The sequence below is a fragment of the Magnolia sinica genome, chromosome 13 (genome assembly GCF_029962835.1).
Source record: "Magnolia sinica isolate HGM2019 chromosome 13, MsV1, whole genome shotgun sequence".
In the NCBI taxonomy this organism is placed as follows: Eukaryota; Viridiplantae; Streptophyta; class Magnoliopsida; order Magnoliales; family Magnoliaceae; genus Magnolia; species Magnolia sinica.
The window spans coordinates 69,935,252-70,079,430 of record NC_080585.1 but is presented as its reverse complement, the minus strand read 5'-3'; the positions used below and the strand labels follow the sequence as shown (position 1 = coordinate 70,079,430).

Genomic DNA, 144,179 nt, shown 5'->3' with positions numbered 1-144,179 from the left:
GGGTATCTGTTCCTAATAGTGACCCTGTTGAACTCACAATAATCAACACTGAGCCTCAACGATCCATCCTTCTTCTTCACGAATAATACCAAGGCTCCCTACAGTGAACTATTGAGATGAATAAAACCTAACTCCCAAAGCTCATCCAACTACTCCTGCAATTCCCTCAACTCCATCGGTATCATTCGGTAGGGTGCCTTTAAAATAGGCGCAGTACCAGGCATCAAATTAATTTGAAACTCTATCTGCTGGTGCAACGGTAAACCCGGGATCTCTTGAAACACATTCAAGAACTCACAAATGATTGACAACTACTCAAAACATCCTGCCATAAACTCCTCAACAATACAACCCAACAAGCTCGACAACGACTCTCCTCTGGGCTCGGTAACGAATTAGAATATCGACAAGTCAGGAATATGAAATGTGACTGTCCTCGCGGCATAGTCCAAGATGGCATGGTACTTAGCAAGCCAATCCATACTTAAGATAACATCATGCTCGGCCATTAACAATAGAAATAAATCAATAAGCAGGAACATCTCACCAACCAAAACCGGACAAGAAGAGCAGCGATAGCTTAAAACTACGGACTTCCTCAAGGGAGTTGAAATGGATAAAGCCTTAGGTGCGGACTTCGACAAAAGACCGGTTGATCGGTAGAACTCCTCGGCCATGAATGAATGAGATGCTCCAGAATCAAATAAAATATGAGCAATACAAGCAGATATAAGGAGGATACCCTCAACTACTCCTCCAGAAGATGACTGTGGGTTCTGCTGGGCGGCGTAGAATCTCCCCTGAGCTGACAAGGGAAGCAAACCAGAAGACTACGGATCCTGACCCTGCACCAGCTGTGCAGCATGTACTCAGCCTTAAGTTTGTGGGGGACATGCCTGTCCCCTCTGTTGCAGTCTGTACTGCTATTGTGGCCACTACAGCAGCCTACCCTACTATGGAGGATGGGGCAGGGGTAGCTGCGGTGCCCTTTGCTCTGCTGGGGATGAGGACACTAGCGCCTACGATGCCCAGACTGTTCGCAACCATAACATATGCCAGAAAATGGGCCAGATGAAGAAGCTAGCTATAAAGATGATGAAGCTAGCTACGCTGTAGGTGGTCTGATTTCAGAACGGCCTCGATACCGTAGTTGCTGGTGCTGACGGGAGCTACCAGAGCATGCCTTCCTCTTCCGGTCTCCACTGGAACTTTAGTCTCTAGACCTCTGCGACATGGCCCAATCCTCCTCGTAAACTAAGGCCCTATGCACGAGCTCATCAAATGTCATCAAAAGATGTCCCACGATGCGACTACGAAGGGCAGGATGCAAGCCACTCAGGTAACGGTGAGCCTTTCGCTTCTCATCGTCGATGATTTAGGAGTCAAAACGAGAAAGCACAATAAATCGATCCTCATACTGAGACACCACCATCTCACCCTGCACCAAGGTCTAAAACACTAGGGACTTATGCTCATGGATATGCTCTAGGAAGAACTTCTAGTCAAAGGAGATGACGAACTCCTCCCAAGTCCAAACAAAATCTGGCCCAGCCATCCATGAAACTAAGGAACACCAATGACGGGCCTCACCCAAGGGGTGGAATCACAACATCAAGAACAGGGTCCTCAATGGGTGGAGTAGGATGTGCTTGTGTCGATCTGGTCACTCGAGTATCATGGGTGCCTCCACCTCTCGTGCCTCGACCACAGGTTCCTCACTTAGGCGACATCATCTAAGAACAAAGGTAATGGATGGATTGGGATCAGAATCTCAAAGGCTTAAATGAAAACAAGGGAAACAGACTCGGGACACGACTTGGCCTAAGCTTACAGCAGATATGTGATGTCATCTTAAGTTATTTCGTAGGCTACTTGTTATACTTTAATACCAACAACTGTCACACCCTAGACTCGGCGACCAGACTCACAAGGAACTCGATAGCCAGTTCGGTTCGCAACAACCTCCGTGGTGCGCCCCATTCTCGGCTACTGGCACCCATTCACAAGGTTCTGATCCTAGGATCCCACAAGGAGGATTTATAACATAAGTCTAAATCCAATAAGAGCATCCCCAAGATCATAACATAGTAAACACAGATAGTAACTATAGGAACACATCACAATCCACTAGGAATTAAAACTTTATACAGGTACATAGCTCAAAGGGGAAATACATAAGCAGAAGAAGGGAAACTCTAACAGGTCCTTGGCACACTCTGAAAGCTCCTCAGCTACTACGGCTACCTAAAATCACCTGAACGCATCAATCATGCATAAGCTTATAGAAAGCTTAGAGGGTGGTGTAAGTGTGTGTAATACCAATGCCGGAAAGAAATATAAAGAATGCAGAAGCTCGACATGAACCATGAATATTATCAATGCCATTAGCCATACCAAGGTTAAGCTATGACAATCATGAATGCAACAAGCTGTACCAAGGCTATGCAAAGAAATACACGAGTATTGGGCGTCATTTCGTGATGTGTTCCTATGGTTACCATTTATGGTGATGCAAGCTGTAAGACCCTACCTCGATTATAGATTTCATTCCCCTAGGTCCCACGGTCCTACTGGTCGAATTTCAGTGACCTACAACCTATGGATAACATTTGCGGTCATCCTTAAGAAGCGTTATGTAGACCCGACCCGGATCGACTCGAAACTTAGGCCATTGCGACCACATCGGCGCTGCGATTCCAACACCCCATCTCATGCATACATCAGGCGTGTGCATCTTGACTTATCAATCCGAGCATTTCGTGGCCATGCATCATGTGGTGGGACCCACTTGCTAGCTTGCATTTTTTTCAAGGTGGGCCCCACCTAGCAACATTTTCCTAGAAAGCCTATGCGTAGCCTACTCTACCTAACTACTAACCCATCATAGCCTAGCCTAGGCTACCTTTCCTAGAGAGGCAATCACGTGCCTTGGGCTTCACCTCCAATGCACCATCATTTGGTTGTTCTTCCCTAGCTTAGAGAGAAATGATTACTTAAATGTACACACACACACACACACATACTCTCTCTCTCTCTCTCTCTCTCTCTCTCTCTCTCTCTCTCTCTCTCTCCCTCCTTCTCATTCTTCCATTCCTTCTTACCTCCATAGCCAAAATGTCCAAGCCTCCATCTCTACTCCAGCCCCTTCTTCCCCATTTCCCCCTCCATCTAGCCCGTAAAATCCCATCTACACCCTTGAATCTTCTTCCTTTGGAGCCTAGAATACCATCCTTGAAGTTTTAAAGACAACTTTGGAGGTGGGTGCAACCTAGAAGATCATCTCTTCTCCTTCTTCTTCCTTTCTTTTCCTAGCATGCATGGAAGCATGTAGGACCCACCAATCCATGGTGGAGCTCCTACATGGCTCCTAAGATAAAGGCCAAGGTCTTAAATCCTACACAATCCATTCCATGGTGGGCCATTCTCCATGGACCCACCATGATGCTTTCCTTTTATTTCTTGCATCTCATCAGCCATCTAGGCATTTGCATGAATGTAGGGAAGGTTTCTCTATCATTCAGTAAGTTTTCTTGATGTATCATAGCATGCATGTATCATACAACATAGTGGAAGGTGTGGATTGTGGTGTGGAAGGTCCATTAGTGGCGTGACCTTCCACCAATGGCCGATCTCTCTCCTTATCTCTCCCTTTCTCTTTATTTTCTTATGTGTATTTTTGATGATTTGTGGCCCACCACGGAGGTCAGCAACATCTCAGACCCATAGCAAGATTGCATGTCCAAGCCCACCATTGTTGGACGTCCACGCCCACCATGTATGCATGGGTTGGGTAGCCTCCAAAATGGTTTTTGCATGAGGATATGGTGAACTCATGGGTCTAGAATTTTTCTAACCCATCAAGGTATATACTACATGATGGATCTGGGCAATAAACCCTTTAATTTAATTATATGGGCCAAAATATGGACAGCACATGTTGTTGTCCAGATTTCAAGCCCAGTTGGAACATGACTTTTGAGCAGGTGTTTAGATCTGTTTGCATGTCCTTTTATTCCAAATTTCTTTGAGTATTTTGTAGTGTATGGACCCTACTTTGATGTGGAAAGGGGGCCCACACCATTTCCCCCATGCTTGAGGCCCATGAGATGGGCCAAAGAGGGCTAACTGTCCAGAAATTTTTAGACAGTTCAACAATACTGTATGATAGAAATGAGTATGTTTACCTTATTTTCTAGAGTAAGTGGGCCACCCCAATGGAACCCACTTGCTATCCACATGTGGGACTACCCTTCCCACAAAATTTTCAAGGGTTTGGATGAGCTTAGGCCCACCCTATGTGGTGCCAAACATGGGGTTAGTAGGATTTCTACACTAACCATATTTTTGAATATGTATTGCTGTCTTAATTCTTAAAAATATTTATCATATCTATAAAATTGTGAAATTAATTCCTAAGGTGGCCCACCCTTGCTAGGACCCACCTAACTAGATTTGGGGCCAATTGGGCTACTGAATTTTAGTGTGTAGGGGTCGGACCGGCCCACCTGGCTGGACGTCCATGGTGGTGATGTCCTATAAGGCTGGCTGTCCACCTTGATTGTGGCCCTCCATGATGTTGTATTTTATCCACATGTCCATCCACTTTATGACCCACTTAGATGTGGCCCACCTTGGTGTGGAACATCCAAGGTGGGGCCCATCGTGTGCATTGGTATAGGGTTGGGCATCCAGTCCATTGGACCGCCCAGGCCCAACTATGGGACACCCATGGTGGGTTGCTACTGGACTTTGGTCCAGCAATGTGGCCCACCTACTTCTTTGTGTTGTGGGGTTCACTCCTATGTGGTGGGACCCTCTGACCTTATTGCTGGACCATGTGGACTCGTGTCCCAATAAGATGAACATTTTCTAGGCTCCAGGAGGCCTATAAAGCTGGTGGAATAAAAATTCAGCAAGACGTTATAAATGTACATGGCTTTTAGGCTGAAGTTTTAAGGAGTGGAGCCCACCATATTTTGAGGACTTTTGAGAGATAAATTCATGCCTTTAATCCCTAAATTTTGGGCTTAATTAATGCACTCTTGAGGCCCACAATAGTTGAGTTATTTAGGTCCATGTATGTGATAAGATTTTTGGACTCTTTAGGCCCAAATGGGCTGGAACTTTCTAGATAGGCCCAGTGGACTCTTGAGCTATATTCCCCATGATATTGTGTTGGGTTAGTGGGCTAGATTATACGAGTGGTTGGGCCCTTGGTTGCCCACCAAATCAAGTATATCCTTGGGCTAAAATGTAGGTCCAACTTGCTTAGCTAGAGCACGATTATTGCCCATGTGGTTGGGGTAATGGGCTGCCCACTAGGCCCACCACAATATATGGATTTGGTGACCCTTATGTTGGGCCCTAACCTCCCTTATGGGCCCATAGTATTGCATATGGTTGGGCTATGCATGTTGCCCTTTGTACCTATGTATTGAATAGGCCTTGAGCCATTTATTTGAGGCCCGATATGAATGTATGTGAAATGTTATGGCTGTCCATTTCTTATTCATGGTAATGTTTGGGCCTTGGGCCTTGATTCGTGATCAATTAGTGGTGGGCTACCATCTTGGGACAATAGTGGTTGAATGTCCACATTGGTGGCCCCAAGGTATGCCCACTTACTTTTATGAGTGGTTAAAGGTCCACCATTGACCCTAGCTAGGCCCGTTTTATTTACTTAGGCCCATGTCATTGTCCTTCCTTAGCCTTATGGGCTACCCTAGACTATCGGGCCCCCACTAGAGGTTGATTCCTTATGAAAATTCGTCTAAGCACCTAAACCTAGTCCCTTCTTAGATAGGTGGAGAGTACGTCATCGTACATTGCCACATGGCGCATCTTGTTCATCTTTATGACCCATATACATTATTGTGTTCTTAGTTGTGGTCATGGTTGGGCCATTGGGAAAGATATTATAGCTTCCTATAGGGATGGAGTTCTCCTCTTGAGCACATAGGATGCTTAGAGCTGATGCATGACTGGTATGCATGATTCATGCATCTAACATTTCATTACATGGTTTATATTTACCCTTGTTTCATCAAGGCCGTAGCCTCCATAGGAGTATCGTGGATGACCGTATTGGACACCGGAAATATCTTTTGAGCATATAGGGCACTTATGATGTCCTTGGGTGAAAGCCCCCTAAACCTTCATGGTACCAAGAAGATGCCTCAACGCCGAGACCGAGTGGAAAGTATGAATGCCTAAGTGCCTTATATTGTTAGGTCATGTCTCCCACTATCACGAGGTCGGTTGAGATGGGATGTGCCCTTATCCGCCTGAGTGAGTGGGCATAGCTAGGCTAAGTCTAACCAGCTCGTTAGTGGGTCCGCTACCATTGAGCCTCTTGGTGATTGGTTGTCTACAAGCAGGTTGTGAGGTCTCTTATGCTTGCTTGACTGTGCGGGTCTTGGAAAGCGCCAGTCAACCAGCAGTGTACTTGACTCCAGTGGTTTTCCTATAGTGGAACTGTATATGACTTGTGGACTTGATATGAGGACTGACATGTATTGCATTGCATTGGCATTGGCTATATAGGCCTTTTGTGCATCGCCTCGGTATGGCGCCCAGTACTCATGTATTTCTTTGCATAGCCTTTGTACGACTTGTTGCATTCATGATTGTCATAGCTTAGCCTTGGTATGGCTAGTGGCATTGATAGTGTTCATGGTTCATGTCGAGCTTCTGCATTCTTTGATATTTCTTTCCGACACTGGTATTAGACAAACTTACACCACCCTCTAAGCTTTCTATAAGCTTATGCATGATTATGCATGCAGGTGATTCTAGGAAGCTGCACCAGCTGAGGAGCTTTCGGAGCGCCCCGAGGACCTATTGAAGTTTCCCTTATTTTTCTTATGTATTTCCCCTTTGAGCCATGTACCTGTATAAAGTTTTAATTCCTAGTAGATTGTGATGTGTTCCTATGGTTACTATCTATGGTTACTATGTTATGATCACAGGGGTACTCTTATTAGATTTAGACTTATGTTATAAATCCTCCTTGTGGGATCCCAGGATCAGAACCTGGTGAATGGGTGCCAGGAGCCGAGAATGGGGCACCATGTAGGCTATTGCGGTCAGAACCGACTATCGGGTTCCTTGTGAATCCGGTCACTGAGTCTGGGGCTTAACACTAACCCTTCAATCTCTATCATCTTCAATCAAAGTTGAAGCCAAGGAGCTAAGGAAGCCAAGGGACCAAGAAGGATTGCAATCGGTGGGTGATTTTAGGATTTTCTCCATTGATTTTTATGATTTGAGGGCCCACATGTGGTGGGACCCATCTTGATGTATGCATGGTATTATAAAAGGGAGCTCATAGTGGCGGAGCTCCCTCCATCATCGTCGTCTCTCTCTCTCTCTCTCTCTCTCTCTCTCTCTCTCTCTCTCTCCCTCCCTCTCTCCCTCCCTCCCCCCCTCCCTCCTTTACGACCCACCTTGATGTGTGGACGGTGTCCACATCATCTAGCCCGATAGGGGTAGTGGCCCAGGAGGCCCACGAATTTCATCCAGGTCGTCTGCCAGAATGACACCCGGCAAGCTTGGACGATTGGGATAACACAAATATCAGTTTGATGCAAAGCAGGTGGGCCACAAGTGTGGACCCACCTTACATGTGCTGGATCCACACTGTCCAGACCTTGGATGATGGGTCCCACGCAGCCCTATGGCTGTTGTATTATTGTCAGCAACTTCTATGAGTCCCATCATGATATATACATTATATCCCAACCATCCGTCCATCTGGACAAAAGGAAAAGTCAAATATCACCTTGGTCCGTGTGGACCCCACCTTGATGATGTATGTATCCATGCCATCCACATCTCACATGAACCCACCTGGACAGATGTATGTATCCACACCGTCTGTCTAGATCGAAGAGGCCACAGGCCTGGACATTGAAGGAAAAAATGGAAATATCAGCTTGATCCAAAAATTCTTGTGGCCCACTCATGTGGACCCCACCTTGATGTATGTACCTAATCCACACCACCCATCCCATTTCTTAGCCCATTCTAGGCATTGAGCTGAAAAATGAAGCTAAACTGAATCTCTGGCGGGCCACATTATAGAAAATAATAGTTTTGGCGATATAGACTATTAGGGCCTGCTGATGTTTCTATACACCAAAAACTATTGTATATTGGGGTTAGGCCTGTCACGATCCCGGGTACCCAACTAGTTGGGTGGATCCTCCAGATGTGGGCCCCACCTATGAAAATCCTCAGATAAATAAAAAAAATGATGTTAGACGTTATTGCTGCCAGCATCCAGGGGACACTGCAGCAAGCAGCATCCTGTTGCTTAGAATAGAGGTCGGGTCCGTGGGTCCCACCACAGGCCTCACCATGATGTATGTGGAACATCAGCATCGCGCATTTGATGGGTCTCCTTTAAAGAATGGGTCATCCCAAAAATCAGCCGTACATGGAACTCAGGTGGCCCACACCATCTAAAATCATGTGAAGACATGTAAAAACATATAAAAGTACTTGCCGGGACCCACCTGAAATTTGAATGCATCTGAAACTTGGCCTGATCCCTTAACCAAGTGGGCCACACATAAAGGATGGGCTGGGTTTGTGAACCACGTCTTGGTGGCCCAACAAATGATTATGAATGCTTTAATGGAGGGTAAACCTCTCAATTAATGTGCATGGTGTGGCCCACACAAGCCACAGATTGACTTGATTTTAAGTCCCAGGCCCCACCATGATGTGTGTATTATACCCACTCTGTTCATCTATTTTTCCAAGGCCGTGGGCCTCATTGCATTGTATGGCCCACCACGATGTATGGGTTATGTACACACCATTTGCCCCTTTTTTGGGCCATGGGCTGCCCCATAAGGTCCACTATGATGTAAGTGTTGCACACGCAACCCACTTGATGTATATGAGGCACATGTGATGCGGCCCACCTGATGTATATGAGGCCCATGTGATGCAGTCCACTTGATGTAGATGAGGCCCTTGTATGAGGCCCAATGTGATGCATGTGAGGCCCATGAGTGAGGCCCAAGTGACATATACGAGGACCGATGTGATGTGTGATTCCACCATGATATATGAAATAATGTTTATGATAGGCCATGCCTTGGGAGTAATGATGGTTTGATGTCCACATTGTAAAAGAAATGATGGTTTGTAACGACGTCAGTTTTGGGCGCCTAGCAGCACACGTTTGTATATATAGGAAAATAATGAATATTATCATCATCCCTAATCATAATAGAAGCACTGAATTTCGGGGGCGAAATTCTCTTTGAGGGTAGATTGTAACACACCGTACCTTCCAGTACTCGGGTGTTACCGTATAACCAAACTTAGCATAAATATAAGTTAGGCTTAAGTAAATATTCACGTTCATCCTAGTTTAAATCTGACCGTTAAAAGTAGTCTGCACCTATGTATCAAGCTATCCATCCATTAATCTTTGAGACAAACCACCATGTCACCAACGCAACCTATTGTTAGGACTTTGGTCACTGCGATAAATGGATTAAACCATCCAGTAATATTTAATAAATATATTTTCTTTATTTATTATAGTATGAATGTTACACAAACATAGATGTATTTTGATAATTTATTTATCATATAGGAATGTATGAAAATGTATCGATATGTATTTATTTAATGTATATAAAATATTACGAAAATAATATTACATTAAACAAACATAATGAATAATAGTTTTACGATGTACAATGGAATTTTAAATATTAATGTAGTATTAAATATCTTTATAAATATGTATACAAAAAATTTTAAACATTGTAATAGGATAGTATATTACTTAGCAACGTGATTTTAAATATGACATTGTACAATTTTCAATTCATATATATGTGTAATATGATATCGTATATTACGAATTATATATTAATAAATATGTGACCAATAACATGTATATAGCAGTATGTTAATACTAATAATTATATGTATATATGTGTATGAGATTTTAATTATTTTAATTATAAGTAATATACAAAAGTAATGAAATTTATATTAATATAAGTATTGGTTAGTAATATGTGATGAAAGCTTTACAAATGGACCATTAGGACTTTTTAACCATTGGCGTTTAGCTTCGGAATTATCCGATTATTAGGTTAACGGGAAACCACCATTAGTACTACAGATTAAGTTATGGACCCCACCTGGACCTTGGATCTGCCCCATCCTTGGTAAAAAGGGCTATGACAGGGCTGCAAAGTGAAGTGGTTGGAGTGGATTTATCACAAACATCCTATGGACCCCACATTATGCGACATGTGTACCATAGCGAGCATGCACCCGCAGTGCACCACAATGCAGAGCTAGTCAAAAAGTGCTTGACCCGCGCCTTACTGCAAATGGGAAGGAATCCTTCTCTCCTTCATTTTCACCAGCGGACATACATTTCTGTGGTTTTGATCGGTGGCCCACCAAATGAAGTCGGATCGCCAATCCAAACTGTCCATCGTGTCAGGAAGCTCCGCCTGACCAAAACCCAACGGTCACAATAGAATTTCTTGTACATGTGGATACGCGATCCTCACTGCAAACTAGTCCTACAAACACACCCTTTCCAAAAGAGAAACTGCTCTCCCAGCCAGCTCAGCAATCCATGTGAGATGCTCCTACGCCATCTCAACCCTCCATCCTAGAGAGATCCCAGCCGTCCTGACTAGGTTCCTATAAAAGGAAAAAAATGGAGAGAACCATCCATTTTCCCTCCTTCATGAGAACCCACCACTCAAATTCTCTCTAAGCTCCGATGAAGCTTAACTACAAGCTTCTTGGAGTCCGTATGGACCGTTTGGGAGAAACAGATTGAAAGGAGGAGCTCCATTTTCAAAGACGTCATTAATGGCCTCCTCCTCCTTCTTCGTTCGAGCCGCCGAGTCACATTGGTTCGGGGCGATTTCTGGTCAGGTTTGGAGCTCTCCCTGGCGGGAGATGGAAGGAGGAAAAGAAAGGAAGAAAATGAAAGAAAGAAGAATGAGGGAGAGAAGTGGTGCACGGCTACACCAGCTCAAATCGAGCCGGCCCGACCCACTATCGAGTCCAACTCGCTGGACCGAGCTGGGCATGGATTCGGTCCAGAAAGCCCGCTGGTGCATGGTCTTGAGTGAGGAGGAAAGAAGAAGAAAATGAGGAAGAAGGAAAGAGTTGTGTGTGGCATTGTTTTGGGCCAACCGAGCTAGGCCAACTTGTGGGCCGTTGCTGAGCCGACTGGACTCGACTCACTGAGTCTGAGTCAGGCCGAGCATGACGCCCATTACTGGATGTCTCTAGTAAGAATGAAAGGAAGTGAGAAGATGAGGGTAGGAGAAGGTTATTTGACTCGTCGAGTCAACTCGGCTGGTACTGAGTCAACTCAGCTAGGCTTGGGTCTAGCCTAGGTGTGGCTAGACATTCCAGTAAAAAGATAAGAGAAATAAAGGAAGGAGAAGAGAGAGAGAAGGAAAGCATGAGTTGTCGAGTCAACTCACCTGAGTCGCGATTAGGGGTTGTTGGAAACGAGTCGGGTTTGGAAGTTGGCATGCTATGGATTCGATTAATGTGGGTAAGCTCTCTCCTAGAACAAATTGTTTGATTAGTATTATGATTGGTGTTACCACGATAATTGTAATTATTGAATATGATTAGCCATTTGTAGATTGTGCATGTTAGTATTAGTTATCATAAGCAAAACCACGACTATTAGACATAATAATTTATTTACCATTTTTAAATATCATAATTGGCAATGGGTTTCACTAATTAGTACCATCATAACGATTATTATAACCATGTTAGCTAATGATAATTATATCATTAATGTCAATGATTATGTTGTTGTAATTATTTGTACACCAACTAAAATTCAAACCTTAAAATTTGTCCTAGACCTAAACTTAAGAATGAAACCCTAAAACATAGGTAATCCAAATCCTAGGTTAAGACCTTAATCCTAAATATTGTGTTAGGATTGGATCTAACTATAGAATTTCATAATTCATAGTAGGTCATAGTATCCATTATCATGACTGGGATTGATAGTTATGATTTAAAATCATTAGAAAACATTTTCATTTCCCTTATGGGATTAGTCAAATAATTGTTAATATAATTACTACTGTTAGTCCTTATTGTATTATCATTAGAAATTATCTTATCATTTTTACTTGTATTATCTAAGAGATTATTAGTCACTATGAGTATATTAGATAATATTGGTATGTTTAAATATAAACTTATGAACCATTATTACTAATATTGATGGATTGATACTCCTACTACGAATATTATTTGACCCATTGTACAATAATAATAATAATGATAATAACAATAATAATAATAAGTTAGGATTCAAATCCTAAAATCTAAGTATGGGGCTAGACCATAGGACAAAATCCTAATTCTACACTAAAACCCTAAAAGATAGCCCTAGGATATGATCTTAAATCCTAGGTGGTATGTAGAACTTGGATCTAATTGTACATCTTGATTTGTGGTGGGGTTTGATTTTAAGGGAGTGCGCATTTCTTAGTGATGCTTGTGGGCGATGTAAACTATAAGGTGATGATTCTTCCCCTTAAGCTTTCCATTTTCCCATTACTTAAGTTATAGTTTTTATTTTAATTTATAATTGATATCTCTAATTCATAGTCACATATGTTAATTGTTGGAGTTGAATTGCTACATTACATGCTTAATGTTTATCCTGCATATTTATTCAGGCTTGTAGACTATTTGTGGATTGCTTATAGAACTTAAACTGATACATCAGTGGGAAACCCCCTCCTATAAATGTACACTTATACTTAGGATGTTACCCGACTGGTTGTGATTGTAATGGACCTTCGGCTTAGTGGTTATTAAAAGGTAGTTTTAACTGACCATTGATGTGAGTCTACCATCTAGGGTTGTTGTGTCTAAGTGATTTTCAAGGATGGTCTTTTATTGCATGGTTTTGATACTCGCCATATGTGGCCTATTTTGATAATTGCCCTATGTGGCTTGCTTTGATATCGCCCTATGTGGCTTTGTTCTGGTATTTCCCTTTATGGGATCGATGTTTTCTACTGTGCAACCATGCGATGGTAAGCCCCATATACTGTAATATGATTAGCCACTAGTCGACGGGTTTCCATTAAACATCCTAAGATGGTAGTCTCATGAGCCGAGGATGATGGTATGAGACCTATGCCCGAGCTGTCATCCTACGCTGGTGACAAGCCCCCGTAGTGACCTTGAGCTTATTTAAAACTGGCTGGTTGTAAGGGGACTAATAATGGTTTGGCTAATCATGCATACATGGCACAAACCAGCGTCTATCGCTAACATACGTGATGAACGATAGGCAGTTGTTACGCCGCACTTAGTATGCTTTCGTTGAAGACTAGCCTCTGTCTGACTGGATGTTTTTCACAGGTCGATAATTGCTTTCTGCACGGTTGATGCCCAGGGTGCTAATTGCTTATTTGCATGTGTGATGAGCCCAAATTTTGCACGGATGAGCATCCCCATGGTGTGACTGCATTCACGCATCCATGCAACTAATAAGACTTACATCATGTATTATTTTATATGTTTTGTTTTATAACTATGCTTACCTAATGCAGCGGTGTGTAATCTTAAAGGGAATTCACACTGAGTTGGCCACTCATACATCAAATATACATCCATACAGGTAGCACAAGCGGCCCGGATGATGTTCACATTCATATTGGTGAGGAGCAGACTATGGTTGACAAGGGTGCATGATTGTATTTGCTAAGGGCTGCTAAAAGATTTCACAGCTCAAGATTGTTGTAATTTACCTTGTTTCACATGTAATGTTAATTCATTTTGTATTATAAGAATGGGGACATTGGTTTGTATAAGTCATTATGGGCACTCTCTTGTATATTCTAAATGTAATTGAAAATTTTTCTTACGTTAATTTGTCCATTCTACGTTTATCTGTTAACTCTGATGAAAAAAAAGTATGGAATTTGGTTCTCTATAAGTTAACACTCGGGTTTTTGGGAAACGGGTCGTGTACTCGGGTCTTGAAAACATGGGGCGTTACATAGTTGAATGTCCACATTATAACTCTCCCTAGGGCCCATTGTTAGGCCCATTCTCACCTCCCCTCAGTGGGCTAACCCAAACCGTTGGGCCCCCATGATCGTTAAGCCCATTATTGATATAAGTAGGTAGTCTATGCCCATCCTTAATACAAAGAAAGTACATCATCATCATATAACATGCATAGTATAGCTTCACAATCCATGCCTATACGCATCATATGTATGCTTGACATGAGGAGTGATTATTCATAACACTTGCCATTGGGTAGATTTTTATAGGACTCCTTGTGAGACGGAGTTGCTTCACATTATCGCGCGGTATGCGTAGGATAGTTGTATAACTGATAGCATGATTCATGTATCTCGCATTTGTGTGATATGACTATTGTATGCCCTAGCGATATCAGGGTCGTAACCTCCACAGGCATATCGTAGATGGCGAGATGGGACACTAGAAATCTTTTTCTATATGGGGTGCTATAGATGTCCCTGGGTAAAAGTTCCTAAACGCTCTTGGTACCAGAGGACGCTCCAACATCAAGACTGGGTGGAAAACAAGAGCTCCCGGATGCCGAATACCAGTAGGCGGCACTCCCACTGATCATGGTCAGTTAGAAGGGGGTGTGGCCTTACCCGCCTGAAAGTAGGGGGTATAGCTAGGCTGAGTTTGACCAGCTCTTAAATGGGTCCGCTATCAACATGTCGGGTAGATATTGGCTGACTACTGGTTAGGAGGATAGTGAGGTCTCTTCCACTTGCATGGTTGCGCGTCCAGTGGGAGACGATCTGGTGTAGAGTGTACTAGACCCCGGTGATGATCCCAGAGATGTACCGTACTGATATGTGGACTTACTGAGCAGGAGTTGCGTACTCAGCATTTGAGTCATTCATTCATTCATTCACTATCCACTCGGGCTGGTGGTGCATAACCAAATCATTATGTGTACCTTCGCAATGGTCAGGATTTCGGTTGGGGTGCGTGACCAACCTAAGATCAGGAGTTTATCACATTAAGTCTAGTTATCCAAATTTAGGTATGGGATTGGTTTAGATAGAAGTCCTTTGTGATGAACCCCACAGCTTGCAATACCACGTTCTATCATCCTGACTACACACTCCAGCTTCGTCATTCCTTTGCATTGCATATTGCATTGCACCCTCAGTATATGACATTTGAGTTACTATGATTCTGCATTGCATGGCCTAGATATGTCATTGCCATATTATATTTTTGCATTGCATAACCGGGATAAGGCTGATAGTATTTATGGACTTACCAGCATGTTTCCACATTGCCCTGATATTGCATACTTGGCACTTACCTTGCGCACACACTTACGCCACCCTCCAAGCTTTCTATAAGCTTATGCATGATAAATGCGTGTAAGTGGCATTAGGTCACAGCAATGTTGAGCTTGGAGCGTGCAACTATCTTTTGGAGCTTCTGTTATTGATATTGTATCTCCCTTTATGCGCATCGTACTCAAGTTTTTTATCATAGTGGAAATGTGATAGAGTTGTTGGTTATTGTTTGTTGGTTATGCTTATAGTTATACTTATTACGAATTAAATTCATGCTGAAAATCCTCCTTGTAGGATCCTAGGATCAAAACCTGGTATATGGGTGCCGGGAGCCAAGAATAGGGTACTACGGAGGCTGTCGGTGCCAGATTCAGCGATCGAGAATTTTGTGAGCCCGGTTTTTAAGTTTGGCCCGTGACAAATATACTCAACACGCATCGCTGAAAAGTGGCGGGGGCATTACATAGTCCGAATGGCATCCTTCAATAAGCAAAGGTGCCAAAGGAGCATATGAATATGGTCTTTTCTTGATCTTTAAGAGTTATCTCTATCTAATTGTAACCAGAATATCCGTCAAGGAAGCAATAGTAAGAGTGACCAGCTAGCCTTTCTAAGATTTAATCAATGAAGGGCAAAGGAAATTGGTCCTTCCTCATGACAGTATTCAATTTCCTGTAGTCAATGCACATTCTCCAACCAGTAGTAACTCTAGTTGGCACGAGTTCATTGTCGGCATTAGCTACGATAGTGATTCCAGACTTCTTAAGAATCACTTAAGTTGGACTCATCTATTGGCTATCGGATATAGGGTATATGATACCCACATCCAACAACTTAAGTAACTCGGCCTTAACCACTTCCTTCATGTTTGAATTTAATCGGCGTTGTGGTTTTCAGGAGGTCTTTGCATTATCCTTAAGAGGAATGCGGTGAGTACAAATCAAAGGGTCAATTCCCTTGAGGTTCGCAATTGACAATCCAAAGGCTCCTTTATACTCAATGAGAGTAGAGATAAGCATACTCTCCTATCAAAGGTTTTAGGTCAAGCTTCTGTGCTTTGAGGTTAAACGGTAGAGGCATTACATTAGTTTGGGGTAATTCTTCAAATTGTAGCCTCCACCACACTACCAAAAAAAGGGGCAAAGGCTACGGATAAAACCGTAGCTAAAGGCCTATTGCTACGGTTATAGTCCGTAGCACGTCCGTAACAATTGGTGGTGTAGCTAAAGGTCAAAAACCTATGGCTATGGATTAAATCCGCAGCAATAGTATTAATAGCTACGGATATAATCCGTAGCTATACTTTCTCTAGCGAATTGTACCTACACTTACGAATAATATTTGTTGCTAAAAGTGGAATGAAATCTGTAGTAATATGCTGAAGTTAGCAATAACTACGATTTTTAGAACAAAAGCTATGACTAAAAGCCATAGCTAATTTAAAATTATAAAAAAAAATTATATATATAATAACGGTGTCTGTTACCATTCCAACAACCTGTTGTGATTGATCAACTCATCTAAGCTAATACAATTAATGCTGATAGGAATAGTACATAAAATGCAATCAGGAAAAAAATGATGCATTTATTATAAATAGCAATCAAATCATACAATGCATCCTACATTCACATTTCTAAATAAACAATACTTCACTTTGATCAAGCCTCTCCTAAAACTTTCCAATCTACCGTGTTTAACTTCTTTGACAAGAAGTTTAATATCCACTTTTGATTTCATTTCCAACTCTTCTTGATGTTTTTACAGGTTCTTAAGTTGTTCTTTTGCAACATCCAATTCCTGCAACAATAGCTCCTTTTCATGAATGGCAGACACTTTTGCCAACTCTGAACGAATCTTTTCATCCTAAAATAGATCATTATATTCATGGGATCATAATGAATAAAAAGGATTTAAGAGATCATTTCATGAAGGAATAGAAGGTAAAAAGGAACCTATCATAAGAATTACAAAAAAGGAACCTGTTCGAACTTGACCTTCGACTCCATCTCCAAATACTTCCTATGAAGTTCTTCCATATCCCACTGCATTTGAGTAACTCTTTCCCTTTCGACTTCATCTCCAAATACATTGTATATGCAAAAAGAGTTACAAGTAGCTTCTTAAAAGATCATTCGTTATCACAATTCAACTAAGATACCTACTTGCTTTTGCAGTCAGCACATTCCCTATTCCCTGGCAATTTAAGAAGTCCTTCCAATATCTGCAAATGATGCACCAAATGAAGGAAAAAAGCAATCAATCCCAAATTATAACAGAAAGAAACTAGTACATATCTATAGAAGTGAATAAGAAGAGGAACCCAAGTAGAAGAGGTTAAGATGCTTATAAAACTCCATGAACAGGATATGATGATATAGTTCCTCCGTCCTATTCAGAAACAAGAATGCAAACAAATGGAGCATGAAAATTCAGGCCAAAATGTGAATATGATAATAATAATAATAATAATAATAATAATAATAATAATACTGAGAAGCCCTTCTCCTCCATAGTTTCCAAGCCACAATTAAGTCTGATTCACCTTTCTAATTCACTAGGTGCTCATGGATTTGGTTTATCAAACAATTGATGAAGACTATTTGTACAAGTCATCACTATGTTATGTGTAAAGCAATGTATTACATAGCACTAGATGATAAAAAATTCAGCAATCATGAAATTTCTAAACAACCAATTCCAACTAATTTATGAGTTCCACATGGGCCACAAATCACTGTTCCAATTGCTGCTTTACCAACATATATTTTAAGTATGAAAAAACAAAGAAGAAAAGGTAAAGCCAAATGAAAGACATACCTCCTGAAGTTCCCGTTTAACATTGTCTAACCCACCAATGTCCTCCCATGAGACATTAGGCACCTCCACAACCTGCCAGAAACAGTTTATTCTCATGATCAGGTTACCTCCACTTGAGTTTATGGAATTTCTGAACAACCAATTCCAACTAACCAGCAGTTAAATCATTTATAGTAGACATTCTGGTTCATGGAAAGTTGGTTCAAGATTATACCAAAAATGAACCACAAACAACTAAGTAACATTGACAATCACATATCCCAACTGAGAAATAAAAGCTACCACTTACTGGAATGACAGAGTAGAAACCATTGGGAATCAGTCTAGAAAATGATCCAGTGGCCCACAGAGTTTGTGATGCTGTCTGGCATGACAATTCTTCTTGCTTAGGGTTTCGTGCAGAGTCTCTCAAAGTCTCTTCCTGAGAAACTTGAGAAACGGTTTGCAATTTTTCCATAAAACTTGAGGGCCACCAACTAGAATTAGAAGGCCCTAATTCCAATGGCCAGAAGTAGAATCCTGGAATGACAACGATATTTCCAAAAGTCACATGATAACAATGCAAGATGCTTAATAGAACACATGAAGCAAAAGGCCAGAAGTAGAATCCTAGAAACATGAATGCTTGGACAAACTATTGTCATTATAGCTTAGGCAAGAAATACATGGAATTATAAACCCAATCAGATGAACTAGGATACCTGACCTGAATGGTTGGGGTCATTTTATCTCTGAAAAATGAGCCAGTTCGAGAAACATAATGCCAGCCTATGAGGAAGACAATACAGAAACAAATTAATTAGGAACTTACCATTCATGGACACATCCATATGCACATGCATGACATACCAGTAAGCTTCTGAGCTTGAAGAATATTCTACCATCTTTTCCACCAGCATATTAAATAGATGAAAATAAGTGCAAGTGTTATAAATGCCCCCAACGCAATGCCAACCTTAGAGCCAGTGGAGAGGTGAGGCCCACATGTAGGTAGCCCTGGTATACCACAAAGGCCTGCATTGCTAGTAAAACTGTATATGTCAAACAGTGATTTTAATAATACACAGCATAAGCTATTAAAAATTAGGCTACACTATAGCAATAGTTCATCATTATCAAAATGATGTTGACTCACATCCAGTGTACACACGGAAAATATGCTACCGAAACCCAATCGTCAAACTGTCACAACCCACCATGATAATGAATGGAGTATAAGGCTGAGAATAAGCATATTTAACAATCTTAACCATCATGATCATGGATGGAGTATAAGGCCGAGAATAAGCTTGACCAGGAGAGGGTTGCAGAAAAGTTGAATTTCTTTTTGTTACCATCTATTCCACCACCCTGTGCTTCTCCTAGCATGTCTCCATGTTTGCATTTGATTTCATATAGATGCATCTCATAGTTGAGGAAATTCTGAACTCTAAAATCCAAAGAATACATAGCAGATGTAGCCCCTCAATTGACTACAGTTGCTGAATATAATAAATCCCAAAACCAAGATTCAGATTCTCTGACTTAAATTGACTAGGTAAGACTGCCGATAAAAAAATCAATGGAAAAGCAACCATTTATGAATCAGACCCATGAAGGGCTAATCCTCTCAACATCACAATTCCAACAATTAAAGCCAACCCTGTACAAGAATTCTCAAAATGCATTTTCCCTGAATGCACCAAAACAATCAAACTTAGAATCCAGTCAACTTTTTAGGCTAAAAATAAGTAAGATTCCATTATGCATTGGCAGGATGACAATTTACCCTGAAAAACTAGATTGGAAGCTAGTGAGGGCATGGATCGTGCATGTAATAAAGAAAGAAAAACACAACCAACAAACAAAAATTTCAGTGGAAACCAGCATAAGTATAATAAGAATAACAATCTACAAAATTTGAACGAAGATAGGGTAGCAAATATGGCCAAATTTGTTGAACTCCATGAACAGGCTATGATGATATAGTTCCTCCGTCCCATTCAGAAAAAAGAATGCAAACAAATGGAGCATGAAAAATCAAGTTCTACAGATACAAGAGAAATAAACCATACAACTACAACTTATTGAACATACAATGAAAAGAAAACAAAGATGAATACTGGCTCTGCAAGAATACAAGTGTTATCAGGAGTGCTAACACCGACTGCAATTAATTTCACGCCAGTAGAATCAAATGTTAGTTTTATTTTTTTCACAGTTGAAGCAAGTTCCCAACTTCTAAAAAATAATAATAAACCTTTAAAAAATGGTTGAAGGAAGACATGTCAGAAATATATCCTACTTTTCAAAATGAATAGCAAATCCTTATGAAAAAAATAAGCATTTAATCAATGTAAGCCTCCAACCTTACCAGCAAGGGCATCCAAAATGCCTTAAAAGAGCAACCACTGCCATTCCCCGCAAAAAAGAAGAAAAAAGCGTGCTAATAGTTATTACAATCTCAACGAGCATGTCATCTTGTATGGTAAATCTAATGTTAGATTTTCGTTCCTCAAAGAACATGCAACTATAATCACCTATCGTTTACTTGTCTCAAGAAACTCATTAACTGAAAAGGGAGTGTAATTGGGTGAAGACATGAACCAAAGAAGAAGAAGAAGAAGAAGAAGAAGAAGAAGGGAGGAAAACAACACACTCTCAATGTAAACCTTCAAATAATTCCCTAACCCCCTATTACCAACAAGCAAGCAATTGTTACTCATCAACAATTCTCAACTCCATAATAACCAAAATGTGAATATGATTTTTTTTTAAAAAAAAAAAACTGAGAATCCCTTCTCCCTCATAGTTTCCAAGCCACAATTAAGTCTGATTCACCTTTCTAAGGGGTGCACATGGGTTGGTTCAGTCCATTTAATTTTCTCATGAATTGTACTTTTCCATGGTTCTTCCAGTACCGTACTTTTCAAACCAAAAGTTGAGCCTTTAGCGCCATACTTTTCAAACCAAAAGTTGAGCCTTTAGCACAATACTTTACAAGAAGTGTTGTGATATCTGCATGAGAGTATATTATGTCTCCATTACTACATATCAAGTGTTGTGATATCTGCATGCCTGCAGTTTCTACAATAGTTTAACACTTTAAATGTAAAGTCAGAAAGTCTTGTTTGATTTTTTATTATCGAAAGCATTATAAGGAAAGGTAGAAGAAAATACCAACAGAAGGGAAGCAAACATGTACCTGGACTCAGTACAAGGGTAATCTTTCAATGATGGCCCACTTCTTCTGATAATCACTACAAGGGTAAGAAAATTACAAAAAGTAAGACTCATGAGATTGACATATGTACAAATAGTGACAAAACTAGCCGGTAATGACAGGAGGCTAAGACATCAAATTATTTATGAAGAACAAGAAATAATAAAGATAAAATAAATAGTTAAAAACTTTACCATTTCAATATTGAACCTTGCAGTGGCAACATTGATCTGTGGGACAAGTGTAGAAAGGTGAAATTAGTTTGCAACAGCCACACGCAAAGGAAACAACAACGTCTAGCAGTACTCCAATTGCTATATTTTTGTTTACCAATTTATGTATTCTAAATACTATTCTTGATATCATTATTAAGTAAGAGAATGAGAATCCTCCACTTCTCTCGGAGCATTATAACTTGTAGTGCTCCTAGTTGCATCAATTCACATGGACAATTCAATTGACCTATCTGAACTGTCTATTAAGTTCACAACAAAGCTTATGAACTACTATTCAAAATTTGTACGAATCAACTTACACAATGTAGCTAGACGCACTGTAACTTAGTAGTCCTCTAAGAAGAGTGGAGCATTTTTCATTGGGTAAATATTTTTTTTACTCAAGTTATTAAATATCGAGTTGAATCGAGCATTTGAATCCACTCTTCATGAGACGTTGCATGCTCACTAACCTTCATGAGATGTTGCATGCTCTCGATGAATCATTTATTCAGACAAATGTGCATTCTTGCACGTTTCTATTATGGTACATGTAAGATAATTCGACTATTGTACACTGCGCCAAATGTGCCTCCCTGCATCTTCTAACATACCATACGCACCACATATGCCACCTTAAATGCTTAAGTAAAACGCTTTAAAATGTATGATGACATGGAAAGCCATTGCTAATAGTGAACGGACACTTTGCATTGTGGATTAGTTAGCCTGCATTATTGGTACAAGTCGACTAATCATCTTTCCTTTAAAAAAATAACTTAAATGCATGATTTGAAATATAACTGCTTTCTCATTCAATCAACCCTGATCTGGAAGTAAAAGACTTCTAAATGATAGAACTTCCCTTAATCAAACTTAATGAATAATCAAGACATCCTTCTTTTTTCTTTTCTCTGCTTGCCACAGTGGACAGAGATCAAGCTTGTAACATGACACGGCCGATTATGGAATTATTGGGAAATATAGGAAACCTATTGGGCCAAGACTGGCAGAGACCTGACCCAAACCAGACCCATTGCCATTGTCGTGGACCCTGCCTGACCGGACTTGGCTAGGCCTGCACTTAAGCCATGGTCTAGACTTGACCATGACTTGGCCAAGGCAATCCTGTTGCTGCCTGAACCACGCCCTTGTATAAGCCATGATTAAGCCTTTCAACTCAACCCAACAAAAGCATAATCCCATTTTTTCTTCATCATCTTAAGAGCGTCGGTGTGGCCCACCTCTCCAGGGACATATAACATGCCATTTTATCAAACAGATAGCATGCCATTTCATCTAGCCATTTCAACAAACAGATAGGGGGCCATTTCATCAAACAGTTACAATGTATCAAATCTAAAAGACAGATAAAGAAAAGAAAATATTAAACCTATGGAGAGGAGCTTCACGTCGTGTGTTTCTTCGGGTAGGAGCTTCACGACTGCTGCAATGGAGAGAGATAAAAGAGGAGCTTCATGGCGTGTGTTTCTTCACGACGTGTGTTTCTTCACGACTGATGCATTGGAGAGAGAGGGAGGAGAATGAGAGAGATGGAGCAGAGATCGGGAGGGAGAGAGAGGATTAGGGAAAGAAGAGACTAGGGAATGGAGATTTTAGGGAATGGAGAGAAAGAGAGAGGGAAATAACCCTTTTTGGGCACGGCTCTGTTTTAAGCGCGCACCCAAATTTGGGCGTCATCTCACGAACGGATAGTGGACGGTCCTAACAAGGGCTCCGTGGGGCCCATCATGATGTATTTGGTTTATCCATTCCAATCAATAATTTTATTAAATTATTTTAGCTCATGATCCCAAATTTAAGATAGATTGAAGGCCTAAGTGAACCACACCATAAGAAACAAATATGATTTAATATCCATGTTTCCTACCGTGTGGTCCACTTGAGCCTTCGATCTAGCTGATTTTTTTATTTCATACTCTAAAGCAATATTTCTAAATATATGGACGGCTTAGATGGAACATATTTTTTTATGCCCCATAGAGCCCCTTACAACACCATTAATTATTAATGGTGTGTCAACTTTTTAGCTACGGATTAAAACCGTAGCACCTATATCTAAGGTTTATATCTGTAGCAAAAAACTAATGTGGTTTGTATCATTTACCCCTTTTTTTTGTTAGTGCTAGTTAACTTCAAGTACCGACATATCATCAAGCATGGCATCCATCTCCCTAATCATGTCATCATCCAAATCAGGGGAGTAGGCTAAACACGTCTCTAGAGTGTCAGGGTATAGAGTCAAAGTGCTATCTTCCACAAAAGAATCGATCATGTTAATGTCGTGGGTATCATCATCATCCTCTGACTGTTTGCTCATATTGAAAAAGATGTTGAGCTCCAATGTCATATATTCCAAAAGATAAATTCGTAATCCCATTCTTACAATTAATGATAGCATTTGATGTAGCAAGGAATGGGCGACCAAGAATGACGAGTATCTGAGTGCTCACATCCACGATGGGTTGAGTATCCAGAACAATAAAATCTACTAGGTAGTAAAATTTATCAACCTGGACCAACACATCCTCGATTATTCCTCTCGGTATATGAACTGATCGATCAGCAAGTTGTAACGTAGTCCGAGTGGGTTTTAATTCACCAAGACCTAGTTGTTCGTAGACCGAGTAAGAAATCAGATTTACACTCACCCCCAAGTCAAGAAGTGCATGCTCAATCCGGTAATTCCCAATTACACAAGTGATGGTTGGGCTACTGGGATCTTTGTATTTTTGTAACATATGTTGCTTGAGGATGACACTCACTTTTTTTATCAAAAAGATTTTCTTTTGTATGTTTTGTCATCTTTTGGTAGCGCATAGATCTTTCAGAAATTTGGCATTTGAAGGGATTTATTTAATAGCATCCAATAGAGGGATGTTCACCTTTACTTGTTTAAGCACCTCTAGAATATCCTGAGAGTTAGAAAGAGGTTTTAGTGCAATCAACCGCTAGGGGAAGGCACAATCAGCTTACTTTGAGGTTCCGGTTCCAACCCATGTGGGGCATTGCTAGGTCTATCATTCTCAATTTCTTTCGGGTCCTTAGGCTTTTTGACCCTTACCGGAATAGATTTATCAATTGTCTTTTTACTCCTAAGAGTGGTGATAGACTTAGCTTGCTCCATTTGATTTGAAGAACTTGGGCCACTAATTTCACATTATGGTTTTAGATTGGGGAGGGGTTGGGCTAGAAGCATCCCTTTCTCCCCACTCGCTAAGTGTGACTCAATCCTTTGAATGGACGATACAAACATTCTCATTGTTGTTTTGAGATCTTGGAATGCTTGCACTATATTCTGGTTGAATAACTCTTGATTTTGCATGAATTTTTGAACCGTATCTTCATGAGGCCTCTTCTAATTTAAGAATTACGTAAGGGCCTCTTGAGGGTTAGCCGTTTGTCCATTCCTCCAACTGAAATTTTGATGGTTCCTCCAGCTGGAGTTGTATGTGTTTGAGGTGGGTCTTTTAAAAGGTCTTTGGTAGTTGTTTATGACATTTGATTACTCATTCAATATCTTTTGAAAAGCAGGAATTGTTGGGAAATTTTCAGTGGTATGTATGTTGCAAGCACAAATACCACAAACAACTTCTATAGCCTTGTCAGATTTGATAGGTATGACCTTCTTAAGTTCCATGGCCTCAACTTTTCTTGTGAGACTGGCCACTTTTTCACTCATATCATCTTCCGCTTTTAGAACATAAATTCCTCCCCTTTCCTTTGATTGAGTAGGTGTAGAAGTAGTGAGTCTCGGAGAGGTGTCCCATGTGTAGATGACCAATGCGAGAGTGACACCGGTTCTCTCATTGGAATGCCACTCAATCGAACACAACTCGACAGGATAGGCAAGTTCACAATTGTGCGACTGATGTGCTAAAAGGACTATTCTAGGATAGGGAGATCCTCCCATATCAAGGTTACATGGCCGTTACACAACTCCTAAGCAACACAGTAGGGAGAATCAATATCGGCCACAACGGACGACTCTTAGGTGCCACCAACAAGTTGGGGTACCTAGCTCAAGTATGGTCAAGCCCCTAACAACTCAAGAAGGGGTATAGAAATGGGTTATGCATGCTAAATTTTTTACAGCACTGGAGGCATTAATTCAAACTAAGAAACGTCGATGATAGAGTCGTTAAGCCGTCATGAGAAGAGAATCAGAAGAAGTCGCGGATCTCCCTCGACTGGATGTAGCTTAAGCGGGGGCATTTTGGACAATTCATGTATCTGAAGAACCTGTGACTGTAAACATGATAGGGGTCGTTGTGTTACCTGTGTTACGTGATGAGGATTCGAGTGTTCTCAGATAGACCGATCAATCGGCCAATTGAAAGGAAGAAGATGGTTGTCGTAATCTATTAGATTATCTTAGCAACAAATGCTTCCCAGGAAATTAATGGTTGGTGAATGAGTTAGCCATGACCAAGGGAATAGTGCAAGTTGTCTCACCAATGAGCGCCTCAATGACCCTTGCAGTTGATGAAAGTGTTAAGCTGGATTATTGAAAAGGGCGAGCTCTAAGTCCTAGAGGGGGGGTGAATAGGACTATGTCAAATAAAAATAAAATGCGGAAAGATAGCACAGATAGCAGAAATTAAAAGCAACCTCAAATGCATAAGTATTGAGAGGTAGATACAAACGTTATTCTAAGGACAACCTTACACCAAAAACCAATGGCTTATGGTAGGATAACCTGATTTCTAGAACGTTTATATGTATCAAAAACTTAAACCGAAACAAAGGCAAAAGAAATAAACCCAACTATTACAACATTCACCACAAAAGCAGAAACAAATTACAGCATTCACACACATAATCAAATACAATCATCCACCACAACTCCAAGAAATATAGTGGTTCGTGTGTGTACACCAATTGTTCAAAAACAGCCACATAACTACTCCACTACCAATATCTACACCCACGGGATACTGGCTTTCACTAAGAAAGAAGGTTTTCTAAGGTTCACCTTAAAACCTTTACAGATGTGTTTTTTAATGGGCTTACACAATAAAAAAAAAACCCCCACTTTGAGATTTTCCTGGCTGATCTCAGTCAAAACCACAAATAGAGATTTTCCTGGTTGAATCTCACAAACTAAAAATACAGAAAATTGAATTATAATACTTATCTGAAGAATGTACTTCGATGCAGCCGGTAGAATTGCTTCTTTGTAGACGAAGATGTTCAAAGTTCAATCTCATTGAAGAAGGGATTCTAGGTCTAGATGAATTTTAAATTAAATCCAACATTAGGCTACTTGGATTTAATTTCTTGAATCTCACAAAAGGTTAAATCAAAATCCCTTTTCAAATCAAATAGAATTGAATTAAGAAATTAAGAAATTAAATAACCAAAAAGCTATTAAACTAGATTTTGAATATCTCACAATAGCTTCACAATAGTGGGGACTTATCTCACAGAGTGGTGACTTGAATTGGCATGGAATGAATGAAAAATTCTAAGAAATGTCCACTATTTATAGGCAGCAAATCGGTTCACTCGACTGGTCCTGGGTTCGGCTTGACTAGTCCTACTTGAACGAAATTTCAAATTTTCTGGTACAATCGGATAAAACAAACCCTCGACTGGTCGAGTAGAGCGCTCGACTGGTCGTGTGAATAAAAATTGCATTGCTGGAGTTCGAGTCAAGCCACTCTTGACTGGTCGAACCATTCTCCATGACCGATCGAGCAGGGTACTCGACTGGTCGAGTACCTACCAGAAAATTTTGAAATTTTGAATTTAAATCTAGACAGGTCAAGAAAAACCCTGGATTGGTCAAGCCAGTGCCTGGACTAGTTGAACCAAGACTAGGACTTAGTCAAAGCAAAGCTCGAATTAAGTACAATGACCCAAACCTAAGGTCTGTTTATCATTTATACCTTAAATGTGAGTATTGAAATTAGACTATTGGTCACTTCGGTAGATAGGATACTATGAAGCACATGAAGCTTAACCTGGAATTCTTGAACTTGTCTCGAACTTGTGTCTTGAGACTTGAGCAAATGTACTTGAGCCTATTCTTGTGACTTAAGCTTGAAGTAGTGTACTTGAGCTTGAATTTGAGACTTGATCTTAAGCTTTAATATAAGCTTGAACTTTAATCTTGAAGATTGAAGTAATAATGCACTTAAGCTTGAGTACCTCGACTTGATGATCTTCAACTTGTTGTTGTAGTTGAACATGCGTACTTGTAGCAAATATAATGTCAATGTAGATAACACCACGCTCATCTTCGAATGAAGGTGAACTTTCCATTAATTTGAACTTGAAGGTGAACGTTTCATCTATCAAAACAAGTCAACCATACTGAAGTGTTTTGGCACAACAAAATTTGACAACTCAGGGTGCTAGATTTACAACATAGCACTTATAATCTCCCCCTTTGTCAAATTTGTGATAAAACAAACTTCTAGAAGATTAACCTATTCTGATACACAGATTCACTCAGTTCAAACAAAATCTAACAACCACAAACTCCCCCTCAAATAACTCCCCTTCAACTTAAGCTCAGTAAAGACCTGTATTAAGAGATGCATATACATTTCTATAAAAGAAAATTCTTCCACACAATACATGCATAGTCACATCTCTACATCTCATTTAAATAACCACATTATCATAAAACAAAATAAGATATAAGCAATTAAATACCCAATTTCTCCCCCTTTTTGTCACAAAATGACAAAGGAGGAAAAGATAAAAATATGTGAAATGTGGTAGCTAATAAGTGAAGAGAGTAAGAAAGAGTGTGAAAGTTAGCAAATTAAACCATAATAAAAGGAGTATCAGCATCAAACTAACTTAAACATGTCCAAATTTCAAAGTCACCAAGCAAAGTAAAGTTAAGTATTACAAGTCCAACAAAAGTAAACAAACTAATCAGAACTAGATGAAGAGGGAGGTGGAATGGATGGATCAATCTAGTGTAATCCCTTATTTATGCATCTAAAATACTCATGCATATACTTCATTTGGTTATCTTGGGAAATTTTCAGTCCATCCACCTTATCTTCCAGTGAGCGAAGGCGCTCATCAAAACCAGAAGGCTGAAAATCAAGATCAGCTTCAACGTCATCAAATTCTAATTCATTAAAAATATCTTCCATATTGGCTTAAGTTGGCAGTGCATCTTTCTCTCCAACTTCTTCTCTAACTTCTCTAGCATCCCTATCAGTTTGACCAGGTGCTAACTTCACATTCATTTTATTGATATTTAAATTGTTGAAAGGTAGATGAGAAGTAGGAACTTCTCTAGGTGGCATGACCACAGAGCAGTGTAAAGCAAGTGTGGTCATCAAATAAGAAAATGGAATATCACTATGCCCTGGATGAAGTTGAAATTGGATAATAAAATAGCAGATTAATGAACGAAGACACACTGGAATGTCCAATACAATATAATGAAGAATACACACAATAAAGGTAGTCAGTTCAGCCTTGTTACTAGATCTAGGGTATACATTGGAAATAAAAATACAATGTAATACTCTATATCTGGGCAACATCTGATTGGCCTGGAGCGCATTCCCGGAACTCCATTCCGAGTCCATATTGCATAAATTTCTAGTTAATAAACGTTTTTCCAACTCATTCAATTTTTCATCCAATGTTGGAATAGGAATTCTTTCATCATTCACTGGAATGTCCATCAACCCAGAAATTAAGTGATGGTCTACTTTATATGAAGCTTCTCTAAACATGATAGTGAAGGTCAAATCTTCAATAGATACATCATTTATGTATGCATACATTGCTTACACAATGGAACGGTATGTCAATCCACCCCAATTCAGAATGTTATCCCATCCTACAGCAACAAGGAGGGGAATAATGTTGAATTGAACAAGATGGTTTCCATTGACGTTCCGTTCAACAATTATGCTGTGGAGACAGATATCACGCACATATTTCGGGTCCTCTTTGGGTGGTCGAAGAGTACGCACCGAAATGGAACGAGAAGAAGATGCTCGAGTACGTTTCTTCTTCGGTCTACCTTCCAATGCGAGAGTAAACAAGAAAAAGCAGGAAAGGATTTAAGGGTTTCAAACCCAAAAGATTTTTAGGTAGAAAACCCAACAAACCATAATGAAACTTGAAATAAAAGCAAGATTCAAGTAAGATGAGATCGAAAGAGCCTAAATCCAAAAGGAAATTTAAATTGGACCACTTTTACTTGCATGAATCGAAGGTGGGTTCGACGAGTCAGAGAAGGGCTGAGTGAGGAAGATGAAGATTTTGGAGAAAAAGTGATTTTTCACCTTAAAAAGGGGTTTGGCCCTCACACCACAACTGGTCGAGTATGTGCTCGACTGGTCGTAAGAGCATAAGAATGTATATATTATTATTTTTTCTCAAATTTTAAAATAAAATAAAATCACACAAAAATACACAATAGTATAAGCATGTAATCATGAACATTTCAAGAAGAATTACATAGACTAATATCAAATTTTAATTTGGAAGACCTGTTTCTATTAAGTGGTTTAGTGAATATGTCAGCAAGTTGGTTTTCAGTCTGCACATTGTCTAATGAAATAATTTTCTCTTCCACTAATTCCCAAATATAGTGATACCTAATGTCAATATGTTTTCGTATGGGAATGCTGGATGGGATTCTTAGCGATATAAATTGCACTAGAGTTATCGCAATATAGAATCATTGTGTCTTGCACAATCCCGTAATCGTTCAACATTTTTTTCATCCACACAAGCTGAATGTAGCCATTCCAGCTACAATATATTCAGCCTCAGCCGTGGATAGGGATACGGAACTTTATTTCCTGCTATGCCAGGAAACCAAATAGTTCCCAACATAAAAGCAACCACCGCTAGTGAATTTTCGATCGTCTATATTCCCAGCCCAATTAGCATCCGAGTATCTAGCTAATTGAACATTAGTATCGAGTGGATACCATAGACCTAAATTAACTATACTTGCGACATACCTAATAATCCTCTTGACAGCAATCAGGTGGGATTCCTTATGTTCAGATTGATATCTAGCATAGATTCCTACGCTGAATGCAATATCAGGTCGACTCGCAGTTAAATATAACAGACTGCCAATCATACTACGATCCAACCTAGGATCTACGCTCTTACCTATTGCATCTTTAGATAGCTTAAGAATTGTACTCATAGGAGTATCAAAATGCTTACCACTTTTAAAACCAAACTTCTTAACCAAGTTTAAAGCATACCTGGTTTAAGAAATGAAAATACCGTCGTTAAGTTATTTTACTTGCAGACCTAAGAAGTAATTCAGTTCTCCAACCATGCTCATTTCGAACTTGGACTTCATTAACTCTTGGCCAATTATTTTGCAGTTGCTCCCATCACCAAATGTGACTGACCCGTTAGTCATTTCTTTGTAGTTGGTGAACAAATCTCTTTCACTTGTCATGTGTCTAGAGCAACCACTGTCTAGGTACCACTTTGATTGACTCGAAGCCTTAAACGCGGTGTGGGCAACTAGACAAGTAACCTTTGGGACCCATTTCATCACCATTTTAGGTTTTGGAGCACTGTTGATTTTTCTATGCTTGTAGTTATTATTAATTCTACCATTCGAGTTAGTTTTCAGAAGCTCCTTATGTAAATCAACAATCTTCTCAGCTAAGGGATTATAATTCTGATTTCTAAAATTGATATGGTTGACATTAGTTTGATAGCTTGAAAAGTTTTAGGATTTTTAAAACTGTTTTCATTTAAGCTTTTCCCTTCTCGGTTGGAGGACTCTCCTTTAACAAACTTAGGAGTAGTAATCTTATATTTTAGAGGCATGTTATTGGCATAGCCCAGGCTCGATCTATCTCCACATTTTCTTGATCCGGTTAGTAATTTTTCAAATTTAGGGTCTCCCTAGGCATACCTCCAAATATCCTTTGAACTCAAGAGGGAAGAGACTTCCATTTTTAGTTTCTCATTTTCTGATTTTAGATTTTTAAGTTGAGATGTTTTGAAATCTAAATCACATTTAGTTTTTTTCAAAACAATCAGAATTGTACGATTTTTCTAAAATTAAGTTTTCAAAATCCTCTTTTAATTTTATAAACTTTTCTTTTTAAATTTTAAGCTTGACAACAATCTTACAACTCTCCCTATATAGGGCATTGTAGGCATCCTGACGATTGTCTCCGTTTTCAGGGTCACTCCTCAGATTTTCATATTCAGATGTATCACAACTATCTGTGGAAGTGACTCTGGCTGGAGTCATTAGGGCCTTGACTTCACTTGTAGATTCGGGTTCTGAATCATCCAACTCAGAAGAAGCTTCAGAGGAAGACGATTCATCCCACGTGGCCAACATGCCTTTTCTCTTTGGCTGGTCCCTTTAGGGCACTTATTTGCCAAATGCCCATATTCATGACAGTTGAAGCATTGGCTGTCTTTTAGTGATTTCCAATTTTTAGTTTTACCCTTTTTCTTTTCAGAGGGTTTTTGAAAACCAACTCTCTTTTTTCTTTTAAAAGTCTTATAAAACATTTTATCTAATAAGGCCATATCATCCTCAAAGTTTTCATAATCAGAATTAATATGTTGAGAAATACATTTGGATGATTTAAGGGCTATAAATTTACCTTTTAGAGCTTTGAAATTTAACTCGTAGGTTTGAGGAGAACCGATAAGCTCTTTCACCCTCATATTATCCGTGTCTCGAAGTTCCTGAATGGTTATCACCTTATAATTGAACCTCTCAGGAAGTGAGCGCAGTATCTATGCACAAACTTTACTTTCTGGGATATTATCTCCAAGACTACACATTAAGTTGAGTATGTCATTTAGTTTAGTATAGAAGTCCATCAATGATTCACTTTCTTTCATACGTATTTCCTCAAACCTAGTGGTGAGGATTTGAAGTTTTGACCTTTTGACAATAGTCGTACCCTCGTGTGTCATTTCTAAGATATCTCAGGCTTGTTTTGTAGTATCACAAGATATAATTCTTTTGAACTCATCTGGTGATAGTGCACAAGTGATTGCATTTAAAGCTTTAGCATTGGCACTGCTCTCATTTTTCTGAAGAGTGGTCCATATATAATAAGGTGTTTCTTTAATAGTCTTAGTTCCATTGGTGCCTAGAACTTCAGACATAGGTTGGTTCCATCTAGTCACTGTGGCTTGCTACATGCTTTTATCAATGTATTTTAGAAAGATTCTCATCTGGGCTTTCCAATAAGCATAATTAGAGCCATCAAATGGTGGTGGCCTAGTAATAGAAAGGCTATCAAACATTGACATATTAGGATCTCGAGATCGCTTAACTCAGGAAATTAATTTAATGGAATGAGCTATTAGGCTCTGATACCACTTGAAAAGGGCGAGCTCTAAGTCCTACACCGGGCCGGGAATAGGACTATGCTAAATAAAAATAAAATGCAGAAAAATAACACAGATAGCAAAAATTAAAAGCAACCTAAAATGCACAAGTATTGAGAGGTTGATATAAACATTGTTCTAAGGACAGCCTTACACCAAAAACCAATGGCTTATGGTAGGACGACCTGATTTCCAAAACATTTTTAAGTATCAAAAACTCAAACTGAAACAAAGGCAAAAGAAATAAAACTAACTATTACAACATTCACCACAAAAGCAAAAAATAGATTATAGCATTCACACACATAATCAAATACAATCATCCACCACAATTCCAAGAAATATAGTGGTTCATGTGTGTACACCAACTGTTTGGAAACAGACACACAAATACTCCACTCCCAATATCCACACCCACGTGATATTGGATTACACCAAGAAAGAAGGTTTTTCAAGGTTCACCTTAAAACCTTTACAGATGTGTTTTTCAATGGGCTTACATAATCAAAAGCCCCATGTTAAGATTTTTCTAGTTGATCTCAATTAAAACCACAAATAGAGATTTTCCTGGCTGAATCTCACAAACCAAAAATACAAAAATTTGAAGTATAATACTTGTCTGAAGAATGTTCTTCGATGTAGCCAGTAGAACTAATTCTTTGTTGATGAAGATGTTCAAAGTTCAATCCCATAGGAGAAGGGGTTCTATGTCTAGATGAATTTTAAATTAAATCCAACCTTATGCTACTAGGATTCAATTTCTTGGATCTCACAAAAGGTTAAATCAAATAGAATGGAATTAAGAGATTAAGAAATTAAATAACCAAAAAGCTATTAAATTAAATTTTAAATACCTCACAATAGCTTCACAATAGTGGGGACTTCTCTCTCAGAGTGGTGACTTGAATTGGCTTGGAATGAATGAAAAATTCTGAGAAATATCCACTATTTATATGTTGCAAATCGGTTCACTCGACTAGTCCTGGGTTCGGCTTGACTGGTCCTAGCCGAATGAAATTTCAAATTTTCTAGTGCAATTGGATAAAACAAACCCTCGACTGGTCAAGTGGCTAGCTCGACTAGTTAAGCAGAGCGCTCGACAGGTCAAGTGAATAAAAATTGCATTGCTGGAGTTTGAGTCGAGCCACAGTTGACTGGTCAAACTAGTCTTCACGACCGGTCGAGCAAGGTACTCGACTGGTCAAGGACCTATTAGAAAATTCTAAAAATTTGAATTTAATTTGGACTGGTCGAGCTAGTGCCTGAACTAGTTGAACCAAGACTAGGACTTAGTTGAAGCAAAGCCTAAATTAAGTACAATGACCCAAATTAAACAAGCAATGTTAATGACCTAAACCTAAAGTCTTTCTAGGGTCATGTATACCTTAAATGTGAGTATTAAAATTGAACCATTAGTCGCTTCGGTAGATAGGACACTGTGAAGCACATGAAGCTTGACCTTGAATTCTTGAACTTGTCTCGAACTTGTGTCTTAAGACTTAAGCAAATGTACTTGAGCTTGTTGTTGTGACTTGAGCTTGAAGTAGTGTACTTGAGCATGAATTTGAACTTGATCTTGAGCTTTAACATAAGCTTGAACTTTAAGCTTGAAGATTGAAGTAATGATGCACTTGAGCTTAAGTACCTCGACTTGATGATCTTTAACTTGTTGTTATAGTTGAACTTGCGTACTTGTAGCACATATAACATCGATGTAGATAACACCATGCTCATCTTCGAATGAAGGTGAATTTTCCATTAATTTGAACTTGAAGGTGAACTTTCCATCTATCAAAACAAGTCAACCATATTGAAGTGTTTTGGCATAATAAAATTTGACAAACTCAGGGTCCTAGATTTACAACATAGCACTTACAATTATGGCCTTGATATGAATGTGAATTCAAAAACACTTGGGGGGCAATGTCTTCTGTTTGGGATATTGACACCCTTCGTGTTTCATTACAACATGGTATTCACACTACTTTCTAGCTTTCAGGGTAGACTAGCTCATCTAAATAGAATGGCAGGTGACATGGAGGAATTTAGTACCCCAGTGGTGATGCAACATGCCTCCTTCCCATTTGAGGAGACAACTAAAAATAAGCCTGAGATAGATGAAACATTGCATGTATACACAATCGCCGTAGAGTCGGGGACCACGTCTAAAAAGTGGTCATAGATGACCCACTCATGGCATGATGCAACACCTCAAACTATTATACATATTTGCTCATCTCAAAGGATACCTAGTCACCATAATCCTAGTCGATAATAAGGCTACTGTAACACCCCGTACTTTTCAGTACTAGGGTGTTATAAATGGTATTAGAGAGGAGTTTAGACAAACCTTGGCTTAGGGAAAGGAACTTATACAAAACTTAAATGTCTTAAGTTAGGATGTTGAAATTAGATATTTGAACTTAAGTGAATTTTCCTTAGAGAAATTTTGGGAATGCAGAGACCCAAATTCAAGTTCCCTATGAAATTGTTAGGCTAGCCATTCAAGTTTACGTGAAATCCCCTTACAATTAAGGAAAGTTGAGAACCTAGAAATTTAAAAACTTTAGGCCCCTGTGGAAATATCAAGTTTAGTCATTTTAACTCAGAAACTAAACCTAGGTATCATGGGAGGACAAATAGCCCCAAGAAACAGTTTTTAGAAATCTATAGTTTGAACTTTTCTAAATTTCCCTTAGTTAGAAATAAGATCGCCACTGTCATGCCCCAAACTTGGAAACCGGGCACACAGAATTCTCGATTGCCGAATCTAGCGCCGACAACCTCATAATACCCCATTCTTGACTCCTGACACCCATATGCCAGATTTCAATCCTAGGATCCTACAAGGAGGATTTTCAATATGATTTTTTTTATAAAGGAACATAACCACAAGCACAATCAAGTCACAAAACAACATCACTACATATCCATTATAATAAACCATTTGAGTATAATGCTGAAAGGGAATATACAGGTATAATGAAACTCCAGAAAGATCGCCGCACACTCCCGCCTCAGCGCTGCTGCGTCTAAGCGTCACCTCCACCAACGATCGTGCATAAGCTTACAATGAAGCTTAGAGGGTGTGTGCGTGTTTGAGCAATGCATGTGCCAAGAAAATAAATATCAGAATAAGCAAAAATACTGGCAAGTCCATAAATGCTATCAACCATACTAAGGCTATGAGATGTAAGGCCTACGTGACCAATTGTCATATACAAGATGCAATGCAAGCATGCTAGTCCTCATCGAGTCCATATATCAATATAGTTCATCTCTAAAATATCACCGGGGTCTAGTACACTCCACACTGGTTGCCGCCTCCATAGCAACACAACCAATGAGTGGAAAAGACCTCACTACCCGCCTAGCTTGTAGTCTGCCAATACATACCTGGCTCGTCGATAACAAACCCATTTATGAGATGGTCAGACTCAGCCTAGCATATAGCCCCCTCACTCAGGCGGATAAGGCCACACCCCCTTCGTAATTGACCACGACACAGTGGGAGACGTGGCCTACTAGCATTTGGCACTCGTGCACTCATGTATCCTCTCGGTCTAGATGTTGGAGCATCTCCTGGTACCAAAAGGGTTTTGGGACTTTCACCCAAAGACATCCTAAGCATTCACACTGCTAGAACCAAATATTTTCGGTATCTAATCTGACCATCCATGATATGCCTATGGAGGCCACAGCCCTGATATCGCTAGAGCGTCAAGTGATCATGTCACACAAAATGCAAGATGCATGAGTCATACCATCTAGTCATACATCAAACCTGCGTATAATAAGCTATCATGTAGAGAAACTCCGTCTCACAAGGAGTCCCCTAAATAACTCAGCCCAACGACAAATGCTATGATCAATCATTCCTTACAACAGGCATATAAATGATGTGTATGGGCATGTATCATGATGTAATATTAAGCATGTTCTCAGTGTGTCCTACTAGACTAAGTACACTAGCATGATTATCAAATATAAACAATAATCGTCCTAAATACATGGTGAGGTCCACAGAGGGACGGTGGATCTATCCCAGACATCCAGATAGGCTCTAAGCAATGGATATACCAAACCTGATACTACATATTCTTCCATCTGTGGCAAGGGGTAATGATGTACAAAATAGTGGATATACTAAACCTGATACTGCATATTCTTCCATCTACGAAAATGGGTGATGGTGTACTAAGCAGTGGATATACCAAATTTAATACTGCATATTCTTCCATCTACGGCAAGGGGTGATGATGTACTCTCCTATAGACAATGGATGGCCTAGGCGTCATACTTACATTAAGAAGAGGCCTCATGGGTGAGTTTAATGGTTATATAACAAGGTGTGTTGAGAGGGTGAAACTATGCACAATAAGTGAACTTCCTCACCCTCTCTTATCATGCAATAAACTAGGCACTCCTATGGGGCCCGATTCGTACACAAGGTGGGCTCCAAGGTTTGGATAATTCCTTCAAGGTATGGTGGAAAGCACCATCATCAATGGGGGCCCAACAGTTTGGGTTAGCCCAATGGGTATCAGTAACATCAGTGGGGACCCAACGGTTTGGGTTAGCCCAATAAGGTAGGTGTGGAAATGGGCTTAACAATGGGCCCTAAGGAAGTTTACAACAGTAGACATTTAACCACCTTTGTCTCCTGGTGTGCAGTCCACTTGGGATTAGAATCTGAATCATAATAGGGGCCCATGGCCCTTATATTATCTAGGAAATAGATGGATGGTGCCTGTACAGTACACACATCATGGTGGGCCTCTCAAGGCAGCCCCTTATTTACGCGTATAACATATACATCATGGTGGGCCTATCAGGGCAGCCCACGACCCTAAAAATGAATGGATAGAGTGTGTAGCACATACATCATGGTGGGCCTCTTAAGGCACTAATGGGCCCCACACATGCTGGACAGCATGAAAATAAAATACATACACAAAGGTGGGTTAATTGTTAGACGTCCAGCCCACCAGCCTGGGGGCCTGCTGGACGTCCAACAAATGGATGGCCTAGATCAATACATACACCTCATGGTGGGCCTACACATTGCAGATGGGCCCCACCAGATGGACAATAAGGATATACAATACATACAACATGGTGGGCTGCCTGTTGGATGGCCAGCCCACCAGTGGCTGGGCCTACTGGGCGTCCTGCTAATTGACGACTTGTGAAAAACACACACATGGTGGGGTCGCACTAAATGTGGGCCACCCGAGGAGATGGGCCGGCTGCTGGCCTCCCACAAACATCATAGTGGGCTTAACAGGAGGTGGACCAGCCGCTTCCCTCCTACAAACATCACAGTGGGCTGCTAGCCCTATTGGGGCGTCCCACAGATGGACGGTCTAGGTAAAACACATATATGGTGGGTCTCACTGGATATGGGCCACCCAAGGAGTGGACCGACCACTGGGCCTGGGTCCACGAACATCACAGAGGGCCTAAGAAGGTGGGCCAGCTGCTGGACAGTTAGTCTAGTAGCATCTTGGCCCAGCTGGGCATTGGATCTGCTTCACTCACAGGCCCATGGCTTGTAATGATAGGAAAATTGGATGGACGGTGAGGATATATTGCATACATCAAGGTGGGGTTCACGTGTGTGACCCACTAGCTTAGAATCATGCTAATATTTGTGTTTTCCATGAGACCGGCTGCCCGAAAATGGGCAGCCAAGGGGACTGCTGGATGGTGGCAGGAAGGTGGGCCTTGATTTAGACAGCAGGGGTGTCCCACTAACTAGATGGCGTAAATAAAATACCTACATCATTAGGGTGGGCCTTCAATAGGGAAAGAGAGATAGAGAGAGAGAGAGACGTGTGGTGGAAGGGAGCTCCGCCACTATGAGCTCACTTTGAGCTATAATACATACATTAAGATGGGTCCCAAAACATGTGGGCCCTCAAATAAGGAAATCAGGGTGGGGATACCATCCCCATCACAAACTCAAGGTCTAGATGAGCTCTTGCAAGATGGACATCAAATAAAACATCATGGTGGAGTCCATGGAGAATGGCCCCATCATGGATTACACATGCATATCATGGTGGGCCATTGGACACACCTTGGGTCCAAAACGGGATCCCTACTATTAACCGATTGGCCCCACTTGTCTTATACATCAAAATCAAGATCTAGACCTATGAACACTTACCTATTGCTCTCCTCTTAGCTCCATGAACTCCTTAGCTCCTAGACTTCCACTTTAATGATGGATGATGAAGATTGGATGGTTAGATGGTGAGATTGGGTGGTAGGGAGATGGGTCTTGCTTGGGTCCTTCTTTTCTCTCCATAGATATTCTCTCCTCTTGGTTGCTAGGGAATGGGTAGAGAATGAGATGGGATGGAGTGAAATGAGAGAGGAGTGGTGTGTAAGAAGAGGTGACATGGAAAGCATGGGTTAAGTTGACCTTTGTGATAAGAGGAGATGGGTCGCTTGTCTTGGTGGGAAGAAAGGCATGGACTAGTCATGGGTTGTTGTTGACTTTTGGATGAGAGAGGTATGGGTAGAGATTCCTCTCTCCCAACCTGGAATCTTTTGGGATACGTTGTACGTGGTGTTTCCTTAAAATATACGCAGGCCCACTACTCCTAGTCTGGGTATCGCATTGGTGCACAAGACACGGCGTTGGAACCGTAGCGACGGTACAGTCGCAAGGGTATAAGTTTCGGGTCGAGTCAACTCAGATCTTCAGGATGTGACTTAAGATCGTATACATTTACTATCTACAAGTCATGGGTCACCGGGATTCTTCAGAGAGGATCGCAGGAGTTGGTGGAACGGTACGGTACAAGGATACGGGCCTTACAGTCACGACTCTCAAGGAATGAAACGAAGTTAGGAATCGTAGGAAATTCCTTAACGACCCTATTGTACATTACATCGAATATAAGCACTCCTTGAACTTAAGGAATCATGCTAGAAATTGTAATTTAAATCCTCTAAGATCTCTCATTAGTTAGGGACAATATTTCCCATAAATTCCAGCGATTAAAACTAATCAGAGGTGAAATTATAAAATAATGGGTAAATTTTAACCCTAGATTGAGCATAATCAGGACTAGATTCAAGAATATTGATAATGTAGATAATTCCAAATCAAAATTTCAAGAAGAAATACTGTTCCTGAAATGTTCAGGTAATGCGTTACGTAATCATAATGCGCGATGAAAATGTGAAGGTAATTTGGATCTATGTCACATAAAATTTGAGTACTCTTATTGTACAAATAGAAAATTATATGATGTTTCCCATGAGTCTAGAAAAATCAAGATCATGGACTGATGGAAACATGTTTACACAAAGTGTACGCGGTTTGATCTAAATCTTAAATCCTAGAAAATCCCAATGATCTCATTGTCCTAATCAAGCAGAAGATTGGGATCTACTAGGATTAGAAAGTGATGCCAATGAATCCACTATTCTGCACAGACAGGGGATCAATGTATTGGGCTTAAACCTACTACAACCATCCATTCGTGTTAGCTCAAACACTGGAAACTGAAAATTGAATTGCATTTAGACAATGAGGAACTATCATTAAAAGCAAGAGGAAATACAAAGAAAGATATAATAACTTTGTTAGTTGCCACGTAAATGAACTTGTAATCCTAGTAAATACTATATGATACTACGGTGTTGTTAGGCATCGAAATATAACTCTAGTTTCAAAATAATTTTTTTTTTTAAAAATTTACTTCAAATTTTTTTATTATAACCCATATACATTAGTTGATTGGTTAGCCTATAGACTTAAGGGTTGTGGAAGAAGCTAGATATAGCTTGTGTGTGTGTGTGTGTGTGTGTGTGTGTGTGTGTTAAGCTTATGATTATACCTGTAGACCGTAGTAAGTTAGGGTGCATCATTAGGATAATATGGCAGCTTAGAATATTGATAATTAGGGTTTTGGTCATCAATTCTTAAGGAAAAGTTCTCTTTAAGGGCAATACATTGTAATGACCCTTGTTCTAATAGTCAATCATGAACGCTCGCACATACAAATATACTTCATGGGAAGACTAGTAAATGTAAAAATGGCACCACAAATAGATTTTCATTTCTGTTCATAGTAGAGGTGCTAAATTTTAGGGATGAAATCCTCTTTAAGGGGGGTAGATTGTAACACCCCGTACTTCTGTAACACCCCGGTTCCCAAACCCGAGTACACTACTTATTTTCCAAAAACCTGAGTGTTAACCTTTAAAAATAGCCCAAATTTCATGTATATTTTTTCTTTATCAGAGTTAGCAGTTTAGCAGAATAAAAACAAATCAAGCATAAAAGGAAGCCCAAATATACATATTAATATTCAAGTGGCTGCCCAAAGGCTTATACAAACTAATGTCTCATAACTAAAAATTGAACAACCAAATAATAAAAGTAGACTAGAAATTAGAGCCACATAGTCATCAATCTCTCCATGTGATATAACAATAGTCAACCCGTACATCATCCACATATCTTGCAAACTGATTATGGTTTGATAGCATCAATGGCTATCCCAGTGAGGTATAACCCCCAAGATTTATCAAACATCAAGATAATTAAGCATAGTTTTCAGGAAGACTATATAATGAATATTTTGTAATAACCATCATGAGAATAAGACAAAGTTCATCAAATGCATAAACTTTAAATAAGTTTTTACAATGGTATTCTTAGTTAAATGCATGAATTCATGCACATGCTCACAGACTTAGGGATGCTAATCCAGGTGGTAAAAGGTCGCCCAAGGAGAACTAGCCACCCAAGAAGTATTCAAGGTACTTCCAAAGGTCACTAGTTACCCAGAAAAGACCATGTAATGAGGACACCTAAGGTGACCTAGCTTCCTGGAAGAGTACTCTATGATACTTCCAAGGAAAACTAGACACTTGAAAAAGCTCATACGAAAAGGACAACCCATGGTAGTCGAATGCACATGCTGAAAACTTAGGATCACTAGGTAAAATACTCTACAGTACAGCCCATGGTGACCCAAGAAAACCCCGCATCTTGTATCGACCACCTAGTAAAGTCCACATGCCATGAGATGCAAGATTAGCCCCAACCATTATTATTCCAATTGCATGCAGTCAATTTATGAAAACTTAAAGGCCACTATAAGGGTTCGTCACTTAACATAGGCCAACAACTCAGTATAATATCTCATGTCACCATTTTCAACTCAGGGGAATTTAACAAATATGATGTTTTAAGGTGATCTCTTCAACTTGTGGCCAATCATTGTTCTATAAGTGGAACTTATCATCGCAAGGTTGTACGAGTAAAATCTATCAAAGCCACATAGGGCGATTATTCCATAAAAGTCGCAATGGGCAAATATTCAATTCAAGGATGCGATAAAAAGGGATTTTCCCTAAAAATCACATAGGCACAAAGGTTCCACAAGATGGTAAGTCCACAACAAAGAATCCCCATTTAATCTAATAGACAAAATGGGCACTAGTTCAAAGACCTCTAGAAACACCATCAAGTCATCACAAGTAGTAAAACAAGTCACATACAATCTCGATAGCACTTATGTAAAATGTTCATCTTAACCTAGAACAAAGGTATTTGAGATCTATAGCAAGTTCAAACATTTGAATTTAAGTCTAATCATCATTTATTTGTAAATAATTACTCATTTAGAGACTACATTTATCATCATTTCTACTTAACACTATATTAAGCAATAATTAATAAATGTAACTAAAGTTAAGCAATTGGCACAAGGGCACAAAGATACAGCTGAACCGGTGAATGATCCATGGGACACGTGGCCATAAATTTCCAAAGAAGGACTCATTGTGTTAATTGCTTATTATTTCTTTTATATTGATTACTTAGAAATGATGTTACATTTTGATTTCTAGGAATATGATATTTACTTATTTTAGTTTGATTATGGAGGACATGAGTTTGTAAATCTTTGAGTTGAACATTGATTATTTCACTCGAATAAGACCCCAAATGGGTAGGTCCTTGGATGGTTTTTAAATAGTAGCAATGGATAGAATTTAGTTGGATGTCAATTATTCATAATTGTTACCCGTAACTGTTTATATTCATCTGATTTAAGTACACTTTGTGTACATGTCGTGCTGTGGAACTCAGGACTAGGATGCATAATCAGTCTCGGAATTTCAGTTCGTGACAAATAGGGAAGAAAATCAATTGGACATTTCCACAACATTGATCATTCAGAAGGTATGGAGTCATTTGATTCATCTCTGACTCCATGAAATGAACGTGGGAAATTTTTGCCCTGTGCGCATAATGTAAGAAGGCAGGTGTATCAACTTTTGGTGTGACCTTTATGGCTAACTGATTTGCTCCTTTAAACATCATAAACTCTAATCAAGTACTGGTGACACATGGACCATTTTCTCCTTGGTACTTTGCTGTTTGGAAGCATTAAAAACCTCAGGAATCAAACCTTCCACCAACACCAATGTTGAATGGTTATTCCGTTGTTTTCCCCAATGGCAAGCACGACCTTTATGAGTGTTACAATATTCCCATATAAGTATCTTTTGTGGACTTGTTTGTTTCAGTTCTTTGGTTTTTGTGGCATTAAGCACTCTTCTGTTAAATGGTCCTTTGGTTGTCCATTTCATTCAGTGAATTCATTTTTGTTTTACAAAATCTTTGTATATATGAATGCATAGAAGTCAATATACGAGAAGTTTGTTGATTCTAAATTTTATTCTTTAACATTGTGGCTTTCATTATTTCACATAGAGTTGGGTTAGAAGTAGTGGATTATGGGCTAATAGTCATCATTCTATATTGTAAGAGGTATCTGACAAGTGACTGATCGATATTGTTGGTAAATTTGGTGATTTGACCTTCTGTAAGAAAGGTTTCAATAATATATGGGCGTCACAGCTAATATGATCAGTCGACCACCTAGTTACATTTTTAACTGAAAGTAGAGCAATAATCTTACCTTCCTAAGCCATTATTATGACATGATGTTGTTCACAACCCTAAGTGCAGGGTCGCGATTTATTAATAACTCAGTGAGAATGAGGTCGAATCCATAGGGAATAGGGAACACGGTCTAAAACTAATCTAAATCTAACTTGGTTGTCTGGGTTTTTAATCCAGCGAGATAAAAAGAGTTTTAATTAATAAAGATAAAAAGCCTAAGGTTCTAGGAATCCACCTATAGCATTCTCAACATCGATCTACTTAATTAAATGATAACTCGATTGGAATCGAAGTCATATCCTATCCAATTAGATGATGGAGCAATTAAAACATAATCTGAACTTTCCATTAGTTTGGTTCCCAAATATTCATTTAATTACAATGATGGTAGGGAATTCAATCATCCTACCATGCCCAGGAGACAATGGTGAACAATGAATTCTACACATCACACAATTTTAAAGTCTATAAGATCATATCAAACGCCTTCACGGCATCTACTGTAATTTCAATCAAACAAAATCATAGAAAACTTGAAATATATCTTAATTCAGACCAAAACTTAATGGAAGTTCAACGTAGACTTGAATCAAAGTAGACTAAACATCAAAATAACCTATAAGTTTCATCCCTTAGCCTTAGCTAAGAGATTAGCCTAAGAAGACTAACATCCTAGAAGAAAAATAAAAGAAAAACTAGAAAGATTTACTAGAACCATGAAGAAATCGAAGTGGAAGAACATTGTCAATGCTCCACCTAGGCCTTCTCTCCCTTTCCAAACCCTAGAAGATTATTTGGAGTATCCTAAAGACTCCTATTTATAGTTGTGAAACTCCAACTTTCGCACAAAGTTGGAAAATTTCGCAAACCGCCTCAAATTTATACACTCCTCGTAAACTCTGCGTAACGCCTTCAGTGAATCGAACAGCCTTCGATTGCACCTTCGATGTCATTGAAACTTGTCCGAAATTGTCCAACAAGTTTGGCTTGAAAATTCCTGAAATTCTCAATTGCATCGAACTAGCTTCAATGACACTTCAATGGAATCGAAGTCTATTTTGGAATTATTTCAGAACTATATTTTTTTGTCACGGAATTTTAGTATATCTTCTTTCAGGACAATTTTCAGGATTCCTTTTCTTCACTTCAAATATTCGATTCTCTTCATTCGTCACTTGGTTTCTTTGGATCTTTGGCATGTGAATTTTTCATTATTTTCTTTTGAGCTCGAAATCTATCCTTTTAAGCGCATATTTATCATAAGCTTCCGAATCACCTCGCATGACAAAAATGTATATAATTAAATCAAATTATCAATTAAATGGCAAGAAAAGTAATATAATTGAAGGGTTAAATATGCAATATTTGAGTCTCAACTCACCCCTAAACCAACATTTTGCTAGTCCCTAGCAAAACATGTGAAAGATATTTTGAAAATCAATTTGTAATTTCCATAAGCTCAAGCAGTTCTAAAAATAATCTATATTATAGAAATCTAAAATACATTAATGTTAAGCACTACTTTCTCCTAAACTCTACTACTTTGTAAATTTCCTAATCAAGTTCAAAGTATTAATCATCTAATCAGAACAATTCTAAACATTGAGTTTCATGGGTATATAGTGAAGTCTAGACTTATCACAACCAAAGGTTCAATTCCCTATTTTCATGATAACATTGATAGTCAAAAGAGTTCAAGATAACCAAAACTTGCCTTACAGTTCAACAATCTATTCTTCCAGGTTTTGATTTTTCCATCGATGACTTTTTTCTTCTTTTCAACAGTCCTTAATGAACTTTAATAGGTAGCCCTTTCTGACGACAACTATTTTTTGCTGGATATTTTATTTTTCTCACTTTTTTTCTTCTTTTCTTTTCATTGAACATGATGGATAAATTCCTGAGGTTTTAGTTCCTATTATTCTTAATAATCATCAAGTAACAATTCAATATCGAATTAAAACTTTAATGTGTAAGCTAGATGTGACATATGAAATCATGACTCAATCAACGTTTAAAACTTCTAATTAAGAATTAATAACTCAACTTAATTTTGAAATCTATCAAATAACTAAAATCTAAGAGTCATAAATCATCAACATTAACTATCTTATAATTCTAATCTATGGATTAATTTCAAAATCACTTAAATTTACAGAAATTACAAGAATTTTGAAGAATTTTAGCTCGAAAATTTAACAATTTTGCTCAAATTTGAAGAATTTCCAAAAGGAAACCTCCCCCCCAAAACCTAAAATCTATATTGTCCTCAATGTATAAATATATGCAATAAGAATAAAATTGAGAGCAATGAAAAATAAAGGGAAGTAGATGAAGAGTACCTGTGAAGTGAATACAATCTTCTAATAAAATATGGTTCTAGTGACTAAACTAATCTGCAAAAAGCAAGCTAATCCTAAGAAAGCAAATAAATTCTAATCCTAAACTAGGAAAGCAAGGAAAAACTACTCAATCATGTATTAAGGTTCCTCCTCCAGCTAGTATCTCAATAAATTTCTCAATAGATTTCTCAATAAGATCATTCAAAAGCCATTTTTGTAGTAGGCTTGGATGCCCTGGATCATGAATGTCTAAAGAAATTTATGAACCTCAGTAAAAAGTTTCATTTTAATCTCATGAGGTGTTTAAAGTGGATAATATTCACCTGTGAAAGAAAAATTTTCAATGTTAGTACACCACGATGAATCAGAGACTTCAAGTAGATGAAATTCAGAAAGACTCTTAGTAGGTGGTGTAGTCTCTACACATTCCGAAGTTTCAGACTTCGTTTCAATTTTCAGCTCCTCCTCCTTTAATGGTAAACATTTAGGATCTATGAAAGGAGGTTCTTCATAATAAGGATTCCCTCGGTCAGTAACAACTACCGAGATATTGTCTTCCAAAGAATCCATTATTTCTTTTATCATGTTATCATTAGAATCTCCAAAGTGTGCCAAGTAAACTCCTAAAGAGTTGAGAGATTCAGTTAAGATGGACTCATTTTCCACATTAAGGTCTATGATGATATGCCTAAGGACTCCTTCATCATCTTTAAAAATAAAGGGAAGCATGATCTCTTGCTCTTCATCTTGGTGAGAGTAAATCATCACCGGAGACATCTCGCCTTATCTTACATTAGATGGATTGTGGATCAGTAGGTGAAGATTTAATGTGAGGAATCGGTTCCTTAATATTAATCAATATAGGCTCTGTACTGTCAAGGGGTGACTGCATAAATGGTGGACTCCACCGGGTAGTTTCAAATACCGAAGTCGTATTAAGAAAGCCCTCCATCTCACTAATCATATCATAATTTAAATCAAGGGAGTAGGTCGAGCATGCCTCAAAAGAGTCATGTAGTTTACTTGAAAGAGGCTCATCCTCCACATTGGAATCAAGCGTGTGATGTAGATGGAGTACGTCAGCATCATTATATTTAAAAGATACCCATGCCTCTTGATCATTCTTTTGGACAATCATCGAGATCAACTCTTCGATAAATCAAACCATATACTCATTAACAAAATCCAACTCCTCATTCTCACTTTTAGTATTCTCCACAAGTGAGTTAAGATCACTTTCCTTGCTTTGTGTTTCTAGATTGGGTTGAGGCTGGGATAAACTAGCCTCTTCATCATCAATAAAATGTGACTGACATTCTAGCATGGTTTGTAACATCCCGAATTTTCACAGCTAGAGTTTGTACTCGTATTCGAGAAAATCAGGTGTTAATAATGTATAAATTGAATGCTTTAGAAATCGCACCTTTTTTCATTTAGATCACATCCAAATACATTCATGAAGGTAACATTCACAAGAATAAAATTGACTGTATTGATTATTTAATTAAAGTAAACGAATTCAATAAATAATCAAATGCCCTCTCAATGGGAGCTTATTACAATATCAGAGTTCACAGCAGAAGTATAAAACTAAATCGCAAAACAATCTTCTTATTCCTTCAGTATAATCTTCTATAGGGAGATGGTCCTCTAAGTCTTCAATCTGTACACCACCTGCATCATCTATATGGTTGGAGAGGGTCAACGCCCTACTCATAGTGATGGTTATCCTTTAAGAATAACAATAATTCAAGAGATTCATAGAAGCAATGTAAAGGTTCTGATATGTCCCGTACTCCACAACTACGAGAGGTATCGATATGCACAAACAACCTACGTGAGATGCATGCCTAGCAGAGTATATGCGATTCATCACACATAATGATTGCCACAATATGAAAAATGATTAGAGTTATCCGCTCGCCCCACATCTCATTCTATAGAGATTCGCAGGCGTGTCCCACGTTTAACATGGATTTATGCAGTTATCGCAAGACAAACACAATACATGACTAGATGAATTACATGACACAATTTGTTCATGGATCGACTATTTGCGACATCCAATCCCGAAGGTGATGTAACATGCATTGCGAATCATTTACATTGATTTTGCACCACTACCCATGAAACATGGAATTACGTGTCGCCCCAGGGGCCACTGCCGAAAATGCATTACATCCACAATATTTATTTAATCGCTAGAAGGGGGATTCCCAACATAGTGCTTGCACCAAAGAGAGAAATCTATTGAATTATGGGAGTTCAGGAATATCAAGACACATGCCCAAGCCTTAAAGGTAAATAGCACAAGGCTAACAAAATATAGAGGAGATGAGTAGCAATGGCTAACTCAACAAAGAGGAGAGTGGCAATGGCAACTCAATAATGAAGAGAGTAGCAATGGCTGACTCAACAAAAGGAGAGTGACAAAGGCCAACTCAATAATAAGGAGAGTAGCAATGGCTAACTCAACAAAAGGAGAGTGGCAAACGCCAACTCAATCATAAGGAGAGTGGCAAGGGCCAGTTCAAAAAATTAATAAGGCAAAGGCAGGGCTTGTATCCATTGCCCCACATAAGTTCATAAAGATCACATGTAATCAAAGTCATACCATAATTTCCAATGGATAAACAATTGATGGTGATAAAATTATACAATAGCAGGGAAAGAATCATAATAATATATAAACATGCATAAAGGCAATTAAATCATCCCAACTTAAATTAAGGTAAACTTAAATGATAAAAACCTCACCTTTGGAGTCAAATCATTCCCCAGCTGAGGCTATGCACAATCCTCCACATCTAATTTTTTATTCTTATTCAATGTTAATTTTTAGCTAGTCAACATTATAACTCATTGAACGTCTCTGTTGAGTCGACTTAGTTCTCCCTGAGAATATTGAACTTGGCTCAATCTTGGACTTGAACTAATGACTCAGTGAGTCATCGTCTACACGGTACCCCCGTTCCTTCTTCTAGTCAAATCGCCTCTTCTCTCTTTCCTCTTTCTCCTTCTTCTTCTTTCTTTGGGAAGGCTAGGCACTGGATCTAGAAAATCCAGAATTTCCACCTGACTAGACTCGACTGAGTCGACTCAGTTCAGCATGGTCAACTCTTTCTTCCTCCTCTCATTTTCTTTCTCTTGTTTCTTTCTCTCCAGTGTGTGCCTTCAGGTGGACGGCTGGGTATTTATAAGAATCTTCATGCTCCTAGATGCTTCCTGCGTAAAGGTTTCACTGGGAGTGCGTAAGGTCGAGTTGGGCAGGTGTAGTTAGCGTTGGACATTCGGTTGTCCATATCATATTGCTATACAATTTCTTTCCTCTCCAAATACGTAGGTCATCTACTAAGTTTGTGGCCACTTTTTGATCCGTTAAGATCCAAAAATGGTGGCCAGATGGCCTCCTTTGGTTACTACTTCTTGGTGAGGAAGATAATGGGCATCAATGGTAGATCACCCTTCCTCCATTCTTTCTCTGAACCGGTCCTCCTAGACGGTTGAGATCATCGTCCGACATTCCCTGGGCCCACCTTTTCTCAATCCGATCACTTTGCATCTTGCGAACATACTATTCGGGAACTTACGAACGTGAATTTTGGGTTGTGGCTTGTTTAATGCAAGCGAAAACTGACTCCCTGTTTTCTTGCTTTCCTTCCTATTTTTTTGGGTAAAATCAGACCTTCTATTATTCAGTTTTGAATGGCCCAGATTAGCAATAATTGTTGCAGTGAAGTTCTGGAAGATCAGTCCAGATTAATAAGAACCGCTGCAGTGGAATTCTAGGAGATTTCTAATCTCGACCATCATCCTTATGGAGTGCTTGATTTGGGTCGGATGGTAGGTTGATTGTTGATTTTCCTTTGATGTCAAGCGTTGAGTTTCTGGGTCATGGGTGAGGGCCACGTTCGATGAATGTTTTGGATCTGCCCATTTTGTGGTGATGGTGGGCCTCACTCTTTCAAAATTCCCTATTCGGTTTAATGTTCCTAGGCCGGAGCGTGAAGGTGGAAGAGTTCGAGTCAAACTCTGTTTAACCATTTTCTTAGTGCGATGGTCCATGGGTGAACTCATTTTGTATGCCCAGTTCTCTGATTTTTGTGGCTGGATCCTAGCCGTCCATTTGGTGGATTGTTTGATGTGTGTTCTCGAGGTTTGATCGGAATTTTATCTTGAAAGTTGTCTTAGCAGGTGCCAAAATAGACTTGATTTTAATTGATGGTCTATGCTTAATGATCATGGACCAATCTTGGAGGAAGTGTGTAGCCAATATAGGCAGAAAATTGGACAAATTTTAGTGGTTGATCGATGGTGGGAAAGGCGTAGATTTGAAGTTTCACTTTTTACATCAAAAAGAAGGAATTAGCTTTCAAGTTCAATGGCGTAGGATCATAGATCAGGGTTTAGATTTTGTATGATATCATAGTCATGTGAGGCCAAGGTGTGGTCCAAGTTTGAGTTGCAATAGACGACAGGAAGTGGTTAGATCTGAAGATTTAGGTTTACACAGAGTTGGTAAGCCAGAAAAGGATAACTTCACGCCCAAGGAAAAGCTTACCAAAGTGGGGTCTTTATATTTCACTCTTGATCCATATTAGGGACAATCCAAGTCATGATGAAGGGAAATATCCTACTACCACTACCCACGAGGTTTCTTCACTCAATGGACACCAAAATCAATGGTTATGGGCTGATTTGTCAATTGGCACACTTTTACAATGATCTAAGGGCTGAAATTTGACATGTATGTTTAATTTATGATACATAGGCATTGTATAAAATTTCACATTAAACAGATCATGGGAACCATGTGATTTAGAATTCAAGGGTCTAGGTTAATGACATTTTCGTAATTATTGCTGATATGAGAATTTTGGAGAATTAATGATTTTACAAGGTTATAGGCACGTTTCTAAGTAATTCTTATAAAAAGGACTTATATCTAAATTATTATGAATAAAGAGTTATTCACAAAATTAATTAGGAAATGTACATATATCAAACCACACGATGGATAGTCAGATGACATGTTTAAAATAGGAAAACTTGATGGTTAGTAATCCAGTCATGTATGTAGGTGAGTTTATGGTTAGTTTTGTAAACAAATGATTACAAGTCGGCTTACTTGGGCATATAATGATTTTGTCTTAAAATCAATGGTCGGATAGCTTGATCTATGGATGAAGATTATTCTCGATAGTCAGATTCATGTTAGAGAATAGATGTAAGGTCAGGATAGCTAGATTGGTATCATACACATATACGTGTTAAGTTAAATTTCATGGTAACACTCGAAAACTTTTAATACTTGAGTATTGAAAAGTTCAGGGTGTGCATGGTTGATTTAATCAATATATAGATTTTGCAATGGTTACAACGAATTACGTGGCATATTAATTGAATTGTTCTTGTGCATCCATGTATTTCTGAAGTGAATTCTCTTGGAATATTTCTGGTTGGATTTCAAAGGTAGGGGATCCAAGAGGATAGTCACTGGAATCGATTATTGGTTCACATCTCCAATTTAAACTTTGATGTTTCCACTGATTATAGTCATACGAGTCATATGAGGGAGAGTTTGATGGTTGTTGGTACGTATTGTCACCCATAATATAATCACCCATTATTTTCTTCTTGCTTGATGGGAGACAATTGTTCTCACTTCAATAATCACATAATGTTTTCTTAATCGATGGAGTGTAATTATTCTCCCGCATATGATCGTGTATATACTTTTTAACTTGTGGAGTATTATATGCCAGTTGGTTCTTAATAATGGTTTTAGAAAATTTTTGAAACATAGGTTGTTTCCTAACATAATCATCTAACAGTCATTCACGGTACCTCTCATCTTCTAGAAATAGATTAGCATACTTAAATGCCCACTCTTGCATGTGCATGGTGAAACCTTAATTTTGAATCTATTCCTAAAATTTTTTAAAAAAATAAAAAAATCCTACAGCAATATGGAAAGTAAGTAGAGGGAAGAAGTTACCAACAAAGAAGAACTATAATTGAAGATCCTACAAAATTAAAACAGTTAAATGATGTTAGTAATGTTAGAAGAAGAAAGAATGGAAAAAAAAAAGGTGAATCCTAAAAACCAAATCTAAAAACAGAAAAATCCTAAAAATCCTATATTAGAAAAATTCAGAAAATAAGAAAAATCTAACCTAAAACAAAAATCAAACCTAAAAAAACCTAAACCTAATCGTGTTCAACACCACTCCCCAGCAACGACACCAAAAACTTATTCACAACTACAAGTGCAGGGTCACGATGTAGTAATAACTTGGTGAGAACGATGTCGAATCCACAGGGAATGGGGAATACGATCTAGAACTAATCTAAATCTAACTTGGTTGTCTAGATTTTTAATTCATCGAGATAAAAGGAGTTTTGAATAATAAAGATAAAAAGCCTATGGATCCAGGAATCCACCTATAACTATATCAACATTAATCTACTTGATTCAATGATAACTCAATTGGAATCGAAGTCCTATCCAATCCAATCGGATGATGAAGTAGTTAAAACAAAACCTGAACTTTCTATTAGTTTGGTTCCTAAATATCCATTTAATTATAATAATGGTAGGGAATTCAATCATCCTACCATGCCCATGAGACAATAGTGAACAACGACTTCTACACATCGCACAATTCCAAAGTCAATAAGATCATATTAAAAGCCTTCTCAGCATCTACTGTAATTTCAGGAACAATAAATCATAGAAAACTGGAAATATATCTTAATTCAAACCAAAACTTAATGAAAGTTCAACATAAACTTGAATTAAAGCAAACTAAACATCAAAATAAACTATAAGTTTCATCCCTTAGCCTTAGCTAAGAGATGAGCCTAAGAAGACTAACATCCTAGAAGAAAAACTATAAAGATCTACTAGAATCATGAAGACATCAAAGTGGCAGAACATGGTCGACGCTCCACCTAGGCCTCTCTCCCTTTCTAAACCCTAAAAGATGATTTGGAGTATCTTAGAGACTCTTATTTATAGTTGTGGAACTCCAACCTTCGTACCGAGTTGGAAAAATCATCAAACTGCCTCAAATTTACGCACTTTGCGTAAACTCTATGTAAATCCTTCGATGCAACGAACAACCTTCGATTGCACCTTCGATGCCATCTAAGTGCCTTCGATGCAATCGAAACGTGCCTAGAACTATCCTGCAAGTTTGGCTTGAAAAATCTTGAAATTCTCGATTACATCGAACTTGCTTCGATTGCACCTTCGATGGCACTTGGATGGAATCGAAGTCTGATTTGGAATTATTTCAGAACTATGTTTTTCAGGTCCCAAAATTTCAAAATATCTTTTGTTAGGACAATTTTCAGGATTCCTTTTCTTCACTTCAAATCTTTGATTCTCTTCATTCCTCATTTGGTTTCCTCAGATCTTTGGCATGTGAATTCTTCATTAATGACTTTCAAATCTCCAATTCTACATTATCTTCTTTTGAACTCTAAATCCATCCTTTTAAGCACATATTTATCTTAAGCTTCCGAATCACCTCGCATGACAAAAACGTATATAATTAAATCAAATTATCAATTAAATGTCAGGAAAACTAATGTAATTGAAGGGTTAAATATGCAATATTTGAGTCTCAACAGATGTTTTTTGCCATCTTTCTATTCGTCAGCTGCCCAGACACCATCTCTTACAATTAAGGCCATTTGTGAAATTTTTTAATGTGTCAGTTATTATGTCACATAAGTAATACGGCATAAATGACATGTCATCTGATAAAACACTTATTCTCCATGAAGAAAATCTCACTTTTGCATGGCCCCATTTCATTTTGCTTCAACAAACAATAGTGTAGAGGAAAAAATAGATAGAATTTTAATTTTATACCCTATGACAATAGTATGTTCAAATGAATGTACATTATAATCACCCTATACATATACATTTGTGTCTTAAAATTTATACAGAATTTGTATATGTCTATGTATTGAAATGTATTTAAAAACTCTCCAACACCACACACACTCGCATGTAAATACACCTTTGTATTCTTTGATCAATCATAACCCATGCACAATTGAGAAAACACATTCCCAAGAGGATCAGATTAATTGAGATACAAGTTTTTACCCTTTCAATTTTATATATCCTACAATAGTCATTAAAGTAACAGATATACATAGAGACTCCCCATTTTTGGAAAAAAAAAAATACTCATCAACTCATCATATTCTACTCATTTGTCTCACCTTATATGAATAAATATTGTCCAAGATAATATTCTAAGTAGAGGATTGTCTACATAGTTGACATAACGAAACCATATAGAATGAGAGGTCCATCAGAAAATAATGATGAAGTATCGCATAGATGACGAAGGAGAAGCCACAATCATAGGAACTGTAGCCACTGCTCAGTGCATACTAGCAATGGTGAAATACTACCGTAACTACATTAAAGACCCACCTGTACTAAGCGAAGTAGAGAGAACGTATTTTGTAAAAGATGTCATTAGAACGTCAGAAAATGACTACATAACACAATTAAGAATGACTAAGAATAACTTCTTCTATATTTGTTCATTACTGAGCGAGAAAAATCTTTTAAATGATACGAGGTATGTAACACTAGAGGAACAAGTAGTTATGGTCCTTTATATCGTAAGATATAATGTGCTTATCGAGTTATAGGCCACCAATTCATTCATGTGGGGGAAAAAATTAGTAGGCATTTCAATAAGGTCTTGAATGCAGTTATTGGTTTATATTCAGACTTCATAAAGCAACCTAGACAGAAAGCATCATCGAAGATTTCATCAACAATTACCTAAAACACATACTTCAAGGTAACCATGCATTATTTGTGCCACCCTTAGAAGTATTATGTAAGTCTATTAGGAGTGTGTTGAATTTTAATGGAGACTGGGGTGAAAGTTTTGAATTAGAATTCCATAGGTGCAATCGATGGCACTCACATTCCTGCGCATACACCTGACAAGGAGATCACAAGATTATGTAATAAAAAAGCATACATCTCCCAGAATGTAATGGCTACTTGTAGTCTGGACAAGAAGTTCCTTTACATGACTGCGGGGTGGGAAGGTTCTGCATCAGATGCTTGGGTATTAAGAAATGCACTGACTTTAGATGAAGATCATTTAACTTTTCCCGATGGTGCTTCTTAAACATATGTTTGGTGTAATTATACGAAGATTTACAGTAAAGGGTGTTTTACTAATGTAAAAAAAAAAAATCTTTGATGCTGGCAAATACTACATCATGGATGCAGGGAATGCCCATTTACTATGGTTCATGGCACCATACAAATGTGTTTGGTACTATTTGAATGCATATCAAATAAGGAGCACTCCTTTCGACCAAAGGGAGATTTTCAACTATCGATACTTACAGGTTAAAAATGTCATCGAACACTACTTTGGAGTTTTGAAAGGAATGTTTTTTATATTAAAGATTATTACTCAATACAAAATGGCAACACGGGTGAGAATAGTTATAGCTTGTTGTTGTTAGTGCACTTATTCATGCACTTATCTGTTAATCACGTTAGTTGAGCCCTTAGAAGCTGAAGACCAAAGACACAAGGAGGACATGAACATGAAGCATTGAGTGAAGAATAGGTAAATTGAGGTACCTTAGTGACCCTAACGTTGATTCAAAACAACCTTGACCTCTAGATGATCATTCCTTAATAGGTAAACATTTGTTTGATCGGCCCTTAGCCTTAATAGCTCATTTGAAATATGATTAATTGACTAAAAAATGTTTAGAGCTGTTATAAAATAAACTGCCCAAAACAGCAAACTCCCGATCAAAGCTTGATCGATCGAAGGTCAAGCTCGATTGATCGAAGATGGCCAAAATTGTTCAGCAAGTTCTCTGACCTATTTGAACCAAGTTTGATTTATGAAAGACCCTCAATCGATTGATCGAATTGGTCATTTTCTGCCCATTTTATGGATGTTGCAAATCGATTTCTATATAAAGGGCATTTGGGATTTGGGCAAGATAGTGGATTTTTAATAGTATTGAAGCCTATGTGTTTTCCCCTTGAATATCCATCTTTTATACTTCATACCAAAGAGATTTAAGTCATCTTTCTTGTGTTTTATCACTCAAGTGAGCATTCTAAGCTACCTTTGAAGATAAACTTGATCTCCTCCATGTTTTAGAGATTAGATACTAAACTTATAAGTAAATCCTTGTCTAAATTCTCTAGAACACCCATCTAGGTGAATCCCTACTAGGAACCAACTATCACCTTTAGTTGTAGGAGCTTTTACCATCCTCCCATCATCTTGGTCACCTCATTGGGACATCGCATGTAAGGTGGTTAATTATAAAGCTGAATCATCTGCATCAACGATTGTGGGAATAATTGAGAAGATAATTGAAGCACGGGAGAACATCTATCAAGCATCTTAAGTAAGGCCAACAACGGGGCTCAATCAGAAAAGTTGTCATTTGTAAAGTCCATACACTCCTTCGTAGAGTTTATAACCCAAACTCAAATAGGTTCAGGACATAGGTTCTTGTGTAAGACCAAATTCACCAAACATAGGTGCGTACATGTTAATCTCCATAGGGAGCTGCCAACGGGAAAGAATGTAGGTCCTTAAATTAGGACTGCTAGTGGTTGTTGGTTAGCTAATAGAAAACCAACTTAGTCTCCGCATGAGACATCAACACGGGTGAAAACATGTTCCTTCAACATGAGAGATTATGTGTAGGTTCTTATCTATGATCGTGTGGACATTGGAAATCGGCACCCACACGAATTTAAATGTTTTTGTCATGTGATAAGTGGGAATTGGTAGACTGATTTATGGATGTTGGAGTTGCCACTAGCCAATTAATCTTAGAATCCCGCAGTCGGCTATAACTTGGGAAATATGTAAGGTTTAGAGAAATCTGAAGATTCTCCTACCTTAGATTGACTCCTGGTCTACGATCTGGGATTCCGAATAAGGGACCTTCGTTATAGAAAGGGAAGGTGTTAGGCACCCTTTCTGTCCCTACAAAAGTGGGGTCTCTACTTGGTGGGGAAAACTAATCTCAAGGGGAGATGGATGCTGTAGTCGAGATGGGACTAGGCATACACACGGATTTCTGATGTGGCAAGATCCTAGATTTCAGCAAGCCACAAAGCATATGTCCAACAGTGTGTTTAGAAGGCAGATGTGATGATGCCTATGCGAAAAGATAAGAAAAGTGGACTAGACTACTAGGAGTTTCTAATGTGACAGGATCTAATGCACGGCAAGTCACAAAGCATACGCTCACTAGCAATCTAGAGAAGCAGGGGGGTTGAGAAGAGAATAAATGTCATGATGAATGTTTGAGTATAAGATGAATGGATCTTTGGCTTGAACTTGAATAGGCTAAAACAAGGACTGAACCATGACCAATCTAGGCTAGACTTGGGATTGAGAAGGTTAGGAAGAGGCTAAGAGATGGCTAGAAAAATCTGATCTTGGAAGCTTGGGAGCTCTCTCTCACCCTCACTTCACTCTCTTCTTCCCTCCCTCTCTTTGTTCCTCTTTCTCCCTTTGGGATGAGAAGGTGTTCTGTTAAAATGAGAAGAGGAGAGGGCTATTTATAGCCTTCTCCAATGTTCTTATGGTAATTATGGGGTTTAGGAGGGGAAAAAGCTAATGTGGCAAGTTATGAGGGTTGAGGAGAGATAAACGCCACGTGGTGCATTCCCATTGGCTCTTGTGGTTGGTAAAACAGTAAATAAGGTTGGATAGGGGGTTAAAGCTGATTTTTGGATGCTTGGCCAGCTATTGCTCGAAGGACACACACGCCTCACGAGCCGCAATAATTGGAGTACTGCCGGTGGTAGTCAAACTACCGCCTGGGCCGGGCTCGAGCCTGTGGGCCTTGTGTGGCATGCCAGTTGGTTCGATGGTCCTTTTTTGTATTTTTCGGCTCAGATGGGTGCATTCCCGTGCTGACCTGACTTTGATGGGCTTTAGGCTTGAAATTTCGGGTTGGATTGTGAGGTCCTAATGGTTCGGATTTGGGCTTTAGGTTCGAGTTAGGGTTTGGATTAGGGTCTTGGGTTCTAGTTTATTGATCATGGTCTGGATTGTCCTTGTCTCTTCAAGATGTTAGCCTGGGTGGGGTGTTTATAGATGCTCCTCTTTGGCCTAGGGTGCGAGCAACTAAAGGTCAAAACGAGTGGACACTCCACCCTTCTAGTCAGAAAGGATAGTGATTCAAATCTGTTGCCTACCATTATATCATTGTCAACTGACTGTTTAGAGAAGAGATGACTTGCACATATCATGAGGGCTGAGAAAAATGTTATGATTGTCCCTATTCATTGGTGCAGTATTACGGGTCACCAATCACAACCCTTTTACGTCAGATTGTTAACATGATTGGAGGGTAAGTCTAAAAAGTAGGGCCTCTACGCATTTGTGCGACTTTACGAGGATTCCCATAATGTTAGGTCTGTCATTCCTTTGCTATGTAATCACCCTAGGAGTATTTGATCCATTTGATCGTCAAAGTGGTTAGCTGCCCTACGCATTAGTGCGGCCTTATGGGGAACTAACTACGCCAACTTAGACTCGATCAAATTCTACGAACATCCTTGAGTAGGTATATGCAGGTAATCTTTTGCCATGCAGTCTTCTGATTCTGATACGTTGGTTACAATGGATTGTTGTCAATTTGAGTTTGATTATTTTTCCCAGAGATGGATCCACTCATTTTTACTAACATTCATACGACTGTCTAGATATAGAGATCAGGCCAATCGTACATTTTTCATGTACGGATTCAATCACCCTTAAGGGAAACCAGAAGAGATCGAATCTTATTTAGTTGTTTGCACTGACCGCAACTGGAAAATATGGAAGATTCCTCAGTGTACTGCAAGTCGTGTGCATTTTTGAAAACTTTTTGTTTGAAAACTATCCTCTTCAGAGCTAGACTCCTCAGGGATTTTATTTGAAAATATTTTTGGATTTTTAAAAAAAATATATCCGTTCGATCTTGCGGGTGGGTGTCATTGTTCAGTTTTTATTATACAATCTAAATCGAATAGTCAGGTGGCCTCCACTAATAAATTAATGGGGCATTTAATCATGAGTTATTGTATTTTTCAGGATTTTTCCTTTTTCCTTTTTTTTTTGTTTTTCCTTTTATTTTTTGGGGATTTTTCCTTTTTCCTCTTTTTTGTTGTTTTTCCTTTTGTGTATTTTTATATTTTCCAGCAATTTCAAGTTTTACTTTATCAAGATTCTCAATTTCTTGTGAGATTTTGAATTTCTCGCGAGATTTTGGGAAGAAATTATGAGAGGAATATTCTCTCTCCCTTTATTGTCTTTTCTTACCTTTACGGCTATTGTCCATTAGATCTACAAGAGATTCGGAGGCCCAATCCTATCAAAGCGGACCATCCCACTATCCCATGCAAATTCGATCAGGCTGTCGTCGGCGGCAGTCCGATTACCGCCGAACAATGGGTTTGTCCGCTGGTTTGTCGTGGGCGCTAGTCCGACCGATGTGGTCTCATTTCTTATTTATTCCTCTTCCAGAGACGTCCATGGATGCCATTGTAGCTCCCTGGAGGACTTCTGACTGTTGATTCTTGAGATTTTTCGTCATTCTTTATAACGCCTTGGATTTCGAGGGTCGAGCAAAGCTCAACTCCCGAGATCCAACGCATCACTTATGCAACATAGATAATGATGTTTAAATGTTATCCATATTAGCGCTTTAAACATGAGTGGGATTACTCCAAAAATGGCATATCATACTCCAGAGGTAATTTGGTTAAGCAAGCGGAAGACTGTAATATGCATATTTAAACAAGTAAGCAATTTAGAACCTCGAGAGTATAAGTATGTAACTGGGCTGAATGTGTACATGTATTGTTTCCAAAATCTACTCAAAACATAAGGTGCCCAACTAATCCATAACCCTGTAATCCCAGCGACTCAGCTCTAGGCCTACAGAGACCCGCCTGAGACCTATATGTAGAAGAACTCCTCCTCATCTGAGAAATTCGGCTCCCCCGCATAAGCCTCATCGTCATGTGCAACTAAAACAGAGTCTGATTGGTGTTTTAAAACACTATCCCAGAGTGAGAGTGAGTGATCAACTCAGTGTTACTATAAGGCAAAGGTTAACATGTTATCAATTCAATCAAGCAGTAATGATAAAGCAATATAACAATCACTTCCTAATTACTCTTGTTAATGCAATAATGATGTAGGCCCTCACCTGCACTCCCTTAGCGACTTCATCTAACAATCGTACATGGAAAACTCTCTAAATATGTGCTTCCTCACCAAAGCACATGCAATGCGATGCATGGTCACGTTAGCCAAGTAATTGATTAGGCTTATTCACAGAGCAGGTTTCAGAAGCTAAGGTACCTCCCTTTATATCATTAACCCAAGCGGGGATCTATTTAGGGTCGTCAATCCTAGTTATTCACATACGATAGGCAAGTTGTAGGGCATCACCCCTAATGAAAATAGTGGATTGGTAAATTCAAGTGTTTATACTTGAGGTAACTATGGGAGGCTCGTCACCTAAACGTAGGCCAATAGCTCTAATATAGTGTCCCATACACCACCATAATCGGCTCATGAGTTTAGGTTGCTCACTAGACACTACGGGGAAGCTCGTCACCCCATCGTAGGCTGACAACTCGATCACCGTGTCCCATACCACCATGCCCGGCTCATGAGTCTTAGCGGATCGTGGTACCATGCTTGAAACGGGTTTTTATATTGGTAAGTGGTACCTTAGATTCAAGCAGTAGTGTCCATATATGGTAAACACATAATAGGCCAATCGGATTATTTGACAAGTTCGATTGGTACGAGCGCATGCTGAATTAATTGACATGGAACACATAAGCACTCCACGTGGCCTAACCACTGTCGATAATCACCGTACGGCCCAGATTCATCGAACGTATCCAATGTGGCAAAACTAGTTCGGCCACTCAATCAAGAACCTTTACTGATTGCCTGGACTACGTAGTAGTCTCAATCATACTCAAATGCAATAGGTAGTCACATATGGTAATCATAACTACATTTAAGAAATAATTCAAACATAATTCTCATTTAAGCATTTTATCAAACACATTGAACATGTTGTTATATATATGTGTTTCATCCATAAATCACATAGTAGCAATTTACATTACTTGAAGGAAACTATAAATATGGATAAGGTAGTTGAGAATCCTATCTCAACACCCTTATTAAAAGCGATTCATCAAACAATTTCAAATTTAGACATTTTATCAAACACTTAGACTACACCTTACTACATGCATGAACTAAATTAGCTATAGCATATATTATGGAAAATCCTTTCATAAAGGAGTTGCCATACATACATCAAACACGTATTCTAAATTAGTATTCATGGCAAGCACAAATCATAATTTCAATTTCATTCAAATGTTTCAACAAACACATAGATGCATTTTATATTCAACATAGTTCACACATGTATAGTTTACACAAAACGTCGTAACTAACATCATATGGCAGCAATCAAGTCAAACGTAAATCATTGCTAACATTAAAGGCCTTGAAAACCATAATCTAAATGTTTATAGTCTGCACTTTTCGTCAGATTACTTGATTTGGACGTGGTTCGAATCTACATTACCATAACTGGAACAACGGGTACCTAAATCATGAAATAGGTTAACTATTTCACTGATTACTGTATTTAGATTTCTAAAGCAAGATTAGGGTTAGGACAAATCGTAGTTAGAAAAGTTCATGTAGCGATGGTGGGGAGGCGAAACGGCGTGTGGAGTTGTGGGTAAAGATCCCAGCAACGATCTCCAGGAATCTCCCTTCTCTCCTTACTCTTTTCTCTTCTTTTCTCTCTTCTCTCTCCTAGGGTTAGAGAAATTCGTATGGAATGAGAGAGGGGTGGTTTAAGGTCCTTATATAGGCTCAGAAGTGATGTCAATGATCCCAGGGCCACGGTATACTTAGGTTATAGCAAAAGGGCGACTGTTTCTGACGAATGGGGCTCATCTGGAGTTCCATTACCTGTCTATGTCACGAAGTAAGTTCGCTGACAATGGATCTAGGCTAGGTTATGATTACGGTACGATCGGATTAGTGGATTGACCATAGAGGATCCGTATCAGATCAATAGTCATTGTCACTCGATCAGGTCCATAAGTATACAGATATGAGCAGGGAAATTTCCCTGATCCATGGGTGAAGTTTGGTCAGAATCTGACGGTCTGAAGTCTTCAACTTCGGTCGCAAGCGAATGGTCCAATTCACTTAAGTTCTGGTCCACTTTCTAAAGATATTCACGTTTCTCACACACTTCGCTCAAGGCTCAAGTTGTGCATTTCTGGATACTATTTGGGCTCGATTCTTGCGGTGGTTGTCAAGCCTAATAAGGCGGTCATAACCCTATAATTTCGGAGTCATCAAACTTTCGACGTGCGGTCCAGGTCCGATATGGAGTTTCAATGTGCTCCTGAGAGCAACTGGATTTTGGGATTTTTCTGAGGTTTTTAAGTGATGTTGAGTTAGCGATTTTAATGGTTTTGGGTCTTGCAGTTCGTATCGATAGTGGTTCAAGCTAACCCGCCGAGGAACTTAGTTCTGCACTTAATTAATTTTCATCTAATTCCATGGTATACGGTCTTTAGGGATTTCTACCTAAGGTGGTACTTAGGTCTTTGTACAGATTTTTTTGAGACATTACAATCTACCCCCCTTAAAGAAAAATTTCATCCCCGAAATTAGTACCTTTTCGTACTCCTCGAGGATCTGAGGGTAGTTATTACGGACTTCAGCCTCTGTTTCCCAAGTAGACTCTTCCTCAGTATGGTGAGTCCATAATACTTTCACGAGCAGGATCACTTTGCTGCGCAACACTTGTTCCTTCCTATTTAGAATTCGTGTTGGTCGCAGTACATAGGTAGAATCTTCACTTAGTTGCACCTGCTCCCACTTGATAATGTGAGTGGGATCAGGAATATATTTCTTTAGCATGGATACATGAATTACGTTGTGTACACTAGCGAGTGGTGTGGGCAAGGCGAGACGGTATGCTACCACACCCACTTGATTTAGAATCTAAAATGGACTAATAAATCACGACGTGAGTTTCCCTTTCTTGCCAAAACAGAGTACTCCCTTCATGGGGGAAACCTTAAGAAACACATGGTCCCCAACTTCGAATTCCAACTGCCGCTGTCATATATCGGCGTAACTCTTCTGTATGCTCTAGGTTGCAAGAAGTCAATGCCTGATAATATCAATCTTTTCTGAGGTCACCTGTACTAAATCTGGGCCAATCAGGCTCTTCTCGCCAACTTTTACCCAACAATAGGGTGCTCGACATGGGCGCCCATACAATGCTTCATAGGGAGCCATGCCAATGCTCGCTTTGAAGTTGTTGTTATAAGGGAACTCAGTATAGGGGAGATAGTCATCCCAACTGTCCTTGAAATCAAGCCCACATGCCCGCAACATATCTTCTAATATCTCATTTACCCGTTCTGTCTGCCCATCGGTCCGTGGGTGGAACGCGGTACTGAACTTCAATTTTACTCCCATTGCTTCATGGATTCGAGTCCAAAAAATGGACGTGAATTGCGTGTCTCGATCCGACACAATCTCCATAGGCACTCCATGCAGCCGTACAATCTCCTTGATGTACAGATTGGTTAAAACATCTGCAGAGTTAGAAATTCTGATCGGGAGGAAATGGGCTGATTTTGTTAATCGGTCCACAATCAACCAAATGGAGTCATGCCCCTTCCTCGTCTTTGGTAACCTGAAAATGAAATCCATAGATATGAAATCTCATTTCCATTCATCCATGAGCATGGGCTGAAGTAAACCAAGAGGTCGGCGATGTTCGGCCTTTACCTGCTGGCACGTGAGACAACGAGATACATAATCTGCTATGTGAGCTTTCATGTTGTCCCACCAGTATGAATGCTTCATGTCTTAATACATCTTCGTACTGCCAGGATGCATTGCCATCTTTGAATTGTGAGCAGCTTCTAGGACTTCCCTTCTCAAGTCATAGAGATTCGAGATGCATAAATGGCCATGATATCTCAAACCTCCATCTAGGCCAACCCTCCATTCGGAGTCTTCACTGTCACTCGCTCATTTTTCTCATTATCACCAACAGTTCATCTTCCTTCTGAGCCATAATGATTCGGTCATCAATAAGTGGTTGTATGTGGTTGTGTGCGACTCTCTCGAATGGCTCCTCTATCGCAAGCTTCTATTCGAAGTCTCGTACAAACTCTATCATGTGTCATTCTTCTACCATCAGCGGAGCTACAAATTCTATTGTCATCTTGCAACTCAATGCGTTTGCCACAAGGTTTACCTTGCCAAGATGGTAGGAAACCTCAAACTTAAAGTCTTTTAAGGATTTCATCCATCGCCGCAGCCTCATATTCAGGTCTCTCTGTGTGAATATGTACTTGAGGCTCTTGTGGTTGTAAAAATGCTCGAACTCCTCTTCGTAGAGGTAATGTCTCAAGAGCTTTAACACGAAAATGACCGCCACTAATTCTAGGTCGTGTGTATGGTAGTTTTCCTCGTGTTTCCTCAACTATCGTGAGGTATAGGTGATCACCCTATCCTTCTACATGAGCACACATCCCAAACCGACTCGGGATGCATTGATATATATATATATATAGTATATTTGACTCTTTGCTCTGGCAATACTAGCACAGGTGCGCACATCAGCTTGTCCTTCAATTCCTAAAAAATTGCTTATGCTTTCTCATTTCAAGAAAACTTAAGATCCTTTCGAGTGAGTTGTGATAATGGTCTGGCTATCTGTGAAAATTTTTTAATAAATAGATGATAGTACCCTGCAAGGCTGAGGAAACTCCTCACTTCTGTAATGGAATCGGGCTGCTCCCAGTCCTAAACCATGACCACCTTGGCAAGGTCCATGACGATACCTTCCTTGGACACTACGTGTCACAGAAACTTGACCTCTTCCTTCCAGAAGTCACATTTTCGGTACTGAGCAAACAACTGATTCTTCCTGAGAGATCGAAGACTGCTCGTAGGTGCTCTTCGTGATCCTTTCGGCTCTTGGAGTATATCAAAATGTCATCTATAAATACGATGATGAACTAGTATAGACACGACTGAAACACCGGGTTCATGAGGTCCATGAACACAGCCGGTGCATTTGCAAGTCCAAACGACACACGAGAAATTCATTGTGCCAAAATTGGTTCTAAATACTGTCTTCTGCATGTCTTCATCTCTAATGCGCAACTGATGATATCTGAATTGTAAGTCAATCTTTGAAAAATATTGTGCCCCTTTCAACTGGTCGAACAAATCATCTATGCTAGGCAAAGGATACTTGTTCTTCACTGTCACTTGGTTCAACCTGCGATAATCAATACACAATCGTAGCGATCCGTCCTTCTTCTTTACAAAAAATAGTGGTGCTCCCCAAGGGGATACACTGAGCTATATAAAACCTAATTCCAGTAGATCATCTATCTGTTTCCTCAATTCCTCCATTTCATAAGGAGGCATGCGGTATGTTGGTAAGGAAATGGGCGTCACACCAGGCACAAGGTCGATAGTAAAGTCGATCTCGTGCTGAGGAGGTAGTCCAGGTATCGTTCTAAACATGTCCGTGAAATCTTGGACTATAGGCATGTCCCCAAGTGTTGGACCATCAACATTCTCTAATAAGGAAGTGTAACAACTTATACGGTAGGGCCAACTGACCTGAACTGGGAAAGTAAAGGTCGTGCCCTCAGGTCTATGGGCTATCACCAATCTGGTATCGCAGTCGATCTCTGCCTTCATTTCGGTGAGCCAATCCATGCTGAGGATAACGTTGTAATGATGTAGCGGGGTGACAATTAGGTCAATGCGTACCATTCTACTTCCTAAGTCTATTGGGCAATCTTTACAAAACTTAGTAGTGTCGGAGAAAGTCCCTATCGCGGTAAGGAATCTCACCCCAACCATAGGGGTAGTGCTCAACCCTAATCACTTAACTGTAGAGCACGATATTATCGAAATAGTGGACCCGGTGTCCACCAATAGAAATGCAGGTGTACCTTGAACGTGGGTAATGACTTCAAAGGCTAAGGGCACTGCAGTTGCTATCTCAGATGCTCCATCTGCTAGTGCATGTACATGTGCTTGTTGAGGACGATTTGGTTACACTATCATAGGTCGTTGAGGCAGCCTATTTTGAGGTACAGGTGGTTGGTAAAGTGGATGTGCTAGCGCTGCTGACCGTAGAGGTGGAGTTGATATAGCTTACGGTAGCTGACGGTTGATCTTCTGAGGCGTCGTAAAACTATTGTCCCTCATCTTAGTAAAATAATAGGTGCCTGAATGGCCCATTTTCTTACAGTAGGTGCACCGCAGATCTGATCGCCTCAGCAGGGTCGGTAGAGATATAATCCTGGGAGGCAAATCTGCACATGGCCTCTCGGCGAGGAACGGTCGGTTCGGCAAATCTGGTCGAGGCCTCGGGCCCATGGGTATACGTGCCTGAGATAGTCTGTCTCCATCTTGCTTGGCTCGCAAGGACATGTTCACTAGCTCAGCATAATTGGGAATGCTAGTGCAACACATCTTTGTGTGGATATCGAGCCGCAGACCCTCTGAAAATTTCCACATTCTCATCAGCTCGTCTGCTTGATCAGTGGAGCATATCTGGCCAGCTCCATGAATCTGTTCTCGTATTCTGACACGGTCATTCCTCCCTGACAGAGGTGGAGAAACTCACCCTCCTTTTCATTTCGGTAAGTGAGGGAAAAATACTTTCCATGGAAGTGAGTCTCAAATATGTCCCACGTCCACACGTGTCCTGTGGGAACTGTTCGTAGGATATTGTCCCACCATAGACTAGCCTCCTTCTCGGACATATAGGAGACCAGCTCAACTTTCTTTACCTCAGTGCAGTGCAGTGGCTTCAACATCTTAGAGATGGGATCTACCCAGTATTCGGGTTCCTAGGGCCTATGAGTGCCTGCAAAGGTAGGAGTACGGAAATGCTGGAAGCACTCAAAAAGGCCACTGTTGTTCATATTTCCAGCAGGCTACACAGGTGGTGCAGGTGGGACCATATTCATGTTCTGGGCAATGGCCTTTGCAATAGTGGCCAAAAACTATTGCTTCTACTGCATTAAAAATATCACCTGCTCCAACCTATCAAGAGGAGCCTCCTGAGGCATGTGTGGCGTCGATGAAGACGCACGGTTCTGTTCCAGAACCGATGGTGCAGAAGGTGTTGGCCCATTAGTGGGGCCAGTGGCTGGCTGGGACTCTGACATTGTGTCCCTATCTGGGCCCAAACTGGGGTCCGTATGGCTATCGCTCAGGGGAGGTACCCCATAAATCGATACGCCAAGTGCGAGATATGATATGTTCCAACTATTTTTAGGAGGCATTTCCTATATACAACGTAGGGTGCAATATGTGTAAGATTTAGAATAACAATACTCAAATTTTCCCAATCATTCTACACATTTTGATTCAAAAGAAGCTTCATGCATTTCATTTAACCAAAATTTATCCCAATACATGAGATGTAGTATTACATGAATCATGACAGAAGATGCATGAGAGCTAATCTAACAAAAGCTTTTAAACACTAAGCACACCAACATCCAACTAAGCCTACTAAGGCTATTATAAAGGAAAATAAGAATTAAGGGAAACCCAAAGATGACTACAACATATGACTAGTCGTCTAACTCTGGTGAAAAGGGGGAGGCCCACCCTTATCCTGCATATAGCACAGGAGGGCCTTCAGAGTGCAAGACATCCTCTTGAATTTTCATTTTAGGTAGGCCTGATTCTCTTCAATCTGAGTCATGCGGGCCTTTAAGGTGGCCCGATCACGGCGATCCTCACGAGTAGCAGTGGGAGGTCCCCCATCTGAACCTTGGGCCTTCTCCTCATCCTCACTGCTTTCCTCATCATTTCCTTCCCCAATGCTTTCCTCTTAACTGCCTTCTTCCTCTTCACTCTCTTCTTCAATTTCATCCCCGGACTCATCAAGCCTTGCTTGTCGTTGCCTGGGGCCTATGCCCATATTGTTGAACATGCTCTCATTGATAATGTGGACCGAGGCGACGTTATACATATGGAGTCTGAAGCTAAAGTGGTGGGCAATTTTACAAATAAGTCAGCCAAAGGGAAGTGACGCATCTCCCCTTGTAGATCATGTAGTACCCATAATCTGAGACAAGATGAATGTAAGCAGGCATAACTTGTCTCCCTGACCAACTCTATATATAAATCAACCATGAACCGAGTACATTCCGTGCGGTTACTCCACCTAGGATATATGTGATATGTAAATATGTGGTGGAGCAGGTGAAAATTGTTCATCATTTTGGTCGATGCAAGTCTATTTCCTCACCTCCACCGCTCAAGCTGGCCACAAAGAAAACATGTTCGATGATTTCTTTCTCGTTCACTAGCAAGGTTCTTCTCACTGGTGTTTACAACTCTATGCTCCATTCCCATGATGCGAGCCACCACATCTACATCGACTATGGCCACCTCTCTTCCTAAGGGGATAGAAAACTGCAGAGGCTCCAGTGGTGGGTCCCATCTGTCGACGTAGAAGGCCTGTATGGAGCCTTCGCTTGCATGGGTATTTCCCTCAAATAGGGGACCCCATCCATTTTCCAGGAACATGTCCATCACTGGGTATAACCTGAAAAGTCTTTCATCCACATGAGCCTTAAATACCACTTTACGGTTATGGAACTTACCAAGTTCGATGTCCTGCAGTATAGATCTTTCGGTGGGAATCCGCGAGTCAAGATCCTGCTTTGACCTTCGCTCTCAATCGATGTTAGTGCTAGCTTTGACGCTCATCTTCTTCCTTGTACGGGTAGGGCGGCTAGGCTCGGCTTCATCTGCGGACGCCCTCTTCTTTCCCATAAGGGAAATGAGCATTGAGAGTGAGAATATGGCGGTAACTAGCTCGAAGAGCACCATGGAAGTGAAAAAGCTTAGATATTGAAGTGAATAGGAAAGTTTAGGGATTTTGAGACCCAAAGATGGGTTTGTGTGCTCAAATGATGAGAAATAAGGGAGATGGAAGGTTGTAGGAGATGGGTTTAAGAGAATGATGGTGGATGGGTGTGTAATATAGAAGAAGAAGAAGAAGAAGAAGCTTAAGTGTATGAAATGGAGATTTGAGGGAGAAAATGAGATTTTGGAGGGGTTTGGAGGTGAGAATGGAGTGAAATTGAGTGGAGGGCCAAAAGGGGTTTAAGTGGAGGGTCCCACACATGAAACAGGGCCCCACACATGTGGGTGAGGGCGGTGGGCCGCGAAACTGCTAGCTTACCGCAGCCTATTGGAGGTCCGGGCGACGTGTTACCGATCGGGGGGTGTTGCCGCACCTCTTTGGAGGTGCTGGTGGTGGCTCCGCCCTGGGGTGCCACCCCCTTCCGGGGTGCCATAATGGTGCACTTCCTCGATCCAACTCATGCATATTTGTGCCTTTAGGCGTGTTTCAAGTGTGGAAATTGCTGACTAATAGCTTAAACCTGTCAATTGACGGTCTAAAAAGGAATTGAGATTATTTCACATGATCTCGGATGCGTACGGGTCACATTTCAATGGTCAATTTCGCCCGTCGGCAAAAATTGGGATCCTATGTCATTTCTGCATTTTATCACCCCCACTTAAGTTAAAGCGCGTCAGAGTACGTCATGCTATCATAACCTAGGTCCAGTTTAATCTAAATCATGCTCTAAATACCAACTTGTAACACCCCAGATTTTAAGGGTCGAGCAAAGCTCAACTCCTGAGATCCAACGCATCACTTATGCAACATAGATAATGACGTTTAAATGTTATCCATATTAGTGCATTAAACATGAGTGGGACTACTCCAAAAATGGCATATCATACTCCAGAGGTAATTTGATTAAGCAAGCAGAAGACTGTAACATGCATATTTGAACAAGTAAGCGATTTACAACCTCAAGAGTATAAGTATGTAACTGGGCTGAATGTTTACATGTTTTGTTTCCAAAATCTACAAAATGGCAAAACATAAGATATCCAACTAACCCATAACCCTATAATCCCGGCGATGCAGCTCTAGGTCTACACAGACTCGCTTGAGACCTGCACGTAGGAGAACTCCTCCTCCTCAACTAAGAAATCTGGCTCTACTGTGTAAGCCTCATCATCATCTGCAACTAAAACAGAGTCTAGTTGGTGTTTTAAAACACCATCCCAGAGTGGGAGTGAGTGATCAACTCAGTGGTACTATAAGGCAAAGGTTAACATGTTATTAATTTAATCAAGTAGTAATGATAAAGCAATACAACAATCACTTCCTAATTACTCTTGTTATGTAAGAATGATATACAGTAATGATACATGCCCTCACTTGCATTCCCTCAGTGACTTCATCTAACGATCACGCATGATAAACTCCCTAAACGTGGGCTTCCTTGCCAAAGCACATACAATGTGGTGCATGGTCATGTTAGCCAAGTAATTGATTAGGCTTATTCATACAGCAGGTTTGGGAAGCTAAAGTACCTTCCTTTATATCATTAACCCAAGCGGGGATCCATCTAGGGTCGTCAATCCTAGTTAATCATATACAATAGGCAAGTTGTAGGGCATCACCCCTAATGAAAATAGTGGATAGGTAAATTCAAGTGTTTATACTCGAGGTCACTATAGGAGGCTCGTCACCTGAATGTAGGCCGATAGCTCGAATGCAGTGTCCCATACACCACCATATTTGGTTCACGAGTTTAGGTTACTCACTAGACACTACGGGGAGGCTCATCACCCCAGCGCAGGCCGATAGCTTGACCACAATATCCTATACCACCATGTCCGGCTCATTAGTTTTAGCGGATCGTGGTACCATGGTTGAAACAGGTTTTTACAATAGTAAGTGGTACCTTAGATTCAAGCAGTAGTGTCCATACATGGCAAACACACAATAGGTTAATCAGGTTATTTGACAAGTTCGATTGGTATGAGTGTAAGCTGAATTAATCGACATGGAGTGCATAAGCACTCCACATGGCCTAACCACTGTCGATAATCACTGTATAGTTCGGATTCAATGAACGTATCCAATGTTGCGAAACTAGTTCGGCCACTCAATCGGGAACCATTACCGATTGCGTGGACTACGTAGTAGTCCCAATCATACTCAAATGCAATAGGTAGTCGCATATGGTAATCATAATAGCATTTAACAAACAATTCAAACATAATTCTCATTTGAGCATTTTATCAAACACATTGAACATGTTGTTATACTTATGTGTTTCATCCATGAAGGAGAAGATCTTGTGTCTAGCAGTATTATCTACCGGTGTGTCGATGTGAGGTAGAGGGAAATCGTCTTTAGGATTTACTTTGTTAAGGTCCTTAAAGTCGATGCACATCCTAACTTTGTTGTCCTTTTTTAGAACTGGTATGATATTTGCGAGCCATTCCGGATAGTTGGAGACTACCAGGAATCCCGCATTGTATTACTTGATGACTTCATCACGGACCTTCAGGCCCCATTCTGGCTTCATTCTCCGTAGCTTCTGCTTGATAGGCTTCATGTTTGGCTTCGTTGGCAAGTGATGTACCACCAAATCTTCATCAAGCCTTGGCATATCTTCATAAGAGAAGGCAAAGTTGGACAACCTCGGTCTAAAAAATTCCATCATCCTCTGCTTATATTCTAGAGATAGCGATGTACCAATACGCACTTCTCTAGGGAGTTCCAGTGATCCCAAGTTCACAACTTCGAAGTCGTCTACCACAACGTTGGCCTTTGTTTTGAACCTTTCGAGGGAATCCTCAAGTTCGAGAGTTGTATCATCATTTTCCTCATCCTGGGCTTCATCCAAACCCATGAGTTCGAAATCTAACTCTAGATTGAAATTGTATGAGTCGACCTCGAACTCTGGAGTTGCGTGAGGAGTGTTTGGCACAATGGTTTTTGAAAGCTTTTCTGTTGTTTTGGATTTTTGAAGATCTTCTGATGTTTTGTGATTTTGAGAATTGTTTTATATTTTTGTGTTTTGTGAAATATTTATTGTTTTTATATTTTAAATGTTTTTCGATTTCTTTATGTCACCAAGGGATCCTAAATAGGACGGTGTTGCAAACCATGATTGATCCTATGCTAATTCGGGGTACCAACTAATATTTACATTGGCCTTTTTTTTGTTAGGCCGACATCCATGGGTGGCTTACTGGTTGATTCGATCGTCAGGGGGATGGCAATCCAGCCTGGTTCTTTCCCCCTTTTGATCCTATTGCTCTGCTCTATTTGTACCTATGGGTCATCCATCCCGATGACCATGATGTCTGCTGGGCTAGGCTGGGCTTAGAGTCGGAGTCTGACTCAATCTCTTCGCTCAGAAGTTGGAGCTCATCGGGCTCCTCGGGTCCACTTTGCGATGAGACCCTGACGTTTGTCCAATTAAGGGAGGGCCATTTCCCTTTCTCGATCCAATGAACGAGCTGTTTTTGCCCCTTGTGCTGCTGAGTTATTCACGGGGGTGTTTCCCCCCTAACTGTTAGTGGGGATGGGTGTCTCCCCGCTTTTGCCTAAGTGACTTGTAATGGGCACTCCTGGTCCTGTGTCCTCTATGGGTAGCCCTGCCTCCATGCCCTTAGCTTCTTATGGTGGGTTCGGGGGTTCTGCCCCTGGCATTAGGTGTGCTTTTGATGCCCTGAGGATCTTATCCCATCGTATTAGCAGCCAAATGGATTTTTGGCTGGAATGTTTTGTTAGTTTGAGTTGCTAAAGGTGATCCTCAAGTGAGATCATCGTGTCACCACAAACCGTTCTAGCCTTAACAAACTCGATGGGTGTACACTTGAACGGTTGCCTCTTTTTTGACCTTGCGGCCTGATCTTCCAGTGTCGGTTGATATCCCAGTCCCTGCCTTTACACGTTGGCACGAGCTGCCTTCACTACCATACCTTCCTCATAGAACTCGGTACGGTAGTTCAAGATTAGTCGTTCAGCAGGAGGGATGACATATTCAACTGCGAGTGTGTAAGATTGGCGATAGAGTTTACAATTTCGAACTTGAAACTATGATATGTTATAGCACTCCCCGTGTGCTGGATGTCAATCACTGGAATGTCAGTTTCTTGGGTATTGACCGTCACTGCTAGAATGACTTCTGGTTCGGCCAGTACTAAGATGATTCGATTTCCCGAAGGGAATTTAACCCTTTGATGGAGAGTGGATGCGATGGCTCCAATAGCATGGAGCTATGGTCATCCCAACAGAAGGTTGAATGAGGTAGGAATGTCAATGACCTAAAATGTGACAAGAGTCATATCTAGCCTGATTTGTAACTCAATGTCTAGTTCCGCCTCTACCTGCTTCCGGGAGTTATTGAAGGCCTTGACACTCATGGTGCTGGGCCTGAAAGAAGACGGTTCTATTCCCAAACGTTCAATAGTCCTCAAAGGGCAAACGCCAAGGCTTAATCTGTTGTCAATGAGTACAACTGGGACTTTGAAATTCTTGTAACAGATAACTATGTTTAGTGAGCGCCCATGTTTTTGACCTTTGGGTGGCAACTCATCATCAAAGAAAGTAATGGCTCGCGGTGCGAGGAGTTGTCTGATCATGCTTGCCAACATTTCAGGAGGTACGTCAGGAGAGATGTGTGCATCATTCAGGGTTTTTGCAAAGATTTCTCGATGTGATCTTGACATGTACAAGAGTTCCCAGATGGAAATTTGTGCGGGAATAGATTTGAGTTGAGCTGCTATGTCGTAGGCAGCATCGGTTTTGTGGGTTGTTCCCGAAAAAGTTCCTCTGGTTTCTTTCAGATTATGATTCTCTCCTGAAGTACCACCGTTATTGCCCACTTCGGTGCACTCTGCATAGTGCCATGGGACTACCTTTGTGTTATAGGAAGGAACCGTCCTCCCTTCCAAGTATTTCACCGGATCTTGAGGTTGTGGATATGCTACCGGAATCATTTGTAGTGGACTTGATGATTTTCCCTGGAGTATGACTGAATCCTGCAGGGGTTTGACAGTGGGAGTTTCCCCCTCCTCTTGATGTGTACTTTATGAAGGAGGGATCCTCTAGGCATGTGCCAATTAGTGAGGCATTAGGAAGCTTGAGGATTGGACCGAGGGTGCCCCTTGTAAGGTTAGCAAGGTTAGCGGGGCTAGATCAGGGAGGCTTATCAAAAGAATGAGAGGTTCATAATTCGACCTGTTTGAATATGTTGGGGATGGCGTTGGACATGCCCCTTGGAGAGAGAGAGGCTGAGATTGCGACCTGGTGGGCGTTGTTGATGCCCTTTGGAAGATGGGAGGTTGTGTTGTAGGTGCCGCTTCAAGGATGAGGAGTCGTGCTGTTGGCATTACTTCAAGGATGAGAGGGGGTGCTGTTAGTGCCACTTCAAGGAATACCTGTGGCCCAGGCGGAGGCGTCTGTCGGTATTCCTATATCCGATTTGTTGTTTTGGACATGATTGCCTATATGGAGTGATGCGGGGAGGAATATACGGGACATTCTTTCTCAATGTTGTTGACGGTAGAGGTGCCAGATGTGTTGGGTCATGCTTGATGCGATGGCAAGAGATTCTGAAAAATGTTAGCTTGAGTGGTACTACCAACCTGTGAGGTGATTGTAATCTTTTAGCTCTCGATCAAATCTTGGACCGCAAGTTTCAAGGTGAAGCAGCGGTCTGTTAGATGACCAGGAGCCTCGTGATATGCACAATACTAGTTTCATTGTATCCCTGTGGTAGGGGATTTGGTGGAAGTCACGACTGGAGAGGTGTCAAGAGTTACCTTTACATCAACATTGTCAGGACCTGACTGTACATTTGTGCGAGCTGAGTGCTTGCCCAACATGGCCTGCCTGTGTGGAGTTTCCCCATTTCCCTTAGGTTGTTGCTATTGTTGTTGAGGCAGTTGTGTCTGATATCCTTGTTGGGCTTGTTGTGGTTGGTACAACCTATTCGGTTGTGGCTAGTACTGTCTGTCTTGTTGTGGCTCTAGTTGTGGAGCGTACTGGTTGCCTTGAGTGTTTACGGCGATATTGTTGACCTCTGTAGTGTGTTGCATGGGAGCAGTGTCATTTCCATTCCCATATCCGATAGGTTTTCCCTCAACTTTATTTCTTTTGATTGAGGGGGCTTGATGTGGCCATGGGGAAATGGTTTCAGCTCTCATCCCGGCTTCCACCTGTTCTCCAGCTCGAATGAGCTGGGAGAAATTTACATATGGGTATGAGATTAGATATCCTGAAATGTTTGGGTTTGCCGAATGGACAATCATTGATATCTGCTCTTCATTGTCGATGGGGTTTCTCATTCGGATCGCCATGGCACACCATCGTCCTACGTATGCTGACAATGATTCATCACTTTTTTGTCTAAAGGTAGCTAGGTCTGCCCTTCTTGGAGCCATGTTCAGATTGTAGGAAAATCGATCGATGAATGCCTGGGAGAGCCTTTCCTAGGTCCTAATCTGATGGCTATCCAGCGATGTATACCAATCCACAGGTCTCCCTTAAGGGATTTCTGAAAGAGCCGTATCAATGCTCCATCGTTCCCTGCTATTGCATTAAGTTCCCCACAAAATGCTTTTAGATGTGCCGTGGGGCACCCACTACTGTCAGATCTTTTGAATTTGGGTACCTCAAAATTTGGAGGCACCTGAGCATCTGGAATGGGACATGGGTCCGTAAATTTGGTGGATGGATGATCCACTCCTTGTTACCTTTGCAATTGATTTTGCACCATCTATAGATGTTCCCGTAACTCCTCGATTTCTGACTTGCTATGTTGTGGATACCTTACCCCTTGTTGTAGGGCTTGCGCTGCTTCTTCCTCATAGAGATCAACTTCTTCGACCCTTTAGTTTCTGAGAATGTGGGGTTGCTAAAAAGAGGATGGACTCCCGGTGGCAGGAGGTAGCTGGAATTGAACGCCGCTCCCTTTCGGAGGAGGGTATGATGTTCGAAAATGACTCCTGCCTGGGGTATCTGGCAATTCCAGAATGTTGCTCCCGTTAGGGGGAGTGAACTGGACTCGAAACTGACCCCCTTCATGGGCATCCGCCAGTTCTTATCAGTGATTCCCGTTAGGGGGAACCTATATTATAACCTGATTATTAAGATGTGTTGAGTATTGATGTGTGGGAGGATTGCTCCCATTTGTTGGTTGTTGTTGTGGCTGTGCTGACTCCTCTGGAAGATGGAGTATAGGATTTGTTGGAGGAATGAGGGAGAAAGCGAAAGGCGTTTGAGGGGTTGAGCTATTTTGCACACTAGGCTATGCTGCCTTTGTGTTTGGTGAAGCACTTAGCACTAGGCGAAGCAATATTTCTTGCAGTGCTTGAAAACTTTGGGCCATCTCACTCAAGGTTACATTGTCTGGATGATTTGTTAGAAATGTTGGAGGTACAAGCACCAGTGCCAGTACTGGTGCTGGTGTTGATGTTTCACGAGCTAGCTGAGTTGCCGGCTCTTCCTCATGAGTAGCTTGAGAAGTCATGACTGCCCGGGATCGAGTGGTCATGATTCGAATTTATGCCTAAACAAGTGTAAGCCAAAGACTAGTAGATTTTTTTTTTATTTTTATATGTGAATACAGTGATGAATGTCCCTTAAGATTGGAATTCCACACATTTTCGAGTTGGGTCATGGCTAGCGAGTTCTAGCCACTCCCCAGTGGAGTCGCCATTCTGTGGACACCCATGCAGATTTAAATATTTTTGTCTTGTGATAGGTGGGAATTGGTAGGCTGATTTGTGTATGTTGGAGTCGCCACTAGCCAAATAATCTTAGAATGCTGCAGTCGACTAGAACCTGCGAAATATGTAAGGTTTAGAGAAATCTAAAGATTCTCTTACTTTAAACTGACTCTTGGTCTACGATCTGGGATTCCAGGTAAGGGACCTTGATTACAGAAAGGGAAGGTGTTAGGCACCCTTTCTATCCCTATAAAAGTGGGGTCTCTACTTAGTGTGGAAAACTAATCTCAAAGGATGATGGATGCTATGGTTGAGATGGGACTAGGCCTACAAGCGGATTTCTGATGTGGTAAGATCCGAGATTTAGCCAAGCCACAGAGCATACGTCCAACGTTGTGTCTAGAAGGCAGATGTGATGATGCTTATGTGAAGAGATAAAAAAATGGACTAGACTACTAAGAGTTTCTAATGTAACAGGATCTGATGCACGACAAGTCACAGAGCATATGCTCACTAGCAATCTAAAGGAGTAGGGGGGTTGAGAAGGGAATAAATGTCCTGATGAATGCTGTATAAGATGAATGGATCTTTGGCTTCAACTTGAATAGGTTAAAACAAGGACTGAACCATGACCAATCTAGGCTAGACTTAGGATTGAGAAGGTTAGGAGGAGGCTAAGAGATGGCTAGAGAAATCTGATCTTGGAGGCTTGGGAGCTCTCTCTCACCCTCACTCTCACTCTCTTCTTCCCTTCCTCTCTTTCTTCCTCTTTCTCCCTCTGGGATGAGAAGGTGTTCTATTAAAATGAGAAGAAGAGAGGGCTTTTTATAGCCTTCTCTAATGGTCTTATGGTAATTGTGGGGTTTAGTAGGGGTAAAAGTTGATGTAGCAAGTTATGAGTGGTTAAGGGGAGAGAAACACCACATGGCACACTCCCATTGGCTCTTGGGGTTGGTAAAACAGTAAATATGTTCGGATAGGGAGTTAAAGCTAATTTTCAGATGTTGGGCCAGCTGTTGATCAAAGGACACACGCGCTTCACGAGTGGCGGTAATTGAAGTACCACCGGTGGTAGTCAAACTACCGCCCGGGCCGGGCTCAAGCGTATGGGCCTCATGTGGCATGCCAGTTCATCCGATGGTCCTTTTTTATGTTTTTCAGCTCAGATGGGTGCATTCCCAAGCTGACCTAGCTCTGATGGGCATTAGGTTTGGAATTTCAGGTTGGATTGTGAGGTCCAAAGGATTCGGATTTGGGCTTTGGGTTCGGGTTAGGGTTTGGATTAGGGTCTTAGGTTCGATCATGGTCTTGATTGTCCTTGTCTCTTTTAGATGTTAGCCTGGGTGGGGTGTCTACGGATCGTCACCGACACAGGTGTGTACTTGTTCCTCCGAGATGAGAGTGTACATATGTCAACTTCTTGCGTAGGCCTCCAGTGGGAGTGTACACTTGTATAGGTTAGAGGTGAACTTGATTTAAAACCCTCGAGAGAGTGTTTACGAACCCCAAGTGCAGGGCTATGATGTAGTAATAACTCGGTGAGATCGAGGGCATACCCATGGGGACTTCTAATTATGTAATTTTTGAAATGCGTTAGATTTAAAACTAGAACTAGAACTAGAACTAAACTAACTAATAAATTTTGATTTAAAGAGTAATTGTGAAGGAATGTATTAGAGATAAAATACTAAAGGGCTAAAGATCCACTTATAGTTATATCTTAATGTTAATTTACTTGATTCAATTGGATTACTCAACTAGAATTGGAGTGATATCCTATCCACCCGGATAGTAGAGCAGTTAAATCATCATTCATAAAATTAAAGAAATAATTGAACTTCAATTGAATTGGTTTCCTCATCATGCATCCAAGTAGTGATCGCAGGGAATTCAAAGCATCTGTCATGCTCGGAGTCTATGATACAGATTAATCCTTTATAAAACATATAAGAAATTATTCTTAGCTTTCCTAAGCATCCATTATGCCTGTAGTCGATAATGAATCAAAGTAAACTAAACATTAAGAACTAGGAGCTTCACCTCTTAGCTCTAGATAAGATATTAGCTAGTCATAGCTAACTCAAAAAGAAAAGAAAAACTAAAAGATATATTAAAACCCATGAAGAAATTGAAGTGGAAGAACTTTTTCAACACTCTACGTAAGCCTTCTCTCCCTCTCCAAACCTTAGAAGATGATTTGGGATGTCCTAGGAACCCCAATTTATAGTTTTAAAACTTCATATTTCGCACTGCCTCAGAAAAATCACAAACCAACTTTGAATTTACGCAGTCTTGCGCACCATCGATTGCATCAAAGTTCCTTTGATGGCATTGAAGATCCCTCGATGACATCAAAGAATTTTTTCGGCAACTAACTTGGAAAATTCATGATTTTCTCAATGGGATCAAAGAGGGTTCGATGGGATTAAAGTTGTCTTCGATTGCATCAATTCCATAATGTTAACCATAATCATTACCTCAAAGTGGACAGATCAACACAAGTTATTGATTCCAAACCTATCTCCTCTTTACTTATTTTTCAAGCTTTTCAATTTTACGTTGATGACTTTTACACTATCTATTCTTCTTCTTTTTCTTTTTTTTTTCCTTTTCATTGATTTCTCATCAAAACACATACCATAAGTAGTCATTTTCAATTTCAACTATTTTTTAGTTGGTTATTATCTTCTTTTTATACTAAGGTAGATAAAGATCTCCAGACTTGGGTCCTAACCCTTTTAATTAATCATCAAGCTAAAATTAGGAATTTAAGTTAACTTCACCGAATACAAGTTTGATGTGAATTGTGAACTAGACTTAATTGATGTTTAAATTTTTATATTAATTAATTCATTTGAAGAATTTTATTAAAAAATCTACTAATTAACTAGACTCTAGATTTTTTAATAAAAAAAATAAAAATTACTTTATATCTTATCATAATAACTCAAATATATCCAAATACATAGAATATCAATTTTCAAAAAAAGTTCAAAACATCTTGCTCAAAACTAAGAAAATACAAATTAGTTCATTTAATCTCACCACAACCTAAAATCTACATTGTCTTCAATGTAAAATATATGCAATTCATCATAAAATGAGACAACAAAATTAAAAGAGTAATGAGTTAGAGAAATAGTACCTAAGGAAGATCAATAAAATGGTATGAAGTTTTCGTCATCTAAAGAGATTAGTACTACACAGAAACAAAACTAAAACAAACTTTACTATTCTAGTCTTAATCCTAAGAAAGTAATGAATAGATAAATGGACCTCATTAGACTAGAAGGTCAGACTTGATAGATAGGATTAATCAGAGGGATGGACTTATCCTTTGAATCAAATTTCTCAATGAATGGTTTAAGACGATGACCGTTCACTTTAAAGATGTTACCATTCATCGGGTTTTCTATCTCGACAACCTCATGAGGATAGACCGTTTTGACTCTAAAGGGGTCGGTCCAACGAGATCTCAGTTTTTTGAAAAAAAAACAATGAATTCTAGAATTATACAATAATACTTTCTAATTTGAGTAAAAACAATTCACAGAATGTTCCTGTCATGGAACACTTTCATTATGTCTGTGTATATCCTAGAATTCTCATAAGCAACATTTTGAATTTATTCAAGTTCATTCAATTGTAATTTGCATGGCGAGCCGGCTTTGTCAAGATTGAAGTTGAAATTCTTTATAGCCTAATACGGTTTATGTTCCAACTCCACAAGCAAGTGACAAGCCTTCCCATGGACAAATCTAAAGGATGATATACTAATAGGGGTTTTGTATGTTATATGGTAGGCCCGCAATGCATCGGTTAGTCGAAGTGACCAATCCTTATGATCTAGTTTAATCATTTTCTCATGAATTTATTTTATGTCCCTATTTGATATTTCACTTGGCCGCTTATTTGAGGGTGATAGGGGGTACTCACTTTATATGAAATGTCGCATTTCTTCATCAATGCTTCGAATGGTCAATTGGAAAAGTGAGTTCCTCTATCACTTATAATGACTTAAGATGTTCCGAACCGGGATAAGATTTTTTCCTTTAAGAACATAATGATCATGCGATGGTCATTATTTCGACGTGAAATTGCCTCGACCCACTTAGAGACATAATCAACAATGAGTAAAATATAAATATTTCTAAATGATTTAGGGAATGGTCCCATGAAATCAACGCCCCAGCAATCAAATGCTTCAACAATGAGAATGAAGTTCAGTGGCATCATATTTCTACAGGATAGTCCTTCCAATTTTTTGACAACACTCACATGCTTTGCAAATTTCATGTGTCCTTGAACATAGTGGGATAATAAAAGCAGCATTATAAAAATTTTACTATGGTCTTCTTAGCCAAAAAGTGGCCCACATGTGTGAGAATGGTAAAAGGAGATGATACTTTGTTGTTCATTATCAGGCACACATCTCCTAATGATTTGATCTGGGCAATATTTAAAAAGGTGTGGATCATCCTAGAAGAACATGTGTACCTTGACATAGAATTTCTTCTTATCTTGCATAGTCCAATGAGTAAGAAATCTACCTATGGTAAGATAATTAAAAATATCAGCATACCAAGGTAATTGGGAGACTTGAAAAAGTTGTTCATCGAGGAACATGCCATTAAGAGGTGTTGTCTCTATGGAATCTGATAGAACAAGCTGAGAGAGATGATCACCCACTACGTTCTCCACTTGTTTCTTATCTCGGATTTCTAAGTCGAACTCTTTAAGTAGAAGAATCTATCTTAACAAGCAGGGATTAACATCCTTCTTTAAAAAAAATGGTACTTCAGTGCTACATGGTCAGTGAATATAATGATCTTGGATTGTATCAAGTAGGACATAAACTTGTCCAAAGCAAACACTACGTGTAAGGCCCGTATCCTAGTCCGTTCCATTCCATATACTCCCGCGACCCTGCCAGTTGAATTCCGGTAACCCATCAGCATTTACACGCGACCTTAAGTTGTATCTTGTGATTTTGAGTCGGCTCGACTAGAAACTTGTACCATTGTGACCGTGCCGTCGCCGCGGTTCTAATGCCACATCTTGCGCACCGATATGTTACCCAGGCAAGAGATGTGGGCCCGCGTATATTTTGAAGAAACGTCGCGCATTGCGAATTCTTAGAGAATCTCTACAACCCATCACATCAATCAATCAAGTACTATTCAAGTCCACAACCCTTGCCTCTCCCATCCCTTTCTTACGCACACAGACAAGAAACCCATACCCCATGCTACCTCACCGCTCATAAGTAAACTCTCTCTTACACACACCCATCCCTCTCTTACACTACCCATTCCTCTCATCCCATCCTTCTTACACAACCCTACTCGTCTCTCATTTCACTCCATTCTCCACCATTTCCAAGTAACTAAGGAGAGAAAATAAGCCAAGTGAGGTCCACTCCATATCACCCAATCTCCCATCCTAGTAACCCATACTTCATCATCTTCCATCAAAGAGAGAGCCAAGGAGTTTGGCATTCCATCGGACCAAGAAGATCGAATGGTGGGCATTTTATAGGTTAGATTTGTGTTTTAATGATGGGCCAAGTGGGGCCTATCGATTGATGGTATGGATCCTATTTGGACCCATTTTGATGTGTGTATTGTAATCATAGGAGGGCTCATTATGGTGGAGCCCTCCATCACTCGATTCTCTCTCTCTCTCTCTCTCTCTCTCTCTCTCTCTATACAAGATGGCCTACCTAATCAGTACATGTATGGACGATCCAAACCGTCCAGCTGGACCGTCTGGATGGTGGGGAAAACACAAATATCGACATGATCCCCAGCTGCATCGACCCCACCTGGTGGACCCTTTCTTGATGTATGTGGTCGATATCCTCACCATCCATCATTTGTTCACCCAGACCATGGGCCAGGCGGCCCATCTTCAGTCTCACCAGCTGGCGCTGATGGAGGAAAAACACAATATATCAGCTTGATTCTAGTTGGTGGGTGACTCTCATGTGGACCCCACCTTGATGTATGGTGCTTCCACACCAGCCGTCCACTTTGGAGAGATCACTTGGTGATGTGGGCCCACCAATCTGATCAAGCCAGCCACTGGCAACCGTCTAGCCTACCTGTAGGCTTGGACATAGGAGAATACAAATATCATATTAATCCAATCCATGGTGGGCCACCACGTGGGACCCACGTGCTATATGTATTGTATTTACACCGTCCAGACCCTTGACGGTGGGACCCCTATGTGATGTATGTGTTTTGTCCACACCATCTAGATCTTTAGGACGGTGATGGACCACCATGATATGTCTATTTCATCCCACCGTCCAGATGAGACGGTGGGAACCCTCTGAAGTATGTGTGGGTGGTGTCCCACCGTCTAGCAGGCCTGGATGTGGGACCCACCTTGATGAATGTTCCTGTCGACACCATCTAGCCTCGTGGATGGTGGGATCCACCTTAATGATGTATTATATCTTCACCATCCATCCATTTTTCCAAGATCATTTCTGGGTGGGCCCCGGTCTGATTTGGCAGGCCTAGACGCTGTATCTCAAAAAAAAAAAGTAAATAAGATAATATAATATATATATAACACATATATATGTATATCTGGTGGGCCCCACATGGAACCCACCTGATGCATGTAGATTGGCTGGTGTACCGTGCAGCTATATAGCTGTTAAATTACGTCAGCAAGTTCCGTGGGACCCACTCCACACGTGTTGCACATGTGGAGGTGGTACCCACCTTGATATGTGTCTTTTATATCCAAATCATTCGTCCGTTTGGGGACGTGGACCCCACCACATGATGTAGATGTTTTGAATCCACACCGTCCATCTAGACGGTGTGGTGTGGGGCGCACCGTGATTTATATATTCCATATCCACACCGTCCATTGCTGGACGGTGAGTTGCATGGGGCGTACCATGATGTATGTATTTTATGTCCACGTCGTCCATCTGTCGGGCCCCCCTTGATAGATATGTTTCATCCACACCGTCCGGCCAAGAATGATGGGCCCAGCTACCGTTTAATCGCAGGGCCCACCATGATGTATGTGTTTCATCTATGTCATCCACTTATGCGGCGCACCTTTTAATGTGTTGTATAATCACACCGACCATCCATGTGGCCCCTCGCATGACATAAGTGTTTTATCCGCGCCGTCCAGCCCGTGGACCCCCCCCCCCCCCCCCAATTGTGATGCATATTAGGCCCGTGTGAGAAGCCCATTATGATGTACATGTGGCCCATGAGTGAGGCCCGATGTGTTGTATATGTGGCCCATGAGTGAGGCCCGACGTGTTGTGTATGTGGCCCATGAGTGAGGCCCGACATGTTGTACATGTGGCCCATGAGTGAGGCCCGACGTGTTATACATGTGGCCCATGAGTGAGACCCGACATGTTGTATATGAAGCCCATGTGATGCAGCTCATTGTAATGTATATGAGGCCCATGCGTTGCGGCCCACTTGATGTACATGAGGCACATGTATTGCAACCCACTTAATGTATATAAGGCACATTGTTGTGGCCCATTTGATCTATATGAAGCCCATATATTGCGGCCCATTTGATGTATATGAGTGTTCACACCCCAAGTATAAGGTTGTGATGTAGTAATAATCTCGGTGAGATCGAGGTCGATTCCACAGGGATTGAACCTTGTACATAATCAGAAAGTAACCGGAAATAGAACTAGACGAAGATGTAATCTAAATTAGAGGAATATGAGGGAATAATGGTGAAAGTATTAATCTAAGACTTGTAAAATTCAAAGGTAGGAAACTAGGGATCTAGAGGATCCATTTGTAGAGATCAGGGAGATCTACACTTAATTCATGAACTCAACTTGGACTTTGAGTCCCATCTTCATCCAGTTGGAAGATATATCACTAAAATTCAATCTGAACTTCCTTTGATCCAGTTTTCAAGAGATGAGAGGTACGAGGATTAGGGTTGATTCCATCACAAAACCATGTCTATGGGGCAAAGTAAACACCAGAATTAAACCAATCCACAACCAATTAGAAAGATGTATGAATGTTAGGAAGGATTCCACCATCCAACCATGTCCAAGGGGCAATGGTGAACAATAAGGCTTCTTAACATCACAATCAAAATAATGAAAAGGGAATACTTAAAGCCATTATAGATCTATTGTAATTTCAGTCACAACAAACCATTAAAAACTAGAAGCATTCCTTATGATCAAACCAGAATCAACATCAATTCAGTCTAAGCATGAATCAAACCCGTAGAACACTACCCATCACGCCACAAGCTTCACCTCTTGGCCTTAGCCAAGAGGTTTAGCTAATCACGGACATGATTAGACTAAAATCTCTTAAGAAAAATTCATAAATTGAAATTAAAAAATAAAGAGAAGAGAAGAACTCTAGCAGATGGCCAGCCCTATGCTCCTCTCACTCTCGTCAGATCTCCACACCTTGCGCGCGTTCCTACCCACGTCCCTGCTGTCCCTCTCTCTCTCTCTCTCTCTCTCTCTCTCTCTCTCTTTATAAGAGCTTTGAGGTCGGCTAGAGAAGGTACCATGCGTTCTCTGTTTATGCAGCAACTCGCACTACTTTGCATGAAATCCTGATAACACAGATCCCATAGTTCTCTTAACATCCAAAACACATCTCTTTGGACGGTTTTGGATGGCATACAAGATGGATGGTCCGGATCATCCAACCTATCACAAACAAGATCGTACAATGGCCCACCGTGGCCAGTTTTCATGGACGCAAGGCCTGCAAATGGACCTACACTGTGATGATCAGTGGGCCCCTGATAAGCTCTGGAAAAGAAATCAACTCCATTCATTGGATGCGCCTCGAAGTTCTGGTCAGAAATGGATGATTTTGGATTGCTTTTAATGCAGCCCACCTGAGTAATCTTATGGTCGTCCGTCCTGCTTTTGAATGGTTGGAAATCCATCCTCGCTGTCTCTTGGAATTTGATCACCTAGGTCTTGCTCAGACGGACCTTGGGATTTTAATGGACGGTCCATATTAGTTTTCTGGGCCACGATGGTGGCCCACAAGATCCAACCGCAAGTCTCTGTTCTTGTTGTGCGGCGGGACGAAGAAGGATTTCCAAATCACTTCGGTCAGCGGTCTATTGACCGGTCTGGCTAGTGCGGTGCACATCTGGTGCACGCGAGTGATGTGATGAACTTGAAAGTGGGGTCCAGTTGTGACATTTCTTGGAAGATCTAATCCATCCATACATTGTGTCACTCCATTTAAGGGGTTGAACCAAAATTGAAACATATCCAGATATCAGGTGGGCCCCAGATTGATGATTTATGGGCTGATCTGTCCGTTGCGCCACTTTCATAAGGATACAATGGTTAAAATTCAACGTGTATGGTTAATTTATGGTCCTCAGGCCAGATATAAAGTTTCGAGCCGAATAGATGATGGGAACCCTGTGATCTTGCATTCTGGACGATTTTCGGGCCCGTTTAATGTGAGTGGCCTGATTTTCTCGAATCTCTGGCACGTAAATTCTTCGATCTTGGTCCCCTGGAGTCCATCCCTTACCTTGGTGATTTATAAGCATTAAATCCATGCTTTTAGTACCCTTTTTCAGTCCAAGCTCCTAAAGTCACCTTTTAACATGAACATGATTAAAATAAGATGCTAAGCATTATCATGTTTATAAAATTAGGTAATAATTAAGGTCTAATATGTAATATTTGACCCTAAACACAACTCTCTATCAGCATTTTGCTAGTCCTGAGCAAAGTATGCAAAAAATAATTTAAGAATTACAGGACAATTTCTATAAACTCGAGTGAGTTTTGAAAACAATCCAGATACTTGAAGTCTAAGATTCATGAATGTTGGGCATTACATTCTCCTATATTCAGGCACATGGTAGACTTCAGAATCAAGTTCGAAGAATTAATCCATCAATTAAAAAAAATAATTCTAAACATTGAGTTCCATGGGTGTATAGTGTAATCTCAGCTTATCATCATTAAGATTCACTTCTCTATTTCATGATATCATTGATAACCAACAAGAGCATTTAGGACAACCAAATCCTAAACCAAAATGTGCTTCACAGATCATCCTTTCATTATACTACTTTGATTTTTTCATTAAAAATAACGCCAAGGAGGGTAATCAAATCCTCACCCATGGGGAGCAGACCTATGGTGAAGACCATTCGTCCAACCATTTCCGAATGTCAACCTTGGGGAATCGATCTTTCACTTATAGGGAGCAAACCTAGGGTGAAGACCGTTCATTGGTTCCTTTCATGCTTAGTGATTACCAAGTTAATCCTTTAATATCAAACTGAAACCTCAATGTGTAAGCGAGATGTGACATGTGAAATCATGATTCAATTAATGTTTAAAACTTTTAATCATGGATTGATAATTCGAACTCAATTGTGGAATCTATCAAATAGCTAAATCCAGGAGACGTAAATCCCCGACACTCTGTATCTTATAATTGTAAATCAACAATGGCCGTCAAAATCACTTCGAAGTCACAATAATCTCAAGAAAAAATTTAAAATTTTTCATAATTTTTTTCATAATTTTTGCTCAAGACTGAGGAAACACTGATTAGGTGACCTAATCGTCTACTCCCAACCTAAAATCTACATTATCCTCAATGTAAAAGAAATAGCAGGCAATGCACATGGGACAACGATAGTAAAACAGGAGTGATGGACATATAGTACCTGGATGAAAGACTCAAGAGGCTTTCCCAAGATATAAGCGTGAGAGTGGGTCATCACAAGAGTGAAATCAACGAAAGCAAACTATCTTAAAACAATGTAGAAAGTAAACTAACCTAATGACATAAAATCGACTAACCTAGAACAACATAAAGCAAACTACCCTAGTTCTATGAAAGCAGCTAATCCTAATCCTCAACTGTGAAAGCACGGGAAATCTACTCAGTCATGCATCCAGGTTTTTCCTTCGGCTAGTATCTTGGTAAATTTCTCAGAAGGTTTCTCAACATGATCATCCAGAAGCCCTTTTTACAGTAGGCTTGGATGTCCTGGAGCATGAATGTCCAGAGAAAATGATGGACCTTGGCATAAAGTTTCCTTTTAATCTTCTGAAGTGTCCAAAGTATATACAATTCACCTATGGCAGAAAAAATTTCAAAGTTAGTACACCATGATGAATCAGAGACTACAACTAGATGATATTCAGAAAAATTCATAGTAGGTGGTGTAATCTCAACATATGCTGAAGTTTCACTCTTTGGTTCAATTTTAGCTTCTCTTCTTTTAATGGTAAACATTTACGATCTAGGGGAGGAGGTACTTCAGAATAAGGGTTCTCTCGATCCGTGATAACTACCGAGGTATTGTCTTGCGAGGCATCCACTATTTCTTATATCATGAGATCATTTGAATCTGTAAAGTGTGTTAAGCAATTATCTAAAGAGTCAAAACATTCAGTTGAAAGGAGTTCATTCATCCTATCGAGATCTGTGATGATATGTGCAATAACTCCTTTATCTTTTCTGAGAGTAGAAATGAGCATACTCTCTTGTTGCTACTCAAGGTGAGAAGAAATCACCACCTAGTATGTCGCATCTTGACCTAAAAATTCATATTCCAAATCAGAGGGTAAAGGTTTTAGGTCAAGCTTTGGTGCTTTGAGGTTAGACGGTAGAGGCATTGCATCAATTTGGGGCAACTCTTCAAATTGTGGTCTCCACCGATTAACTTCAAGTACTGGTATAATATTAAGCATGACACCCATCTCCTTAATCATGTCATTATTAAAATCATGGGAGTGGGCCAGTCACATCTCTAGAGGGTCAAAGGATAAAGTTAGAAGCGATTTATCTTCCACCAAAGAGTCAATCATGTTAATGTCGTGGAAATCGTCATCATCCTCGAACCATCTGTCAATATTGACAAAGATATATAACTCTAATGTCATATTCCTGAAAGACATACTCATGACTCCATTCGTACAATTGATGATTGCGTTTAAAGTGGTAAGGAAGGGGCGACCAAGAATGACGGGAATCTGAATGCTAATGTTACTAATGGGTTCTGTATCTAGGACGATAAAATCTACTGGGTAGTAGAATTTGTCAACCTTGACCAACACATCCTCGATTACCTATCTCAGTACACGAACTGAGCGATCAGCAAGTTGTAATATGGTTGAGGTGGGTTTTAATTCACCCAAACCTAACTGTTTGTACATCGAGTAAGGAATCAGATTTACGCTTGTGCCTAAGTCAAGAAGTGCATGTGCAATTTGATAATTCTCGATTACACATGATATGGTTGGGCTACCGGGATCTTTGAATTTCTACAGCATATCTTGTTTCAGGATGGCACTCACTTTCTCAGTCAAGAAGATTTTCTTTTGAATATTTTTCCATCTTTTCGTCGTACATAGTCTTTCAGAAATTTGGCATATGAAGGTATTTGTTTTACGACATTAAGTCGAGGAATATTGACCTTCACTTGTTTCAACACCTCTAGAATATCTTGAGAGTTAAAGAGAGATTTTGGTGCAACCAACCGTTGAGGAAATGAAGCAACTGACTTTTCTTCAAGTTCCGGTTCTAATTCTTGTTGAGCAATATTAGGTCTATCATTATTATCCTCTTCCAGATCCTTAGGCTTTTTAACGCTGACCAAAATAATTTTGTCAATGGTCTTCCCACTCCTAAGAGTGGTGATAGATTTAGCCTGCTCCATCTAATCTGAAGAGCTTGGATCACTTATCTCATATTGCGATTTGGGATTGGGGAGAGGTTGAGCAGGAAGCATCCCATTTCCCCCAATCATTATGTGTGACTCTATCCTTTGAATGGATGATGTAAGTGATCCTATTGCTGATCTGATATCTTGGTTGAATAGCTTTTGGTTTTGAATGTGTTTTAGAACTGGATCCTCTTAAGGTTTCACTTAATTTGAAATTTGATTGAAGAAACCTTGAGGGGTAGCAATTTGTCCATTCCTCCAACTAAAGTTTATATGATTTCTCCAACTAGGATTGTACGTATTAGAGGTGCGTCCATTGAAAGGTCTTTGGTAATTATTTATGACATTGGATTGCTCAGTCAGTACCTCTTGAAAGGCAGATATAGTTGGACAATTTTCAGTTGTGTGGCTGTTACAGGCACAAATACCGCAAATAACTTCCTTACCCTTATCCTTCCTTGATTCCATGGCCTCAAATTTCTTTATAAGATTAATCACTTTAACATTGATATCATCATCCTCTTTCAGCAGGTATACTCTGCCCCTTTCCTTTGATTGAGTGGGTCTAAAAGTGGTACTCGATTTTGGGTATGTGTCCCATGATTGTGCATTTTCAGCAAGTCTATCCGAGTAATCCCATACATCATCGACATTTTTATTCATAAATTCCCTATGGCACATCATCTCAACCAATTGGTACATGGAAGATGTCAGTCCATCATAGAAAAAGTGTTTAATGCGCCACATTTCAAAACCGTGTTGTGGGCATGAACTGACAAGATCCTTAAACCTTTCCCGACATTGGAAGAATGTTTCATCCTCCTTTTGGGCGAAGTTCATGATTGATTTTCTAAGGGTTTTCGTTTTATAATATGAAAAAAAATTCTTTATGAACTCCCTTGTCATGTCATTCCATGTGCCAATAAATCGGGGACGTAGTGAATGTAACCACGTCTTAGCTTTCTCTTTCAAAGTAAAGGGAAAGAGTTTCAGCCTAATTGTGTCCTTAGACACGTTAGGAAAGTATAAAGTGGTAATGATTTCATCAAACTCTTTCAAGTGTAGATACGGATTTTCATATTCAAGCCCATGAAATTTTGGAAGGAGTTAGATCACCCCTGACATGATATTCATGTGTCCCATATTTTCTGAAAAAACCATGCATGAGGGCGTGCTCACCCCCGCCTGTTGTAAATAATCTTGTAGAGTACGAAGTGGGGGTGCTTGATGCACCTCATTCTCATCCTGGATGTTCTCCACCCTAGGTTGGGGGGGGGGGGGGATAGAAGATGTTGGTTTACAACCATCACGTCAATTAACTCTGGGGATCTCGAGTAGTGTCTAGTCCTGTGATGGATAGTCAACCCATTAACCAATCCTCCTTCAGTTAAGAGACGTTGAGTGTTATCACGAACCCGCTTGGGCATGAAGCACTTGCAGCCCTCAATTCAGATTCTAAACCTAAACCTAAGAGAAAGAAAGGAAATAGAAATCTAGAAAGAAAGAGAAAATAGTTGAAAATAAGTTACTAAATTCGAAGTTCTTAAGTTAAAAACTTGCAAAATAAAACAAACTGAGTTAGTTTCTAAAGATAGAAAGTTTAGAAAGAGCAAGAGATCTTAAAATAGAAAGTAAACTAGTTTCTAAAAGAGAAAAATTCCTAAAAGAAAAGGAAAATTTTTTAAAATAAACTAGGAAAGTTCTAAACCTAAAATAGAAAGATAGTTAGTTTTTAAATTTAGAAAGTTTCTAAAAATAAAACCTTAATTCAAAAAAAAAAAAAAAATAGAGAAATTAGAAAGAAATTACCAATTTAGAAGATCTATCTCAGAATCCTACAAAACAGGAAAATTAGGTTAGTTTCTAAAAATCAAATAGAAAAATCCTAACCTAATAATTAGGAAAAAAAAAACTAATCTTAACCTAATTCTAAAACTAATTAATCTCAGAAAATGTAACTGTCAATCCCTAGCAACGGCGCCAAAAACTTGTTCACACCCAAGTGTAGGGTTGTGAAATAGTAATGAAATAGTAATAATCTCGATGTGACTGAGGTTGAATCCACAGGGACTGAACCTTGTATGTAATATGAAAGTAACTAGAAATAAAACTAGACGAAGATGTAATATAAATCAGAGGAACATGAGGGAATAATAGTGAAAGTATCAATCTAAAACTTGTAAAATTCAAAGGTAGGAAACTAGGGATTCAGAGGATCCACGTGTAGATATCAGGGAGATCTACGATTGATTCATGAACTTAACTTGGACTTTGAGTCCCATCTTCATCTAGTTAGAAGATGTATCACTAAAACTCAATCTAAACTTCCTTTGATCTAGTTTTCAAGAGATGAGAGGTACTAGGATTAGAGTTGATTCCATCACAAAACCATATCCATGGGGCAAAGTAAACAACAGAATTAAACCAATCCACAACCAATCAGAAAGATGTATGAATATTAGGAAGGATTCCATCATCCAGCCATGTCCAAGGGGCAATGGTGAACAACAAGGATTCCTAACATCACAATCAAAATAATGGAAAGGGAATACTTATAGCCATTGTAATCTATTGTAATTTCAGTCACAACAAACTATTAAAAACTATAGGCATTCCTTATAATCAAACCAGAATCAACATCAATTCAGTCTAAGCATGAATCAAACCCGTAAAACACTACCCATCATGCCACAAGCTTCACCTCTTAGCACTAGCTAAGTGGTTTAGCTAATCACGGACATGGTTAGACTAAAATCTCTTAGGAAAAATTCATAAACTGAAATTAAAAACAAAGAGGAGAAGGACTCTAGCATATGGCCAGCCCTATGCTCCTCTCACTCTCGTCAGATCTCCACACCTTGCTCACTTTCCTGCTCTCTCTCTCTCTCTCTCTCTCTCTCTCTCTCTCTCTCTCTCTCTCTCTCTATAGGAGCTTTGAGGTCGGCTAGAGAAGGCAGCATGCGTTCTCTGTTTACGCAGCAACTCACACTACTTTGCATGAAAGCCCGATAACACAGATCCCGTAGTTCTCTTAACATCCAAAACACATCTCTTTGGGCGATTTTGGATGGCCTACAAGATGGACGGTCCAGATCGCCAAACTGATCACAGCCAAGATCACACAATGGTCCACCATGGCCAGTTTTCACGGACGCAGGGCCTGCTAACAGACCTACACTGTGATGATCGGTGGGCCCCTGATCAGCTCTGGAAGAGAAATCCACTCCGTTCATTGGATGCGACTCGAAGTTCTGGTCAGAAATAGATGATTTTGGATTGATTTTGATGCAGCCCACCTGTTTAATCTTATGGCCGTCTGTCCTGCATTTGAATGGTTGGGAATCCATCCTCAATGTCTCTTGGAATTTGGTCACCTAGGTCTTGCTCATACAGACCTTGGGATTTTAATAGCTGGTCCGGATTTATTGTCTGGGCCACGATGGTGGCCCACAAGATCCAACCGCAAGTCTCTATTCCTGTTGCGCGGTGGGAGGAAGAACGATTTCCAAATCTCTTGGGTTAGCGGTCTGTTGACCGGTCTGGCTAGTGCGATTCACATCTGGTGCACACGAGTGATGTGGTGCACTTGCAAGTGGGGTCCACTTGTGACATTTCTTGGAAGATCTAATCTGTCCATACATTGTGCCACTCTATTTAAGGGGTTGAGACCAAAATTGAAGCATATCTAGATATCCGGTGGGCCCCAGATTGATGATTTATTGGCTGCTCTATCCATTGGGCCACTTTCACAAGGATCCAATGGCTGAAATTTGACATGTATAATTAATTTATGGTCCTTAGGCCAGACATAAAGTTTCAAACCGAACGAATGATGGGAACCCCGTGATCTTGCATTCTGGACGATTTTCGTGCTCATTTAATGTGAGTAGCCTGATTTTCTCAGATTTTTAGCGTGTAAATTCTTTGATCTCGGTCCCTTGGAGTCTGTCCCTTGCCTTGGTGATTTATGAGCAATAAATTCATACTTTTAATACCCTTTTTCAGTCCAGGCTCCTAAAGCAACCTTACAATACGAATAGGATTAAAATAAGACATTAAGCATTATCATATTCATAAAATTAGGTAATAATTGGGGTCTAATATGCAATATTTGACCCTCAACAATAAGGCCCATGTATTGTGGCCCATTGTGATGTATATGAGGTCCATGAGCGAGGCCCAATTGATGCATATGTAGCCCATGAGTGAGGCTCATCGTGATATATATTAGGCACATGCGATGTGTCCCATTGATGTGTATGAGGCCCTTGTGTGAGGCCCATTATGTTGTATGTGAGGCCTTGTGTGAGGCTATGGGCCCCACTATATGTTAGGCTCTATGTGGGCCACTTCTTGGGAACAATGTTAGTTAAATGTCCACATTGATGGGCAATGATGTTTAAATGTCCACATTGTGACCTTCCCTTAAGCCTTGTTAGGCCAATTCTCATCCTTCTCTAAGTGGGTTGACCCTAATCATTGGGCCCCATTTGTATAATCCATCCATTCCCATTGGGCTAACCCAAACCGTTGAGCCCTCATTGATGATGGCGCCTTATACCATGCCTTGTAGGACTACCCATGCCTTGTAGGATTAACCACACCTTTATGTACTTATTAGGTCCCATAAGGAAGTATAATTTATTACGCGATAGAGAGGGTAAGGAAGCCCACTTACTGCACTTAGACTCAGCTCTGCCCTCGGTGGGGGATATTGTGACACTCCATTACTATTGTACACGTGGGCGGGCACACATGGGTGAGCACTGATGTGGGTGGGCCTAAGGGCTTGGGTGAGCTACCAGTGATTAGCAAGTTACTATGCTGGCAGGCTACTATGCACATAGTGAAGGCAGAACTTTGTCCCACATCGGAAGCATCGTCCGATGTTGTGGTGGATATAAGTTGAATTCCTTAACTGTCGTGATGCGTTTTAAATCAGTGAGCTTCGGTAAAGCAGTCTATATCATCCCCTTGATGTAGATGGAAGATATGCAGTATTAGGTTTGGTGTATACACTATTTAGAGCCTATCTTGATATTTGGAGAGATCCACCGTCCCTCTGTGAACCCCGCCTTAGGATATATGATATGTTAATACCTTGAATAGGTTAGGATAGTTTATCGTGGACCATTCCATATAGACTTCTACATGTCTAGTAGGGCATATCATTCAGCCCCTAGTCTCGTAAGTGACATACTGGTTAAGATCGGTCGTTGCCTATTTATATTTGATAATCATGCTAGTATACTTAGTCTAGTAGGACACACTAAGATCATGCTTAGTATTACATCATGATACATGTTCATACGCATCATTTGTATGCCTGTTGTGAGGAATGGTTGATCATAGCATTGCCATTGGGATGAGTTATTTAGGGGACTCCTTAAGATACGGAGTTGCCCCACATGATCGTGCAATACGTGCAGGTTTGATGCATGAATGGATGGTATTACTCATGCATCTCGCATTTGTGTGACATGATCATTTGGCGCCCTATCGATATCAGGGTCGTGGCCTCCACGGGTTCATCGTGGATGGTCAAATGGGATACCAGAAATATTTAGTTTTAGCACTGTGGGCACATAAAATGTCCTTTGGTGAGAGTCCTAGAATCCTCTGGTACTGGAGGAGACTCCAACGTATAGACCGAGTGGATATATAAGCACCTGGGTGTCGAATACTAGTAGGCGGCATCTCCCACTATGTCATGGTCGGTTGGAAGGGTGTGTGGCTTTATCCGCCCTAGTGAGGGGTTGTGAGCTAGGCTGAGTTTGACTAGCTCCCAAATGAGTCCGCTATCGATGAGCCGGGTAGGTATTAACAGACTACTGGTTAGGCGGATAGTGAGGTCTTTTTCACTCACTGGTTGTACGACAAGGGAGGTGGCAGCCATTGTGGAGTGTACTAGACCTCGGTGATATCCTAGAGATGAGTCATACTAACATGTGGACGTACTAAGTATGGGGTTACGTACCCACCAGTTTACTCATTCATTCATTCATGCACTATCCGCTCCGACTGGTGGTGCGCAACTAATTATTATGTGTACCTTCACGATGGCCAGGATTTCGGTTGGGGTGCGCAACCAACCTGAGATCAGGAGTTTACCACATTGAGTCTGACTATCCAAATTTATGTATGAGACTAGTTTGAACAGAAGTCCCTTGTGATGGATCCCATAGCTTGCGATACTACGTACTATCATCCCGACTTCGCACTCTAAATTGGTCATTTCTTTCGCACCGCATATTGCATTACATCTGCGGCATACGACATTTTGGGTTACTATGTTTTCGCATTTTATATGGCCTAGATGAGGTTGACGATACTCATGGACTCGTCAGGATTTGCATATTGCATTGCACCCTCAGTATACGATATTTCATTTATTATGTTTTCGTATCGCATAGCCTGGATAAGGCTGATGGTATTTATGGACCTACCAGCATGTTTCCACATTACTCTAATATTGCATACTTTGATATTGTATGACTCTTGGACTGGCTAGTATTTCTGACATTATATGATTTATGGATTTGTATTGTATACTTGACACTGACCTTGCGCACACACTTACACCACCCTCTAAGTTTCTGTAAGCTTATGCATGATAGATGTGTGCAGGTGGCATCAGGTCGCAGCAGCGTTGAGCTTGGAGCATGCAGCTGTCTTCTAGAGCTTTGATTTTCGATTATGTATTTCACTTTCAGCACTGTACTTAAATGATTTATATTAGTGGATATGTGATGATGATGATGTTTCCTTTGTGATTTGGGTAAACTTGTGGTTATGCTTCTTACGAGATAAATGTACGTAAAAAAATCCTCCTTGTAGGATCCCAGGATCGGAATCTAGCGTATGGGTGCTAGAAGCCGAGAATGGGGTACTACGGAGGCTGTCAGTACCGGATTCAGCGTTCAAAAATTTTGTGAGCCCGGTTTCCGAGTTTGGGGCGTGACACTACGGGTAAGTGTTCCTTTTCCATAGTAGAATAGTCCACTTGGGGAGAGTTTAGAGTTCTACTCGCATAGTAAATAACATAAGGCTTCTTCTCTTTTCTCTAGCCTCGCATCACTCTAATTGCATAGTCGTTAACATCGCACATAATTTCAAAAGGTGAACTCCAATTGGGTGGTTGCATGATAGGAGTGCCAATTAACATGCCCTTAGGCTTGGTGAAAGTTTTCTGACATTCCTCGCTCAAATCAAAGGGGGTATCCTTTTGAAGAATATTGCACAAAAGATGAGAGATGAGAATAAAGTCCTTTATGAACTATCGATAAAATCTAGCATGCCCTAGGAAGGATCACACGTCGTGTATGCTCTTGGGTAGAGGTAGGTTAGGGATTAAGTCAATTCTGTTTTTATTTACCTCAATTCCATTGGACGATATGATGTGTCAAAGGACTATCCCTTTTTAAACCATGAAATGGTATTTTTCCCAATTTAGCATAAGGTTCTTTTGTTACATCTCTTCAATACCAATTTAAGATGTTCGAGGCACTCACTGAAGGAAGAACCAAAGACAGAGAAGTCGTCCATGAAGACCTCTTAAAATTTCCCTTCCTGTCAGAGAAAATACTCAACATTCATCGATAGAATGTGGTGGGAGTTACAGTCTAAATGGCATCCTTCGGTATGCGAAAGTGCCAAAAGGACATGTAAATATGATCTTCTCTTGGTCTTTAAGGACTATCTCTATCTAGTTATCGCCTAAATACTTGTCAAGGAAACATTAATAGGAATGACCAGCTAACCTTTCTAAGATCTGATCAACAAAAGGTAAAGGAAAGTGGTCCTTGTGACAAAATTCAATTTTCTATAATCAATGCATATTCTCCACCCATTAGTGACTCTGGTTGGCACGAGTTCATTATCCACATTGGGTATGATGGTGATCCCGAACTTCTTGGGTGCCACTTGAGTTAGATTCACCCATTGGCTATCAGATATAGGGTATATGATACTAACATCCAACAACTTTATTACCTCGACTTTAACCACTTCTTTCATATTTGGATTTAACCGATGTTATGGTTGTTTAGATGTTTTTGTATTGCCATCGAGGTGAATGCTATTAGTACAAATCAAAGTATCAATTCCCTTGAGGTCCACAATCGTCCACACAAGGGCTTCTTTGTGTTCATTGGGACTAAAAATAAGCATACTCTCTTGTTCCTCATCCAAGTGGGAAGAAATCAACACCAGATATGTTTCATCTTGACCCAAATAGGCATATTTGAGATTAGCAGCTAATGGTTTTAGGTCAAGCTTCGGTGCCTTGATACTAAATGGCAGAGGCTTTATGTTAGTTTGGGGTAATCTTGCAAATTCAGGCCTCCACCGGTTAGTTTCAAGTATCAGTATAGCATCAAGTAAGGCATCCATCACCCTAATCATGTCATCATCTAAATCAGTGGAGTGGGCCAAGCACATTTCTAGAGTATCAGGGTACAAAGTCAAAAGTGACTTATCTTCCACGTATGAGTCAATCACATTTATTTCGTGGACATCATCATCATCCTCTGGTTGTTTGCACATGATAAAGATGTTCAACTCAAGTGTCATATTCCCAAAGGATAGTTTCATAATTTCATTCCTACAGTTAATTATGGCGTTTGATTTAGCAAGGAATGGTTGGCCAAGGATGATAGGAATTTGACTGCTAGCATCAATAACGACTTGTGTATCAAAATAATAAAATCTATTAGGTAATAGAATTTATTGACTTCAACTAGCACGTCCTTTATCATCCCTCTTGATATATTAATCGAACGATCAGCAAGTTGAAGTGTGGTCTTGGTGGGTTTTAATTCACCTAAACCAAATTGTTCGTTGACTGAGTATGGGATCAAATTCGCACTCGCCCCCAAATCAAGTAGTGCACGTTTAATCTGGTGGTCCCCAATCACACAAGAGATGGTTAGGCTATCAGGATCTTTATTTTTTTTGGGGCACATCTTGTTTGAGGATGACACTCACTTTCTCTGTCAAAAATATTTTTCTACATGTTTTGCCGTCTCTTGGCCATGTATAGATCTTTCAGGAACTTGGCATATGATGAGATTTTTTTATGGCATCCAAAAGAGGAATGTTGATTTTCACTTGTTTTAGCACATCTAAGATGTCCTGAGTGTTTGACAAAGGTTTTGGTGAGATCAACCATTGTGGGAACGGAGCAACCAACTTTTACTGATTTTCGGGTTCTTTCTCATGTGTAGTGTTGTTAGGCCCATCATTCCTCTCAGATTCTTCTGAGTCCTTGGGATTCTCAGCCCTTGTTGGGATGTTTTTGGCAATTGTTTTACCACTAATAAGAGTAGTGATAGACTTTTCTTGCTCTACATGGTGGTTCGAAGAGCTGGGGTCACTTAATTCACATTGTTGTTTTGGGCAAGGTAGAAGTTAGGCTGGAAAAGTTCATTTCTCCCTAACAGCAAGTTGTGACTCTATTCTTTGAATGGATGATGCAAACACCTAAAAAACCATAAAATCTCATGTTTCAAGTCAGGCATTGGCTAATGGCTAGCATGTCTCTAGCAGAGTCACCAAATCTATTAACGGCCCCACATAAGTGGGGATGCCCTCACTCCCTTGTCTTTTTTCTTGTTTAGTTTGGTGTGGTTGGAATGATATATTGATTCAGGTGTGAAGATGCACTTAGTTTGGAGTCATCATTAGCCAAATGAATTTTAAAATCAATGACTAGTTAAAAACTGTAAAATCGTTTAAGAGTTGGGGAATCTCGTGATTCCCAACTCAAGCGACTCTTGTATTTGGATCATGACCGTAGATTCCACGTAAGGACCTCAATTATAGAAAATAAAGGATTTAGATACCATTTTGTGCTCATACGATGTGCGGTCTCTAGTTTACAAGATTTAATTATTTTTCAAAAATTCTAGAGAATTTCAGCATCACTAGATCTGCTTTTGCTTTGCAAAGTTTAAGACTTTGAACAAATAAAAGGAAAATAAACAACACCCAACCTTTAATTCACATTATTTAATCAGGTACGTAAATAAATTGAAAAGAGAATGTAAATAAGATGGAGTATTAGAAAATAAAAGATAAAAGTAAGTAAGTGTATACTCTTGATGTATTTAGGATGTGTTGATTAGAATGCAGGTTGATTTGAGATATGAGAAGAAAAAGGGGAGGCTCGACACCCTTTTCTACAAAAAGGTATGGGCAAATATCCTCGATTCAAACCCTACTCTTTGACTTTAGTAGCTTCTTCTACTTAAAATATTTTCTCCTTAGTTGGGCAGAATGATAGTGCAGTTAGATTTTTATCCAGGCTAGGCAGGAGCTGGAGTGGATTCTAATACGTATAATGGCCTACAGGTGACTGTACAATGACAATTGAACCACCTTGGCTCCTTATCTAACCGACCCAATACCTCCTAACTACCCTTTGCTTTAACTACTACCCCCCCCCCCCCAAGATGTTTTGTAATTGTGGGATTTAAATCGACCCTCAATTGGTGCCTTAGATACCAGTTGTAGACTTATAAGCATAGCCTTTTAGTAATGCATTCAAGCAAGGTTATCATTACGTCGATGAAAGTGGCAGCTTTGTACAACTAGTACTTTAAATACCGATTATAGGTTCTCTTTTCAGTAAGGTTGTCATTCTAATCGAGAATGGGTGCAACTTTTGTACAACTGGTGACTACTTTCAATAGTCAGTACCAAGTATCTGTTGTGGAGTTTTATGTTTTTTGCATTGTAGCTACTATGTTTGGGAGATTTCAAGGTTTCTAGGGGTCTATCTTTTACCAGACTTGAGCATTGTGTAATCAAGTCCGGTGATTGTCTCTAGGAGGTGTCTGGAACTCTTTTGACTTGACTTTTGTGGCTTTATTGTACCTTTGGAATCTAGCAAGTGAGGTTTAATTAAAGTTGTACAAGACTGAAGTTTTTGGATAACCTGGACAATCGGTTGATATCTAAGTTAAATGAGCTCTAGGCCTATCAATTCGATCCATTAATCACTTTTGAGTCATGCAGAGGACTCTTTTTGTCTGACCCATCTAGATTTTAAGGCCTCTTGGATTGGTCAGAGATGACTTTATTGAAATGATGCAAATTTTGAGCTTTTAGAGGGTCCTAGTGATTTGGTCATAATTAGATTGATTGGTCACTCGATATGCCAATTTGGTCCATCATTCAGCTTCGAGGCCTACCTATAACATGCCTTCCTCAACTCCTATGGTCATCTAACGAATATAGTGATGCACAGAGACACTTTTGATCAAAGCCTTTATAATGCCTCGAATTTTCATAGTCAGAGTTTATACTCATGCCTGAGAAAATTGGGTGTTAATAATGTATAAATTGAATGCTTTAAAAACCGTACCCTTTTTTCTCATTTGAATCATTAAAATCACATCCAGATACATTCATGAAGGTAACATTCACAAGAATAAAATCGACTGTATTGATTATTTCATCAAAGTAAAGAAAAGAAATAATCAAATGGCTTCTCAATAGAAGCTTATTACATTAATCGAGTTTACAGCAGAAGTATTAAACTAAATAATAAAACTATCTTCGTATTCTTTCAGTATAGTCTTTTTTAGGGAGAAAGTCCCATAGGTCTTCAATCTGTACATCACCTACATCATCTGTATGGTTGGGAGAGGGACAATGTGTAACACCCTGATTTCTAAAACCCAAGTATAAGACTTGTCTTCAGAAATCTGGGAGTTTATAATTTAGAGAAATAGCAGAATGTAAACTCAGAGCGCAATAGCCAAAAGAAGCATGTATATCCATGAGAGCCCAAATATTTGACCCACTCAGTTGGGGGTCTTAGTTACAAAATTCCAAAAGTTCCCAAAATTCTAACTATTAAAATGTCTGACTACTGATTAATTCCAAAGTATGTCACTGCTTCTTGTTACAGCTCATCATCAGAGTATTCTCCCTCGAGCTCCACAGTCGCACCCTCCAGGTCGGCGCCGACGTCCTCTACATCCGTCCCTGCATACTCTATACGGTTGGATAGTTGATGGATGAGTGGCCAGCTCAGTGTGAATTCCCCTCAAGATTACACATTGCCGCCTTAGCAAACATAGTTAAAAGGAAAAAAAGCAGTAATCCAAAACAAGTAATATGTAGTCTTATTAGATGCATGGACGCATGAATGCACATCGACCTGGGGATGCACATCTAGTCGGACTTGGGATTGTCGCCCATGTAATCATCGACATGGGAATGATCATCCAGTCGGAATAGGGGCTGATAGTTGATGGTCTAGGAGCTAGTGAAACGATATCCTAACAATACTAGGGCACGTGCTACAACATCCAGAATAGCCATCCGTCATCGCCAATATGCTATGAATGCATGATTAGCCAACCATTATTTATCCAGTTACAATCAGCCAATTTAAGTAACTCAATGGTCACTATGGGGAGCTTAGAGCCCAGCGTAGGCCGATAGCTCGAGTATAGTGTCCCATTACCACCATCCCCGGCTCATGAGGTCCTTCACCTTGGGATGTTTTAATAGGATACCTTAATCAAAATGACAGCAGTTCAAGGTCCCTATTTCCCACACATTTGTCTAATTACATCCCAAGTGTGGCTTGCATACAATCATGGAATCCTCCATGTGTCGCATCAAGAGGTTATGTATAGAGGAAAATTAAGTTAACACGTGACAACATATGACTTAAAATAAGGCATGTAAGGAAGCATCATGAATTAATAACTAATGATGATATATTACCAAGTCATGTGAATAGTGATAAAGGATTAACTAGCATGTGGGCAAGTATCATAATAATGGTGATCTAGTATAAACTAGGTTTAGCTAATTTAGAAATGAAAAGCCTAAGGGGAAAGTCATCAAATGAATGGTAGAGTTCACGGACTTGGTCTGAGTCTCCTTGTGGTCTGGGTTCACTCAAAGGATCTCCTAAAAATTATAGCTTGTATTGGTCAAGTGATTCTATGGCCTTGTACAAAAGTTCAAAGGAACTCAACAATAAGGCCATTTAGGCTTGCGTTAAGCCCACCATATATTTACTCAGTCAAGGTGGTCCCAAGGGATTTCAATAGGCAGTGGTCTATTTGATAAGGGTTCGCTTTAATCTTTCTCCTCAAGGCTTAGGACAAGTTCACCAAATGGATGGATGGTTTGGATGAAGCACATACGTCATGGTGGGGCCCACGGAGCATCGAGGAGTAGCCCACCTGATTCTTTGTTAGCCACCCCCTACTAGGGATCGATACCAAGACCTCCAGTGTTGAAATGAGGTATCTCCACTCAGTTTGCCAATTGAGCTATGGATCTGAGTGATCATGTCCAGAGCTGGGCGTCTACAGGTGGACGGTCTGGATAAAATAAATGTATTAAGGTAGGCTATGTCCAGACCTCGGACGGTCTGGATTCAACATGGTGTCAGGTGGGTCCCAGATGGGGCCAACTACACGCATCTAATATATGAATATTCAATGTCTCATGCATCTAAGATATATTAGAATATTATATCATGCCTCTGATATTTAAATATTATATATATATATATATATCACATACTTCTAATATTTAAATATTATATATATCACATGCATCTGATATTTATTTGAGCATGATATTAACGTGGGACCCACATGGGCACATCACGTGCATATGTTATAAATGGTCCAGCGTTGGAGACCTTGATGGATGGTCATGATGTAATCCACGTACCTCACGTTGCTTTAACGGATATGTTATACCAGAGGCACCTTATATAATATAAATTAAAGTTTGCATGCATGTACAGGTGTACATATTTGCATACATGTACCTTTACTTATATATATATATATATATATATATATCCAAACATCCATCACTACACTCCCATGGATGGATGACCTGGAATGGACAACTAGGATGTAGTCCACATACACCATGCTATTCATATACCAGAGGTACTATAATATAATATTACTTAAATTTTCACATGTACGTGTTATATGTACATGCATATATGAAATATATATATATATATATCCTCACAAAAACGTCCAATGGCCTGGCGTCCTTTGATGGACAGCTAGGACGTGCCACCTCATCAAGGTGGGGTGGCCCACCAATTCTTGTTAGGTGAGACCCACCTGCTGATGTAGGGTACGGCCCACCTGCACGTGTGCAAGACCTAAAACCAAGGCAGCCCCTTAGTCTTTTGTGAGGCCCACCTACATTTGGCAAGGCCCAGTTGAACTTTAGTGAGGCCCAAAGTCTGCTCCTCCTTTCACTGTTAGGGTGCACAGGTTTCTTCCCCTGCAGTGCAATGTTTTTGAAGCTACTTCCGGCCCTAGTTTTCGCTCCATCACCACACACTTCTACGCCATTTTTTTTTCAACCCATCTCAGTACACAACGGGGCACGGTGGCAGCCATCTTTTTTTAGTCAAGGGACGGCCCAAAACAGGACATTATCTCTTTCAGTTTCAGACTATGTCAGTCCGAGCTGCAGCTGACTGAGCTCATGTTGGGAGCTGTTCTTAGACTGGGTTTTAGCCCTCAGCTGGGGCCATCTTCATGCTGTTGTTTGGCCCGAAACATGTCCTGCACTTAGGCTTTTTTGTCCTTAAAACAGGGTCTGCTCGTAGGCTGCATTCAGCCTTCTAACAAAGCCTATTTTTGGCTCCCTAAATGGTCCTTGTTGATAGGTGTTTTTCATCCAAGGTTAGGTGTAATGGAGTTTAGTGTAGGCTTTTCTAGAGTTTCTCTTCAACAAAAAAATGGAGGGAATGACTCAACCTTTCACAGTTGGGTCCGAACTTGAGCTGACTTGTACGCATTCACTGCCCTAAGTGGGGACAGCACGAGCCGAGCTCACCTTCCTTCACTGTTCTCTCTCTCTCTCTCTCTCTCTCTCTCTCTCTCTCTCTCTCTCTTTGTTTTCTCTCCTTGCTTCATTCCTTTCTTTCTTCTCTCTTGTATGAAGTTTGGGAGGGTTGAACCTCCCCATTTATAAGCATGGAGCTAAAGTGTAATAACCCAGAAAATTTTATGCCAAGACCTGAGTACTACCTCTATTTTCCTTAGAAGCTTTTTGGGGTAATTAGCGCTAACTCGATTGCTTGTGAAATTAACATCAATCACTTTAAATTGGATCTACATGACTCAAAATCAGTAGAATAGTTGGGGCTAGGTTACTCTAAAATCTGGGATTCATCGCTAAAGCCAGTTGCTCTTGGGATTTTTTGGAAGTTCTGGATTGAACCTAGACCGCACATCGAAAGTCCAATAGCGATGATCTTAGGCTGTTGCGGTCACCATGTTGGACTTGACCATCATCTCAAAAATCAAGTCCATGTGATGTTCTGGGTCAATTTGATTGAGTTTAGAGTGAAGAGTGTGAGAACGGTTGGAAATTAATTAAGATTTTATGAAATCTGAGTCGTGTCGCTTGCGCGATGATTTTAAGCAATCTGATCATTGGATTCTGACCTAATTTCACCCTTTGATCAGGGAAGGTGGCCCAGGCATGTCCTTATGCTTGTGGACCTGATCGAGTTTCGGTGACCATTGAATTGAGTGTGGTCCGCCACAGCTGATCTGAAGATTCAGTCAATACGAAAACTCAGCTTGACCTAGATCCATGGTTAGTGAGCTAAAGTCTGACATTTTGTGGTAATAAGCCCACCGAAAGTGCTCCGTTAGATCGAGAGAAGCCTGTTTTGGTTATAACCTAAGTATACCTTGGCCCTTGGGTTATTTTCATCAATGTTAGGCCTATATATAGACCTTAAAACCCTAGCTGTCTTTTCCATACGAATTTCCTAACCGTAGCTAAGAAAGAGAGAGGAAAAGAGAGAGAAAGTGAGAGAGAAGTTGGTGAATCATCTTAGATTCTTTCCTGTTCTTCTTCATCCATAAACCTTCACTTTAGAATCGTTATTCCGGCGATTCTGAGTTCATCCTTGGGTAAGTTAACCTAACCCTAATCTGTGTTAGAGCTTAGAATAGTCTGTGTTGTTGTAGCTCATTTCTATTCTTGCCTTAGGTTATCCTGTCGCCGTTGACAAAGACAAATCGTCTGAAATCAGTTCGGTGTTCTTTTCTGGTTTAAGGTACGGACTTTAATTGTATAGGTTATGGTTTTCAAGGCTTTCAATGCCAGTGAATGGTTTATTCTTATTATGGATGAGATTTCACATACCAAATACTATGTTTATTTTGTGTTCCTGATATGCATGTGTTATATTGAGATTTGTGTGTTCTATGTATATGTAGGAAGTATCGTATACGTATAAAATATGAATATGTGATTGCCATGATTATTTGTCGTGTACTTATGCTAACTGTATGTGCGGCAACTCCTTGGTAAAAGGAATTGTCCAAAGGTGTGTATTTCAACATACGTCATGTATTTTGAACTATGTATTCTAAGTGTTTGTAGAAATGCCTGAATGAACTAAATTGTAATATATTTTACTATTTGAGGGCGTTGAGAAGCGATTCTCAACACTCCTATTGATGTGTAGAATTTACCTCATGCAAGTCATATTCCTTGTGGTTTAATTTCAAGTCTTACTTATGCTTAAATCCATGTTAAGTTGATATTCTTCGGATGCTTACATACCATATGATTTGAGTTATTTTTCCATTACTATTCTAAATTGTTGATATCAATATCTGTTATAGTGGAATGTGTTTGGGACTATGAATAGTCCAAGAAATCGGTAATCGGCCTTAAGTTCGTGGCTGAGGTTGCTTTCACCACGTAGGACGTGATTAGATGAACCCGAGTCGTATTAGAGTTGTCGACAGTGGTTTGGCCATGCAGAGTATTTGCGCACTCTATGTCGTTCAACCTAATATGCGCTCGTGCTAGTCGAGTTCATCAAGTAACCCGATTGTCCAATGTATGTTCACCATGTATGGACGCTACTGTTTGAATCTAGGGTACCAAACTTACTGATGAAATCCTATTAACCATGGTACCTTGATCCGCTAAGACTCATGAGCCGGACATGGTGGTATGGGACACCGTGGTCGAGCTGTCGGCCTATGCTGGGCGGACGAGCCTCCCCGTAGTGACCAGTGAGCAACCAAACTCGTGAGTTGATTATGGTGGTATGGGACACTATATTCGTGCTGTCGGCCTACATTGATTGGTGACGAGCCCTTTGTAGTGACCTCGAGCATGCCTGGATACCGCATTGAGGTGATGAGCCTTAGTATAATAACGAAGGTGTGATAGGCGTGCTTTGATTGGTGACAAGCCCTTTGCAACGACCTACAACCATATGATCGTATGAGATGTCTACGACTGACGACCCTAAAATGGATCACTGTTTGGATGGTGATATGAGGAAGGTACCTTAGCTTCCCAATCCTGCTGTATGAAAAGGGCTAATAACAACTTGGTAATCATGTTCATGCACCACATTTGCATGTGCTTTGTAGACGTGGCGCACTTTGAGGCGATGTCATGCGTAACGTAAGATAAAGACGCTGAGGGTGTACGCGCGATGGCACGCATCATTCTTCATACATCCTTGCATTAACATGAGTACTTAGGACATGTTTGATTATTCTGTTTTATCATTACTGCTTGATTGAGTTGATAACATGTTAACCTGTGCTTTATTGTTCTACTGAGTTGATCACTCACTCCCACATTCTGGAGTGGTATTAAACACCCACCAGACTCCGTCTTAGTTGCTGATGTTGCAGATGTTGATGCAACCTTTGAGGCAGAGCCGAAGATCGAGGATGATGAGGCTACATTTTCTTTCATGCAGTTTTCAGACAGGTTCTAGTGAGCCTTGTTCTGATGCGAGGGGTGCTGGGATTTCTTTTGGGATTAAATAATGTAATTTAATACTTGTAATTTTGATAGCAACACTTGTCAGTACGACCTGGTATGTATATGTACTTCAGGGATTTACACATGTACACATATATTTCATTAAGTCTTCCGCTTGCGTTCTTCACTTATCCCTGAATTATACTTGCAATTTGGCTTAATCTATTCCATGTTTTATGCACTCATACAGACAACATATATCCATCATTCAATATGTTGCATAAGTGATGTTTTGAAACTCGGGAGCTGAGTTATGCTCGACCCCCGAATTTCAGGGCGTTACAAGTTGGTATCAGAGCATAAATTGGATTAAACCGGACCTGGGTTATGGTCACACACCGCACGCTATCACCACCTTAGTGTATTTGGGTGCGAGTTTATCGTAGATTGTGTGTTTGTGTTCCGTTGCTTTTATCGGTGAAAGTTTACTGAGCACGATCGCCAAGATTGAGTCTGTGCTCTCTCATGATCACACATAGCGACCTGAAATCTCTTCTAGACCATCTATTAATGAGTCTAGATGGTTTATCATCCCATTTCAACCCTTCAATCTTTAAGAAATCTCTGTTTGTATCAGATTTCTGCCCAAATGGCCCGATAGGCGTCGAACCAAGCAAAGGGGCCGATCAGGGCATTTTCAGGGGGACCCAGGGGGGACCCACCTCATTTAGTGCTTAGGGGCGAGGAGGACCTTGCCCAATCGGCGAGCCATCGCCGGACGGTCCAGAGACCGACGATGTCCTCGCCGATCAACAGGTCAGGCCAGGCGGCCCGGCTCAGGCCGATGAGTTTTTGGCCTAGTGTGGCCCACCCTTCCATGGTTTGTTGATTAAAACCCCTTCTAAGCCCTACTTCCTTCACAATCCTCCCTCCCTAGCTCTCCTTTCCTTCAAGTTCCTCTCAAAACTCCACCAAATCTCTTTGAAATCTTCTTCTTCTTCCATTTTCGTGCACACCCCCCCAACACATCTCAAAACCTCACCCCCCATTGCTGTTTATACCTTCTTTTCTTCTCATTTGGGCTCTCAAATCCTCCTTTGGGATCTTAAGTGTGTGGAAGCTCCACCATTCTTCCTATTTCTCTCTTTCTCTCATTTCTCATGGCCCTCTTTGAGCTTATCACGGCCATCTTTTTCATCTCTACCCTTCTTTCTTTGATGGAGAAGAAGAGAGCGCCCGTGGATGAAGCCGGGCCTAGCCGCCCAACCCGTGCACAGAGGCAAGAGGTGCCACCGCGAGCACGACCGCCACCCGTGAATTCCAGACCAAGCAAGACCTTAATCCTCAAGCTCCCATTGGTAGAACCTTGTTGGTGGAGTTGTCGCATGGAGTCTATGAAAGCCGTAGGGTCCTTTTTGAGGCTCATGTTGATCCGCGGCTGTTTAGCGAGTTTCTGTTATTAAAGCGCCTGGAAGAAGCTGGTTGGTGTCCCTTGTTTAAGGGTGAGTATCGCGCGAATGCAAGTACTGTTTGAGCTTTTTATGCCAATATTCGTGATCCTTCGCTGGAGCCTCTACAGTTCAAGATTCCTTATGGTAGTGGTCGAGAAGCCACGGTCAACATCGCTTTGATATCCCGACTCTTGAATGTGCCACTTGGTGAGGTGCATGCCAGTGAGAAGAATTTAAACAGTATGCGCAAGAGGGATCGTCGCACCTGATTCCTGTGTGGTCGTCTGGTCGAATAGCAGTCGAATAGAAGTCTTTTAGCTACCTACATGACGGATGACTTCCGCTTACTTCACCACATGTGTACATTCAATGTATATCTGAGGTGGAGCAATCGCGGCGAGTGTACGCACCTGATGGTAGATTTTCTTTATCAGGTGGGGCAAGGAGTGAAGTTATGTGTGTCGACGTACATCTTGCGTCAGATTATCCTTATCGCTTGTTCGACTAGGAGGACCGAATCGCTTTCTTTTGGCCGACTCATCTGTAAGCTTGCACATGAGTTTGGCTATAGGCTTGGAGCAGAGAAGCCGGTTCCTGTTCGTCATATTAATCTGACGACCCTTAAGCAGATGGAGATTAGTCCTCGTCGACAGGCCTCAGAGAGTGAGGATGAGTCAGGGAGTGAAGAGGATGAGAGTTATACTAAAGGTGGTGCTGAGATTGAAGAAGAAACAGAGTAGGACGAGGAAGAGGTTGAGGCACAGGATACGAGTGAGAGCTCTCCTCCTGTGACACCAGAGCAGAGCGTAGATCAAGCTGTCAGGGATGCCCGTATTGTTCGGCTTGAGGAAGGGTAGGCTGTTCTACGCCAGGATATTATGGATCTTCGAGGCCTTGTGAAGCATAAGTTTAAGAAGGTGACTCGAACTCTGAAGTCTATCCTGAGTTGTTTGTAGGATAAGGGTGCCCTTCCTCCATCTCCTGATTCCGACGAGTAGTTGTCGTTGTGGTCATCCTTTACTTTGTTTGTTGTTTCTTTCTGTGTGTAGCCATTGTTGGCTTTTGTTGTTGGAAGTTGTTTATTGTTGTTTGAAGTCTTAGATGTTGTAGTTCACATGCTTTCACTGTCGTGATTCATGTAATGCTACACTACTTGTATTGTGACAATTTTGTTTGATGGAATGCATGTTGTTTATCTTTGAAGTTGTGATGTGAATACTGTGTGGATGGATTATGTGAACGTAGAATCTTACAGGTTGTATCCTCTGTTGAATGTAGGGTATGCCTCCTAAGGGTTCGAAGTCTTCAGCCCGTCTCTCCTTGGTTGAGTCGATTGTTGGGGTTCCTCCCTTGAGCGATAGCCAGACGGATCCACAGACAGGCCCGTCTTATGCCGTTATTGGGCCGACACCTATGGCTCCTCCAGTCACGCCTTTGTTTCCTGAGCCGAGCCGTGCATCTTCGTCTGCTCCACCTTCTGATAGGTTTGAGCAGATGATGTTGTTGATGTAGCAGCAGCAGCAGCAGCAGCAATTTCTATCTTCCATGGCTGGCATCTTTGCTCAGTCAGTGGGGGCGACTCCTCCTACTTCACCTATGCCCCCATCTGGGAGCGCTAGTGCAAGCGGCACTTTTGAGCGATTCCAGTGCTTACAACCTCCCACATTTATGGGTTCTCATAGACCCGAGGAGGCCAAGTATTGGATCGATCGCATCTCTAAGATGCTGAAACCGCTGCACTGCTCTGAGGTTGAGCAGGTCAAGCTTGTCTCCTTCATGTTTGAGAAGGAGGCCAGTCTATGGTGGGATAGTGTTCTTCGCACTGTCGAGGAAGGATATGAGTGGTCGTGGCAGGCATTTGAGGCACGCTTCCACGAGAAGTATTTCCCGGTTACATACCAGCATGAGAAGGAGAGTGAGTTCCTTCGCCTCCACCAGGGAGGGCTATCGGTGACGGAGTATGAGAACCGGTTCACTAAGCTAGGTCGGTATGTTCCTTTGATTCTGGGCGATCAGCCGATGAGGATGCGGCACTTTTCTGAGGGATTGAGGCTTGAGATCCGATCGAAGATATGTTGTGCTAGCATTTCTTCTTATGCGGAGTTGGTGAGCATGTCCTTGCGAGCAGAGCAGGACGGGGACAGGTCATCCCGTATGCGAGCACCTATGGTTCCTAGGCCGCGACCTGACTTTCAGGGTGCACCTTTTCTCGGCAAGAGGCCGCGAGCAGATTCTCCTCCTAGGCGTTCAGCGCCGCTCGCTCAGCAGATGCGAGCTGATCTTCGCTGTTTGTATTGTGGGAAGATGGGGCATTGGGATCATTTTTACTTTTCACGTATGCGGGCCAGTGGTTTTACTCCACCGCAGAGGATTAGCCATCCGATGCCTCAGGTTATTTCTCCTCCACCTCTTCGTTCAGCGCCAGCTCATCCATCCTTCAGACCTGCAGTACCTAGCTTCAGGCCACCTCAGCGGCCCATGGTTCCTCCACCGAATCGTCAGCAGCAGGCTCGAGTTCATGCGCTCTCAGCTGAAGCGCCTATGTCTGACTTAGTGCCGAGATCCTTTGAAGTTACAGCGCACATTGAAGGTATTCCCATTTCTATGTTGGTGGATACAGGGTCCACTACCTCTCTTATATCATATGCGGCATCTAGGCATTTGGGTTTGCGCACTGTTTATGCAAGGAGTGACGTTTACTACCACTACAGGAATTTTCTTTGCTATGAACAAGCGTTGTATGGATTGTTTGGTTGATCTAGGAAGTGGATCGATCCGTGTTGATTTCTTTGTCGCATCTCTTTATCATTACGATGTTATTATGGGTACAGATTGGCTCATGAGGATGCGAGCTGAGATTGATTGTGAAGCAAGGTCGGTGACCATCCATGGACCTGAGGGCGAGACAGTTACTTTCCCAGTTCAGGTTAGTTACCCTCTTCGTCTTGATTATTATACTTCTCTGTTGGAGAGTATGGCTAAATCGGCGTTTGATAGCACGCCGGTAGTTCGGGAGTTTGAAGATGTGTTTGAGTCGATTCCTGGATTACCTCCGCAGCGTGAGATTGATTTTACTATCGATCTCATGCCTGGTGTGGTGCCCATTTCTTTGCCCACCTATCGTATGCCTCCGAGTGAAATGGAGGAGTTGAGGAAGCAGATAGATGGTTTGTTGAATTTGGGTTTTTTTCGGCCTAGTGTGTCTCCTTGGGGAGCACCTGTCTTGTTTGTGAAGAAGAAAGATGGTTCCTTGCGATTATGTATTGATTATCGTAGGTTGAATCTGGTAACTATGAAGAATAAGTACCCTTTGCCCAGGATTGATGATCTGTTTGATCAGTTGAAGGGGGCACGGTACTTTTCGAAAGTTGATCTGTAGTCAGGGTATCACCAGTTGTGCGTCAAGAATGAGGACGTGCAGAAGACCGTTTTCAGGACTAGCTTCATTCACTATGAGTTCCTTGTGATGTCGTTTGGTCTTACGAACGCACCGGCCGTGTTCATGGATCTAATGAACAGGGTGTTTCGACCATTCTTGTTCCGATTCGTCATTGTCTTTATCGATGACATCTTGATATATTCTACGAGTCGAGAAGAGTACGAGGAGCACTTAATAGCAGTTTTGGATACTCTTAGGAAGAATCAGCTTTTTGCGCAGTTCAAGAAGTGTGATTTCTGGAAAGAAGAAGTCAAGTTCCTGGGACATGTGGTGTCCAAGGAAGGGATAGCTGTCGATCTTCCCAAGGTAGCTGCAGTGTAGGACTGGAAGCAGCCTGGTTCAGTTACTAAGGTAAGGAGCTTTTTGGGTCTAACGGGCTATTATTGACGCTTCATTCAAGACTTCTCAAAGATTGTCAGACCGTTGTCGCAATTGACACGAAAAGATTTGAAGTTTGCTTGGAATGAGAGGGCAGAGGAAGCTTTTCAGGAGCTGAAGGACAAGTTGACGTCCGCTCCTGTGCTAGTATTGCCAAAGCAAGGAGTTAAGTATATTATATATATTGACGCCTCTCGCGTTGGTCTGGGTTGTGTCCTTATGCAGAAGGACAAGGTGATTGCTTATGCTTCGCGTCAGTTGAGGAAACACGAAGAGAATTACCTTACGCACGACCTGGAGTTAGCAGCTGTCATTTTCGCATTAAAGCTCTGGAGACATTACCTCTATAGAGAGGAGTTCGAGCTCTTTTGTGACCACAAGAGCCTTAAGTATATTTTCACTCAGCGTGACTTGAATATGAGGCAGTGTCGATGGATGGAAACACTGAAAGACTTTAAGTTTCATGTTTAATACCATCCGGGCAAGGCGAACCTTGTGGCAGATGCGTTAAGTCGCAAGAAGGCTATTGAGTTTGCGGCTCCGTTTATGATAGCAGAATGGGATATGTTGCAGTTTGTGTGGGACTTTGAGCAGAAGCTTACGATGGAAGAGCCGTGTGAGGTTATTGCACACATTCGTGTACAGCCTCTTATCGATGAGAAGATCATTGCAGCGTAGGCAGATGATGAGCTTTTGGCGAAGATGAGAAACCGAGTTGGTACAGATGAGAACTCCGACTGGAGTATTAGTTCTGATGGGGGCCTACGATTTCGTGGCCGGTTATGTATTCCTGACATTCCTGACTTGAGACGGGAGGTTCTCGAGTTAGCCCATAGTTCTAAGCTTGCGATGCATCCAGGTAGCACGAAGATGTATCAAGATATGAGAAGATCTTACTGGTGGGACAACATGAAGGTCCATATTGCTGAGTTTGTCTCTCATTGTCTCACGTGCCAGCAGGTCAAGGCAGAGCATCGCCGACCTCCTGGGTTGCTTCAGCCCATGCCCATAGCAAAATGGAATTGGGACTTCATCTCTATGGATTTTATTTCTAGGTTGCCGAGAACGAGGAAGGGATATGACTCTATTTGGGTGATCGTCGACCGTTTGACGAAGTCAGCTCATTTCTTACCAATCAGAGTCACTAACTCAACAGATGAGTTAGTTAGGCTGTATATCAAGGAGATTGTACGTCTGCATAGAGTTCCCTTGGGGATTGTGTCTGATAGAGACACGCATTTCACATCTATCTTCTGGACTCGTATTTAGGAAGCAATGGGCATGAAATTGAAGTTCAGTACCGCGTTTCATCCGCAGACAGATGGGCAGACGGAATGCGTGAATCAGATCCTGGAAGACATGTTGCGAGCTTGTGTTTTGGATTTCAAGGACAGTTGAGATGATTGTCTCCAGTATGCAGAGTTCGCATATAATAACAGTTTCCAAGCGAGTATTGGCATGGCTCCGTATGAGGCGTTGTATGGTCGCCCGTGTAGAGCACCGCATTGGTGGGCAGAAGTTGGCGAGCGTAGTTTGGTCGGCCCAGAGTTGGTGCAGGCGACTTCAGAAAAAGTTGACATTATTCGACGTCGACTTCTGACAGCCCAGAGTAGGCAGAAGAGTTATGCTGATACGAGGCGGCGACCGCTTGAGTTTGAGGTTGGAGACCATGTATTTCTGAAGGTCTCTCCTATGAAGGGAGTTCTGTGGTTCGGCAAGAAGGGAAAGCTTACGCCAAGATTTATTGGTCCATTTCAAATTCTGGATCGAGTGGGAGCGGTAGCATACCGCCTTGCTTTGTCCACACCTCTTGCGAGCGTGCATAACGTATTTCATGTTTCTATGCTGAAGAAGTACGTTCCTGATCCTTCGCATATTATTAGTTGGGAGCAGGTGCAGTTGAGCGAGGATGCCACATATGTACTGCGACCGACGCGTATTCTGGACAAGAAGGAGCAGGTATTGCGTAGCAAGGTTATCCCTTTTGTGAAGGTGCTATGGACGCATCATAGTGAGGAAGAGGCTACTTGGGAATCTGAAGCTGAGGTTAGAAAGAGCTACCCTCAGATCCTTGGGGAATATGAGAAGGTATGAATTTCGAGGACGAAATTTTCTTTAAGGGGGGTAGATTGTAATGACCCGAAAAATTTTATGCCAAGACCTGAGTACTACCTCTATTTTCCTTAGAAGCTTTTTGGGGTAATTAACGCTAACTCAATTGCTTGTGAAATTAACATCAATCACTTTAAATTGGATCTGCATGACTCAAAATCTGTAGAATAGTTGGTGCTAGGTTACTCTGAAATCTGGGATTCATCGCTAAAGCCAGTTGCTCATGGGATTTTTTGGAAGTTCTGGATCGGACCTGAATGGTGCGTAAAAAGTCTGATAGTGATGATCTTAGGCTGTTGCGGTCACCATGTTGGACTTGACCATCACCTCAAAAATCAAGTCCCTGTGATGTTCTGGGTCAATTTGATTGAGTTCGGAGTGAAGAGTGTGAGAACGGTTGGAAATTAATTAAGATTTTATGAAATCTCAGTCGTGTCGCTTGCGCGATGATTTTAAGGAATCTGACCATTGGATTCTGACCCAATTTCACCCTCTGATTAGGGAAGGTGGCCCAGGCATGTCCTTATGCTTTGGACCTGATCGAGTATCGGTGACCGTTGAATTGAGTGTGGTCCGCCACGGCTGATTTGAATATCCGGTCGGTACGAAAACTCAGCTTGACCTAGATCCATGGTCAGTGAGCTTAAGTCTGACCTTTCGTGGTAATATGCCCACCGGAAGTGCTCCGTTAGATCGAGAGAAGCCTGTTTTAGTTATAACCTAAGTATACCTTGGCCCTGGGGTTATTTTCATCAATGTTAGGCCTATATATAGACCTTAAAACCCTAGCTCTCTTTTCCATACGAATTTCCTAACCGTAGCTAAGAAAGAGAGAGGAAAAGAGAGAGAGAAAGTGAGAGAGAAGTTGGTGAATCATCTTAGATTCTTTCCTGTTCTTCTTCATCCTTAAACCTTCACTTTAGAATCGTTATTCCGGCGATTCTGAGTTCATCCTTGGGTAAGTTAACCTAACCCTAATCTGTGTTAGAGCTTAGAATAGTCTTTGTATTGTTGTAGCTCATTTCTATTCTTACCTTAGGTTATCCTATCGCCGTTGACGAAGATAAATCGTCTGAAATTAGCTCGGTGTTCTTTTCTGGTTTAGGGTACAAACTTTAATTGTATAGGTTATGGTTTTCAAGGCTTTCAATGCCAGTGAATGGTTTATTCTTGTTATGGATGAGATTTCACATGCCAAATACTATGTTTATTTTGTGTTCCTGATATGCATGTGTTATATTGAGATTTGTATGTTCTATGTATATGTAGGAAGTATCGTATACGTATAAAATATGAATATGTGATTATCATGATTATTTGTCGTGTACTTATGCTATTGTATGTGCAGCAACTCCTTGGTAAAAGGAATTGTCCAAAGGTGTGTATTTCAACATACGTCATGTATGTTGAACTATGTATTCTAAGTGTTTGTAGAAATGCCTGAGTGAACTAAAGTGTAATATATTTTACTATTTGCGAGCGTTGAGAAGCGATTCTCAACACTCCTATTGATGTGTAGAATTTACCTCATGCAAGTCATATTCCTTGTGGTTTAATTTCAAGTCTTACTTATGCTTAAATCCATGTTAAGTTGATATTCTTCAGATGCTTACATACCATATGATTTGAGTTGTCGTTCCATTACTATTCTAAATTGTTGATATCAATATCTGTTATAGTGGAATGTGTTTGGGACTATGAATAGTCCAGGAAATCGGTAATCGGCCTTAAGTTCGTGGCTGAGGTTGCTTTCGCTATGTAGGATGTGATTAGATGAACCCGAGTCATATTAGAGTTGTCGGCAGTGGTATTGCCACGCAAAGTGTTTGCGCACTCTATGTCGTTCAACCCAACGTGCGCTCGTGCTAGTCGAGTTCGTCAAGTAACCCGATTATCTGATGTATGTTCACCATGTATGGACGCTACTGTTTGAATCTAGGATACCAAACTTACCGATGAAATCCTATTAACCATAGTACCATGATCCACTAAGACTCATGAGCCGGACATGGTGGTATGGGACACCGTGGTCGAGCTATCGGCCTATGCTGGGCTGACGAGCCTCCCCGTAGCGACTAGTGAGCAACCAAACTCGTGAGTCGATTATGGTGGTATGGGACACTATATTCGTGCTGTCGGCTTACATTGATTGGTGACGAGCCCTTTGTAGTGACCTCGAGCATGCCTAGCTACCGCATTGAGGTGACGAGCCTTAGTGTAGTAACGAAGGTGTGATAGGCGTGCATTGATTGGTGACAAGCCCTTTGCAACGACCTACAACCATATGATCGTATGAGATGTCTACGACTGACGACCCTAGAATGGATCACTATTTGGATGGTGATATGAGGAAGGTACCTTAGCTTCCCAATCCTGCTGTATGAAAAGGACTAATAACAACTTGGTAATCATGTTCATGCACCGCATTTGCATGTGCTTTGTAAATATGGCGCACTTTGAGGCGATGTCCTCCGTAACGTAAGATGAAGATGCTGAGGGTGTACGCGCGAGGGCACGCATCATTCTTCATACATCCTTGCATTAACAAGAGTACTTAGGACATGTTTGATTATTCTGCTTTATCATTACTTCTTGATTGAATTGATAACATGTTAACCTGTGCTTTATTGTTCCACTGAGTTTATCACTCACTCCCACGTTCTGGGGCAGTGTTAAACACCCACCAAACTCTGTCTTAGTTGCTGATGTTGCAGATGTTGATACAACCTTTGAGGCAGAGCCGGAGATCGAGGATGATGAGGCTGCATTTTTTGTCTTGCAGTTTTCAGACAGGTTCTAGTGAGCCTTGTTCTTATGCGAGGGATGCTGAGATTTCTTTTGGGATTAAATGATGTAATTTAATACTTATAATTTTGATAGCAACACTTGTCAGTACAACCTGGTATATATATGTACTTCAGGGATTTACACATGTACACGTATATTTCATTAAGTCTTCCGCTTGCGTTCTTCACTTATCCCTGAATTATACTTGCAATTTGGCTTAATCTATTCCATGTTTTATGCACTCATACAAACAACATATATCCATCATTCAATATGTTGCATAAGTGATGTTTTGAAACTCGGGAGCTGAGTTATACTCGACCCCTGAATTTTAGGGCGTTACATAAAGATCCGGTGGTTGGGATGGGTCCTGCGAATCCCTAGGCAGTGGCAGTCAGTCGCTGCCTCTGTTTTTCTCAAAACAGATAAATGCGGCTTGTAAGTTCTCCCTGTTTGGCTTTTTTTTTGTCTTAAGAGAGAGAGCTAGCATCTGCACGTCGGAAATCCAACCGACATGGCTCTCCCCATAACTTCAGTGGTCTGTTCACCTTCTATTAATTCATGATAGAACCGATGGTCAGGGATCAATTCCCTTCATTTTTTTTCGGGGCCCCTTATCCTTATATGGTTTTGTTGGGGTGGGCCCCACCGACAAAATGGACGGTCTGGATTGCTCGAAAAACGATCTGGGTGGCTCACGTAGGGGTTTGAATCCATTCATTTCAAATAATGAAAATGGTAGGAGAGAATTCTTCTCAATTTGCAAAAAGGGTCGGTAAACAAAACCTTTGACTGATCCTCTACGTTCAGTGCACGTCGTGCACTAGTGGTTGGGGTGCACGTGCACCTGGCTTAGGCGGCCCACCATGACTCGGGTGCTTAATCTGCCTCGATCAACTATCTTGGGGTCCAGTCATAAAGGTCCTAGCTCGGTTTGGGGCGGGGCCGAGGCCCAGGTGGGCCATATCATACCATTCAGGGCCTCATTTGCCCATATATCGTGATCCAAAGGTTTGATAGGTCCGAGGTTTCGGTCTAACGGTTGAATCGGGATTCAAGGGGTTTTAAGTGCCTTGCTGGTCATAATTTATTCTCCCAAGGTTGTTAATGGGCGTATTGTGTGAAAGTGACTCAATTGATTTGTTCATAACCTGTTTCAAATCTAAGGGTTTTGCTAAGTTTTTTACCTTTCGGCTGGTGTTGGGTTCGACTTGGTTTATTTGGACCGTGGTGGTTGGCTTCATCGTCGAACAGGAGCCCCGACCTACACGTGTGTAGTTTAAGTTATCTTTCTTAATCGCCTTTTATTTCAATAATCAGGGTCATCAGGGGTAACACCCAAGTATTAAAGATACGGGGTGTTACAGTCTACCCCCCTAAAAAAATTCGTCCTCGAAATTACCTGTAGTGTGTCACCGAATAGGTGTGGATATTTTTCCTTAACTTCAACTTCTCACTCCCACGTCGCTTCTTCTTCTCCATGGTGTGACCAAAGAAACTTGACTAATGGTATCGTTTTCGTTCGTAGGACTTGCTCTTTGTGGTTTAAGATGTGGATGAGTTCTTCATATAAGAAGCATTGTCCAAGTTCAATCCGTTCCCAGGTAATCACGTGTGACTCATCTGGCATGTGCTTCTTTAACATAGATACATGAAAGACGTTGTGGATACCAATCAGTGCAGTCGGTAGCACAAGGCGATATGCCACAGCTCCCACACGGTCCAAGATCTCGAAAGGTCCAATGAAACGAGGGGCAAGCTTTCCTTTTTGTCTGAACCTCATCAAGCCCTTCATAGGAGAGACCTTCAAAAATACGTGATCACCAATTGCAAATTCCAGATTGCGTCATCGATTGTCTGCATAACTTTTCTGTCTGCTCTATTCGGTGCGTAATTGCTTCTGAATAACATCGATTACCTGGGTGGTAACCTGGATGAGTTTAGGTCCTAACAAACTTCGCTCTCCCACTTCAGTCCAACACTGCGGGCTCGACAGGGGCGACCATATAGAGCTTCGTATGATGCCATGCCTATGCTGGACTGGAAGCTGTTATTGTAAGAAAACTCGGCGAGGGCCAAATGGTCATCCTAGTTTCCCTTAAAGTCAAGGGCACAAGCTCTCAACATGTCCTCCAGGACCTGATTCACTCTTTCTGTCTGCCCATCTGTCTGGGGGTGGAATGCCGTGCTAAACTTGAGTTCCTACCGAGTTCCTCCTGCAACCTTTTCCAAAAGGTGGATGTAAAGCGGGAGTCACGATCTGATATGATCTCCCGAGAAACTCCGTAGGATCATACGACTTCATGCACATAAAGCCTTGCCAAATTGTCTATCGAATCTGTCGCCCGAATAGGAAGAAATCGGGCAGACTTCATCAACCTATCCACAATGACCCAGATTGAATCATGCTTTTTCTGAGTCCTGGGAAGTCCAACAATGAAGTCCATAGAGATGTTATCCCACTTCCACTCTGCTACGGGTAGGCGCTGAAGAAGGCTTGCAGGTTTGCGATGCTCGACCTTTATCTTCTGGCACACCATGCACCTAGATATGAAATTGGCTATGTCTCTTTTCATGTTACTCCACCAGTATTGCCTCTTTATGTTGTTGTACATTTTCGTACTCCCTAGATGTATAGCCATCCTGGAGTGGTGTGCCTCTTTCATTACTTCTTTTCTTAATTTTGCATCGTTGGGTACGCATATTCGTCCTTGATACCGAAGGCCACCATCCCTGGTATCTCCTCGCTCCTGCATCTTTCTTTCATCTTGACAAGCCATACATCCTGGTCCTGAGCGGAGATCACATGTCAGACCAGGGTTGGCTCCGCAGTTAATGGAGCCACATACGCATCGGGTTCGTCAAGGGTAAGCTGGATGTCGAAGTCCTGTACGAACTCCATTATCTCCCACTCCTTGATCATCAGAGTGGCCACCAGCTCATGCTTCTTCTTCCGACTCAGCGCATCAGCTACAGAGTTTGCCTTGCCAGGGTGGTATGAGATATCAAAGTGGAAGTCTTTAAGAGTTTCCATCCACCGACGCTGGCGCATATTTAAATCTTTCTGTGTGAATATGTATTTTAGGCTCTTATGATTGCAGAATAGCTGAAAATACTCTCCGTATAGGTAGTGCCTCCATATTTTTAAGGAAAAGACTACCGCTGCCAATTCTAGATCATGAGTCAGGTAGTTTTCTTCATGCTTCTTCAATTGGCGAGAGGCATAAGCGATCACTTTGTCATTCTGCATCAGAACACAGCCAAGGCCCATCTTCGAGGTGTCGCTATACACCACAAACTTTTCTCCTTCTTGTGGAAGGGTGAGTACTGGTGCAGATGTTAGCCTCATCTTCAACTCCTGGAAGGCTGCCTCCGTATTCTCGTCCCATGTGAATCAAGCATTCTTCTTCGTCAGTTGAGTGAGTGGTCGCGCGATTCTGGAGAATTCCTTGATGAAACGCCTATAGTACCCTGCCATACCTAAAAAGCTTCGAACCTCGGTTTCTGTGGTGGGCTGGTCACACTTGGATACTGCTTCGACTTTAGCGGGATCGACTGCGATGCCATCTTCCTTCACTACGTGCCCTAGAAACTTCACTTCTTTTTTTCAAAACTCGCATTTTGATAACTTGGCATACAACTGATTTTCCTTCAGCGTACTTAAGACTGTGTGCAAATGTTGCTCGTGTTCCTCCTAGCTTTTGGAGTAAACTAAGATGTCGTCGATAAACATGATCACAAACTGATCTAGGTGTGGCATGAAGACTCGGTTCATGAGATCCATAAATATCGTCGGAGCAGTTGTAAGCCCAAAGGACATTACCAAGAACTCGTAGTGCCCATAACGAGTCCTGAATGCGGTTTTAGGGATATCCTCATCCCTGATTCTTAGCTAGTAATATCCTGATTGTAGGTCAATCTTCAAGAAGTATCTGGCGCCTTTGAGCTGATCGAACAGGTTGTCGATACGTGGGAGAGGGTATCTATTCTTTATCATCACTTCATTCAACCACCGTTAATCTATGCAAAGGTGCATCGATCCGTCCTTCTTTTACACGAAGAGGACTGGTGCTCCCCAAGGAGAGACGCTGGGGCAAATGAAACCTTGGGTCAACAGCTCATCTATCTACTTCCTAAGCTCTTTCATTTCATAAGGGGGCATTTGAAATGGAGGTAATGATATGGGGGCAGTTCTTGGTTTTAGGTCGATGTAGAAATGTACTTCTCGCCTTGGGGGTAGTCCTGGTATCTCTTGAAATACCTCAGGGAATTCCCACACTACTGGGATTTGACTGATAGTAGACTCGACTGATTCTGACTCTTCCAGGGCTTGTAAGCTTTCTAGTGTATCGCGTTTACTTTTCCCCTTCACAGTGAAGGAGGCCTGCCCGGGGACGGTTATAGTGACCGTTCTGTCATGACAATCCATCACTGCCCAAACTCAAGAAAGCCAATCCATCCCGAGGATGATGTCGAATTGCTTCATAGGCATGAGGATTAGATCCACAGCCACTTCATGATGTGCGAGGGTTAGGGGACAATCTTTACATAACTTGTCTGTTTCGATGAGTTTACCCATGGGGGATGCTACAACTAAGGGGGCATGTATGCGAGTTATGTTCAGCTTGAGTCTATTTGCTATAGTAGAGTCCATGAAGGATAAGGTTGTGGCGGAATCAAATAAGAGAAAGACAGGGGTACCGTGGATGTGAGCGATACCATGAATGGTTTGATGGAGGTCCTCCTCAGTGTCTATAGCAGCTACAGCGAATACGCGAACGGGGGCCCTCTGGTGGACTGGAGGTCCCGATCTCTATATCTACGGCCTTGGCGCTGACCTAGCAGTTACTGGTCCTGCCTGAGGGCGACCTGCTGGTGGAGCGATGCCTTCGCCCCTCATCCTTTTGAAACAGGTCCGTGCAAAGTGTCTGGGCTTGAGTCAGTACTTGCAGTTCTTTACGGGAGGCATGAGTGGTGCACCTGCAGGCATGACCCTAGCTCTCTTTTCTAGTACAGATGGGGCAGGAGGCGTCTGTCAGGGCCTGACTGGGACATCCCTAGCTGAGGGGCGAGTCCTTAGGGCACGCTCAAAATCCTTTTCGACTCGCATGGCCTTGTCCACTAGCTCAGCGAAGTCCTCGAAGTCCCAAGCACACAGTCGTGACTGGATTCCCTGCCTGAGTCCCTCCTTGAATTTCTATAATTTGTACTCAGCATCTTCCAAGGCTTTCGGCACGTATCGAGAGAGTTCGTCAAACCGGGACTCATACTGGGCAACGATCAAATTGCCCTGCTCCAATCTTAAAAACTGAGTTATCTTCTCATTCTTACACGATCGGGGGAAGTATTTTTTAAGGAACTTCATCTTAAACCCAGCCCATGTCCATGCATATGTGGTCGGGACACTCCGTTGCAAACCCTGCCACCAGTTCTCCGCCTCACCCTCTAACAAGTATGTGGCCAAGTTTACCATTTGTGAATTGGTGCACTTCAAGGGTCGCATAATCTTGGAAATCCTTGCTAGCCAACGCTCCGCTTGCACTAGATCCAGTGCTCCTTCAAATGTTAGTGGTCGGAACTTCTGGAACCTTTCAAAGATGTCTGCGCCACGACTGTAACTTTCTCGGGACACTTCCACGCGATTTCGGTTCCCCAAGGATTCCATCATGAGGGTATGCATGTCTCGTTGCTGGCGCATGAATATGTCTTGTTGTTGCTGCATAGCTGCAGCCATTTGCTCAACAGCTGCAAAGGCTACAGCCCCAGTCTGATCTCTTACGGATGTTCCAACGGTCGGCGTCCCTTGTGCGAAGTATGGTGATGGTAGCCCGATGGTGAAGTTCCGTGGGGAAGGAGAATCCCCCACTGTTTTTGATGTGTTATCGATATTTGTGATGCCCGGTGGAAGGCCTGGAGTGTACTCCAGACTATGCTCTCTTTAGCGCTCGCTCGAGGGGATGGGGTGGATGTCAACAGTATCAGTACGATGTGATCGTAGCACAGGCGGCATGATTTCCTGTGAAGTCAAAATTCGTGGTTCAGTTGTTTGGGGAATGTTCTTAACCTTCCATGAATAGCGTCAAGGTCAATTATCTCATTACTTGACTATCGCGGGTATCCCAACTGCTCTTAACCTAAGCGATGTTCCTGTTTGAAATTTATTTATTTATTTATTATTATTTATTGAGGGGAGGCAAAGATTTCTTTTTCTAAGTTCAGATGACTGTCTTGATGTTTCTCAAGGGGTCCTAGTTGTTTTATTTTCTACGTTTGTTTACCCTAGCTGCTTTCTAAGGGGAACCCCTAAGTTTGTCCTAAGTTATTCACCTAAGGACTTAGTATACTTAGATCCCATAGCCAGGCTATCTCAGACTCCGCTCTAATACCAACTTGTAACACCATGATTTCTAAAACCCGAGTACGAGACTCATCTTTAGAAATCCGGGAGTTTATAATTTAGAGAAATAGCGGAATGTAAACTCAGAGTGCGATAGCCAAAAGAAGCATGTATATCCATGAGCGCCCAAATATTTGACCCGCTCAGTTGGGGGTCTTAGTTACAAAGTTCCAAAAGTTTCTAAAATTCTAACTTTTAAAATGTCTGACTATTGATTAATTCCAAAGTATGCCGGTGCTTCTTGTTGCGGCTCATCATCATAGTATTCTCCCTCGGGCTCTACAGTCGCACCCTCTAGGTCGGCACCGATGTCCTCTATATCCGTCCTTGCATACTCTATACGGTTGGATAGTTGATGGATGAGTGGCCAACTCAATGTGAATTCTCCACAAGATTACACATCGCCGCCTTAACAAACATAGTTAAAAGGAAAATAAGCAGTAATTCAAAACAGGCAATATGCAGTCTTATTAGATGCATGGATGCATGAATGCACATCGACCTAGGGATGCACATCCAGTGGGACTTGGGCTCGTCGCCCATGCAATCATTGACCTGGGAATGACCATCCAGTCGGAACAGGGGCTGATAGTTGATGGTCTGGGAGCTAGTGAAATGATACCCTAAAAATACTAGGGCACGTGCTACAGCATCCAAAATAGCCATCCGTCATCGCCAATATGTTATGAATGCATGATTAGCCAGCCATTATTTATCCAGTTACAATCAGCCAATTTAAGTAACTTAATGGTCACTACGGGGAGCTTAGAGCCCAGCGTAGGCCGACAGCTTGAGTATAGTATCCCATTACCACCATCCCCGGCTCATGAGGTCCTTCACCTTGGGATGTTTTAATAAAATATGTTGATCAAAATGACACCAGTTCAAGGTCCCTATTTCCCACTCATTTGTCTAATTACAATCATGGAATACTCCATGTGTCGCATCAATAGGTTATGTACAGAGGAAAATCAGGTTAACATGTGACAATATATGACTTCAAATAAGGTATGTAAGGAAGCAACATGAATTAATAACTGATGAGGATATATTACCAAGTCATGTGAATAGTGATCAAGGATTAACTAGCATGTGAGCAAGTATCACAATAATGGTGATCTAGTACAAAATAGATTTAGCTAATTTAGAAATGGAATACCCAAGGGGAAAATCATCACCTGAATGGTAGAGTTCACGGACTTGGTCTGAGTCTCCTTGTGGTCCGGGTTCACTTAAAGGATCTCCTAAAAACTATAGCTTGTATTGGTCAGGTGATTCTATGGCCTTATACAAAAGTTCAAAGGAACTCAACAATAAGGCCATTTAGGCTTGTGTTAGGCCCACCATATATTTATTCAGTAAAGGTGGTCCCAAGGGATTTCAATAGGCAGTGGTCTATTTGACAAGAGTCCGCCTTTATCTTTCTCCTCAAGGCTTAGGACAAGTTCACCAAATGGATGGATGGTTTAGATGAAGCACATACGTCAGGGTGGGGTCCACGGAGCATCAAGGAGTAGCCCACCGGATTCTCTGTTAGCCACTCCCTACTAGGGATCGATACCAAGACCTCCAGTGTTGAAATGAGGTATCTCCACTCATTTTGCCAATTGAGCTATGGATCTAAGTGATCATGTCCAGAGCTGGGCGTCCATAGGTGGACGGTCTGGATAAAATAAATGTATTAAGGTGGGCTATGTCCGGACCTCGGACGGTCTGGATTCAACAAGGTGTCAGGTGGGTCCCACATGGGGCCAACCACACGCATCTAATATATGAATATTCAACATCTCGTGCATCTAAGATATATTAGAATATTATATCATGCCTCTGATATTTAAATATTATATATATATATATATATATCACATACTTCTGATATTTAAATATTATATATATCACATGCATCTGATATTTATTTGAGCATGATATTAGCATGGGTCCCACATGAGCACATCACATGCATATGTTATAAAAGGACCAGCGTTAGAGACCATGATGGACGATCATGATGTAATCCACATACCTCATGTTGCTTTAATGTATCTCATATACCAGAGGCACCTCATATAATATAAATTAAAGTTTGCATGCATGTACAGGTGTACATATATGCATACATGTACCTTTACTTTTATATATATTATATTATATATATAAATATATATATATATTCAAACGTCCATCACTAGACTCCCATGAATGGATGACCTGGAATGGACAGCCAGGATGCAGTCCACATACACCATGCGGTTCATATACCAGAGGTGCTATAATATAACTTTACTTAAATTTTCACATGTACATGTTATATGTACATGCATATGTATATATGTATATGTATATATATATATATATATATATATATATATATATATATTTATATATATATATATATTCCTCACAAAAACGTCCAGTGTCCTGGTGTCCTTTAATGGCTAGCCAGGACGTGCCACATCATCAAGGTGGGGTGGCCTACCAATTCTTGTTAGGTGAGGCCCACCTACTGATGTAGGGTGCAGCCCACCTGCACTTGTGCAACACCCAAAACCAAGGTAGCCCCTTAGTCTTTTGTGAGGCCCACCTGCATTTGGCAAGGCCCAGTTAAACTTTAGTGAGGCCCGAAGTCTGCTCCTCCTTTCACTGTTAGGGTGCACAGGTTTCTTCCCCTGCAGTGCAATGTTTTTGAAGCTACTTCCGGCCCTGGTTTTGGCTCCATCACCGCACACTTCTACGCTGTTTTTTTTCAACCCATCTCAGTGTACAACGGGGCACAATGGCAGCCATCTTTTTCAGTCAAGGGACGGCCCAAAATGGGACATTATCTCTTTCTGTTTCAGACTTATGTCAGTCCGAGCTGTAACCGACTGAGCTCGTGTTGGGAGCTGTTCTTGGACTGGGTTTCAGCCCTCGGCCGGGGCCATCTTCATGCCGTTGTTTGGCCCCAAACATGTCCCGCACTTAGGCTGTTTTGTCCTTAAAACAGAGTCTACTCGTAGGCCGCATTTAGCCTTCAAACAGAGCCTGTTTTTGGCTCCCTAAATGGTCCTTGTTGATGGGTGTTTTTTAGCCAAGGTTAGGTGTAATGGAGTTTAGTGTAGGTTTTTCTAGAGTTTCTCTTTAAGAAAAAAAATGGAGGGAAGGGCTCTACCTTCCACAGTTGGGTCCAAACTTGAGCTAACTTGTATGCACCCACCGCCCTGAGTGGGGACAGTGCGAGCCGAGCTCACCTTCCTTCACTGTTCTCTCTCTCTCTCTCTCTCTCTCTCTCTCTCTCTCTCTCTCTCTCTCTCTCTCTCTCTCTCTCTCTCTCTGTCTCTCTTCTCTCCTTCCTTCCTTTCTTACTTCTCTCTTGTGTGGAGTTTGGGAGGGTTGAACCTCCCCATTTATATGTATAGAGCTAAAGATCCGGTGGATGGGATGGGTCCTGTGAATCCCTAGGCAGTGGCCGTCAGTCGCTGCCTCTGTTTTTCTCAAAACAGATAAATGCGGCTTGTAAGTTCTCCCTATTTGGCTATTTTTTTGGCTTGGGAGAGAGAGCTGGCATCTACACGTAGGAAATCCAACCGACGCGGCTCTCCCCATAACTTCAGCAGTCTGTTCGAGTTCTGTTTATTCATGATAGAATGGACGGTCAGGGATCGATTCCCTTCGTTTGTTTTCGAGGCTCCTCATCCTTATATGGTTTTGTTGGGGTGGGCCCCATCGACAAAATGGACGGTCTAGATTGCTCGAAAAATGATCGGGGTGGTTCACTTAGGGGTTTGAACCCATTCGTTTCAAATGATGAAAATGGCGAGAGAGGATTCTTCTCAATTTGCAAAAAGGGTCGGTAAACAAAACCTTTGACTGATCCTCTACGTTTAGTGCACGTTGTGCACTAGTGGTTGGGGTGCACGTGCACCTGGCTTTGGGGGGCCCACCATGACTCTGGTGCTTGATCTGCCCCAATCAACTATCTTGGGGTCCAGTCATAAAGGTCCTAGCCCAATGTGGGGCAGGGCCGAGGCCCAGGTGGGCCATATCATACCATTCAGGGCCTCATTTACCCATATATCGTGATCCAAAGGTTTGATAGGTCCGAGGTTTCGGTCTAACGGTTGAATTGGGATTCAAGGGGTTTTAAGTGCCTTGCTAGTCATAATTTATTCTCCCAAGGTTGTTAATGGGTGTATTGCGTCAAAGTGACTTAGTTGATTTGTTCATAGCCTGTTTTAAATCTAAAGGTTTTGTTGAGTTTTTTACCTTTCGGCTGGTGTTGGGTTCGACTTGGCTTATTTAGACCGTGGTGGTTGGCTTCATTGTCGAATAGGAGCCCCGACCTACATGTGTATAGTTTAAGTTATCTTTCTTAATCGCCTTTTATTTCAATAATCAGGGTCATCAGGGGTAACACCCGAGTATCAAAGATATGGGGTGTTACACAATGCCCTACTCATAGTGATGGTCATCCTTTAAGATTAACAATAATTCAAGAGATTCATAAAAGCAATAGAAAGGTTCTGATACATCCCGTACTCCACAACTACAAGAGGTATTAATACGCACAAGCAATCTACATGAGATGCATGCCTAACTGTGGTTCATCACACTTAGCGATCGCCACAATGTAGAATATGATTAGAGTTATCCGACTCACCCTGCATCCTATACTATGGCGATTCACCAGCGTGTCCCACGTTTAAATGGATTCATGCAGTTATCCCAAGACGAACACAACACATGACTAGGTGAATCACGCAACCTGGATTGGAGCGACTAATTACAACATCCAAACCCCAAAAAGAAAAGAATTGATGTAACATGTATAATAATTTACATACACCGATTTGTGCATCATCACCCATAAAAAATGGAATTATGTGTCACCCTAGGGCCGCTGCCAAAAATGCATTTTGTCCACGATATTTATTCGATCGCTAGAAGAGGGATACCCAACATAGTACTTGCACTAAAAAGGGAAATCTATTGAATCATGGGAGTTCATGAATATCAAGACACATGCCCAAGCCCTTTAAAAATAGTAGCACAAGGCCAATAATATAAAGAGAAGAGTGGCAATGGCCAACTCAGTAAAGATAAAAATGGCAATGGCCAACGTAATAAAGAGGAGATTGACAGTGGTCAACTTAATAAAAGAAGAGTAACAATGGCTAACTCAACAAATAGATGAGGGGCAATGGCCAACTCAAATATATGGAGAGTGGTAATAACCAACTCAATAAAGGGGAGAGTGGCAAGGGCCAACTCAATAAATTGATAAAGATGAGGGCAAGGCTTATATCCCTCACCCCACATAAATTCATAAAGATCATTCATAAACAACATTACACTATAATTCCATAGGGCAAATAATTGATGGTAAAACATATAATTGCAGGGAGGATTCATAGTAAAATGAAGGCATGTAAAAGGTAAGATAAATATAACAACTTAATTTCATGTAAGCTTGAAGGATAAAACCCTGACCTCTTAAAGACATATCATTTCCCAGCCGAGGCTAGGTGTTGATATGCTCTCTTCTAATTCGAACCTGGCAGAACTTAAAGTTGACTCGAACCTGGTCATAACTCAGTCCAGGACTAAGCGAATCGACTGGAAACCCAACTCTCTCTTTCTTTTTCTTCCTCTTTTCTTTCTTTCCCTTTTATTTTCCTCTCTTTCTTTCTTTCTTTCTCCTTCTCTTTCTCTTTTCCTTTCCTTTCTTTTCCTTTTTCTTTCTTGCTGATATGTCCAGCAAGGAGTTAGATGTTGCTCTCTCTCTCTCTCTCACGTTTTTCCTTCATTTCTCGTTGTGATGTCTCTCCCCATCACCGAATGGATGGCTTTACAGGCAGAAGAGTCTCTAGACACTTCCAGCCAATCTTTACATAGGTTTGTTTGTGTAAGAGGGAGAAGCCGTGTAGCTTCCTTTTCATGGTTCAGTTTCTACATAGCAAAAACCGTAAGAGCGGCATGCGATCTCCCTCCCAATCCTTTCTATTGACGTGGGAGGGGTCGAATTGCTTCTTAAAGGAGCCTAGATGGTTAGGATGGATTGATATGGGGTGAAGGGTTACATGGAAGAGTGAGGAAAGATCCAAGCCAAGAGTACCAGACACTGTTACAGCCAGTGGAGAGGCTCTGTTTCACTGGTCCTTTGGTGGGGTCCACAAATCATGGAGTATTGGGCAATCCATTCCCTTCATCAGCTACCTCCTGTTATAATGGCCCAAGAATTGAAAGATGATGTCGATCCGAGCCCTAGGTGGGCCACATGATTGGTCAATGTGGGATCATGCTTTTCGTTGGACTAGGCTAATATGGAAGTCAGTTAACGTGCAATGCAAGTGAACTGCTTTGGTTTCGTAATGACTGAGGAAAAGTGGGGTCGAATATGATATTTATTTGAGAAATCCACTTCGTTCATCATCTTGGTCAAATTATGTAGACCCATGCATTCAAATATGGGGCTGATATGAGATTTTAGCAGGCCACACGTTGCAACAATGCATGGGTGACACTTACCACAAGAATACATGGATTCCTCGTGCAAAAGTTATACCTTTACACCTTCCGATTTGATTGTTAGGAATCAGTGGGTTCCACTACGATGAATTTTTGGGAAATTCATTCCACTCATTAGTCTAGTCATGACATGTTAGCCCATGAGCCCAAATATGAAGCAGATCTGAGCCTTACATAAGCTTATCTTGAAATTCTCCTAACGGGTGTTGAAACGAACTTAATCTCAATTAGTCGTCTACGCTTAATGATCAGGGACCAAATTTATAGAAAATGTGGAGTCAATATAGGTAAAAAATTGGACAAAGTTTGGTGGTTGATGGATGGTGGGAAAAACCTAAATCTAAAATATCACCTTTTGCGTCAAAAGGAAAGAAGTGGCTTCAGCGTTCAACGACGTAGATCATAGAATGGGATCCAACTTTTGTATGATATCGTAGTCATATGAGGCTAAGGTGTGGTCCAAGTTGGAGTTTCGATGGATGACAGGAAGTGGTTAGATCTGAAAATCTAGGTTTATGCAAAGTTGGTAAGCCCTAGCAGATAACTTGGTGGTTAAGTAAAAGCCTACCAAAGTGGGGTCTTTATATTTCACACTTGGTCCATATTATAGGCAATCCAAGTCTTTCATATGAAGTGAAATATCCTACTACGACTACCACGGGGTTTCTTCACTCGATGAACGCCAAAATCAATGGTTAAGGGGCTGATTTATCAATTGGATGACTTTTACAATGATTTAAGGGATAAAATTTGACATGTATGGTTAATTTATGATACATAGTCATGGTATAAAATTTCACATCAAACGGATTGTGGAAACAATGTGATCTAAAATTCAGGGGTCTAGGTTAGTGGCATTTTCGTAATTATTATTGATCTATGAGTTTTGTGAAATCTAATGGTTCTACATGGTTATATGCACCTTCCTAAAGGATTCTTACAAAATAACTTACATATAAATCATTGTGGATAAGGAGTTATTTATCAATTTATTTAAGGGAAGGTATGTACGTCAAATCACATGATAGATGGTCTTGTCTCAAAATCCATGATCAGATTGCTAGATCTATGAATGGAGATCATTCCCAATGGTTAGATTCATGTCAGGGAATGGATGTAGGGTTAGGATAGCTAGGTTAGTGTCGTACACATGCACGTATCAAGTTAAACTTCATGGTACCACTCAATAACTTTCAATACTCGAGTATTGAAAAGTTCGAGGTGTTACAGCCTTATTGAAGCCGTATTTTTGGTGGGGTATCTATAAGTATTCTTGGGATATGAATGACATACGAACAGGTGAGTGATCTTAAGGTTTGGATAATCAATTAAGTGTTTAAAAGGTTGGTGGCACCTCTAAGGTTTTCGATCTATTAACCAAAGCTTCTCAACCATTAACTTTCATTTTTGTTGTTAATTTGTTCTAAATTACACTTAATAGACATCCAATAGTTGAGATCTGACATGATCCATACCCTCAATGGGATAGGTGTTGCCTAGGGATGGTTACCATTGATGGTGGAAGGATTTAGATGGTTGGGGTGCATTGATCAAGCAAGTATACAGATATCCTTCATAATAGGGTACATAGATGTTTCATAAGGTGGTAGAGCACCATATGAATTGTATCCTCCTTGAACCCTAAATCCCTCCTATTTAAGATCATACTACAAAGGATGAGTAAGAGATCTTAGACATCCAAACCTCCCCTCTAGATTTGTCCTAAGTATAGCCTAAAGAGATCTTAAATAGGACAAATTTGGCCCTTACCATAATAGCGTACATAGATGTTTCATAAGGTGGTAGAGCACCATATGGAGATTTATCCATTTTAATTTTACCATGTCGTTGATGGTGTAAATTGAAGCCATGATTGTTTTGGACACATGGGGCTGATCTAATCCATAAATCTTATGTGGATGCATGTGGAAAGTTTGATTATGTTGATTTGTGAGTTTGATGTGTGATAGATGGCTTGGATTTTTATTTTTATTTTTTTTCCACACGCATACACACCCCCACACACTCACGCTGTAGTGGAATTTCACCACCTATGGATACTCAAACCCTTGACTGGGTGTTGAAACTCCTGAGAGTCTACCACCAGAGAAAGAGTAAGGATCCATAGATGGCTTGGATTTGTTTTACTTTAAAATTTCATTTTTATGCAGTATGTAGGAAGCAAGTTGTTTTAAAATCATTCTCGAGTTGTAAGGTTGGAATTTTTTATTTTCTTGGTAGATTTAATGATGCCCAGCATCTTAAATAGCATGTATTAGCCTGGATCATATTGTATTCATTTAGATTAAGCAATTCAAATCTTAAGTCTTCACAGAAAATCGACAAACAAGATCAACGAATACAAATACATGTAAATGTTATATTGTAAATCTAGCACCCAGAGTTGTCAAATTTTTTTGTGCTAAATCGTTTAAAATCTATATCATGTGTTAATGAGATGAATCAATCAACTTCGTGCATTTTAAAGTTGTCCATGTCTTCATCAAGCTTTTCTATGTATTCAAGTTGAAGAGCGTTGTCGAAGTTCAAGATTTCAAGCTCAAGTACAAGTTCAAGGCTCAAGTTCAAGTTTAATCTTCAAGTTCTATACTTTAAAGACTTAAGAACTCAAGCCCTAGCTCAAGTTCAAGTTCAAGTTTTGAAGACAAGCTTCAAGTATTACAAGTAAATGAGTTAGCAAAGCGAATGATGTTTTAATTTTTCAAACTCACAAACAAGGCATGGATGACCCTAGTTTGACCATAGGTTGAGTCATATTCATTACATATTATATGTGGGTTATTTCATGAGTTTATTGGTCATTTCCTCGACTAGTCTGAGTCTTTATTCGACTAGTACAAGCTCTAGCTCGATCAGTCCAAGATTTGTTGTAAATTTTTAAAATTTTCTATTAGACCCTCGACCAGTCGTGGAGACTGTTCGACCAGTCGAGTGAACAGTGCTCGACCAGTCGTGCAGGCTCGACTCAAAGTCCAGCTAGGTTTTTTGGTCCCACTCAACCAGTCGAGTACATTACTCGACCAGTTGAGTAGGCCACTCGGCCAGTCGAGTAACGATCTTATCTTATCACACCAGAAATTTTGAAAATTGGTTGGTCCTACGACCAGTCAAACCGACCCTTAGACTAGTCAAGAGAACAGCATTTTCACCTATAAATAGAGGACGAATTTCAGAGTTTTTCATTCATTCCAAGCTAAATCATGTCATCACTCTGAGAGATAAGTCCCTGCATTTATTAAGCTATATTGTGCTCGTTTTATATTCATTTTAATAGCTTTTATTATTTGATTTTGTGATCTCCATTCAAATCTATTTATTAAAGATGGGAATTGTGATTTACCCTCTTTTGAGATCAAAATCAAATCAAGCTAGCCCATGTTGATTTAATTTGGACATTGAACATCTTCGTCTACATCGAATTGGTTCTATGGGGCTTCATCAGACGAATAATCTTTAGATAAGTACAATTTAATTTTCTACATTTTGTGGTTTGTGAGATTCAGCCAGGAAAAACTCATTGTGGGGTTTTTAGAATTGTGTAAGCTCATTTGAAAGACACAATTGTGAAGGTTTTAAGATGAACCTTGGAAAACCTTATTTCATATTGAAAGTCAATATCCCGTGGGTGTGGATATTGGGAGTGGAGTAGTTGTGTGGTTGTTTGCTAACAGTTGGTGTACACACAAACAAACCACTATAATTCCTGAAGTTGTGGTGGATGATAGTATTTGTTTATGCGTGTGAATGTTGTAATTTATTTTATGCACTTGTAGTGAATGGTGTAATTTATTTTATGCGCTTGTGCTGAATGTTGTAATAACTTAGTTTATTTCCTTTGCCTATTTATTGGTTTGGGTTTTTGATACTTACAAACGTTCTAGTAAGTTTTCCTGCCATAAGCCTTTGGTTTTTGGTGTTAGGTTGTCCTTAGAACTCAGTTTGTATCAACCTCTCAAGACTAGTGCATTTGAGGTTACTATTTACTTGTGCTATTTATCTTTGTATTTCGCATTTATTTTTTAATTTGACATAGTCCTATTCACCACCCCCCCCCCCCCCCCCCCACCAAAGGACTTTAAGCTCGGCCTTTTTAAGTGGTATCAAAGACTAATAGCTCCTTTTTATTATTTGGATTTATTTCCTGACCTAACCGATCTGAGCTTATAAGATGCCAAATTTTGATAGCCACTCAATTACTAGGCCTCCACCTTTTGATGACTCCAATTATGCTGATTGGAAAGCCAAAATGAGGATATTTTTAAGGTCCATAGATGAGACCATGTGGCAAGCCACAATGACCAAATGGACCCCTCCTACTTATGAAGTAACTAGCACTGATGGAACTAAGACTATAAAATTAGCACCTTATTTTTCATGGACCACTCTTCAGAAAAATGAGAATAGTGTCAATGCGAAAGCTTTAAATGCAATCACTTGCGCACTATCACCAGATGAATTCAAAAGAATTATATCTTATGATACTACAAAGCAAGCCTTGGACATTCTAGAAATGACACACGAGGGTACGACTTCAGTTAAGAAATCTAAACTTCAAATCCTCACCACTCGGTTTGAGGAGATACGTATGGAAGAAAGTGAAACTTTCATGGACTTCTATACTAAGTTAAATGACATAGTCAACTCTATGTGAGGTCTTGGTGATAGCATCCCAGAAAGTAAAGTCTGTGCAAAGATATTGCGCTCATTGCCTGATAGGTTCAATTCTAAGGTGACTGTCATTCAAGAACTTCGTGATATGGATAATATGTGGGTTGAAGAGCTTGTCGATTCTTTACAAACCTACGAGTTAAATTTTAAGGCTCCTAAAAGTAAGTCCATTGCCCTTAAGTCTTCTAAAAATATTTCTCAAGATAATGCTAGTAATTCTTATTGTGAAAATTCTGCAGATGATATGACACTATTAGCCAAGAAGTTTTATAAAATTTTCAAAAGCAAAAAGAGAGTAGATTTTCAAAAACTTTCTAAAAAGAAAAGGACTAGATCTAAAAATTGAAAATCTATTAAAGATAGCCAATCCTTCAACTACCATGAATATGGGCATCTAGCAAACAAATGTCTAAAGAGGGACAAACCTAAGAAGAATGGTATGTTGGCTACATGGGATGAATCGTCTTGCTCTAAAGCTTCTTCTGAATCAGATGATTTTGAACCTGAGTCTTCTAATGAGGTCAAGGCCTTAATGACTCTAGCCAGAGTCACTTCTTTGGACAGTTGTAATTTAACTTATGATGAAAATCTGAGAAGCAACCCTGAAAATGATGTTGATTTACAAGATGCCTATAATGCCCTTTATAGGGAAAGTTACAAGATAGCTGTAAAACTAAAACTTCAAGAGGAAAAGTTTTTAAAGTTAAAAGAAGATTTTAATAACCTGGTTTTAGAAAAATTGCATTTTTCTGATTGTTTTGAAAAAAGCTAAGTGTGATTTAGATTTCAAAACATCCCAAGTTGAAAGCCTTAAATCAGAAAATGAAAAACTAAAACAAGAAGTCTCTTCCCTCTTAAGTTTGAAGGATACTTGGAGGTATGCCTAGGGTGATCCTAAACTAGAAAGATTGCTAACCGAATTGAGGAAATGTGGCGATAGATCTGGTCTGGGCTATGATAAGAATATACCTCCTAAAAGTAAGTCTACTCTTCCTAAGTTTATTAAAAGGGAGTCCTCTAACTCAAAATGGAAAAGTCTAAATCAAAATAGTTTCAAAAATCCTAAAACTTTTCAGGTTATGAAACTTAAAAGCATCCATATCAATTATAGAAAACAGAATCATAACGCCTTAGCTGAGAAAATTGTAGATTTACTCAAGGAGCTTCTAAAATCTAACTCAAATGATAGAATGTATAACAACTATAAGCATACAAAAACCAACTATGCTCAAAAACCCAAAGCAGTAATGAAATGGGTCCTCAAGGTTGCTTGTCTAGTTGCCCACACCACTTTCAAGGCTTCGAGTCAATCAAAGTGATACCTAAACAAGGTTTGCTCTAGACACATGACAGGTGACAAAGATTTGTTCACTAATCTTAAATATATAACTGACGGCTCAGTCACATTTGGTGATGGTAGCAACTGCAGAATCATTGGCCAAGGTACGATTTAACTCTTTAATCTTCCTCCATTTGAGGATGTTTTGTATGTAGAGGGCCTTAAGCATAATCTCTTAAGCATTTCTCAAATTTTTGATAATAAACATAGCGTCAAAATCACCAATCAAGGGTGTGAGATATCTAACGATGATGGTTCTGTGTAATTAACTAGTCGCAGAACATCTGAGAACTGCTATATAGTCAGTGATTCGAGCTCGTCTAAGTTACCGTGTTACATGGTCCAGATCGATGAGACCGACTTATTGCATAAACGCCTAGGACATGTACACTACCGTAATCTTTATAGACTGAGCAAAGGTGAAGTAATAAGAGGTCTACCCAAGTTAAGTAAAATAGATAAAAATTATAGCAAATGTCAGATTGAAAAACAAACTAGGAGTGCACACAAGAAAGTGAACTCTAGTGCCACATCTAAACCCCGTGAACTCCTCCACATGGATCTCGTTAGACCTACTAGATCGAAGAGTGGGGGCGGTAAGAAATATATTCTGGTAATAGTAGATGACTGTACCGGGCATACATGGGTAGTTTTCATGAGAGAGAAATCTGAAATTCTCGATGAAGTGAAAAGGATGCTCAGGCGTATTCAAACTGAGAAGGAATCACGTCTCTAAAATCCATAGTGATCATGGTTCTGAATTTAACAATAGCAGTTTTGAGAAGTTCTGTAGCAATCATGGTATATCGCATGAATTTTTGGCTCCTAAGACACCTCCACAGAATGTAGTTGTTGAAAGAAAAAATCATATGCTTCAAGAAATAATTAATGTGATGTTAAATAGCATGAAACTTCCTAAAAATCTTCGAGCTAAAGCAGTGAACACTGTTTATTGTATTATTAATCATGTTTATACTAGAAAGTCAAATAATAAGACTGCATATGAACTATGGTTCAATAAGAAGCCTACTGTCAAATACTTTCGAGTTTTTGGCAACAAGTGCTATATTCTACGGGACCGAGAAAATCTGGGAAAATTCGAGACTAAAAGTGACGAAGGGATTTTTCTAGGGTATGCTCTAAATAGTCGAGCATGTCGTGTTCTCAATAAGAGGACTGGAGTAATTCAGGAGTCCATTAATGTGTTTATAGATGATCACCTGAATACACCTGTCTCAAGTTCAGAACATGATGAAGTCTCTTTGTTTGATAAACCAGACTCTTCATCCAATCAAAATAACACTGAACTGCGGTCAGTTAAAGACCATCCAACTGATCAAATACTTGGAAACCTTCTCACTAGTGTGTGCACTCATAGACAATTAAAATACATTTGTAATTATGTGCTTCACATCCCAGATTAAGCCTGCCAACATAAAAGAAGCGCTTGCTAATGAAAACTGGATAGTGGCTATATAAGATGAACTTAATCAATTTGTAAGGAATGATGTATGGTACTTAGTTCCTAGACCTAATGATAAACATATTATTGGAACTAAATGAATTTTTAAAAATAAGTCTGATGAATTAGGTAACATTATAAGAAACAAGGTTAGACTGCTTGTATAAGGGTACACTTAGATAGAAGGCATCGATTATGATGAAACCTTTGCCCCAGTAGCTTGTCTTGAATTTATCAGATTGTTCATATCCATTGCTTGTTATAAAAAAATTTAAAATCTATCAAATGGATGTTAAGAGTGCTTTCTCAAACAGTGATCTGTATGAGGAAGTACATGTTGAACAGCGTAAGGGTTTTAAAGACCCTAAACATACTGATCATGTTTATCACCTGAAAAAGACACTTTGTAGATTAAAACAAGCTCCTAGGGCATGGTATGAGAAATTGACTGAGTTTCTACTGAGTCATAACTGAGTGTTGATAAGACACTGTTTGTAAAGAAACGCAATGATCACATATTAATAGTACCGATATATGTTAATGCCATTATCTATGGATCTACTTGTTCAACATGTCTGTTCAGTTTGCAGATTTAATGAAGTCCAAATTTGAAATGAGCATGGTTGGAGAACTCAACTACTTTTTAGGTCTGCAAGTTAAACAACTTGAAGACGAGATCCATATTTCTCAAACCAAGTATGCCCTAAACTTGGTGAAAAATTTTGGATTCAAAAGCGGTAAAAACTTCGATATTCCTATGAGTACGACTCTGAAACTCTCTAAGGATTTGACAGGTAAAAGTGTAGATCCTAAGTTGTATCACAGTATGATAGGTAGTTTATTATATTTAACTGCGAGTCGACCTGATATTGCATTCAGCGTAAGAATCTGTGCTAGGTATCAATCTGACCCTAAAGAATCCCACCTAATTTCTATTAAGCGTATTGTGAGATATGTTGCAAGTTCGGCCAATCTTGACCTTTGGTATCCATATGATACTAATGTTCAATTAGCCGGTTATACAGATGTTGATTGGGCTGGTAATATTGATGACCGTAAGTCTACCAGCGGTGGATTTTTTTATGTTGGGAACTATCTACTTTCGTACCATAGTAAGAAACAGAGTTCCATATCACTTTCCATAGTTGAAGCTAAGTATATTGCAGCTAGTAATGCATGCACTCAGCTTGTGTTGATGAAAAGGATGTTAAATGATTACGGATTTGCACAAGATTCTATGGCTTTGTATTGCGATATTCTAGTGCAATCAGCATTTCTAAAAATCCAATCCAGCATTCACGAACTAAGCATATTGACATTAAATATTATTATATTCGTGAATTAGTGGAAGATAAGATTATTTCATTAGATTATATTCAAACTGAAAATCAACTTGTAGACATTTTCACAAAACCACTTGATAGAAACAGGTTTACTAAATTGAAATTAGATATTGGTATGTGGAATGTGATCTGAGTTAATTGTGTTTACTTGTACTATATTGCATGTTTTTATTGTTTGAAATTTTCAAAAAAAAATCAAAAAATAATGGAAAAATTAGAAATTTTTGGAGTTGCATGACCAGTCGAGTACATACTCGACCAGTCATGGCACGACCGGTCGAGTAGCTCGAGTTTGGTAGTTTTAAATGTGGAATAAGTACTTTTTTCTCAATTCTCTCATCTTCTCCAATGAGCCCTTCCACGACCAGTCGAACCCACCTTCGATTGTAACTTAGTTAGTGCATCTTTTCCATTTTCCTTTTGGATTTAGGATCTTAGCACTTCTATTTCCTTGATTTTGTGGTTTATTTCAAAGTTTCAAGTGGTTTCTTTGATTTTCTAGCAAAGAATCTGATTTGGGTGAAACCCTCTATTCCATTCATGTATTCTTTTTGTGCATTATGAAATGGAAAATAGATACAAGAAGAGATCCTCTTGTGGTCCCTCTTCTTCTCGTTCCACACCGATTACAGTGCTTACTCTTCGACCACCCGAAGAAGACCCTGAATACGTGCAGGATATTCGTCTCTGCAATGTAATTGTTGAGTGGACTATTAATTCTAATCATTTGAGTCCTTTCAATATAGTTCCCCTCCTTGAAGCTGTAGGATGGGCTAACATATTGAATTGGGGCGGTCCTTCATACCAATCCATTGCACAGGTCATGTATGCTTTTATTAATGACTTCTCTGTTGAAAACTTAACCTTTATTGTAACAACCAGAGAAGGCCTAGTTGATGTAAACCGTCACTTGATCTCTGGTTTGATGGATATTCCTGTGAATGATGAAGGAATACATATCTTTACGTTAGTTGTGAGACCGTTTGAATCAGAAAAACGTATGCTAACTAGAGTGTTATGCAACATGAATGCGAAATGGAATTTCGGTATTGCGCTCAGTTCCAAAAATATGTTACCCAGATACAGGATTATTTTTAAATACTTATTTCAAATGTGTATCCTCGGTCTGGTAATAAAACTGAGTTAACATCTTTCATGGCTCGCATTCTTCACTCAGTTGTTTCTAGTGTTCAAGTTTATCTTACATCTCTTATTTGTTATATCATAATTCAGTTTTGTCTCTATCTAAGCCATAGTGATATTCCTTTTGCATATCTGATCACCCCCTTAGCTATTCATAGTCTTGTGGTCATACCTGTTGGAGAAGCTTCTATTTCCCATCTGCCCTTCAACACTTCCAACATTAACAAGATGAATCTGAGATTAATACCCGACAAAGTTAATAGGGATGATGGATGAGCTACTGAAGAAGCTGGAGTGGAAGATGCTTTACCTCCTGATGATGTGAACATGGATAATTTATTTGATCAATTAGAATCTAATTCTGAGGCTGATCCTGACTTTCAACCATCTGATTTTGATGAGCAGTTGAGAACCTTAAAGAAAAAGGTGAAAGGTTTGCATGTATCCTAGGAATCTCAATTCAAGTATATGCGCAAAAACTTTAGGTGCATTAACAAAGTATTACATCAAATTGATTCTTCTATCCCTACTCCTTCTTCTGGTTCTGACTAGTCTTTTCATTTTGGGCATGTATTAACTATTATCTTTATTTGTACTTCGATAGTATTTGGACTTATATTTTTTTTATGAACATGACTTTATGTTTCCTGAATATATTTTGATGAACATGTTTATGATATTTATTCTCTTATTTCTTATACTTCTCATATCTCTTTGATTATATCCTCTAATCGTATTTCTTTCCTTTGTCATATTGTGACAAAAAGGGGGAGAAAATGTGGATTGATTTTAATACTTTTTGATGATTGGGGAGGTGTGATTGTAGAATGTGGTGTTTTTTTTTTGGATTGGACATGTATTTGATTGATACAGGTTCTACATATCACCTCGCCTAGATTAAGGGGGAGTAATGGATTGAGGAGGAGAGTAATGGTTGCACATTTGGTGCATGATTCTTTATTTGGTAACTGGTGCATGATTCTTTATTTGGTTTTGTCACAAATTTGACAAAGGGGGAGATTGTAAATGCTATGTTGTAAATCTAGCACCCAGAGTTGTCAAATTTTGTTGTGCCAAATCATTTAGAATCTATATCATATGTTGATGAGATGAATAGATCAACTTCATGCATTTTAAAGTTGTCCATGTTTTCGTCAAACTTTTCTACGTATTCAAGTTGAAGAGCGTTGTCGAAGTTCAAGATTTCAAGCTCAAGTATAAGTACAAGTTCAAGGCTCAAGTTCAAGTTTAATCTTCAAGTTCTGTACTTTAGAGACTCAAGAACTCAAGCCCTAGCTCAAGCTCAAGTTCAAGTTCAAGTCTTGAAGACAAGCTTCAAGTATTGCAAGTGAATGAGTTAGCAGAGTGAATGATGTTTCAATTGTTCAAACTCACAAACAAGGTATGTATGAACCTAAATTGACCATAGGTTGAGTCATATTCTTTGCATATTATATGTGGGTCATTTCATAAGTTTATATGTCATTGCCTCAACTAGTCCTAGTCTTTGTTTGACTAATCCAAGCTCTGACTCGACCAGTCCAAGATTTGTTCTAAATTTTAAAAATTTTCTTTTAGACCCTCGACCTGTCGTGGAAACTGCTCGACTAGTCAAGTGAACAGTGCTCGACCAATCGTGCAGGCTCGACTCAAAATCCAACAAGGTTTTTTAGTCCCACTCGACTAGCTGAGTAACGATCTTATCTTCTCGCGCCAAAAATTTTGAAAATTGGTTGCTCCTTCGACCAGTCGAACCAACCCCTAGACCAGCCGAGAGAACAGTATTTTCACCTATAAATAGAGGAAGAATTTCAGAGTTTTCCATTCATTCCAAGCTAAATCAAGTCATCACTCTGAGAGATAAGTCCCTACATTTGCTAAGCTATATTGTACTCATTTTAGATTCATTTTAATAACTTTTGTTATTTAATTTTGTAATCTCCATTCAACTCTATTTATTAAAGAAGGGAATTATGATTTACCCTCTTTTGAGATCAAAATCAAATCAATCTAGCCCAGGTTGATTTAATTTAAAATTAATTTAGACCTAGAACCCTTTCACTTGTGAGACTGGACATTGAACATCTTCGTCTACATCGAATTGGATCTACCGGGCTTCATCAGATCAGATAAGTAGAATTTAATTTTCTGCATTTTTTGGTTTGTGAGAGTCAGCCAGGAAAAACTCATTGTGGGGTTTTTGGAATTGTGTAAGCCCATTTGAAAGAAACAATTGTGAAGGTTTTAAGGTGAACCTTAGAAACCCTTATTTCATAGTGAAAGCCAATATCCCGTGGGTGTGGATATTGAGTAGTTATGTAGTTGTTTGCTAACAGTTCGTGTACATATAAACGAACCACTATAATTCCTGGAGTTGTGGTGGATGATAAAATTTGTTTATGTGTGTGAATGTCGTAATTTACTTTATGCACTTGTGGTGAATGGTGTAATTTATTTTATGCACTTGTGGTGAATGTTGTAATAACTTAGTTTATTTCTTTTGCCCCTTTATTGATTTGGGTTTTTGATACTTACAAATGTTCTAATAAAGTTGTCCTGCCATAAGCCTTTGGTTTTTGGTGTTACACTACGCCAAAACTGCGAAAAAAGGACGGTCCAAAACCGTCTCAAATGACCAAAAAGGATGGTCATGGACCGTCGCAAGGGCCATCAAATTTTGACGTGTCGTATTACTTAAAGGACGGTTGAAAACCGTCATTTTTATTGACGAAAAAAAGACGGGACCGTCTTAAAAAAGGACGATCGTGAACCGTCCTTAAAAAGGACGGTCTCGGACTGTCTCTTATTAAGCCTTTAAAGGACGGCCATCGACCGTCCTTTAAAAAAGACTATCGTAGACAGTCTCTAATAAGCCTTCAAAGGACGGCCATAGACCGTCCTTTTAAAGGACAGTCATGGGCCATCCTTAAAAAGGACTGTCATGGACCGTCTCTTATGGGCCTTCAAAGGACGGCCATAGACCGTCCTTTAAAAGGACAGTCATGGACCGTCCTTTATAAGAGGGTCAATATACACCTGTTATAATATATTTCATCGTATTCTTCCTGATATACACCTGTTATATAATATATTTCATCATATTCATATTCACATCCATATAAACAACCCAAACTACGTAAATCCAACATAAACTACATTCATCCAAACATAAACTACATCCATCCAAACACAAGCAATCTTATCCACATTACATTTATCCACACATAAATACATATAGGTTTAACATCCTAAATAAAAAAAGAAAAAAAAATCAGCAACAATTTTCTTTTTGTCTTTCGCCTGAAAAAAAAATATTAAACCAACAAAACATTATAATTCAGAATCATGAAAAATTGCATAAACTTCTTCCAAAAAAGTGGGCACTTTTTAAAAATAAAACTGATCATTAACATAGGTTTAGGTTTAGGTTTTAGGTTTAGGTTTAGGTTTAGGTTTAGGTTTAGGTTTAGGATTAGGTTTTAGGTTATAGGTTATAAGTTAAGGTTATAGGTTATAGGTTATAGGCTATAGGTTAAGGTTTAGGTTATAGGTTTTAGTTTAGGTTTAGGTTAAGGTTTAGGCTTAGGTTATAGGTTTAAGTTAAGGTTTAGGTTTTAGTTATAGGTTATAGCTTTAGAGAATTGAGAATAGGTTAAGGTTAAGGTTTAGGTTTAGGTTTAAGAAATCGGGTCCGAGTT

The 144,179-nt window shown here is 40.4% G+C and overlaps 2 protein-coding genes across 2 annotated transcripts; both read right to left on the bottom strand.

The window, feature by feature from the left end:
- Positions 1-76,064: 76,064 nt before the first annotated feature.
- On the bottom strand, positions 76,065-120,219 carry LOC131224308 (uncharacterized). Its single transcript, XM_058219830.1, has 3 exons — positions 119,902-120,219; positions 119,256-119,408; positions 76,065-76,253 (listed from the first exon to the last, which is right to left on the bottom strand). Exons 1-3 carry the CDS (start codon positions 120,217-120,219, stop codon positions 76,065-76,067), a joined length of 660 nt encoding a protein of 219 aa, XP_058075813.1.
- A 2,582-nt stretch (positions 120,220-122,801) lies between these two features.
- Positions 122,802-123,338, bottom strand: LOC131224307 (uncharacterized). The gene has a single exon (XM_058219829.1). It carries the CDS (start codon positions 123,336-123,338, stop codon positions 122,802-122,804), a length of 537 nt encoding a protein of 178 aa, XP_058075812.1.
- Between the last annotated feature and the right edge of the window lie 20,841 nt (positions 123,339-144,179).

What these genes read in the sequence shown, in the direction of transcription:
- LOC131224307 (XM_058219829.1), bottom strand. Translation starts at nt 123,338, where the DNA reads ATGGCTGCAGCTATGCAGCAACAACAAGACATATTCATGCGCCAGCAA.
- LOC131224308 (XM_058219830.1), bottom strand. Translation starts at nt 120,219, where the DNA reads ATGTACAACAACATAAAGAGGCAATACTGGTGGAGTAACATGAAAAGA. An exon ending in GGCTTTATGTGCATGAAGTC is followed by an intron (nt 119,409 to 119,901) that starts GTATGATCCTAC and finishes GTATTTTTGAAG; the next exon opens with GTCTCTCCTATGAAGGGCTT. An exon ending in GTATCCACAACGTCTTTCAT is followed by an intron (nt 76,254 to 119,255) that starts GTATCTATGTTA and finishes TGGAATTGCCAG; the next exon opens with ATACCCCAGGCAGGAGTCAT.